The sequence below is a fragment of the Ylistrum balloti genome, unplaced genomic scaffold (genome assembly GCF_031769215.1).
Source record: "Ylistrum balloti isolate Yb309-2 unplaced genomic scaffold, AGI_CSIRO_Ybal_v1 Utg370106, whole genome shotgun sequence".
In the NCBI taxonomy this organism is placed as follows: Eukaryota; Metazoa; Mollusca; class Bivalvia; order Pectinida; family Pectinidae; genus Ylistrum; species Ylistrum balloti.
This window is the reverse complement of record NW_026782130.1, coordinates 1-125,604: the sequence shown is the minus strand read 5'-3', so window position 1 is coordinate 125,604 and position 125,604 is coordinate 1. Positions and strand designations below refer to the sequence as shown.

The 125,604-nt window shown below is 35.0% G+C and overlaps 6 protein-coding genes across 6 annotated transcripts; 4 read left to right on the top strand and 2 right to left on the bottom strand.

Moving 5' to 3' along the window:
- Nucleotides 1-11,765: 11,765 nt before the first annotated feature.
- On the top strand, nt 11,766-74,717 carry LOC132550156 (delta-like protein 1). The gene is made up of 10 exons (XM_060214170.1): nt 11,766-11,794; nt 35,362-35,415; nt 58,328-58,621; nt 64,041-64,101; nt 65,777-66,031; nt 69,725-69,785; nt 70,946-71,076; nt 71,632-71,795; nt 72,342-72,555; nt 72,844-74,717. The coding sequence occupies exons 2-10, from the start codon at nt 35,362-35,364 to the stop codon at nt 73,425-73,427; spliced, it is 1,818 nt and encodes a 605-aa protein (XP_060070153.1). The 5' UTR covers nt 11,766-11,794; the 3' UTR covers nt 73,428-74,717.
- On the bottom strand, nt 21,590-22,552 carry LOC132550158 (beta-1,3-galactosyltransferase brn-like). Its single transcript, XM_060214172.1, has one exon. The coding sequence runs from the start codon at nt 22,550-22,552 to the stop codon at nt 21,590-21,592; it is 963 nt and encodes a 320-aa protein (XP_060070155.1).
- Nucleotides 74,718-100,898: 26,181 nt separating the features above from the next.
- On the top strand, nt 100,899-111,191 carry LOC132550155 (mitochondrial import inner membrane translocase subunit TIM16-like). The gene is made up of 5 exons (XM_060214169.1): nt 100,899-100,935; nt 104,269-104,372; nt 105,183-105,356; nt 106,700-106,822; nt 108,652-111,191. Exons 2-5 carry the CDS (start codon nt 104,367-104,369, stop codon nt 108,733-108,735), a joined length of 387 nt encoding a protein of 128 aa, XP_060070152.1. The 5' UTR covers nt 100,899-100,935; nt 104,269-104,366; the 3' UTR covers nt 108,736-111,191.
- Nucleotides 111,192-113,424: 2,233 nt separating this feature from the next.
- On the bottom strand, nt 113,425-118,488 carry LOC132550153 (heat shock 70 kDa protein 12B-like). The gene is made up of 5 exons (XM_060214168.1): nt 118,430-118,488; nt 117,544-117,874; nt 116,884-117,102; nt 115,974-116,136; nt 113,425-114,620 (listed from the first exon to the last, which is right to left on the bottom strand). The coding sequence occupies exons 2-5, from the start codon at nt 117,859-117,861 to the stop codon at nt 113,548-113,550; spliced, it is 1,773 nt and encodes a 590-aa protein (XP_060070151.1). The 5' UTR covers nt 117,862-117,874; nt 118,430-118,488; the 3' UTR covers nt 113,425-113,547.
- A 1,514-nt stretch (nt 118,489-120,002) lies between these two features.
- LOC132550157 (fibrinogen alpha-1 chain-like) lies at nt 120,003-121,869 on the top strand. Its single transcript, XM_060214171.1, has 4 exons — nt 120,003-120,016; nt 120,303-120,790; nt 120,851-121,438; nt 121,499-121,869. The coding sequence occupies exons 1-4, from the start codon at nt 120,003-120,005 to the stop codon at nt 121,867-121,869; spliced, it is 1,461 nt and encodes a 486-aa protein (XP_060070154.1).
- Nucleotides 121,870-122,044: 175 nt separating this feature from the next.
- On the top strand, nt 122,045-125,236 carry LOC132550152 (uncharacterized; the record flags this gene model as incomplete). Its single annotated transcript, XM_060214166.1, has 4 exons — nt 122,045-122,551; nt 122,969-123,081; nt 123,914-124,136; nt 125,159-125,236. Coding segments are annotated over exons 1-4 (921 nt in total), but the record flags the coding sequence as incomplete, so codon positions are not given.
- Between the last annotated feature and the right edge of the window lie 368 nt (nt 125,237-125,604).

Below are 125,604 nucleotides of genomic sequence, written 5' to 3'. Positions count from 1 at the left end.
AACAACACAGGTATAAGGAACTACCGTCATACAGAACTACCGTCAATACAACAACACAGGTATACAGAACTACCGTCAATACAACAACACAGATATACAGAACTACCGTCAATACAACAACACAGACCGTATACAGAACTACCTACCGTCAATCAACACAACAACACAGGTCATATACAGAACACAGATATACAGTCAATACAACAACACAGATATACAGAACTACCGTCAATGCAACAACACAGTTATACAGAACTACCGTCAATACAACAACACAGATATACAGAACTACCGTCAATACAACAACACAGATATACAGAACTACCGTCAATACAACAACACAGATATACAGAACTACCGTCAATACAACAACACAGATATACAGGACTACCGTCAATACAACAACACAGGTATACAGAACTACCGTCAATACAACAACACAGATATACAGAACTACCGTCAAACAATTACACATATATACAGAACTACCGTCAATACAACAACACAGGTATACAGAACTACCGTCAATACAACAACACAGGTATACAGAACTACCGTCAATACAACACAGATATACAGAACTACCGTCAATACAATAACACAGATATACAGAACTACCGTCAATACAACAACACAGGTATACAGAACTACCGTCAATACAACAACACAGGTATACAGAACTACCGTCAATACAACAACACAGGTATACAGAACTACCGGCAACTACAACAACACAGGCAATACAACAACACAGGTATACAGAACTACCGTCAATACAACAACACAGGTATACAGAATACTAACACAGTATACAATACAACAACAACACAGGTATACAGAACTACCGTCAATACAACAACACACAGAACTATAATACAGATACAGAACTACCGTCAATACAACAACACAGATATACAGAAACTATCGTCAATACAACACATATATACAGAACTATCGTCAATACAACAACACAGATATACAGAACAATCGTCAATACAACAACACAGGTATACAGAACTACCGTCAATACAACACATATATACAGAACTATCGTCAATACAACAACACAGATATACAGAACTACCGTTAATACAACAACACAGATATACAGAACTACCGTCAATACAACAACACAGATATACAGAACTACCGTCAATACAACAACACAGATATACAGAACTACCGTCAATAGAACAATCAGATAAAAAGAACTATCGTCAATACAACACAGGTATACAGTCCTACCGTCAATACAACAACAAAGGTGTACAAAACTACCGTCAATACAACATCACAGGTGTACAGAACTACCGTCAATACAACAACACAGGTATACAGAACTACCGTCAATACAACAACACAGGTGTACAGAACTACCGTCAATACAACAATACAAATACACAGAACTACCGTCAATACAACAACACAGGTATACAGAACTACCGTCAATACAACAATACAAATACAGAGAACTATCGTCAATACAACACAGGTATACAGAACTACCGTCATACAACACAGATATACAGACCTACCGTCAATGCAACAACACAGTTATACAGAACTACCGTCAATACAACAACACAGATATACAGAACTACCGGCAATACAACAACACAGGTGTACAGAACTACCGTCAATACAACAACAAAGGTATATAGAACTACCGTCAATACAAATCAGATATACAGAACTACCGCCAATACCACAACACAGGTGTACAAAACTACCGTCAATACAACACAGATATACAGACCTACCGACAATACAAAAACACAGGTGTACAGAAATACCGTCAATACAACACAGATATACAGAACTACCGTCAATACAACAACACAGGTGTACAGAACTACCGTCAATACAACACAGATATACAGAACTATAGTCAATACAACAACTCCGATATACAGAACCACCGTCAATACAACAACACATGTGTACAGAACAACCGTCAATACAACACATATATACAAACCTACCGCCAATACAATAACACAGATTTACAACAGATCTACCACCAATATAACAACAGAGGTATACAGAACTACCATTAATAAAACAACACAGGTGTACAGAACTACCGTCAAAACAACAACACCGGTATAAGGAACTACCGTCAATACAACAACACAGATATGCAGAAATACCGTCAATACAACACATATATACAGAATTATCGTCCATAGAACAACACAGGTATACAGAACTACCGTCAATACAACAACACAGATATACAGAACTACCGCCAATACCACAACACAGGTGTACAGAACTACCGTCAATACAACACAGATATACAGACCTACCGACAATACAAAAACACAGGTGTACAGAAATACCGTCAATACAACAACACAGATATACAGAACTACCGTCAATACAACAACACAGGTGTACAGAACTACCGTCAATACAACACAGATATACAGACCTACCGTCAATACAACAACACAGGTGTACAGAACCACCGTCAATACAACAACACATGTATACAGAACTACCGTCAATACAACACATATATACAAACCTACCGCCAATACAATAACACAGATATACAGATCTACCGCCAATATAACAACAGAGGTATACAGAACTACCATTAATAAAACAACACAGGTGTACAGAACTACCGTCAAAACAACAACACCGGTATAAGGAACTACCGTCAATACAGCAACACAGGTATAAGGAACTACCGTCAATACAACAACACAGATATGCAGAAATACCGTCAATACAACACATATATACAGAATTATCGTCCATTGAACAACACAGGTATACAGAACTACCGTCAATACAACAACACAGATATACAGAACTACCGTCAATACAACACAGTTATACAGAACTACCGTCAATAGAACAATCAGATAAAAAGAACTATCGTCAATACAACACAGGTATACAGAACTACCGTCATACAACACAGATATACAGTCCTACCGTCAATACAACAACAAAGTTATACAGAACTACCGTCAATGCAACAACACAGATATACAGGACTACCGTCAATACAACAACACATATATACAGAACTACCGTCATACAACAACACATATATACAGAACTACCGTCAATACAATAACACATATACACAGAACTATCGTCAATACAACACAGGTATACAGAACTACCGTCATACAACACAGATATACAGACCTACCGTCAATACAACAACACAGTTATACAGACCTACCGTCAATACAACAACACAGATATACAGAACTACCGTCAATACAACAACACAGATATACATAACTACCGTCAATACAACAAGACAGGTGTACAGAACTACCGTCAATACAACAACACAGGTATATAGAACTACCGTCAATACAACAACACAGGTGTACAGAACTACCGTCAATACAACACAGATATACAGACCTACCGTCAATACAACAACAAAGGTGTACAGAACCACCGTCAATACAACAACACATGTATACAGAACTACCGTCAATACAACACATATATACAGAATTATCGTCCATTCAACAACACAGGTATACAAACCTACCGCCAATACAATAACACAGATATACAGATCTGCCGCCAATATAACAACAGAGGTATACAGAACTACCATTAATAAAACAACACAGGTGTACAGAACTACCGTCAATACAACAACACAGATATACAGAACTACCGTCAATACAACAACACAGATATACAGAACTACCGTTAATACAACAACACAGATATACAGAACTACCGTCAATACAACAACACAGGTATAAGGAACTACCGTCAATACAACAACACAGATATGGAAAACTACCGTCAATACAACACATATATACAGAATTATCGTCCATACAACAACACATGTATACAGAACTACCGTCAATACAACACATATATACAAAACTATCGTCAATACAACAACACAGATATACAGAACTACCGTCAATAGAACAATCAGATCAAAAAGAACTATCGTCAATACAACAGAGGTATACAGAACTTCCGTCATACAACACAGATATACAGTCCTACCGTCAATACAACAACAAAGTTATACAGAACTACCGTCAATACAACAACACAGATATACAGGACTACCGTCAATACAACAACACAGATATACAGAACTACCGTCATACAACAACACATATATACAGACCTACCGTCAATACAATAACACATATACAGAACTATCGTCAATACAACAACACAGGTGTACAGAACTACCGTCCATAGAACATCAAAGGTGTACAGAACTACCGTCAATACAACAATACAAATACACAGAACTATCGTCAATACAACACAGGTATACAGAACTACCGTCATACAACACAGATCTACAGACCTACCGTCAATACAACAACACAGTTATACAGACCTATCGTCAATACAACAACACAGATATACAGAACTACCGTCAATACATCAACACAGATATACAGAACTACCGTCAATACAACAACACAGGTGTACAGAACTACCGTCAATACAACAACACAGGTATATAGAACTACCGTCAATACAACACAGATATACAGAACTACCGTCAATACAACAACACAGGTGTACAGAACTACCGTCAATACAACACAGATATACAGACCTACTGTCAATACAACAACAGAGGTTTACAGAACCACCGTCAATACAACAACAGAGGTATACAGAAATAGCATTAATACAACAACACAGGTGTACAGAACTACCGTCAATACAACAACACAGGTATAAGGAACTACCGTCAATACCACAACACAGGTATACATAACTACCGTCAATACAACACATATATACAAACCTACCGCCAATACAACAACACAGATATACAGATCTAACGTGAATAAAACAACACAGATATACAGAACTACCGTCAATACAACATCACAGGTATACAGAACTACCGTCAATAAAACAACACTGATATACAGAACTACCGTCAATACAACAACACAGATATACAAAACTACTGACAGGTATACAGAACTACCGTCAATACAACAACACAGGTATACAGAACTATCGTCAATATAACAACAGAGGTATACAGAAATACCGTCAATAAAACAACACAGGTATACAGAACTAGAGTCAATACAACAACACAGGTGTACAGAACTACCGTCAATACAACAACACAGATATACAGAACTACCGTCAATACAACACATATATACAGAACTACCTTCAATACAACAAAACAGATACACAGAAATATCGTCAATACAACACAGGTATACAGAACTACCGTCATACAAAACAGATATACAAACCTACCGTCAATACAACAACACAGGTATACAGATCTACCGTCAATACAACAACACAGATATACATGACTAACGTCAATACAACAAAACAGATATACATTACTACCGTCAATAAAACACAGGTATATAGAACTACCGTCAATACAACAACACAGGTGTACAGAACTACCGTCAATACAACAATCACAGGTACACAGAACTATCGTCAATACAACACAGGTATACAGAACTACCGTCATACAACACAGATATACAGACCTACCGTCAATACAACAACACAGTTATACAGACCTACCGTCAATACAACAACACAGATATACAGAACTACCGTCAATACATCAACACAGATATACAGAACTACCGTCAATACAACAACACAGGTGTACAGAACTACCGTCAATACAACAACACAGGTATATAGAACTACCGTCAATACAACACAGATATACAGAACTACCGTCAATACAACAACACAGGTGTACAGAACTACCGTCAATACAACACAGATATACAGACCTACCGTCAATACAACAACAGAGGTTTACAGAACCACCGTCAATACAACAACAGAGGTATACAGAAATAGCATTAATACAACAACACAGGTGTACAGAACTACCGTCAATACAACAACACAGGTATAAGGAACTACCGTCAATACCACAACACAGGTATACATAACTACCGTCAATACAACACATATATACAAACCTACCGCCAATACAACAACACAGATATACAGATCTAACGTGAATAAAACAACACAGATATACAGAACTACCGTCAATACAACATCACAGGTATACAGAACTACCGTCAATAAAACAACACTGATATACAGAACTACCGTCAATACAACAACACAGATATACAAAACTACTGTCATTATAACAACACAGGTATACAGAACTACCGTCAATACAACAACACAGGTATACAGAACTATCGTCAATATAACAACACAAGTATACAGAAATACCGTCAATAAAACAACACAGGTATACAGAACTAGAGTCAATACAACAACACAGGTGTACAGAACTACCGTCAATACAACAACTCAGATATACAGAACTACCGTCAATACAACACATATATACAGAACTACCTTCAATACAACAAAACAGATACACAGAAATATCGTCAATACAACACAGGTATACAGAACTACCGTCATACAAAACAGATATACAAACCTACCGTCAATACAACAACACAGGTATACAGAACTACCGTCAATACAACAACACAGATATACATGACTAACGTCAATACAACAAAACAGATATACATTACTACCGTCAATAAAACACAGGTATATAGAACTACCGTTATACAACAACACATGTATACAGAACTACCGTCAATACAACAACACAGGTGTACAGAACTACCGTCAATACAACAACACAGGTATACAGAACTACCGTCAATACAACAACACAGGTATACAGAACTACCGTCAATAAAACAACACAGATACACAGAACTACCGTTAATACAACACAGGTATACAGAACTACCGTCAATACGACAACACGATATACAGAACTACGGTCAATACAACAATACAGATACACAGAACTATCGTAAATACAACACAGGTATACAAAACTACCGTCATACAACACAGATATACAAACCTACCGTTAATACAACAACACAGGTATACAGAACTACCGTCAATACGACAACACAGATATACAGAACTACCATCAATAAAACACAGGTATATAGAACTACTGTCATACAACAACACATATATGCAGAACTACCGTCAATACAACAACATAAATATACAGAACTACCGTCAATACAACAACACAGGTATACAGAACTACGGTCAATACAACAACACAGGTGTACAGAACTTCCGTCAATACAACAACACAGATATACAGAACTACTGTCAATTCAACAACACAGATATAGAGAGCTATCGTCAATACAACATAGGTATACAGAACTACCGTCAATTCAACAACACAGGTATACAGAACTACCGTCATTATAGCACAGGTATATAGAACTACCGTCAATACAACAACACTGGTATACAGAACTACCGTCAATACAACAACACAGGTATACAGAAGTACCGTTAATATAACGACACAGGTATACAGACCTACCGTCAATAAAACAACACAGGTATACAGAACTACCGTCAATACAACAATACAGGTGTACAGAACTAACGTCAATACAACAACACAGGTATACAGAAATCTCGTCAATGTAACAACACAGATATACAGAACTACCGTCAATAAAACAACACAGATACACAGAACTACCGTCAATACAACACAGGTATACAGAACTACCGTCAATACGACAACACGATATACAGAACTACCGTCAATACAACAATACAGATACACAGAACTATCGTAAATACAACACATGTATACAGAACTACCGTCATACAACACAGATATACGAACCTACCGTCAATACAACAACACAGGTATACAGAACTACCGTCAATACAACAACACAGATATACATGACTACCATCAATACGACAACACAGATATACAGAACTACCGTCAATAAAACACAGGTATATAGAACTACCTTCATACAACAACACATATATACAGAACTACCGTCAATACAACAACACAGGTGTACAGAACTACCGTCAATACAACAATACAGATACACAGAACTATCGTCAATACAACACAGGTATACAGAACTACCGTCATACAACACAGATATACAGACCTACCGTCAGTGCAACGACACAGTTATACAGAACTACCGTCAATACAACAACACAGATATACAGAATAACCATCAATACAACAACACAGATATACAGAACTACCGTCATTATAGCACAGGTATATAGAACTACTGTCATACAAGAACACAGATATAGAGAACTACCGTCAATACAACAACACAGTATACAGAACTACCTGTAATACAACAACACATATATACAGAACTACTGTCAATAAAACAACATAAATATACAGAACTACCGTTAATACAACAACACATATATACAGAACTACCGTCAATACAACAACACATGTGTACAGAACTACCGTCAATACAACAATACAGATACACAGAACTATCGTCAATACAATACAGGTATATAGAACTACTGTCATACAACACAGATATACAGACCTACCGTCAATGCAACGACACAGTTATACAGAACTACCGTCAATACAACACAGATATACAGAACAACCGTCAATACAACACAGATATGCAGAACTACCGTCAATACAACACAGATATACAGAACTACCGTCAATACAATAACACAGATATACAGAACTACCGTCAATACAACAATACAGGTATACAGAACTACCGTCAATACAACACATATATACAGAACTACCATCAATACAATAACACAGATATACAGAACTACCGTCAATACAACAATACAGGTATACAGAACTACCGTCAGTACAACAACACACATACACAGAACTACCGTCAATACAGCAGTGGTATACAGAACTACCGTCAATACGACAACACCGATATAGAGAACTACCGGCAATACGACAACACAGGTGTACAGAACTACCGGCAATACAACAACACAGGTATATGGAACTACCGGCAATACAACAACACAGGTATACAGAACTACCGTCAATACCACAAAACAGATACACAGAACTATCGTCAATACAACAACACAGGTATACAGAACTACCGTCAATACAACAACACAGGTATGAGGAACTACCGTCAATACAACACAGGTATATAGAACTACCGTCATACAACAACACATATATACAGAACTGCCGTCAATAAAACAACACAGGTGTACAGAACTACCGTCAATACAACATCACAGGTATACAGAACTACCGTCAATAGAACTCTGGTATAAAGAACTATCGTTAATAGAACAACATAAGTATACAGAAATACCGTAAATACAACAACACAGGTATACAGAACTACCGTCATTACAACAACACAGATACACGAAACTACCGTCAATACAACACTGGTATACAGAACAACCGTCAATACGACAACACCGATATACAGAACTACCGTGTATGCAACAATACAGATACACAGAACTATCGTCAATACAACACAGGTATACAGAACTACCGTCAATACGACAACACGATATACAGAACTACCGTCAATACAACAATACAGATACACAGAACTATCGTAAATACAACACATGTATACAGAACTACCGTCATACAACACAGATATACAGACCTACCGTCAATGCAACAACACAGTTATACAGAACTACCGTCAATACAACAACACAGATATACAGAACTACCGTCAATACAACAACACAGATATACAGAACTACCGTAAATACTGCACAGGTATACAGAACTACTGTCATACAAAAACACAGATATACAGAACTACCGTCAATACAACAACACAGGTATACAGAACTACCTGCAATACAACAACACAGGTATACAGAACTACCGTCAATACAACAACACAGATATACAGAACTACAATCAATACAACAACTCCGATATACAGAAACACCGTCAATACAACACAAGTATCCAGAACTACCGTCAATACAACAACACAGGTATATAGAACTACCGTCAATGCAAAAACACAGATACACAGAACTACCGTCAATACAACACAGGTATACAGAACTACCGTCAATACGACAAAACCGATATACAGAACTACCGTCAATACAACACAGGTATACAGAACTATCGTCAATACAACACAAGTATACAGAACTACCGTCAATACAACAACACAGGTATATAGAACTACCGTCGATGCAAAAATACAGATACACAGAACTACCGTCAATACAACACAGGTATACAGAACTACCGTCAATACGACAAAACCGATATACAGAACTACCGTCAATACAACACAGGTATACAGAACTATCGTCAATACAACACAAGTTTACAGAACTACCGTCAATAAAACAACACCGATATACAGAACTACCGTCATACAACACAGGTATACAGAACTATCCTTAATAATACGTTGCACTTTTCCAGCTGTTGTACATGCTGTTATAAATTCTAGTTATATTTGAATGACATCTTAATTTTACTGGTGTATCCTGATCAAAGAAAGAAATTTGCATGATACAATATCTAAAGATAGAACAGTTGTCTTTTTCTTCAGAATCACTCTGTGTTACAAAATACCTTGATATGCGGGCACTTATTATCCTCTGTAATCGTTCGTGAATCTTGGTATCTAGTCAAGAGGGATAATTGAAACTGATACTTCACGCACTGCCGTTTATCACACGAGATCGAACCTGACATCAAATTCACAGCCATGCTTCAACGGTCAAACCATAAGGACTTCCCTGATCAGTATATGTGTGAATAGTTAGGAAATCTGATAACAAATAAGCACAATTATATATTGTTTATGGTAAGAAGATAGATGATAATCGTCTGTTCAGTACGTCACCGTGTAATCAGTGTTTACGTAATCAACGCTGATCTGCGCCTATTGTTAATGTGGAATGTTGCAGTGCACAGGGACATGATGATTTAAAAAATTAAATACGTAAACATATTTCACTCTTTCTTGATAGTAAGTCGTCTCAGGGAGATTATAAATCTCACGTTATGAGATAGCTTAATTCCATGTGTTGTTATTAACATTCTTTAGAAATGGGTCGGTCTATATCTAATAGATCTTATTGATCAAGAAAACAATTCTTTTTCTCTATTTTTTGTTTGCTTATCTAGATAAATAAAATTATGCATCATTGTTGCATGCGTAACAAATAGTGAATCTTTCTTAATTGCGGGGAAACATTCCTAGCATTTTAAGATCACATCTGAAGCGAATTCAATTGGTGTGTTTTGCTCTAAAAATAATCCATTGTACATAACGCATATTCTTCATAGGTGCACATTCCTGTCGGCGGAGGCGTGACAGCCATTTACTCCTGGATATTAATAGTCACGGCCGATAAAATAAACAATAAACAGATTCCTAGCTAGAGATTTGTTTTATCCATTATCAACGAATGATAGTCGGGGTTTTTTTTCTAATGTCATTTGTGAGGAGACAGAAATTTATTCGGTTTGTTTTTTTTCTCGGAACTGTTTGCATGATATCACCTGCTAAAAAGTTCACAGATCAAGGTCAGTTTACTGTTTTATTAACATCGTCAATCATTTCATTTCGACGCTTAATACCCAAGGTATCTAAAATATACCCGTACACGTCGTGAAAACTGCGTCCGGGGTATATATTGACCAATCAAATTGTAGCATACAATCGACAGCTGTGAAATTATACCTTTCATGGAGATTGGAAAGTTTGTACACAGTGTAACCGCTCTATTAGTGACGAAAAATGATACCTCTGTCAGTTTTAATTATGGAAAACCTCGCGTGACCTTCGCGTGCTGGTCACGCGCATCTGGTTTATGGGTAAAAGAAATTGTATGAGTATGCCGGTGATATTTTAGACATTTTATTCGTTCTGCTTGCTTTTGGGCGTGGAGGCAAATTATCAGCACCTCATGTAGTCGTCGTGTGGCGGTAAGTAGATAAATTATACATATGTGTGGATATATATATATCATTCTAAAAGATTTGCTTATGATCACACGACTGTAATATCTAGGGGAAGTCTTGTAAAGTAAGTTAGACGTTTAACCTACAGACGGTTAAGTGAAGACTTTTGTTTGATATTGCTTGATAACCATGACGAGAAATGATTTTTGGATAAAAACAGTCTGCATTCTTTAATGTGCTTAGATCATTAAGTGTAGTTTCATCATTAAAAAAACTGCTATACTCAAATCCTATCAGTTGTATTGGAAATTTCCTCAGCCGACGGATCCATTAGTGTTGAACTGAGACCGGAATATCGAGTCGTAAAATGATCAGATTTATATTGTAGAACAAATTTCAGTGTGGGATTTGACCGTGACATATTTTTTGCAATGCTTAACTGAATAATTCATAACAATCTTTAGTAAAATTAGTTAAACGGACGTGTAATTTGAGTTCAAACCGATAGAAAATATTTTGTACATGTAAGTGATACGGTAATACATGTACATTGTATATCTTACACAGGTGTTAAATTAAATTGTACATGCATATTCATTTCTGAAAAATCTATCTATATATAGAAAGTTGACAGATGTATGTGTAATTAAAGTTCTGTAGTTGACCACTCAAGCTTCACGACTGCATTGACTTTTTATCAGTACTTTGCACCTGTGAGGGTATATGTTTCAATATTATACGCCGAAATGGAAAATAAATCGATTGCGTTTTGACAACAAAGTGCTCTATTGCGTTGGTGGAGTTAAGTGATATCAGAAATAACACTTGCATTTTATTTTTATTTTTATTTCTTTCGTCATTTTGGTTCCCTACTTATATTTTAATTTTCTTGTTTCAATCTTTTTATATATATATATATATATATTTAACAATTCTTCACATCAAATTCTCGAAGTTTTCTTGTGTAGGTATTCCATGTACTTGTTTAACTAATTCTAAGTTAAAACCATTCAGAGGAAATTTTATATCATCACAGATACGGTCAAAGGGTGCATTTATGAAATAACGAAGTACAGAACATGAGAATTAGGAGCCTGGCGGCCGTCAAACCGTCAGTGGGTTTGTAGTACGACTTAATATCAGTAGTGCCCTAATCTACTGACTGGTGATGTCTGTACCGATCACCGGTCGATGTATACTGCCGATCTCGGAGCACACAAGACCATTTCGTCTCCACGATGTGTTAGTTTAATCACTTTATTGCTTTCTTAATACGAACGGAGTGGAAATGTTCTTTTCAAAATCTTTGAAAAAAAACAGCTCTCCAGAGCAGATATAAACAACAGTAATTATAATAATCTATATAAAGAGGGAAGTAATTAAGTGATTTGAATCACATTTAGCTGCACGTGCAGCAACTTAAATATGAAGGACAGGAAGCACCAAATATAAATGTACATTACAATCATACCATGACTTCATACCGCCTTCCCCATTGTCTTTATACATCCTGTACACATAACTGTCTGTCGGTACATGCATTCGGTTAGCTTGGAGTAATGTCTTACTGAAATTATTTAGTTTTCGTGAGTACATCTCCAGGTACGAATTTTCTCGACGTAATCAAATAAAAGTCATTCTGACGTCTCAGAGTTACTGCCCTTCGTTTCACTCAGTTAGTACAACGATAACCTTGACAGTCGATGGGGGCCAAACATGATAAAAAAGGGAAATCGGTCACATCACCGACATGTTCTTACATGTATAAGGGAGGTAACTGTAACAGAAAATAATACTTGGGTTTTGAGTGCTTTATGTCTTGTTTCAGCCCGGGCAGTAATAATTCTTATGAAAGTAAGCAAATGCTACGCTCTTTTAAAAGATCTGTTTTGTTTGTTTTGTTTTGTTTTTTTTTTTACATATTAATTTACTCTTGAAACCGTTTTGTTGTTGTGGCGTTGTCAATAGCACTCAAGTGGCGCCATGTATACTGCATCCGATGCAATATTCCTGTTCACAACCGTACTTGCTGCTGCTCCAAAAACATATATTGATGTCAAATACAATTATAAGAGTTGTTATTTACAGTCTGTAAATAAATCGGAATAGGTTGCTGGATAACTACTTATCGAACTTGTTTGCGCTATCGTAAAAAAAAAAGAAATAATCTACACTGGAGTTTTTGGGAAGTGAGCATTTCACCATTAATACTCCCACACAATTGACACATAAAACAACATCCACCTTCTATAACGTATGGCCATGTGTACTTGGAAATGTGGATGTTCGCTTATATACCCGCCCTAATACACCATCCAACGGTTGGCATTTTTATTTCGTCTTTATCGATTTCTAAACAAATGACAAAAAACAAATTGCAATACACCCTAAACCATATCAGGAAAGATTTAAAAAGACACAGTATATCTATCTCTTACTGTGTTCAGAAGGATTTTCTAACAGATCGCACCGTTGCTGAAAGCTCATAAGAAATTGACCTTTGACATTGTTTATACATGTATCAGAGAGACCGGCAATATGGTTTAAAAGTTATCTCCCCTGTTTGCGTAATCCAGTCAATATAGCTAAGATGTTTTTTTGAACATGACAAAAATGAATAATTTTTGTTCAAACGATTCATACCGTGCCACACGTCAGAATAATTCACAGACAAGCTTTTCCTGTTGATAATGGAAATATTGATAAACATCACAGCTAGAGACTTAATAAATCAAAACCAATCGGGACATTAAAAACGGTATCCTTTAAATCCAACGGATCATTTACAAATGATACAACTTTTTAAAGGTTTACTTTGTTATAGGAGATACAAGCATGTACTTAAATGACATGGGTTTTTTAAGGATGGGCTTGGGTTTACAAGACGTGTTTGCAAGTTTTAGTGTATTTTTATGTCGTTGAATCTTACAACACGCTAGATCGTCTGAACTGTGTTAAACATCAGCTTTTCAATTATATTCTAGATATTCATTTCATCATATATATCATCAACACTTTATCAAAAATACCCTGATAAACAACACAGAAACTTGCAGAATATAGAAATCGTTCGGTCAACTCTGAAACATACCGTGCTTTTAATGTTACTTTCTAATGCATGCTTTTGGAATTTTTAACTCCATTGGGCGGTGAAATTATAGGAATCTCAAAGGGAGAAATAAAGCTTTTAATTTGACACGCGGGAGGCTTTTCGAATATTTTGCAACTTAAGAATCTTTTCCCTAAGAGTAGAGATCCAACACATCACTCACAAGAGGAATACTATTTCGCTCTTACTGTACGTGTTTTGTAAAAAATCTTTTTCAATGTCGTTCATTGTTAACATGACTCTTCAGGTTGACGTTTGCTTGACGTTATCAATCTCTATCAGAGTTGTCGTTCCTTAACAGTCTCAGTTGGCGTAACGCAATGCACTTTGGGAGAGATTTTGATGGTATAATCTATTTATTACAAAAAAAATCAATGAAGTCAGGAAAACTTTACTTGATATGTCAGTTTTCTTTAGTTCTTGTTTATTAAATTCGATACTATTTCTTTTAGTCATCTTTACCTTGATATCGTTAAACATCATACTGAAATCATCATGACAGCAAAAGCTCGTCCCAATATCATCACTAAATCACATTATCACTTTATCACCGACATCCTTATTTCAGTGTAATATCACAATATACACGTATACACTCCTAACACCCACTCCTGCACGTGGATTCTTACCACATGAAGCAAAATACATAATTCGACAAAATAATTACTACAAACAAATTATCTAATCAGTTCCCCACTCCTATCATCACCGTGCATATCATTAGATAAAACTATAAAATTTCACAAAACTACAAAACAAAAACGCAAAAACACCTACAACTGCAATAATTACGAAATAAATTATATTAACGAGTATGAATCACTCTTGTTGACCTGGATGGAAGCGCGCGAATGGTCTTACTGTGAAAGCAACTGAAGTAGTGACCTCATAGCGTATTTCACATCCATTAGGGGAATCGGACCTCGGACGTCAAGGTGAAAGACGATTGCGTCAACACTGCGCCACCCGGCCACTCTAGTAAGGTATACTTCTTTACATTGAAAAATTGTTGAATGCCACTATGGGTCAGTTCGACACCTGGCGTCAGACATTTAAACAGATGACCCTATTAGGTGTTGACTATTGGGTGCTTGTATGTGTGAAGAAAGAAACAAAAGATGTATATTTTTGACTGACGAAAGAAATTTTTTCGAAATCGGATATTGAGATCACTACTTTTGTAGGTGGTTTTCAAGTTATATAGATAAAGACCAATGGGTGTATATTGTAATCCGTTTGTATGTGTGTGGTACGCGACTGACTGGTCCTCACATCCTCAGTTCTTGTCGACCTTTCTCACACTTCGGTATCGAACCCAAACTCTACAATTAATCATCCAGAATTTAAGGAATTTTGATAACATACTGTAACTTGTCAGTATTCATAAACAAAGGTCGTGGATATTTACCTCCGCACCGACACTCACAACAATCGGCCAACACCCTCTTGAATAGTGTATGTCAGTAAATCAGTAATGATACCGCCCGTAAAAATAACAAACATATGGCGCTAATTGAAAGACATTGCATAGATTTGTTTTGTTACATGTACGTAATATTTTGATCAATCACATTATAAAGTTATTTGAATGTATGTACCGTAATTTACATAATTTATAAATAGAATGTATTGTCCACTAAACATCACATTGTGAAAAAAATGAACAGAATTCGAATTCGTAACCCTTGTATAAAATTATAGATTACTGTCAGTGAACCTAAAGTAGATAACACATTTCAAACAGGTTTCAACGTTTATCAGATTTGTTTATAAATATTTCACTTGGTTTTGTGTCCAGTAAAGTAACTTATATACAACACACACAGCAACAGACCAAGTTGTCAGCGTTCAACGATAAACTCAACTGTACTGTCTATTCACTTGAAGAAAAACAACCTGCTAAACCCAACCCCCCTCCCCCCAACGCCCCCAACACCCCCTGATTGTTATGGCTGGTTTTCTATATTACTGTAAATCTCTTAGATTTCGTGGTGGATTTATTTTCACGTTAAATACGCAGGGGAGAGTCAATCGCAAAGTAAAATCCCTCGCAATTATTTGCACGAAAATAACCCTGGGTGGTTACAGATATCGGAGTCTTGACGAGCTTATATATCTGATCGTTCATCATTCACCATTCACGAATTTAAAGCCATTTCTAGATCAGCGTGCGCGAAATAATGTATTCGCAAATATGTCTGAAGAGGTACGAGTAAACATAAAAAAAATATTTTCGAAGTCGAAGTGATTTATACAGAGCAAGGAAAGTGGGTCTTCACGTCCCCTGTATACATGTATAACCCTATCTCGGAGAGCCGTTGTCGAATGTTGATCTACATCCGAAGGTATCTAATTACACTGCGCACATTAAGAAAAAAAACACACAAATGCATACTGTATTTTAATTTTCAATTGTTCGTGAATGGCAGGTGTACGATAACTGATAGTCTGAGTAAGCGTGATGGGTACAGGTGCAGTTATAGAAATAGCACCTGTCGACAAATAACAGGTAACCATACAAATACTGCATATCGTTTATCCTATATAATGAATGCCTTAACTATACAATGACTAGGGTATTCGATTTCCGTCTTATTAGCATAAACGTTATCACGGTGTCGATAAATGGGTTTATGTACATACGTAATAAACTCTGAGGTGTGTAACGGTAAGTACTTATAGTATACATTTATACCGTTGCTGGATGGAAAGGTCTAAATTGTTTTTAAAATTCTGTTTATCAATCACCAGTATCGTAATTCAAAAGTTACACATTTTTCACCAAAAGTATTTTTTATCGATCACGAATATCGTGTTGAATGGGAAATTATCCACGTATCAGTTTTTTAAAAGTTCTACAGAAATGATACTTTTGTAATTCATGTTGTGCATATGTTATTGTACATTTGTGTTTGTTTGTAGAGGCACATGTCGTTTTGAAGCTTGCGCAAGCGTATAAAGGTCCATTAATTACTTAAACCGGTTTTTAAATGGGCGATGTATGTTTACATCCCTTAAATTTACATAAAAGTGGTTAAGATGTGAAGTGTCCATTGTTGGAAAAGCATGTATATCCAAGTGAAAGTTAAATAGGATTTCCATGCTGTCTGACCCCAATTCATATTTGTTTAATGCAGTTGAAGCACGTGCAAAAACATGCAGACGATAATGCGATGGTTACTATACCAGATGTCAAACGTGTTAATTGGGAATATTCTGTCTGTAGGAGTTCCCTAAACAGACAAAGCCCAAACCGTCGGAAATTTCGTCTAACAACTTCGTTTATCTTAATCTTATTGCTGTAAATGAGGAATAAATCTTGACGAATTTCCCAACGTTTTAAAATAACTGCACTATTTTCTCTTTTTACCTTTACAACACGCGCTCTGTACGATCTCCATGTGAATGCACGTGCGTCAACACTTGTAAACTACTCGAAATCTCATTGGCATTGTTTGGAACATCATTATTTAAATATCACGGACCTTCCGTTCTCTTTCTCAACATGAAACACGTGTCAAATCTGCAGGAACATTATTTCTGACGGAAGTGCAGAAAGCATGCTACTAAACCCGGCGCTCATGATAAAACCACTGCAAAATTTAATTAGAGTCGCGCGCCACTTGCACTGATCTGTAACCGTCAATTTGTGAAAATGTTCTCACATTTCAAAGCCGGAAAATCATGGTTGAATGAATCTGCTTCCGCCGTGGTAGATAAAGTCCGGTCTGACTGAAGACATTGTGTATCCTGACAGCTGTACACGAACAATTTGTGACTGAATAGCTTGACCATGTGTCGAATCGGAGCTGTTAATGGGTTTAGTGGACACAGGCTAGTTTTGGTCAGCACTGGTCAGTCAGGGTAACTGTAAACCGGCTACATGTATAGGTAAACAAAAAGCTAAGACTGATCGATACCCTACCGGTAAATAATCCAAAAAACTCTAATCACAGTGAATTATATCTGATAGACTTGAAAACGTTAATTTGTTCAGCGAGTGTCATAAATCTTCGTCTAGTAAATGGTAATGACACGCCTCATTTACAGTCTTCAACCGAATCATTTCCTAGACACACCTATTGGCACGAGCTGCGTTCGTGTTCGTCACGGATTCTTACGGTCAGTTTGACTGATGGTCAAAAAGTGATGATAGGCATAGGGTTACCTACACACACGCATACTTCCGGCCACATTGATAGACTCTCGATGATACTGCTGGGCGTCCTTGTCAGATAAACATCCTTTCAATATCTTTCATGCATTTTCATGTTATTATTTTACTGCATGTTACTGTAAAATTATGTGTTTTCGTGGGGTTCAAATTTCGTGGTTTTCCAGAAATTTCGTTGGCACTTGATCTCATGGATAAACCTTGCTCACAAAATTTACTATAACCGTAATTCATTCAAACTATTTTCGTGTACATAAATGCATTGATTTGGAGTTCCCCTAATTTAACAGAAATAAATCCCACGAAAATATATGACATTACAGTAAGATTTCGTCGACAGGTTGGTACAACAACAAAGTAGATTTCTCAAAGGAAAGAAAATCTGCTATAGAGATTGAAATATCTTAGTCTGTGTTGAAGGCAGGTTAGATTATGACTACAAACTCGAAAGAGTTGTACAGTGTGCAATTAGGAAATAATTGCTGTCAGTTTCCGGATTTATGTGCTATGATTCTAGACGTGAATTCATTAACATAATTTAATAAAGAACGACATAGTTTCATTTATCCTACTGGTAATTTACCCTAAGCCTCTGTAATGATAATGACTATTCTCCTAAAATGCCTAAATTCCATTTATCAAACATGTGTGATAATCACAGGCGCACAATATCAGATGGGATAGTTATAAAAACATCAGCTTCCGCATATCTGTGTTAAGTATTTGATGTTTTGAAATACCTGCGAAATGTTGATTTCTTTTGAACAACTGGATTTGAATGGCTTTAACATGGCCTCCCCTACGGTCTTCCTGTTTATTTCCGCGGAACTCCTCCTCCCCTAACCTGGATACATTGTTATACACCGGAAGACACTATCTCCCGTTGTTTGTTGAATGCATGCACACCCACCATCCTACTCCTGTCAGACAAACCATCTGGAAAAAGTCACTCACTACAAACACCATCCCATGATTAACCAATTTGTCAAAACAGCGCTGTTTTTGTTTTTTTTTACATTTATCTATCTATTTATCTATCTATTTATTGAATATTCAATTTGTTCTTTATTCATATATCTAATTTCGATTCATCTTTTTGTCGAATACGGACCGAACTTGTCAGTATTCATGAAATGCAATTTGGGTTAGTGTTACGGAGACTAGCTTAAATGGCCGACTTGATAAATATTTTTTTCTTTTGTCTGAAACTAGATATTTCAAAGTTAACATTTTTGAATACGATTAAAAATTCATGTGAGATCAGAGTCTAAATACATGTATTTACCTGAATTTGTCATATTGTTATACAGGTCTTTATGTTCCTGACAGATTGAAGGAAACTCGATCTCCGGTTTAGTATGTAAATTGATACTACTCCTCAGTAACTCGTTCTAACCCTGAACGATCAAGATTGAAAAAAAATCAAGTTGATTACAGAACTTATTTATACGGATACCTCAGTTGTTGATATCTTGAAACAGTTTCCCGTGGATGAGATAAAAACATAGACATTCCAATAAGAAATATAATATTTGTAGTAAGTACAGTTTTGTAATATAGAAAATAAAGAAAGTGCTATAATCCTACTAACTGAAAGGAAACACTGACCACAGACGTTTTCCTATATATCACAAATATTTCAGTGAATTTTCCAACCTCCGATCCTGTTGATAGCTATGTTTTTCCTTATTCGCCTTTATTCGTTCATTGTCTGCAATATGATGGATTGAAAACGAATTGTTTGTTTCAAAACTGTTTGTTCTTTTCTTGTTTTTGTCTCTAATTTACGTTTATCTAATACCCAATCATAATTCCAGCACTGTTTATAAAAATATTGCTCCAATATCTATCCTAATGTTCTATATGAAGATTTCATACTAACCTTCGGTTGTGGTTGGACGAAGTGGGATTATTATCATTGTTTCATATTTACGCTGTGTTAATATAGGGCCTGATCGTCTGTCTTCTGGGGTTCCTCAGGTGAATGTTAATACCATCATAAGTGTCCTATGTAACACGTTTGCTGAAGAAATAGTACAGAAATAGTTCCGATATGTTAGACCATAGACTTAAAATAAATTCCAAGTCCGTGGTTTGACTGCTTTCTGCCTCTCGAAACTTCCCAAAGTAGACGAGAATAAAGAATGAAATTCATCCCATTCAACATCACACTATTTTATTTCTTAATCACGATAGTCCGTCGTTCAAGCACTTGTCAAAGATTACACGTATATTGTAAAGTTTTGGGTGTATTTTTCACTATGTTCGAAAATGGAGTCAAATTACGAAAAGCAAACACATTAAAAATAGATTTTTCATGATTTCTAAAGAAAAAATGTCATTACCGCTTTACCTTGTTGCGCAAAACCGCGAAAAAAAACATGTATTGAAAAAATCTGTCTGTGTCAATTGATGACAGATATCGATATTTTCTTTACATTTTTATATATTCAGAAATGTATTTCGTTACGTGAAGCAGTTCTGTGCAGATATTAGATTTCAAATTATCAATCAGAAACACCGCTTGTTACTCTATTTACTGAAATTTTTTCATATCGGGAAACAGATGGCGATACCATGCTTTCCACAACCTGATTGGATCCCCATATCCATGAGAGGCCAACAGAGTATTGAACATTTTACCCTGAAAGTAAACAGGATCTAGATTGATTTCTTTGATGTTTATGGGTTTAACATTGAGTTTATATGCAACAATTGCTAGAAAGACATCGTCAAACTTAAACACTTTAGTATACTGCATTGCAATCTGGAGTCTCTTAACAAAGTCCATTGACATAATTATAGCGCCAGCATTTATGAATGGAGGGTACCTAGTGAATGGATAGTCTGAAATAGAAATGTACCATTTCTGAAATCGACATCTCTGTGGGCGATCTTGAGTCGACACGTGACCAGCAAAGAGAGACCGGGATTTGTTTTGAGGTAACCCGTGTAGGTAATTTAGTAGGTAATCCGTGGCGACGTAAAAGTCATCGTCCACCAGCATTACAAACTTAGATTTAGAACAATATCTGACACACCAGTTGATGCCCCCCATTGTCTTGTAGGTGTTATTGTAATAATCATCGACGTAAGTCATCTCCACGATATCACCATACACCAACTTCTCCAATGAAAGATGATGATTTATCGTTTTATTCATAGATCTTGCAAGCAAAAACACATGGCGGATGGTGTCTTCTTCAAAATACACCTGATTAGTCCAAGTTTTCCTGATAACTTGTCTTTGATCAAAATTTCCAGGCGCGGACTTGATCATAAACAAGAGAAATATACCTTTTGTTGATTTACAAATATTTGCGACAGGTTGTAAATATGAATATGGATACACATTGATTGGTTCAAAGTTCCTCCTGCGGGGTTTGGTGGTTTCCACGAATTCTGTAAAATTGATATCTAGGGGATGACTGAACATTCGGAATGGGAGGGCATTGTAGTTGCAATCTTGTTCAACTGTTTTTACGGAGGCGAAACGCATAAGCCAAACATTACTTAAACTAACAAAAGCCAGGATCAACAACAATTTAAGAGGTTGATGACGTCTGAGATACCCCAATCTCATTGTTAGGTTTTGATATAGCAGTTGGAAACCTCAAAATGAAAAAAAAAAATCCCTCTTAAACACAGTATTTCACTGTGTGTCTGTAAGATTACAGAAGAATATATCGTCTGATAGGTAGATATTACACACTACAGATACAGATTTCTGGATGTTTTTTTTCAAAGTTGACGCCTGTATCAACCGACCAGTCCTCTCTATATGCGAGTGTGTGACAGACTTGGTCCTAACAATGAAGAAATTTCCGGATCACAGTTGAGATATCCGTTAAGCGAGGCTCTGTCAGGTCAAATCCTCTTCCACTATTTGATAAGCCTATCCCCGACGTCAGTGCGCTTGGCCCTGTTAAAAAAACGCACAATTTTATACCGGTTGATAGTAATATTTTTTTTCAAACCAGATACTGTACGACATTAAATGAAAATATAAAAATGATAATATAGAATTTAAAGTCCCAGTATTCTATATCACTAACACTATTCATATCATTTTACGCCTCCCCACCCCAATTTTTTTGCTGATTAATATGTATTGAAATAGTTACGTAATATAAACAATTGAGATACATCCAACTCTGCTGACATACTGTACCTATGTTAGATGGATCCTCTGCTACTTCCTTGTTCCAAGGTCCAATCGCAGCTCAAATTGTACTTATTTTTTCAACAAAAATACTTCGACGTGTCTGTTAGGATTTAAATGCATTTTTTCATTTTCTGTCGTTGCATTTAATGATGATTTTTCACAATGGAAGATACAAAATACGTCTATAATATCCCGTAAACAACAGGTGTTTTCTGATGAAATTCATATAGATTAAAAAAACATCCGTATAGCGTCGTGGCCAAATTTAGACTACATTGAGTTTTGTTACGCACGGTAGCATATTACCATTGTCACGGATGATATACGATACTTTTATAGAGACAGTTGCCATTATATTCGTGGCAGCGTGTACAGACAGCCCGAACGGACGTTTTCCCCCCAACGGCTTAGAGGAAGCATTCCTCACTATGACTATGACACTGTAAACTGTACCAATTGTACATGTCATATTGGAGGAATAAAGCAAAATTATGATAAGGATGATGTACTCATTAAAGTTATTTCCAACTAATTAGCTCAATTTTTACTCCAAATATCCATTTCTTCTTTAACTTTAGCAATTTTCTGAAAACGTAAACGATAAGCTTGGGTTCATACAATTCTGAAAAGTAGACAAAAAATAATAAGGTCATTTTAGTGAACAAGGTTGCCAATATATCAGTCATCTATTTGAGAGGTTGGCGCCATGTTTTGTATAAAAGCCATCAAGTAAGACAAAAAATACACAAATATCTGTTCGATGAAAATGATCAAGCTTTAAATTAAAGAATTAGAATATTGCTCGAAAGATGTTCCTTCACTTTGCTAGCATGAAAGTAAAAATAACAAAACACCCTTGAACTTAATATCTAAAACAACGCAATATGCTTTTTCAACTACCTTTATTTCGGATTTCTATAGGAAATTAAAATCTTAACAAACTAAAGCGACAGCTAAAATCATAGAAACAGCACGTGTAGTATTGATCACTGGTTCCAAATACGGACAGTTAATATAAGCGACGAGAGTTATCGTTCTTTGTAAAAACTCTTTTATCATGTGCTCATTTATGGTGGTGAATCTCTGCTATCCAGTTTTTTTGTTTGTTTTTCTTTGTGTTCTTTTTTTTTGGTCGCATTACCTTTTATTAAGTTAAATATTGTGACAGGTCGTGTTATTTTGTAAAACCACCGTAGATTTTGGCCAAATTATTTCAACTTGTCCAGATAATATTCGAGACATGTTAAACTAAATACTTTGGTCAAAATCCGTAATAAACTTATGATGGACACAAAGAAACTGTTAGAATAATCAATTAATGAAATCTGTTGCTTTTTTGTAAGTGCACTAGTTTTTAATATGGATCTAAAGGTATTTTGTCTTCCCATGACGCCAGGAAGACGTTGCCGAATGGTTTAAGATACATGGTGCAAAGAGGCCAAGATGTACGACTGATATTACGATTTTACCATCCAGTTGTATAGTTCCACGTTCCAATTAAATGTTATTGTGATGTAAGAGATTGCGTCATTATTTATCAAGCACGGAGTAATGAATTTAACGTGTGCCGGCCTTGACCTTTAAAACAGATGAAAATGGGAGGCCTGTTCTCCTATCAGCCACAATAACGCACAGGGTCAGATTGGAGGTCACGTGTGGGGTCTGGCAGCTAAGTCAAATAAAGATAAGTCTGTTGTCTATTCAAGGCACCAGTCAATGTTACGCAACTTAAGAAAATAGGACAAGGAAAGGAATAGTCGGGTGTACACTAGTTTATGGCCAAACCTAATATTGAAGATGTAGTTTTTAGTTTTTTTGCCAATTGTCTGAAACTCTTCGAGATCACCTGTACAGATAATATCTTAATTCTACTTTCCCGGTCATCCATTATTTGTGGCCAGTCGTGTTATTCCGTCCGCCGGTAAACAAACCTTCTGATGCCTACAGCAAGTTTGTTCAGTATTAACAGAAACATCGTAATATTTTCTTTCCGCATTCTTTCTTAGTCCAGTTGTCATCCATTTATTTGCAGACCGATGAAACAAAAATGACGGGAAAAAGTATAGTTGTTGGTTTTTTTTTCAAAATGTGATTGACGGTCACGTGTTTTAAAGAAAAGTTCTCTATTTGCCCTGCTATGTATTAACATATCCTCTTATTTCAAAATAACTCGTCATTTTTTAAATTATATGCAATCATATCATCCAAAGATACATGCCAATATCACCAAATTAAAAGAAAAAGTATAATAGAGTGACATTTTGGTATTTATTTAAGATTCTCGAAGTCGGTGTAATTACAAGGTCATAAGGTCAATGCTATGGAGATCAGATTAATTATCATATCAAGTAATAAACATTACATATTAATCACGTCATGGTTTCCATTTAGTTGCTTTAGGACACGGAGAGTTGTATAAATCTTCTATCCATTTACATTTCGTGATCAATGCCAACAATGGCGATCCGAATAAAAAAAAATAAATGTTTATATTTCTTGTTGGTAAGCAATTCAAATATTCCAACTGATGTTTTTACATGTGACCTTTGTTGCTTGGCCAAAGATTAAGTTAATAAGAATCGTTTAATACAATATATTCATGAGAAATATTGCCTTGTAATATTATGAAATATTACGAAATAATATCACGTGACAGTAATTAACCTTCAACCTTTTGTAAATTAGAATTAAATTTCTATAATTGAATTATCTAGTAGAACATTTCATTTATAACAAAATCTACCTGATGAAAATTTTAGCCAAACGTGATTTTTAGTAAATTATGTTCCTGTTATTTTGTGGACATGAACACTGCTTTCTCTCTCCAGTCTTACTCATACCCCGTGATATGTTGTCTAAAATTATCATAAGATTTGTTCGTTGGAATTGTTCGTGTCTTTGAAGAAGAGTTTAATATATATATATTTTTTTGCATATATATTTAGTTTTAATAACATCTTTTTCATCATGTATTTGGTGTATCTGAACTATTAAAAAACCTACATTAGTTTTAGATATCTGTAAAAAGTCACTAATAATTACTATAAATGTACAACATGTGAGGTATGTCTGATCTTAGAAGTAAAAACAAAATGTTCATGTCATATACCAGACATATAAGATAGTTAGGCGCATAGGGATTTTTCTGATAGCCGGAATAACCTACATTTTCTAAACGTGAAGGAGAAGACAAAGTACAGCAAAATAAAACAGAATTATGGCGCGGGTGAGTGACATTTAAGTCTACTTCACATTATAGATATTATCTAGGATCATTCTTCCATCTTGAAAGCCAGAAAAGATGATATACCAGAGAAAACGACACACACATTGTAGAATGTTCCCGGGCCAGTAATTACGCATTGCCAATGTGATGTAAACCAGAGAAGATCTAAAACAACAGAGAACTCGCCAGGTCTTCATCAGCTTTCGGCTATCTCATCTTTCCACGAAATAAATATATTTTCATATTATCCAAATTTTGCCGAAAGTATACAAAGTTAGAGTTGGAAGTTTCCAAAACTACATAACACATAAAATATTGATATTATTGAGAAAAAAAATAAGGATAAAAAAAAATGGTTCTCTTTCCAGTGCAGTGATAAAAACAGACAAGATAAGTGTATACTATCGGAAGGGATAAAAAGCATCTTTGTGGCTTAGATCACAGACTGTCACTATGGAAGAGGTTATCAAACTGTTTGAGGAATACAAACGTTATGATATATGATAAACACTCTCTCAATTGAAATATGTGTAATCAAACCGATAAATCTTTTTTCTCGGAAAACACATTAATGTAATGCGCAATTTGTTAAGGGTGTATGTTTAGTATCTCGTCGCAAAAGATTAATCACACAACGCATACAGATGTACACAAGACAGATGTACACGGCAAGAAACGTATGTATATAAGCCTGTAAAACTGTTATACAAGACTTCTACAAATAAAATACAGAACGTGAACATGTTACCAGAATCTTAATCCGAACTCAATTTCGATGAAACAAAATAGGAACAAAAATAAGATTTTAATGGAGACCCCGGAAAAAGTACAAGGAGATTAGAACCAGGTGTTTCGGAAGAGTAAGCGTCTTCATTAACAACAACCGTGTTTATAGATGTTGGTCAATCAGGTTAAAGATTAACAACATTGAGACTACCAGGCATACTAATAAGCATCAAACACGTCCTAACTTTCAGAACCTACATCATCATAAATGACTTACACAGAGACAGACATAGCAGACTTGTACAAGTTGTATAAATGTATACAACACTCGTGCAAATACAAACATTGTTTTCTTGCTTGCTTTTTTTGTTTCGCCCAATGAACACCTAGTATCATATTGAGGCGAAGTCTCCTGGTATTGGCCGGTAGATATCGAACCAACACGGCCCGAATTCGCACCCGATGTTGAAAAGGCCGAATCTCTACCGACTGTGATTTCGTTGTATCGATACAAATCCTAATATATCGACGAAGACACACGGCAGATTGATTCAACTTCACACAAGATTGATTAAACCACATTATAGACTAATTCAGGAAAATTCAAGCACACACAAGACTTTTTCGACAACAGACAAGACTCATTTAACCACACATACGATTTATTAAGCACATAGGAGGTATATTCAATCACACACAACATTTTTCAAACCACACAAAAGATTTTCCAACTGTTCACACGAAGTATTCAGCCACAGAAAATTGATCATCTTGCAAAGTGTAAAGAAAACATAAAAAAAACTAATACACCCAAAAATGACGTAAGTGTGTACACTATTAGATATATGAATAAAAGAGTTTTTGACAGAACAAGAACAAATATATGTACATCAAAGATTCATTAAAAAATTCAACAATTACACAATACCGTATATGTACAGCAAGTTTACAATGTATACAAATACCTTGTAAAGACGCGTTCAATTATACAGTGACAAGTAGAGATACGTAGACATTCACCTGTAACTTAAAGGTGTAATTTAAAGAAGGGTAGATTGTGGGCTAGGGGTTAACCCATAACATTTTTGTTGAAAATTACCATAATAGAAACAAGATATATTATCATTTTATTTGTGAACAGGACCCATGCCATGTTGACTGCGCTTTGTTTCGTCAAGTTTCCAATCAGGATATATGCATTAGAAAAGGTTTGAAATCATAATTTCAAAAAAATCAGTCATTACTGATGTAAATTATTCTTTTAAATGTTTAAATAGATTCCAGTACCATTGAACCAGGGTAAATCAGCACTTTATTTCAATCAATTAAAATAGGGAACATGCCAACAATGAATAGTTTGTTGAACGTAAATTTAATTTAAATCTCTCGATGAAAACATTGGCATGAATAAGGCATGGGATTTAAATATGTCTGCCTCTGTTTTGTAATACTGTCTTTCTCTCAACCTAGAATTAAAATAAAAAGGAACAATCTGAGATTTTCGAATCAGACTATTTATGCCATCATTTTAGGTCGTCTTTCGATAACATGACTTTTTGATAATTTGTCGTTTTGCTTTGTAAAATTTACGCAAAAGGGACAAGATTTTACAGCGGTTAAAGGCTATTCGGTCAGTTACTAATTCTGATTTCCTAAACTCAAAAGATTGATTCCTATCTTCGTTTCTAAAAGAAAATGAGATGACGTTTCGCTATCAAGAATCCTTGCCTATCCGGAAATGTGAGATCGGAGTTGATAAACGCAACTTACGTCTTTTTTTTAACTCGCAACACTCGTGTATCGCCACGCCACTTGACAAAACACGAGACACGACTACTGTGTACTGGGAAAATATGGAGCGTGAAGGCAAATTCGTCACGAAGGTCATTACCCACACACCAAAGCCATTTTTAACATTATGAGAAACTCTTAAGAGGTCAGTAGGCAGAATGTAACACTAACTGGTAGCGAATTTATTACGTTGTTAGTACGGCCTTGCGCGAGCTGATAGAAAATCGTCCACAGTCTGTCCCCGAGTTTTTGATGCGGTGCTTACGTTTTACAAGTAGTCGTGTTTATAAAATGCCAATCAAACTAAGGCGGATGAACATCTGCTCAAGGTTGTGACGATATCAGGGATGACGACGGGAGGGGGTAGGAGCGAACACGGAATTCCTCCCCCGCATAAAGCCGACAGGCAGCTATTATAACCATAACCCCATTCCCCCTCCCAACGACCATTTAGTGACGTCACAATGTGACGTATTTTTTATCAACACAACCAAATGAGGCAGCCGTTTATCGATTTAGAACACACGACCATGTAATAAAGAGCGTTCGTGACAACAACACTATGAAAAAAGCCTGTCAGTGACCACGATATTATGAATGCGCATGCTCAAATTAGAAATAATGAGGGCGTTGGTCTGTTTGAAAACGTTTTGTTTCCAGGAAAAAAACATGAAGAACATGACCAGGTTTTCTTTTTTTGCTGATAATATTTTATTGTTGTATATGTCTTTTTTAAACAATTTTGTTAATTTGTTTCTTTTCTCTGATAGCTATTCCTTTGCTGCAGACAGTTTCACTTTGCATTTTTTTTCTGTCTGTCTTTTACACTGATTTTATAAGTTAGCGGTGGTAGAACACTTTACATTAACTGGATATATTATCACTTTAATCTGCTTATCGTACCCTCTGAGTACTTCATTCTAGATATATCCCAGGTAGCTTCTTATATCTATCAGACCTACCAAGCGAGCTAATAAAACCGTCCATTTTTAAAGACATTAACCTGTCAAAGAATATCTCCAGCCCCTTAAGATCTGTTTAATCTCCAGTTCTTTAACATGTGATATAAAGTGAACATATGAACAACGATAATTACAGAATAATTACAATTCATCCACGATTACAGGTTTTATGTGATTAATGATAGAAACACACATTAATTTAATTTACGACCAAATGAATCAAACTGAATTTAACAGTTGCTGTTGTAAATGACCCAAAAAAGACTGGTTCTGTTTTAAGTAAGATTTATCCGTCATTCTCAGTTACAAAGCTTGAATAGTTTTACGGTTATAAGGTTCCCCTGAACCGTTAGATTTCATGTGCGTGTATGTATTTATCGAGTTGTACAGAACCTGTATGGAATACAGGCACATGTATGTTTGTTGTTTAAATTTATTAATTTTTTGTCATTAATTCGAAAATCTTTAATGTTTCACACTGAAAGCTACAAATTAATTTCAGAAGTAAAAAAAAAAAAAAGAATTGAAAGTGAATTGTTTGAAGTTTTTTTAATTGCATCGTCACCATACCTCCTCCTCCTCCTCCTCCTCCTTGTTCCAACAATTTTGTTGGGAGTGAAAAGTTTAATTAATTGTTTTTGTTTGCTGGGGTTATTGTTCCGTGAACAACCAGTGCCATTTTGTAGTATCTGGTGGCTACCTCACTGAACTACAGAATAGAGGCCCGTCGCATGCCATCCACATCAGATAGGATAAAAGTGCTTCTTGTGAATCACCTACTGACACGGGTCGAAGCACGCAGTTCAGGATCTTCGTCTAGGGTGACAGAGCTAGGTCAACGCTCTTACTGACTGTACTATTACGGCCTCGAGCCTCAAGCTTCATCTCTCTACGAAGAAATATGTTATGCTCAGAATGTCTTCAGCCATGATTAACAAGAGTTGAAATTTATTTCAGTATAATTTTTTGTTGTTTTATCTTTCTCACTGGCTCCATAAACTTTGAAGGTGATCCTTACTACAGTAATCTTTAAGTGGCAAGCAAAGAATAATTAGCTGAGTAAGTTATACACAGAAATATGATAGTTCTGCTTCACGTTTTGACATGTCTACCTGTAAAAAAACTTATTTATTTTTTAAATTGCATTGCATTGTGATAAGATTTCTCGGTCGTCGTTCAATACAACATTGTTCGTTTTCGCTGCATTAAAATAATCACAGTTATTTGAATTCATAATTTGAAACAGTTTGGAAAGTATTTCCTACCAGATAACACCAAGAGAATGTGTAGATCGTGGAGGAGATATCCTGTTGTCAAGCCTGACGTCATCAGTGATGATACTTCTTATTATACTCGTTGATGTATATTCAAATTAATGACAAGAAAGTAAGAATGGTTTCCATTTGAATATCATATAAATATGTACCGTTCACGTACAGTACACAGTATACAGATGTTTCATCACTTAACACCATTATTGTTATTACGGAGGTACGTTCAGGACGTGAATAATGATATTTTCATATATCGGTAATCTCGTGCTCCCGACTTATTATCTCGAGCGCTTGAGAAAAAAGACGAGCGCTCTAGAAAATAAGACAAGCACTCGAGAAAATGAGACGAGCACTCGAGAAAATAAGCCGAGTGCTCGAGATATATGATTTGCACTTGTCAGGGATATCGGTTTTAGTCAAAGTGGTAAAATATCTTAGATATTTAAACGATAGCCAAGATATCCTCTAGACAACGTAAGACGGTAGCATTAACCTTATTCCCACAGTCTTCACGTGCACAGTTTTTGCTCTCTCCAGATAAAAAAGGGGATAAAAGCGTATCTAAAGTGTGAATAGAAACACGTAATAACTATATTAATTAAGCTTCCGAAGTTTGTAAAAAAATCAAGACCGTTTGCTTATTACGTCATACCCAAAACACTAGAGTATTTTATCTCGTGCGGCCGTTTGCCCTGCAATGCGCGTGAATTACGCGTGCATTGGCAAGGTGGTTTGGGGGGTCAGTCTTATCGGTATAATGATAAGGCTAATCTCTGTCCTGTTATCACGTGATCAACCACAACACACACGTAACCGTACGCTTCCGTAGGCACGCTCAATTATATAACACTCGTATCTCTTATGTCCGAGATAAAATTGGGGCTTTGAGGAAAATTAAGTTTGAATTTGTACATGATCTGCATTCGATAAATCATATCAACATTAGAGTTGGTAGAGACTCTGGAATGAGGAAGGACCCCTGATGAGTTTTTGATCTTGATATGCATGTTTACCGTGTAGTAATTACCTAACTAACGTTTTGTCATACATACTTTAAATCCTTAATAACGCTGGATTTGTTTAAAATGCATGTGTAATTTATAATGTTCTGATAAACATAAAATTTATTTTGAGGCATACAATAAATAGGTAATGATTTTTAGGTTATTATGTATATTTACATATGTACAAATATGTATGTACACATGTAATGATGTACCTTGTACATCTGCACATATCATGGTAAGTATATACATATGTCATGATATGTATATACATATACAATAATATATATCTACATATGTAAAGGTACGTATGTACATATGTAATAATAGGTATACATATATGTAAAGGTACTATGTACATATGTAATAATATCTACATATGTAAAGGTACGTATGTACATATGTAATAATAGGTATACATATATGTAAAGGTACTATGTACATATGTAATAATATCTACATATGTAAAGGTACGTATGTACATATGTAATAATAGGTATACATATATGTAAAGGTACTATGTACATATGTAATAATATCTACATATGTAAAGGTACGTATGTACATATGTAATAATAGGTATACATATATGTAAAGGTACTATGTACATATGTAATAATATGTATATATGTAAAGGTACGTATGTACATATGTAATAATATGTATGTATATATGTAAAGGTACGTGTATACATATGTAATGATATGTATATATATATGTTGAGGTACGTATGTACATATGTAATAATGTACATCTACACATGTAATGATATAATTATGTAATGCTATATATGACGATATCAGGACTTCTGTGTATTAATCAGTAGAAATATTTACTTCATTATCATTAATTCGAGGCATTTTCATATCGGCAAGAATTAACCCTGCTGCTCCTTCGAAAAAAGTGACTAAACTCGGGATCTTAACTGTTTCTTTCTTCTCCGTTTATTCTCTAATGTCTCCCTGATACTGTCCACTTCCGCCAAATTGTTAAGTATTCGTGCACGTGATGAAGACCCTGGATTCTCTCCTCAAGACGTAGCATCTGAACGGTTATGTTTAAATACGGTTCTTCGTGCTCGCTTCTACTCGCTCAGTCAAGAATGGTGTGTATATAGGCTGGGTAGCCCGTTGGCAGTACTATTGTGACCGGATGGAGTGTACATGGACTGGCTAGCCCGTTGGCAGTAGTAGTGTGATCGGATGGAGTGTACATGGACCGGCTAGTCCGTTGACAGTACTAGTGTGACCGGATGGAGTGTACATGGACCGGCTAGTCCGTTGGCAGTACTAGTGTGACCGGATGGAGTGTACATGGACCGGCTAGTCCGTTGGCAGTAGTAGTGTGACCGGATGGAGTGTACATGGGCTGGCTAGTCCGTTGGCAGTACTAGTGTGACCGGGTGGAGTGTACATGGACCGGCTAGTCCGTTGGCAGTACTAGTGTGACCGGATGGAGTGTACATGGGCTGGCTAGTCCGTTGGCAGTAGTAGTGTGACCGGATGGAGTGTACATGGGCTGGCTAGTCCGTTGGCAGTACTATACTGACTGAATGAGTTATATATGGGCTTTCTTATTGACCTAAGCTGTTGCAATGATACAAAGTCCCAAACAAACAATAAACAAACAAAACTTTCCGACAAATATATCTAAATATAGAATTTTAACAATCCATAACTTTTACTAGATTTTATTTCCCGATATAAAAAAATGGAAAAAAAAAAATTAAAATATGACGGTAGTCTCATGCCCTAGTAGCTTTATATATGTAAATATCTTGTACGTGTTAATTTTGTATAAGACGGACAGATGTGGTACACACGTTTACATACACGTTCTTTTACACGTGTAACGAAATACATGCACATTTAAAGCATATACTGGTAAGTAGTAGGACAGAGGATGAAAAAGGGCGTGAACGTGCAACAAGACACAAAACGTCCCTGATACACTATTGTAGGACCGTGACACATTAGGTGTGTTGTGATACTCAAGGTGTGTTGCTTACATGATACGGTCCTCATCATAAGAGTTATGGAGTGTGACCACTTGTCTCGTGATAACTTCAACAACTTAACCTAATTGCTTCGCGCCTGGTCATCTCGACTTTTAAGATTAAGTTACATGCATATTTGGACGTGTCCTAAATACTAGCACACTAATGAAAGTAGAAAGGAATGTGAAATATTTAATAATCAAAAAACTTAATTTGATAGATTCAAAAGTTAAAAAAAAAAATTAATCAAACAAACTAACTGAATTGAAGTCTTGTTTACACTTGGTCAAAACCCAGTGTGTATTTTAACAACAGGGCTGATTTCTACATGTTTATGAAAACGCATGTCATATTTAAGTCGCGCAAATTTCAATCAAGTTTATAACGATTTTTCCACAGCTATTAGTTATTCCTATTTCTAAACTGCTCTAAAAGACATGTAATCCAACTCGTGGGAAAATAAATTGTAACAGGTACCTGTGTATGACACAGTAACGCTATCGATTAATTAGCGTTGATTACCACTTTTATCGTAGGTATGTATGTTGGGTGCAAGAAAAATGGTCACAGGAGAAGATCTTACTGTGATTAATGCTTTTACAGTGCATTGCTCTAATGAGTATTACTACCCGTCGCTGCCACTATGTAGCTGCCCCTGTGAAAATACAAGGCATATGGTGTAGTTATCGTTGTCTAATTCATACTCAATGTCATTGTTTATATCACTATGTGTTTAAATCCCCTTCCCAGCCAGATCCTGACGAAATGTAATAACTTAATTGTCACCAGTCCATCTTATCGCTGAACATGATTATCTGAAGAAATGTCAAGATTTGGTAGACCGTAACCACCAACAGACCCTAACTTACTAGGAGGTATACTGCCACCGATCATGTGTAATCCGTATTTAATACTCTGGTAGCGTGCGCCTAGACCCTCGTCTCCACGTGATAACAGTTTATTGAGAAACATCTGATGAATGAAAGTAGATCTCAAAGTTTTAAAGAGAAAACTTGCAGTCACGTGACTAAAGAATCGATGTATACTTTAAGGCCTTACTTCAGACCGACTATTTGTCCCTCGGTTATACAGTGGTGAAGAGTTCTGACTTGTAACTAAGATGTCGGATTAAATGTCATCAACTGTTCCATATTCTTTCCGCAGATGATGGGAAGGACTTTGGCTGGATTGACGTTCGTAATTTCTTTTGCAGTACAGGTAAGAAATCTTAGCTTAAACACATAATTTCTTTTGTTTTCTCCTAAAGTAAACGCCTTTCACAAGCACTTAACAGTGAATTTTAAACCTGGTCTCATAGTTTTGTATCTTACACCAATACACGAATCCTCAATGATCCTATCAAAAATGTTGCTACTGCCGTTTTATAAAACACCCACGCCTATATTGGCGTCTAAATTCTCCAGAAATGTGACTGGTTTCATTTCTCGAATATTTTTTCGTTTTTACTATGATTTTTCTTGTAAAATGTAGGCATCTGTTTCGGTTATGCTATCTGGCAGCGTATACTGATTATAAAACAAAGCGATATTGTAAACGCTAAATGTTTAATACTATATTTAAATCGGCATGCATTTCATCATTATTTCATCGTTGACAGCTATCTGCTCTGTACATCTTTGACACACATGTTATAAACGAGTTCGCACCTATATAGACCTTCTCGTGTGTATACTACTTAAATACTTGTACACGTGCTTGTGCACGAGAATTTATACAATTTACACTTCAAATTTAAAACTAACTTACCAAAACACAGACTATAGTTTCATCCTTTTTAAAATGTGGGTTAATATCACGCAGATGACGTTTATCGACATGAAGCCAGCCCAAATGTTGACCTTGGGTAACCTTTATCATTACGATGGGTGTACTGTTGCTACCGGGAACCAAAATATTGATGTTAACTCAATAAGTGCTAAAAAGAGAAATCGAAGATAACTGATAAGTGCTTTACATCCTCTGGCAAGAAGGAAATCTTTTTATATTAACGTTATTTAATTCCACTTAAGTTACAAACGAAGTGTTCTATACTTTATCATCCGTAAGTGGCTAACTTACATCTTGGCTTACGAACTGTAGCGATATTTAAATTGAACTTCATACAAAACAGTGAAGAAAATCATAAAAAGAAAGAAAATATTAGAATGTTCAGTAACGTGCTGTAAACAATTAATCCACCTTTATCTATTACTATGACTGACCAATTAAACCTTGATATCTGTAATTCGATAAAATCTGAAAAAAATATGTGAAAAAAATTGAACACGTGCACTTGATTAGTTATTTTATTATATATTTAACGGTTTTATTTTAAGATTATTTCATTTCAGTAAAAATACTTACACGTACATTGTAGGTATAAAAATGAAGAAAGTAAAAGTATCTTGGACAACCTAATGCTGCTGATTTCGTTCAATTAGATAAAATGTTAATGATGTGTATTTCGCAGTTGTAAATGTAGCTTGAAATCGTTCTTTGCAGCTTCCTCTGACAAATACTTTTGGAATATAATAAACAATGGCCGGTTTATTTACTTTTCCTTGATATATGATATATAAGTGGTAATTATTGTTTGTATGTAGTGTGTTTTCTTGATTTTTGGTATATTGTGTTATTGTTTGGTTATTAACATTTACCGTGTTTAATTCATAACTATCTGTTAATTATGTCAATGATATTTATTTGTACAATATGCACTATGAACTAATTCTAATGGAAATTGTTTGTTGCTTACAAAACTACAAATGTATTTCACAATTAAACGATCTCAACAACGAGGACCAAAATACTTAGTGATGTTTTCGTAAGCATTGTTTCGCTTGAAAGCCTGATACAAATATACAAAGTCGAGTTGAGCAGGAAAACATCAAAATCTGATATTTTAAATCGATATTAAAACAGTCTGTGTTAATTCTTAAATTCAGAACTAAATTGACTACTTTTGACATCATTGTACCGAATCGCATACCAGCAAATTATAACCTACATTACCATGACAGGAACGATGAAATCTCGTCACATCAGTATACATTAGAGTATGGTCTTGTCCAAACTCTGCAATTCCCAATAGAGGACAGCATCGTTGTAGTATAATAAACACTCTATTGTTTAGACGTTGTCAGTATACTGTCTATATTCTTCTTGTTAGATGTGCATAAAACCTTACCAGTGTCTAGTGTGATAGTGACTGCTTATAGACAAATCTTAACTCACGATTTTGAATGAGGCATGTCCTGAAATCAATAAGGAAAGGAAACATAATAATGACAACAAAACATTAATTTAAACTCCAAAACGATAAAAAAAAAGAGATAAAACACGAACACATGAAATATCAACATAAAGATTTCGTGAAGAATTACAAAGAGAATAAGACCAGGTTTTCTGAGTTAATTCATTACTTTGAGGTGAACATAATTCAACATGTGATAGGAAAATGGCCATTTTTATTATTTCTGTTATTTTTATAAATCTGACATGTTGTTTAGTTTTAGCGTTATTGGACCTCGTTTAAAAACGTAGCAGTAGTGCAGAGTGTTCCGAAAACTAACACAAAGACAACATAGACCAATGGAGACATACTATTTTACCAGTTCTCTTCTGCAGTAGAGTTATACTGAACTAATACAGTAGCATAGTATTCTGTGTGGTTTAATTGTACGGTCATTTGGACGACTGACTTCATCGACATAGTCAACTTTGATTCAACTACGGTATCTTACGTTCTGTTCTTTCGGAGATAACAGAAGTAGATTATGTACATAATGAACTTTACCTGGGCAGTACAATCTATTGAAAGTCGGCGATGTTACCTAGCAAATGTAACGGAGCCCCTCCCCTTCCACCATTCCCATACAGTAGCGCATGGATGTGGTTGTTAAGGTGACAAATCATCATCTAACGTCAGATAAAACAGGTACAACAAAATCCTCTGAGTGGGACATATTGTATAAAATTGATAACTTACAATTTATTCATATTTGTGAGTGTGTGCTTAAGAGGCTCCGTGTTGTTCTAGATAGCTGGAGGGTACGATATTTCAAATGGAATTTATTTCTCCAAAACATTCATCTGTATGTTATTGAACCATTAAAACATCTAGTATTTTCCATCGATTTTTGTTCCTTTCCTAGCTTGTTTTATCATTCATTCATTTGTTCATTCATTCGTTTGTTCATCCATCCATCCATCCATCCATCCATCCATCCATTCATTCATTCATTCATTCATTCATTCATTCATTCGTTTATTCGTTCGTTCATTGATCGATTGATTGATTGATTCATTCATTCATTCATCATTCATTTATTCTCACGACTACAACTTAAGATTTCTCAATTGGGTATTCATCCTGTATCTTTCTCTTTGATCTCAATTACTTTGATATAATTCATACATGGAGCAATTCACTTTGCGTGAGAATTTATCGTAGACTAAAATATGTTCGTTTCAAATTTCGGGAAAAAGAAATTATCGGTGTGTGAATTTTGCATGGGAACTATGGGATGAAGGTTGTAAATTGATCCTGTGGAACAAAGCAGGGGTCTCATTAAGTCGAAATGTCGGAATAATACCGAGCTTGTACTTCTGAATATGATCCCGTGATTGCGAGCGTTTCTACTTCTCGTTGATGACTTGAAGTAGACACAACACGATATCTCGGTACATTGTACAAGGACAGAGTATCTCATACACACAAGAACATCTGAATGACTGACCCTTCAAGAAATTATTTGAACCGGTATTGTCTAATCGAAAGACAATATTTTCTTAAGACAACCCATTCAAAGGGAACATTTTTTTCTGAAGAAAAAATACATGTCGAGTTATGTGAATCTTTCTGAGCGATTTTAAAAAAAGTCAGTTGTATTGTTAGCAAGCTCACACGGTGTTCTAGTAATCGTTGACCAGAAACCATAAAAGAACATTTAAATGTTCCTGTCTGTTGTTCATTTAGAATATTAGGAGATGAAACACACCCGAATTGTTTTAAATGGTGTCCTATCAAACTGATCGATGTCGTAGTTTCCGATGATAGCTCACATGTGGTGACCTTTTCGGCCTCCTTTTATATACCCTAATCCAATGACTGCACATGGATGAAAGAAATCCAGTCACTTTATTTGCTGAAGCACAGAAACCGTGGTTTGACAACTCAAATGTATTAAAAATCTCCCAAACATGATTAGTTGAGAATGTTTATTAATTCTACGTAATTTTCTCGTGTAGGTGGTAAGTTATATCAAGTCGACATAAATCATACACACTAAGGCACACGGAAGGTGTTTTATTTATATTGTAAGAAATATTGCGGTAGTTTCCTTGGTTTTATTTAAAACACCTTTTTTGTGTGTTTTTAACGCTTTTATTTAGTTGCTTGTCACAATTAATGTTGTTTAACACGACACTCCATACAGGACTTCACAAAAGGCTCAGAACGAGGCAAATTGATAAATATGCTATGATATACTGTAAATCACATATATTTTACGAACGCTGATCTAGAAATGACCTTTGATTGGCAAATGATGAGCTATTACATGTAGACAGTCTGGATTTAACAAAAAAAGGTCCGATATAGGTAACTGAAGCAACAAAGACACCATCCATATTTATTTTCGTACAAATAATAATAAGATTTTAATTCGCGATTGACCCTCTTCGTTTACGGACGAGAAATAAAGCCGGCGTAATATTTTGGTGTACTGTGCCTGTTGCATCATCCTTGTGATATTATGTCCGTATGATTTGACGGCGGAAACATTGACCCTGGTCTGTTATTACGATATACTATTAGTTTAAACTGTATTTTATTTTGTGAAATGAGTACAGTACAAAAGCAAATATGCATTTTGGATTCAGAAACAAGTACAATGTACTTATATTAATCTGTCTCCGTATCTAATTACATGAGCAATGGACAGCACTGACAACATAATGTAATTAAGTAGGTGCATAAGTACAGGGAAGGGGAAAAGAAAGGGTCCATGGGTTCAAAGGAGGAGACCGTTGTAGGATGACGAAGCAAGAGTTTAGGACTGCTATAGAGATATACTATTGTCTCTCTACTTTGATCCTGTGACATCTTTAGATCTTTCGTGTTCACACAATGATATTAGAGTCTTCAACCTTTTTGTTAATTTAATAATAGTAAAGATCACGTGCCTGGCGATATGCGTTTTTATGTCTCTTTTTCGGATGCTAAGATAAGATTAATATATATATATATACATAAATCTATCACAGAATGTGTGCTCGTTCCTACTTCACAAAGGCGTTACCTTCTTATTTTCCTGATGTTGAATAATTATAAGCTGTAACGTTGAAACTGATAAGGTTGTTAAAATAAGGATTCGTCTATGGAGGGCCGATGAATATCGATGACGATCTAGTAAAGTTGTATGGGCGCCGTAACGATTTAAATGTTTTATTTGCTTGCGTAGGTGTTCGATGTTCGGTGATTCCCTGAAGGTTTCTTTAAAGCTGCCTTTATTCTTAGTTTCTATCAGTTAGGAAGCAACAGGTGCTAATTTTCAGACACGCCTGATCCTAACGCCCATCTGAATGATTACAATATGAAGTTTAACTGTGATAAGATGTTGATTTTTAATAACATACACGGCTTTGTTAAGACATCGATGCTCGCTATGGCTTCCAAATGTTCACAAAGATATACATATATACGTATCTCGCCCCTGAGTTTTCAATATTTTAGCCCCCTTACATCACCTATAAGGACGAAACAATTACATGATGCAATTTGATTCACTGTGTGAGTGAATTATATCTAATTTTGTATTGAAAAGCGTGTTCTACTTGTGTTTCTAAGCCTTTTTCTCGAGGTGCTTGCGTAATGGCATATCGAGATTTTGGATTTGTATTTTCGGTAAGCATATCCATATTCTGTAATTTTCTGTTGATAATAACATCTTTTTATGAAAACAAATGACCGAATTATTCTGATGACCCGTTAAATATTAATTACAAAAATAAACTATGTACTTCTGAAATAGCAGCTTTTGACCCAAAATCCTATAACATATAATGAGAATAGATAAAACTTTTGTGAATTAAGGAAAAAAGCAACTTTCAAATATCTTTTTGTACAAACTTGACTAAATAACAAATGTATGTCCTGTTAACTACGTGCATCTGTTTATTCTGTTTTCTATCACAGCTTGTATTATAAATGTAAAAACATCGTTTCCCTGACAAAACGACGCGTATTGGTGCTAAACTTATATCTCAAACTGTAAAAATGTCATTATCTAACCAGAAATCTTTAATTGCATTGAAAAAGGCGGAATGAGGAAAATGCAATACAAGAAAGATTTTTTTTTCTGTGAAAGATTACATACCGCTTGTTTCGACAGCTCCTCTTTAACAATAGACAAGACAAACTTGATTTTAAAATTTGTTGGATGGCCTGTTGTTTATTGCTTAGAGTAATGTCAATTTCGAAAACATGTCAGATTTACGCTATTTTTTGTGTAGTTTATGTTTTCGTTGTTATAACTGGAAGCTATTAATATTTGATACCAGTAGCAAAAATCGAACCATGCGTGAAATAAAAGCGTCAAAGCAAAGCAGAGTTGTAAACTAAAGCATAAAAACGACACAGATGTGAACACGGAAGCGTCAAAATACACAGAGGTGTATTTTACTCAAACTTTGTTGTATCGTATGTTGTTATCATTAATTTAATTATGTAGAAATGAAGAAAAACAGACCACGGAGAACGCCGTGGGCATTGTCAGTAACATTGAAGCATAAACAATCTAACACTTCTCTACTCCTTAGCTTACTGCGGTATTTATAACACACTTAAATAATGTAAATAGGAAAACAAAAAACTTAATCATTTCTACGTAAATTAATGAAGTATGCAATATAAGTAAAACAAACGATTCGTTGAATTGTAAGTGATCAACTAAAGCACACCAGACTTTGTACATCATATCAAAATGAGCATTTGGAAGAAAATTCTATTTTTGAAATACTGAATCGGTCTTTAGATAAAAGAATGTCTTGCATATCAACTTATTTATGGTTTTCTGCATAGAAATATTTACATGCTTTACCCAATAAACTCTAACAGCAGTACAGATTAATAACGACGGCTACACTGTGATGGTAGTATTGTCACCGTGATGGTAGTACTGTCACTGTGTTGGTAGTATTGTCAGCTATACTGTGATGGTAGTATTGTCACTGTGTTGGTAGTATTGTCAGCTATACTGTGATGGTAGTATTGTTACTGTGTTGGTAGTATTGTCACTGTGATGGTAGTATTGTCAGCTACACTGTGATGGTAGTATTGTCACTGTGATGGTAGTATTGTCAGCTACACTGTGATAGTAGTATTGTCACTGTGATGGTAGTATTGTCAGCTACACTGTGATGGTAGTATTGTCACTGTGATGGTAGTATTGTCAGCTACACTGTGATGGTAGTATTGTCACTGTGATGGTAGTATTGTCACTGTGATGGTAGTATTGTCATTGTGATGGTAGCATTGTCACTGTGTTGGTAGCATTGTCAGCTATACTGTGATGGTAGTATTGTCACTGTGTTGGTAGTATTGTCACTGTGATGGTAGTATTGTCAGCTACACTGTGATGGTAGTATTGTCACTGTGATGGTAGTATTGTCACTGTGATGGTAGTATTGTCAGCTACACTGTGATAGTAGTACTGTCACTGTGATGGTAGTATTGTCAGCTACACTGTGATGGTAGTATTGTCACTGTGATGGTAGTATTGTCACTGTGATGGTAGTATTGTCAGCTACACTGTGATGGTAGTATTGTCACTGTGATGGTAGTATTGTCATTGTGATGGTAGTATTGCCACAGTGATGGTAGTATTGTCAGCTGGTAGTATTGTCACTGTGATGGTAGTATTGTCAGCTACACTGTGATGGTAGTATTGTCACTGTGATGGTAGTATTGTCACTGTGATGGTAGTATTGTCAGCTACACTGTGATGGTAGTATTGTCACTGTGAAGGTAGTATTGTCACTGTGATGGTAGTATTGTCAGCTACACTGTGATGGTAGCATTGTCACTGTGATGGTAGTATTGTCAGCTATACTGTGATGGTAGTATTGTCAGCTACACTGTGATGGTAGTATTGTCAATGTGATGGTAGCATTGTCACTGTGATGGTAGTATTGTCAGCTACACTGTGATAGTAGTATTGTCACTGTGAAGGTAGTATTGTCACTGTGATGGTAGTATTGTCAGCTACACTGTGATGGTAGTATTGTCACTATGATAGTAGTATTGTCAGATGCACTGTGATGGTAGTATTGTCACTGTGATGGTAGTATTGTCACTGTGATGGTAGTATTGTCACTGTGATGGTAGTATTGTCACTGTGATGGTAGTATTGTCAGCTACACTGTGATGGTAGTATCGTCAGTTACACTGTGATGGTAATATTGTCACTGTTATGGTAGTATTGTCATTGTGATGGTAGTATTGTCACTGTGATGGTAGTATTGTCATATACACTGTGATGGTAGTATTGTCAGCTACACTGTGATGGTAGTATTGTCACTGTGATGGTAGTATTGTCAGCTACACTGTGATGGTAGTATTGTCAGCTACACTGTGATGGTAGTATTGTCAGCTACACTGTGATGGTAGTATTGTCACTGTGATGGTAGTATTGTCAGCTACACTGTGATGGTAGTATTGTCACTATGATGGTAGTATTGTCACTGTGATGGTAGTATTGTCAGCTACACTGTGATGGTAATATTGTCACTGTGATGTAGTATTGTCACTGTGATGGTAGTACTGTCACTGTGATGGTAGTATTGTCAGCTACACTGTGATGGTAGTATTGTCAGCTACACTGTGATGGTAGTATTGTCACTGTGATGGTAGTATTGTCAGCTACACTGTGATGGTAGTATTGTCAGCTACACTGTGATGGTAGTATTGTCACTGTGATGGTAGTATTGTCAATGTGATGGTAGTATTGTCAGCTACACTGTGATGGTAGTATTGTCAGCTACACTGTGATGGTAGTATTGTCAGCTACACTGTGATGGTAGTATTGTCACTGTGATGGTAGTATTGTCACTGTGATGGTAGTATTGTCAGCTATACTATGATGGTAGTATTGTCAGCTACACTGTGATGGTTGTATTGTCACTGTGATGGTAGTATTGTCACTGTGTTGGTAGTATTGTCAGCTGTGATAGTAGAATTGATACTGTGATGGTAGTATTGTCACTGTGATGGTAGTATTGTCACTGTGATGGTAGTACTGTCACTGTGATGGTAGTATTGTCAGCTACACTGTGATAGAAGTATTGTCACTGTGAAGGTAGTATTGTCACTGTGATGGTCGTATTGTCATTGTGATGTTAGTATTGTCACTGTGATGGTAGTATTGTCACTGTGATGGTAGTATTGTCACTGTGATGGTAGTATTGTCAGCTACACTGTGATGGTAGTATTGTTACTGTGATGGTAGTATTGTCAGCTACTGTGATGGTAGTATTGTCACTGTGATGGTAGTATTGTCACTGTGATGGTAGTATTGTCATGTGATAGTATTGTCACTACATTCACTGTGATGGTAGTATTGTCACTGTGATGGTAGTATTGTCAGATACACTGTGATGGTAGTATTGTCAGCTACACTGTGATGGTAGTATTGTCACTGTGATGGTAGTATTGTCATATACACTGTGATGGTAGTATTGTCATTGTCACTGTGATGGTAGTATTGTCACACTGTGATGGTAGTATTGTCAGCTACACTGTGATGGTAGTATTGTCAGCTACACTGTGATGGTAGTATTGTCAGCTACACTGTGATGGTAGTATTGTCATTGTGATGGTAGTATTGTCACTGTGATGGTAGTATTGTCACTGTGATGGTAGTATTGTCAGCTACACTGTGATGGTAGTATTGTCACTGTGATGGTAGTATTGTCACTGTGATGGTAGTATTGTCACTGTGATGGTAGTATTGTCACTGTGATGGTAGTATTGTCACTGTGATGGTAGTATTGGCACTGTGATGGTAGTATTGTCACTGTGATGGTAGTATTGACATTATGATAGTAGTATTGTCAGCTACACTGTGATGGTAGTATTGTCACTGTGATGGTAGTATTGTCACTGTGATGGTAGTATTGTCAGCTACACTGTGATGGTAGTATTGTCACTGTGATGGTAGTATTGTCACTGTGATGGTAGTATTGTCAGCTACACTGTGATATTGTCAGCTACACTGTGATGGTAGTATTGTCACTGTGATGGTAGTATTGTCACGGTGATGGTAGTATTGTCGCTACACTGCTACACTGTGATGGTAGTATTGTCACTGTGATGGTAGTATGTACACTGTGATGTAGTTGTCATGTGTCAGTACACTGTGATGGTAGTATTGTCACTGTGATGGTAGTATTGTCAGTTACACTGTGAAGATATTATTGTCAGCTACACTGTGAAGGTATTATTGTCAGCTACACTGTGATGGTGGTATTGTCAGCTACACTGTGATTGTAGAATTGTCAGCTACTCTGTGATGGTAGTATTGTCAGCTACACTGTGATGGTAGTATTGTCACTATGATAGTAGTATTGTCAGATGCACTGTGATGGTAGTATTGTCAGCTACACTGTGATGGTAGTATTGTCATTGTGATGGTAGTATTGTCACTGTGATGGTAGTATTGTCAGCTACACTGTGATGGTAGTATTGTAATTATGATGGTAGTATTGTCACTGTGATGGTAGTATTGTCAATGTAATGGTAGTATTGTCAGCTAAACTGTGATGGTAGTATTGTCACTGTGATGGTAGTATTGTCAGCTACACTGTGATGGTAGTATTGTCAGCTACACTGTGATGGTAGTATTGTCAGCTACACTGTGATGGTAGTATTGTCAGCTACACTGTGATGGTAGTATTGTCAGCTACACTGTGATGGTAGTATTGTCACTGTGATGGTAGTATTGTCAGCTACACTGTGATGGTAGTATTGTCACTGTGATGGTAGTATTGTCAGCTACACTGTGATGGTAGTATTGTCAGCTTTACTGTGATGGTAGTTTTGTCAGCTACACTGTGATGGTAGTATTGTCAGCTACACTGTGATGGTAGTATTGTCACTGTGATGGTAGTATTGTCAGCTACACTGTGATGGTAGTATTGTCACTGTGATGGTAGTATTGTCAGCTACACTGTGATGGTAGTATTGTCACTGTGATGGTAGTATTGTCACTGTGATGGTAGTATTGTCAGCTACACTGTGATGGTAGTATTGTCACTGTGATGGTAGTATTGTCACTGTGACACTGTGATGGTAGTATTGTCACTGTGATGGTAGTATTGTCAGTTACACTGTGATGGTAGTATTGTCAGCTACACTGTGATGGTGGTATTGTCAGCTACACTGTGATGGTGGTATTGTCAGCTACACTGTGATGGTGGTATTGTCAGCTACACTGTGATGGTAGTATTGTCAGCTATGATGGTATTGTATTGTCACTCACTGTGATGGTAGTATTGTCAGCTACACTGTGATGGTAGTATTGTCAGCTACATTGTGATAGTATTGTCACTGTGATGGTAGTATTGTCAGCTACACTGTGATGATAGTATTTTCAGCTACACTGTGATGGTAGTATTGTCACTGTGATGGTAGTATTGTCACTGTGATGGTAGTATTGTCACTGTGATGGTAGTATTGTCAGCTACACTGTGATGGTAGTATTGTCACTGTGATGGTAGTATTGTCACTGTGATGGTAGTATTGTCAGCTACACTGTGATGGTAGTATTGTCACTGTGATGGTAGTATTGTCACTGTGATGGTATTGTCAGTTGTCAGCTACACTGTGATGGTAGTATTGTCACTGTGATGGTAGTATTGTCACTGTGATGGTAGTATTGTCAGCTACACTGTGATGGTAGTATTGTCACTGTGATGGTAGTATTGTCAGCTACACTGTGATGGTAGTATTGTCAGCTACACTGTGATGGTAGTATTATCAGCTACACTGTGATGGTAGTATTGTCACTGTGATGGTAGTATTGTCACTGTGATGGTAGTATTGTCATTGTGATGGTAGTATTGTCACTGTGATGGTAGTATTTTCAGCTACACTGTGATGGTAGTATTGTCACTGTGATGGTAGTATAGTCAGCTACACTGTGATGGTAGTATTGTCACTGTGATGGTAGTATTGTCAGCTACACTGTGATGGTAGTATTGTCACTGTGATGGTAGTATTGTCACTGTGATGGTAGTATTGTCACTGTGATGGTAGTATTGTCAGCTACACTGTGATGGTAGTATTGTCAGCTGCACTGACACTGAAATGTCGAAACCCAGACACAATTTTTGTTATGTGTGTGTTATTTGGATGATTTCCGGTGATTAGAACTAAAATTGGTGAAAAAATTAAATAGCGAGAAAATAGTGAAATGCTCACTTTATGACGGCCATGGTGAATCCCCTCTGCTCCACCCTACTTTAAGACGGCCATGGTGAAGCCCCTCTGCTCCACCCTAAAGTTCCCCATCCCAGACATACGTTTTGCTATTGATGTGTTGATATAAACGGCGAAAAAAGTTAATTAGTAAAAAATATTGAATACTTCGTATTATTATGGCCAAGATAAAGTGAACCCTCCCCCTTGTCCCACTCTTAATTTCCCGACCCTTGTTATCTTTTTATTTTATTTGTTTTTATTTGGAGGGACATGATTAAGTAGACCGATGGAAAAAAAAGAAATATCAATTGAAAACAAGGTGAAAACGGGCTTCACTTTACCATTTCACCATAATGGCGAAATGAGCCGCGGTTCAGTTTACCATGAGCTTCACTTTTTCATACTACACAAATATGCATGAATTTAATATGTTTACATTTGTATGTGACTGAATGCCGTGTTCTCACCAATATTATTATCTATGTTTATTTGATATATCCCATGTAATTCATTCACAAGAAATGTCTCCTAGTACACTTATGCGTTATGTGCAACGCGTTGTGTGTATGTTAGCTCTGTATGGCTGTATCCTCGAGACCCGTAGTGAGGGCGTTGGCTTTCCAACGGCGTTGTCATTGATGACGGGATAAGTGAGGTCTACCCCTAGACTCCAGTGTAAATCGTCCTTTGTTTGTGATGTACCAGTACTGGTGGGTCTCTCTTCGTGTCTTGTATCTATCTATCATTCACATCACTTCTTCACAGAGTGATTCCGACCAAGCGTTGCAGCATCCCACAAATTCTGAAAGTTGAAATAAACATAGTTTTCAAGATAGCATTTCATTAGTTGAGAGACTGTGTGTTAATCTGACGATGAAGAAAATCACAATTTCGAACTCGCAAAGGAGTTCATATTTAGGTTACAATCGTTGACTGTGGGATATGACATTTTTTTCACCCTAGTTTTTTTTTTTCAAAATTTACAAAATTTAGCGTTTGGAAAATAACCAAACAGAGTGAAAGGAATTACATATTCCACGACCAAAAGTTTGTGTGACCTGTTTCTCCCATAATGATAAGCCATTCCGAAGTTGATATGTCCTGTACCCACGTGTGATTTGTTTACGTCTTTAGGTGTTGTGTAATGATCTGACCGATAGTGACTAACAACGGCAAGAAAATACTGACGAATCAACATACTCATAGTCTAAGCACTGATTCAATAAATCCAGGGCAAAATATGACGAAAAGAAAAAATACAAGGAAACTCTGGAAAATGTACAACAAGAATAAGACCAGGTGTTCCAGAAGAGCAAGCGTCTTCTACTTTATCGCCGATACCCGCCATGTACGCCTTTGTTTATCCAACTAAATAATGTTACGTTCTCAGATGAGAACAAGGTAAACAATAAAGGAACCAACAGAATAGCTCAGAAGCATCAATCACGTCCAGCTTCATATCACACCAATAAATAGAATATTTCTCAATAAGATCATTAGAACGTCTGTAAGACTTTCCCATAATTTTCTTCAAACTGAATCTTTTGAAACGAGTTTATCCGTCAGTTATTTCTAGTACGAATATCGTGACAATTGCGACATATAACCACCATAGGTCTTGGAAGTTTCTATCCAGAAATGGAATATTCACAGTAGGAAAATTGCAATTATCACGTTTATCGCAAAACTTGTTGGTTCTGTTGTAAAATTGACAAGTTCTGATATACATGGAAATATTTAACTCGTTACAAATTATACCTATATTCCTATATAAATGCTTGAAGTGCCCTTTCGGTCAACGTTCATCCTGTCAGCCTGTCAAAACATATAGATTTATTGATATCTTGGGAGTTGGAAAGCATCCCGCTGAAAGATACTTCTGTGACCTGATGAGGGCTTATAAGTCATTTATACAATGATTTTGTCAAGTGTGATATAATATACTGTATATATTGAAATGTTTGAGGCCTTCTTTAATCGCTATTTTCGAGAACGATATAAGATTGCGAAAATATACGGTTTCAGAATATAGAATAGTTAGAGCAACATAAGCCGTTTGCAGGCATCAAGAAGAAAAGCATCCATTTATAAATCAATCAATCAATTAATCAATACTAGGTAAATAAATAAATGGATAAAAGAAAACAAATTTCACAGCAAAAGAAAGATCCCGGCTTTGTCAAATGGTGAGGAATGTGATATTCTTCAAATAGAGAGAAGATTGTTGTTTATCTTAAAAACGGCATTCTTTTAAGACTTAAAACAGTATGATATATAAGCTCATCCTTTGTTATACTATAACGAATGTTTAGTTTGTTTGTTTAACATGACGCAAAGTTTTTTCTTTTTCATTTCCCTAACTTAAAGGTGTATATCTCTTGAAAACATATAAGTAGGCTGCAAAAAGATTGGCGTGCGGAAATGACCGCGTCCAAACATGATGTAAGGAACCATATGAAATTTAAGTTTATAAATAAGAATGGCGCCGGCTGTTGTAAAGAGACGTGAGTTTCCGGAACGAAGCATAGGTAGTATGTATTCATTAGATTTGATAACATTTTTCCAAGATGGAGAATTCATTAATAAAAATTTGTAACCTTGTATTTTCATTGGGGAATTTTTAGCTTCTGGTCCCTGATAAACAGCGCAAACGTCTTAGCATGCGTATGCTGTTCTTCAGGGTGATCGACAGCAGACAGCAATTAGTCGTTATACGTTTTGTTAGAAACTATAAACTTCACTGAAATTGTAATTATTTTGAACACGACATTTTAACTTGTATCTACTTTTTAATGAAACATGTCATCTTACCCTTTGTTTGCTTTCATGAACATTTTACTTAAATTATGTATTACTGATATTTCCATTAATATGTTTAAATATTGCCATTTTTCTTGAAATATCAGCTAACCTCTTAACTATTGTCTTGAGAGTTTTACCAAAACATGGGGATACAATCATTAAAATTTGAAACCAGAGGGTACCAATGAAATACGCGGATGTTTCACTTGTTAGTTCTAGTTCTTTTACTAATAACTTTCCCACTGAAATCAAATCAAGATGTTTCACGCACAAAAAAGCCCCACACAAAAAATATAAAAAAAACAACTGAACATCAATATTAAGATATGAAATACATTCCTTAAAGTGTCTCTGTGTGTTGTTTCCATATCGAATCCATCACATATTAAGCATATAGTAAAACGATATAAGAAATGCACTCTTAGAACTTCCCGCTTAAGGGTATTTGATAGATCAGGTCTATAGATTTCGAATTCCTTAATATTCTTTCTGTTCTGAAGGTATGGAAGCAAGTAGAAGCGACAACACTAATAAAGATGGCCTTTCTTATAGAATTTCTAAAGATCAAAATAATTGATTTTTATCAATTTGTGAAAAAACTTAACTATTTTATCAACATGAAATGATAACGGTATGCCTACCGCCTACTACAAAACTGAGATTTGTAACATATCTTATCTGCCATCTTACCTCTGAACTGCTTTATTAAAACTTAGTATTTGTAAATTTATCTAAACTTTGAATTTCTCTGAATTTTGTTCTTATTTTTTTCTTTATTATTTTCTTTTAATATACAACAGAACAAGTGATTTGCTTATTGCACGCATGGTGGTCGATGTTGTAGTGTAAACTAACATCCGGACCGTCTCATTTGAAAATCTCCGGATAAACTGGTGTTTTGATTTGATCGTGGATCATTTGTTTTGATAGTGACAATAATCAGATAGACAGTTATCTACTGAAGGCAGAACCTTATATTCAACACAGTCTGTAACATTTTTTCAAACTTCAAAAATTATTTTTTTCTTGTTTTTGCCGTCGTCAGGGCATCTCAAATATTTACATATCAGTCTCTTAATTTTGCACTTTTTTCGTATGAAACTGATGTATGTTTATTTTGCCTATGTGAACCTTGATAAGAACCTTGAGTATAACAACTTGTCTGAGACTTAGGACATCTGGCCTCAACATTTGTATTTCATCCGTGTATATTTATGCACGTGCAGGCTTCATAGCTGACAATCTCAAATACTTACACTGGATAAGGTAAATAGAAAAAAACAATATTTGATTTTCATAATATTTCAATTTTTTTTGCCTCTTCTAATAAAATCTTGTTCTCATTTTGAAAAAAAAGGTCAGTTAGTTGAGGTACAACGGCACGTGTAAGTGCTCAAGCCAAAACCGCCTTTTTTAGATCACCCGCTTCCATCAAGATTTTTGGCGTAAATACATATAGGTGGTCATTTATCTATCAACAATCCCAGTATTTAACACACATCATCTACAGTGTATGAATGAGGTAGCGGTAGACAAGTTTTAAATGAAAGTTCACTCCGTGCGACAAAGAATGATGACTACTACGGATGTTCAGTTCCCTGCCAGTTTCCAAACCATAGCCTTGTTGAATCTAAGTGATTGAGAGACTCTCCTTACGTTGATAAATGTCAGCTATCAAAACGGATTTGATTTTGTAAGCTAGGCGAGATTCACGTATATCATGTTAAAATGATTGCACGTACGTTGCTTGTATCTTATTTTTCTGACAGGGGTCGTTGTTATTTGGAGGGAAAGTTCAAGTGCCCGTCATTAAAAAATCCTTTCGCTCCAAATATAACAAAGACGCACGTGCTTCGATGACTAAAATGAGGATACGGACAATCGACAGGATATCATGAAATAGATATCACCTACTGTTGTGATATTCTTCCTTAAGATATCACGTATATTGCTGTTGTATCTGAAATTTCACAAACTATTGACAGCAGCGTATTCTGGCATCTTGATCGGATACCGATTGAATACGATTTTCGCTGTTTCAATCTAATTTGCACTCATTAACAACAGTCTTTACTTCTTTAACAGTCCACCTATTAAAATGTTTATGTAAAGCGAAAAAATTACACAAGCTTATGTTTTAAGTTGTTTTAATTAGATTTCAACAAACTGTAATGCAGTTTCAATCCCTTACTAGTTTAAATATATTAGTAACTCCTCAGATTTTCAATTTTCACCAAAGGGAAGGCATTAAATTATATGTGATACAGACTGCATTTCATTTTCATACTTTGATCGTCAATCAAGCAAGCTTTGATGGAATTAGGAGATAATGATACAACAACAAATGGATGACGTAAACAAGTCTACACATCGTCATCCATCTGTTCCTATAACCCGAGTACGGCTACCGCACAACATTTCAACACGCCTGTAGGTCCCTGATCCATCAGAAAATTATCAAGTATACTCAAAACAACATCATGGGATCTGTATTTCGATGTATTGTACTTACATAATGATGTATTAATTATCAAAATCCTATCATACCGACGCCGCTTGAAGTATGATACAAAGAAAATACCACTTGTATTAATAGTACTAGGACAAATGTAAGGTGACCTCACTTAAGTTGAAGGTTTACTTTCCCAGCTGGCCCTTCAATCGACTTCCGTATTACAACCCTGCCGTCAACTGAATTGGACGTTAGATCAATAGTTACATAACATAAATATATTTGCGCGGCACCTTGTTGGGGTTCTGCCATCTCTAGTCTCATCACAAGTTCCAGACTTTCCATCTCGGCTATTTCTGGGTCCCAGTTGTTGAAACATTACAGGTGAACGAGTTTTTCTTCTGTTGTGTAGAAAAATGTTATGATTGTGCTGTAGGTACTACTGTGATACGTGTACTTTTAGCTGCCGTGCTTTCATCACTTAGTTCGAGTGCTTAATGTGGAACAGATTCAAAAGACTTAAATACAGTATATGTTAACCAGTAATGCCAATCAGTCATTTTTTTCCTTGTCAGTTGTTTTTACAAATTTTTACACCATCTAATTTAAAGTCTTGTCAAAAAAATTTTTTTCTTGAAATTCCATTTCTATGAGCCGCCATTTTCAGAATTGAGCTCTTGCTGGTGTATTCCCAGCCTTCATAAAGCAGGAAATGGTAGGCTTTTGATTCCACTTGCAAACCTCAAATCGTATAATGTTTGCGCTTCTCCACCATGAACGTATGACTTCGAACGGAATCTTTGACATTGAGACAGATGTGTTCCGGGTTTGCACTTGGTGTCTTATGTTTAATGTCAAATATGACGTCATAGGTCATCGTTCCTGTTACGATATCATATCTTAGTTCTGAACGTTTTCGTCGTATCGTAGGTAATTGATATATATACCATACATTCAAAACAACTTTTTTTGGTTTTGGTTTGGTGTTTTTTGTTTGTTTGTTTGTGTTTTTTTTCTTTTTTCTTTTTGTGTTTTTTTTAAAGGTATATTTTGCTTCCTTTTTTGTATCTAATTTTGTTTTGTTTTACATGGTTATGTCCAGTAGGTGTAGTTACATACATGTACTGTATATCCTTACTGTACGATTGATCGTAGGTCTGAATGTGGACCCCCATATGATTGTTCTACATAACAATTTGTTAAAATCTCATTTGTTGGTGTTTTCTTGTTGTTTTGCGGAGATGTCGGCGGCAGTGACATAAGCATTTCTGTATATTCGATTAGAGTATGGTAGTCGTGGTAAATGAAGCAGAATATGCTTATCCTTCTGGAACATCTACTGTTATTCTACTTGCAGTTTGTCAGGGATCTCTGTGGTAATCTGTATTTCGTTCATGGTTTGTCCTCATGTCGACAAGTTGGAGTTCGAAGTACGTGTTTTAATGTAGGTGTTCTCTTTCTTTCCATAAGCAACACGGAAACAATTTCTTTTTTAATTAAGATACAAAATATTTGCGCATCATGATCAATACCATATGAGAGGAAAAAAAGTTATGACTCTGCAAGAACATCAGGAAATTTACCCGATTCAGGAAGTTCTGCAAGATAATTCATTCTTAAATATCCCATGGAAGTAAAGTAATTGATTTCGGATTATCATTGTCAACATGGTAATTTTCCTTGGTAATGAGTTGATTTCTAAGGCTCTCTGGAGATTAGTATCAATCAGTACCACCCTTCAGTGAAACTTGGTTCTTGTATTTTCTGCTAGGACGGTCTAAAGGCAAATTTTATCCATGTTTAGTCCTAGACTTAAGTGTACTTACATTCGTGTGTATATATATTCAAACAGACTACCTACTGAAATAAAATCACCATTGGTATGTGATGTATCGGTTGGATAAATAAGTTTTTATTTGTACATGTTTTGAGGTTGAATTATGATTTTATTAACATGTCGGTATTTTGAAGTATACTTACACGTTTTTATAACTCATTACATGCTGCCAATGTAACACGTCGTGAACCAACACCAATTGTGATATCTGAACAAACAGTCATTTATTATATATATTTTGACGAGCTTGTAATTTTGGCCGTTATATGTCGCAATCATCTGAAATTTTATTGACAAATTATAACAAGATTATATGAAAGGAAAGCCTTGCGATGAGATAATTGATTTGATTTGTTGATTCGCTTCAGGAAAGAAGCGCACGTGAAAATCGTTATCAGATTAACCAAAATATATAAGTAAGTCAGCTATTGTAGTGGATGTGTTTTGTACTACCTGTGCATAGCTATAGAACAAGATAATACAAGAATATCGACCAAGTCTTGACATTAGCTGAACGTTTATGAAAAAAAGTTCACCTGGGTAAAGGAGGATATGTCTATGTGTTGTGAAGCTAAAATATTTTCTTCATCGACGAAGTTCTCTCTCTCATTGTCCATCCAAGTAATATCAAGAAAAGTTTCGACTAATTAACAAAACCGTAATTATAACCGGGTTAATTACTAAAACATGAAATGACATGCAGTTTAATCTAATTAGATTATAATGCTAACAAAATGAACCGTGGACAAGTTAGAATTAAGGCAAAAAATGTTTAGAACATTGACTGTTACTTACAAACAGCGAATAGCCGAGTTCCCACGACTTAAGGTTTGGTGTGTCTGTCAGATAGAAGGCACGGTTGTGCAAAAACCTGCAACTCAAAGGTAAACTAATTCCAGCTCCGAAATGAAGATCGCCATCTTTTATTGCGGTACAAAACTAAACAGACATTTTAAAAAATTTTAAAATGAGTGTGTTTTAAATCTATTTTATGAGTAACTGAACGAATAAACTATATCGTTTACAACTTGAAAGTTAATTTGGAGTACGCCGCGAAGTTTTATTTTTGTCTAATTCATCCAGTTTCAGACTATAACAGATTTGAATGTGAAAGAGTTAGATCAAATATTATATAACTCTTGAATACACAGCTCTACGATGGTATATGTAGCTTGTTCAGTAGGAGCTACGTAATTTGTTTCTGTGCGTGGTGAATTTGTATCATAAACATAAATCGGAATGATAAACGAAGCAAAAGCAAATGTAAGTAATAAAAGTATATGTAAAATATAAGAATTAAACCTGTATATAAAATGTATAAATTAACACGCTATTTGGAGACCATATGAGTAAAACAGACATTGAATGAGAAACTACCGACCAACACAATACAATAAGAGGACATTTGCATACAACAACTGGAGCTCTACAAGCCAAAATATGACCTACATACATCTATCAAAACCGTCCTTTACAAACTTAAAGGTTATAGAATTTTAAGGAACAATTACATTCCAAGCATACATGAATACCGATTGAAGTAATTGAAAATTTTATCTTCAGCTCAGAGAAATAAACATGTAATAACAGTTACAAATACCTACACTGTAATCTCTGAAAAGATGTAGGGAGTCGAGTAGGTATTTATAGAAGGAAACTTGAAAGCCTTTGCATGATAATTTAAAACCTTCTTTGAAGTCCCGTGTAATTACCAGACAACATTGTTTCACACCCGACCCCAATGCGGAAGTTTTGCATATAAAACCCATATCCAATGTTATTTTCTAAAAGATAATCCTAAATCTCCCTTTCTGTTTGGTCAACACTGTATTTCATGTTCTGTTTGATCAATACTATATTTCATGTTCTGTTTGATCAACACTGTATTTCATGTTCTGTTTGATCAATACTGTATTTCATGTTCTGTTTGATCAATACTGTATTTCATGTTCTGTTTGATCAATACTATATTTCATGTTCTGTTTGGTCAATACTATATTTCATGTTCTGTTTGATCAATACTATATTTCATGTTCTGTTTGATCAACACTGTATTTCATGTTCTGTTTGATCAATACTGTATTTCATGTTCTGTTTGATCAATACTATATTTCATGTTCTGTTTGGTCAATACTGTATTTCATGTTCTGTTTGATCAATACTATATTTCATGTTCTGTTTGATCAACACCGTATTTCATATTCTGTTTGATCAATACTATATTTCATGTTCTGTTTGGTCAACACCGTATTTCATGTTCTGTTTGATCAATACTGTAATTCATGTTCTGTTTGATCAATACTATATTTCATGTTCTGTTTGGTCAATACTGTATTTCATGTTCTGTTTGATCAATACTGTATTTCATGTTCTGTTTGATCAATACTGTATTTCATGTTCTGTTTGATCAATACTATATTTCATGTTCTGTTTGATCAATACTGTATTTCATGTTCTGTTTGATCAATACTGTATTTCATGTTCTGTTTGATCAATACTATATTTCATGTTCTGTTTGGTCAATACTGTATTTCATGTTCTGTTTGGTCAATACTGTATTTCATGTTCTGTTTGGTCAATACTGTATTTCATGTTCTGTTTGGTCAATACTGTATTTCATGTTCTGTTTGGTCAATACTGTATTTCATGTTCTGTTTGATCAATACTATATTTCATGTTCTGTTTGATTACTATATTTCATGTTCTGTTTGATCAATACTGTATTTCATGTTCTGTTTGATCAATACTGTATTTCATGTTGTGTTTGATCAATACTGTATTTCATGTTCTGTTTGGTCAATACTGTATTTCATGTTCTGTTTGGTCAATACTGTATTTCATGTTCTGTTTGATCAATACTGTATTTCATGTTCTGTTTGGTCAATACTGTATTTCATGTTCTGTTTGGTCAATACTATATTTCATGTTCTGTTTGGTCAATACTGTATTTCATGTTCTGTTTGATCAACACCGTATTTCATGTTCTGTTTGATCAATACTATATTTCATGTTCTGTTTGATCAATACTATATTTCATGTTCTGTTTGGTCAATACTGTATTTCATGTTCTGTTTGGTCAATACTATATTTCATGTTCTGTTTGGTCAATACTATATTTCATGTTCTGTTTGATCAATACTGTATTTCATGTTCTGTTTGGTCAATACTGTATTTCATGTTCTGTTTGATCAACACCGTATTTCATGTTCTGTTTGATCAATACTATATTTCATGTTCTGTTTGATCAATACTGTATTTCATGTTCTGTTTGATCAATACTGTATTTCATGTTCTGTTTGGTCAATACTGTATTTCATGTTCTGTTTGATCAATACTATATTTCATGTTCTGTTTGATCAATACTGTATTTCATGTTCTGTTTGATCAATACTGTATTTCATGTTCTGTTTGATCAATACTATATTTCATGTTCTGTTTGATCAACACCGTATTTCATGTTCTGTTTGATCAATACTATATTTCATGTTCTGTTTTAAAGGTTCATCTTAAATATCTTGATAAGCTTTATAAGTAAAACTTGTTTCCTATTCTGTTTCAGGTGATCAGTATGGGGATGTTTCAAGTTTCAATCATGTCTATATATAACTATCGAGGACAGAAAGACAATGGACACTGTTGCGATGGTAACCAGGAACGCCCGCCTTGTACAATGGAGTGCCGCACGTTTTTCTCGATTTGTCTGCTTCATTACATTACAGATGTACCTGACAATCCATCGTGTCCGTTTGGACATACATTCACGCCTGTCCTTGGCGGAAACACCATAAATGAGACAGCCCTAGCCGTCCTCAATTATTTCCCGCTTAAAATACCGTTTTCCTATGCTTGGCCGGTAAGTCATCTGTATTTTTCAAATAAGCAATGTAACACTTAACATTACACCAATCAGATATGCGAAAAGGTTTCTAAAAAGACTTAACAAAAGAAAAGCACGTTTTGAAACAAATATAGGTGTTAAATACACAATAGTCAAATCATAAATTAAACTAAGTCATACAGTTGTTTCTTCCTCCATAACTTGTCAGTGATTCTAAAGGTTGTCAAATTGGCACAGAAGCAGTATATCATATAGAAACCGATGTGACGTGATAAACATAAGAATGGTATTTAGATTCGATAACTGTTTTACCATATCATCACACTTTTTCTACCTTAGTAGACACGGGATTATAGTACAGTCGAAAACATGGTCGACTCCTTACCACCTCTTACAATACGGACGTAAGTGTTAGTACGCTTCACACTGGTCATTTTTCTGATAAAGGTGACAGTGTAGTCACCGAAACCTCACACTTATAACATCTATTATTTGTGTTATGAGAACTTATTTTCTAATTTGATGAAAAAGTGTTGACACTTTCTATTCTATAATCTTATACTTCCTTTTCATCAATTCTTCTATATTCTTTTAAACATTTTTACACAGCATTGGAAATGTCTAAATTTCTAAATGCCGAATTTATAAGTTCTGGAGATAAAAAGAATTTATGCTTAAATAAGATTACTAATGTAATCAAGAGTCGTAGTGATATACACTTCTAATCCGATCGTGATGTGTGGGAATCTGGATTTCGAGGTGGATAACAGATTCACACATGTGGCAAGCTTGTATTAATTAAAACCGCCTGGAATAAGGTTCTATTTTTAGCTATGTCGAAATACTGGAATGCCTGTAATCACAATATGTAATCGAGTATCGAGGAACATTGAAATTCCACGTAGGTTAATGTATTTGAAACTGTTAACGTTGTGATTAAAGTTGTAATAGAGTTTCGAAATTTTCTGGTAGCACGCATTTACTGTAATTCAGTATTTTAAAAATCTGTAACTAATGCCCTAATCAAAGTGATAGAACTTTCAATCTCGTCGCTGTTTACACAAATTTGTAATTCCTTGGAAAACAACGCCTTTGTGGCTGAGAGGCAGTATCGATACTCGTTCTATATGTCCAATTCCAGAGGTAAATTCATTATTCTAGTCGAATACATCATACCGTCAATGGCATGATTAAAATACTGATTATTTAAAGAAGTGTTAAAGAATGATGTAAACTGAGAGTATTGATTAGAACACATACGCATGGTAAATGATCTTAAAGGTGTGCTAGAGAAGAAGAAATCGGCCGACATCAAATAAATATGGTTGTTCCTAACTCGTTTTCCAGTCCTCGTCCATACCTTTAAAGTAATAGTTTCATGGCCTGCCTTTTTATAGGTGATGGGTGGTGCTGTGTGCTAGTGTTACACAAGTTTTCCAGCACTCAATCGAGAATAGTTTTTGGTTGCCATAGCCATTCATCTTCGCTTCTTGTGGACAATGAAAATGGGATTATTTCACCCATGATCCATCCTTAGATTCTAGTGCGCATGTGCTTTCTAAGCAATGGAATAAATGGAAATGAAGTCTTCCAAATATCATACGTTGCAACCCACAAGTCAAGGAACAAAACACCAATCATTACTCTCAACAAGTACTCCTGAAGGCGTCCGTCCGTCCGTCCTGCCGTACGTCCCGTCCCGTCCCGTTTAGGTTAAGAAAAAGCGATATAATTTCCTAGGTGTAAATTTATGAGAGATTAATTTAAGTTGATATTGGTAAAAGGTGAGGTAAGTTATGGTTAAAGCTAATGAGTTTAATTTTAGTTACATCAATTTTTGTGAGTTTTATTTCTAGTGATTTCATGGTTTATCTTAATCCACGAATTTATATGTCCACAAACTCTTAAATTAAATATAATTAGTTTATTAATCTGATTTTTAAACAAAATTAAGTGGATTTTTTTTCGGAAAAAACTAGAAAATTGATACCCACAGAAATATACGTTTTTTACAGTAAACGCTGTGCATGGTCATGTTCATAAGGTAGATGTTGATTAACATCTCATAATGATTTACAACAATCTAATTAGATTGAAAAGAAATGCCACGGATATATCCGGACTATTACTCTTGCAGAATTGTAAACTTTCTGTTGAAAACCCTGTTTTATTAGAGTAGTTTAATCAAGGATGAAATTCATTTATCTATAAAGAACAATTCACTTACACGCATCAGTTATGTACTTACGTGTATGATTTATCGGATTGACAAATAATCAGGCAGTGTTGTAGGCAGTCACCGATTCTAATTAAATCATCCTAGAATGATCAGATCGACGGGAGACCATCTTTTTAAACTTAATCACTTCTAAGTACCAGTATCCGCGTTTATGCGCTATTGACTTGTCTGTGAGGTTTTGGTCGGATTATCTGCTTATTACCTAACCTCTTTCACTTCCGTTCATTTCTTCCCAACCCCTCCATCCTCGTGTAAACCTCTGTCATAACCTCCTAAAGCCATAATATTCGCACAGACTTTACATAAGCCATTCTAGACATAAAATTTAAGTACCAGTGGTACACATCGTATCTATAATGCCGTATTTATATACAAATGTCCATAACTAACGTCACCTATTATTGTTGTCGAAGCCACGCTTACTTTCCTTCTTACGTATGAAAACATTTATTAAGCAATATTTCTATCGTAAACTCGTTAGATGCACAATTTATGACGGCACTCTATATTACCGCGGTGAAGCGAAGTGTGCCATCAGATTACTGTCCCGCAAAGATCTTTATCAGAGGGATAACAGATCACATGCTGCCTATTAAAATTCACTGCTGGGTGGTACTATCTTCACATTGATTAAAAGAAGTTAGTTTTTCGCAATAGCAAAACGTACCAGAGTAAAAAAAATCACTATATTGTGTTTAGAAGCATGATCGACAATCAAAACAGTTGAAATATAATCATTTCATCAATTAACTTGTCTGATTTAAAAAGAGAGTAAAAAACACATCTTGCAATGTATCTTTAAAATGTTCGTGACTTGATGATTTTATTTACAACCAGTTACCATTGACAATTATTTTGTGGTTATTTGTTGCTAAGGAACAAGTATAACCTATTTATTTATTTGCAAATAAAGTCATGGGTATTCCCAAATGCATCCAAAAGCCTTAATTCATTAACATGTTTTGATAAGAACAGTTTGAATCGCTGTTTGTTTAAAGGCTGCATGGTGGACATGTAAATATTATTCTCGAGGATGTATTAATGTGAATGTGTAGGTGTTTATCCTCAGACTTGACATTATCAAATGGAAACAACAGAGCATGTGTATAGTACTACTAAAGAAAAAGTTCAACTTCCGGTTCCGAGAACACTTTATATGATCGGATGATTATATTTCATGTAGATGCAATGTTTACAAACCGGGAAACACAGAGTAGCTATACAAGTAAACAAGGCCTCATACAAAATCAGGTTTAGATAATGTTATAAAAGACACTAGGTAGTTTGGTGTATAGAATACTCTGTCATTTAAACAGCCCGATAATGGCAGTTAAGTTCATACAAATGTTCACGTTTTCAGACATATAAATATATTTTAATTCGTATCATTTAAATACCTTAGAAAAAAGGCAAACATTCCTGACGAAACTGTATTTCTTCAGCAAAGATTATTATCATTGTTGTCATATCAACTTTTATGTACAACATCCTACCTTTAAATCGAGATAAAATAATGAATACCGCCAATGGATTTCTGAAGTTAACTTGATTTAGAACGATATGTGTCTTGTTTAACGTCGTATAGTAGATACGGGTATATCTAAACACATCAAAACAAGCTTTACTCCTCAAATTTATGTGGATTGCTGATAATTCAAATTGGAAATGACAATACGTGACTTCTGATGTGTTCCGTATCTGTTCTTATCATGTCATTTGATATTTAGTTATAACCTTACCTCTAGCGTATGTCCATAGATTTACTTGTATTTAAATTTTGTCACTTAAGCGTGTTTTTTGTTGTTTGTTTTTGTACGTGCCACCTTTTATTTACATACAATTTGTAATAGGTGAATCGGCATGTCTTTTAGCATAGGGAACTTATTCCACGGTGTTATCATTGATGAAAAAGCATGTAAATGCACACAACAACAGTTTCTTATCCTTCATACGATATTTTACAAAAAAGTAACGTGTCTTTGCAGCAGCCTGCACCTACATGCACTGTTGGTCTTGACAAGTCGGATAGGTCTGACTGACGTCTTGTAGGTCGTTGAGTTTGCTATAAAGCAGTTCACGCCTTTTGCAACGAATCTATACAGAGCACTTTACACAGAATGCTATACATATACTTACAACCCAGCTTGTAAACTTTGCACGTGCAGATCGTGTCGACATACGAACAAGGGTTTTCGACAGGACAAGTGAATGGTGAAGACAGGCCGTTTGTTTGGTATTCTTTAAACGTCACTTCAACATGATTCAGCATCTGGTCACTTTCACTTTCCATATATCAAGTACGCGTCGAGGTAGGATAGTCTGGAGATTATGGTATAATGACTATTGCACACGAAGGGAATTGTGACTAGAAAGCCCTGCTGACATCTGGTTAACGTTTGATTGGCAAAGAATGTAAAAACCATTCATTCTTTACAAGTTAAGTAATCAGTCTGACTGCAAGCTAGATGTGATAACCTTTATCTTTTTTTCATTTTTTTTTCACTTTGCAGTGTTGGATGCATTAGTGCCGATTATCAATGAAACACTGCCATACCACTGACGTAATAATGAAAACTTACCCATTGTCGTACTTACAGTAAAGACTGTGTATCTCCTCAAACATCTTATCCATCACGTCGACCAGGCACGATTGCCTATGTCACAACATCTGTTGAAGGGGATTTCCAAACTTGCTAACATGTTAATGTCATATATATGTATGTAAACTGCCAGATTTTTTATCTGCGTCGCGATGATGAAATCTGATGTACTTAGCAGTCAAGATGACCTAGTTTTACACTAATTCTCGTTATACCAGAAAACGATGTTGGTTTAAGAAATGATGTATGTATGTACCGAGTAATTTGTATCTGTTCGAAATCTAAATTCCCGTAATACAAGTAATACAAGAAAACGTTAAATTCTTATATACAGTCTGGCTTCCGACAAGACAAATATTTACGCTAAGCTGATGGTTGACAACTTTTTTTTTTATTTAGATGCGTTGCCTTTGAGAACGATATAAATTGTTTTTTTTAGTGTTTTGTGTTTGTTCGTTTTGTAATGATAAACAAAAACGTCATAGAAAACGACTGTTTCTACAATAACATATAATGTGATATTCGATGTAAAACGAGGTATATATTCGATGATTTGCGTTGTTTATCGAATATGTATGATATTTTGTATTTTCAGGGGACATTTACACTGGTGATAGATGTTTTACATGATGCCTTCCACAACAGAACACGCACAGGTACATTGTTTATAAGAATTATTGTCCTGCCACAAATACCTTTGTGTATGTATGTAGAGGGGATGTTATAGCATATGCACTATTGATACAGTAGATATTCTAACAACACTTACACATTGGCAGAAATGCTAACTTAATCTTTTGAATTTTATTGTATTGTCTCTTTGCATATTATTATATTAGAAGTTGGCATTAATATTCCTGTAAAGAGTGTAAGGAGGGAGCGGGCATGGTTCAACACTTCCTACAGTGTGGTTGTTTGTGTCCCTCGGGGAGCTGAGGGGGAGCATGGTTCAACGCTTCCTACCTGTCTGGCTGTTTGTGTGGTGTCTCTTGGGGAGCTGAGTGGAGGTGGGGGTAGGGGGCATGGTTCAACACTTCCTGCAGTGTGGTTGTTTGTGTCCCTCGCGGAGCTGAGGGGGAGCATGGTTCAACGCTTCCTACCTGTGTGGTTGTTTGGGTCCCTCGGGGAGCTTTTTCTGAGGGGGAGCATGGTTCAACGCTTCCTAATTGTGTGGTTGTTTGTGTCCCTCGGGGAGCTGAGGGGGAGCATGGTTCAACGCTTCCTACCTGTCTGGCTGTTTGTGTGGTGTCTCTTGGGGAGCTGAGTGGAGGTGGGGGCATGGTTCAACACTTCCTACCCGTTTGGTTGTTTGTCTTTTGGGGAGCTGAGGGGGAGCATGGTTCAACGCTTCCTACCTGTGTGGTTGTTTGTGTCTCTCAGGGAGCTGAGGGGGGAGCATGGTTCAACACTTCCTACCTGTCTGGCTGTTTGTGTGGTGTCTCTTGGGGAGCTGAGTGGAGGTAGGGGTAGGAGACATGGTTCAACACTTACTACCTGTGTGGTTGTTTGTGTCTCTCAGGGAGCTGAGGGAGGAGCATGGTTCAACGCTTCCTACATGTGTAGTTGTTTGTGTCTCTCAGGGAGCTGAGAGGGGAGCATGGTTCAACACTTCCTACCTGTCTGGCTGTTTGTGTGGTGTCTCTTGGGGAGCTGAGTGGAGGTGGGGGTAGGAGACATGGTTCAACACTTACTACCTGTGTGGTTGTTTGTGTCTCTCAGGAAGCTGAGGGAGGAGCATGGTTCAACGCTTCCTACCTGTGTGGTTGTTTGTGTCCCTCGGGGAGCTGAGGTAGGAACATTGTTCAACGCTTCCTACCTGTGTGGTTGTTTGTGTCCCTCGGGGAACTGAGGGAGGAACATTGTTCAACGCTTCCTACCTGTTTGGTTGTTTGTCTCTCAGGGAGCTGAGGGGGGAGCATGGTTCAACACTTCCTCCTACCTGTGTGGTTGTTGGTCTCTCAGGGACCTGAGGGGGGAGCATGGTTCAACACTTCCTACCTGTGTGGTTGTTTTTGTCTCTCGGGGAGCTGAGAAATGGACTAGTCCCTGCTTAGGTGGTCGTGCCCCCAACAAGAAAACATTTTAAACTACAATTGCTCTGGGTAACATGTCGAGGTCCTCCTTTATTTTGTTCAGTAAGGTAGTCACCAGATACTACAATGAGACCTGCATCAAAGAAATCACGGTGCAGTAGACCCTGGAAACAAACCAAAATGTTACGAGTAAAGACTGGTTAATTTTTTTTATATAATTCTCTACATAATATGAAGACCTTTCCTTCTCTAGTTTAAAATTCCAATATATTTAATTCTAATCATTTTAATCGTACAGATCGAAGCCAAAGAATATTGCGTTCCGTGGTAATCGACACACTTTATCCTCCCACTGTTTGGAAAAAAGAAACGGAAGTATCGGAATCAGTTGACCTTTTCTACAACTTCCGGGTCCTTTGCGATGAAAACTATTATGGCCCTGAATGTAACGTCATATGCAGACCCAGGAACGACAACCTCGGACATTACCTTTGTGATGAAAACGGTACAAAAACCTGCCTGCCAGGATGGGAAGGAGAACATTGTCAGCGAGGTAAAGGTCATTTATGAAGGATTTTAGACTTGTTTAATGAACAAAACTGTATTGTAAATTGGTCGTGTTAAGAAACCATATCGATTTTATCAAATCAGTTATCTCTTTCATGTTTTCGTAACGTTTTCGCTGAAAGGATTAGCGAACTTCACTATACATTGGTTTTTCATAACCTACATACTGCTTTCATTCATTCAAACAGTTACCTAAGGTTCTACACTAATTATCAGAAAAATGTGTACATGTATATGGCCATTACGAAGTCTATTAAATTATAGGACGAAAACACGTTTCTATGTGGATTTAATTTTCTTTACATGTCTGTCGGTCGTGGATTTTTTGTATTCGTGTCTTACATGTAGGTTACAAAATTGAAGTCTTTAGCATAACTAACAAGTCCTAGAAGGACGAAACATTTGTATGGTGCAGTTTTTCGTTAATAAGCCTTGTGTACAATTTTGAATCTACATGCTCCGAATGTATTTCACAACTATTTAAGACAAGAACCATTCGTCCTAATATCGGCAGATAGCTTGACTGCTTGTATTTTTTCTCGCTTTATATTCATTTATGTTTTTTTTGCTTGTCTAATACTGACTTTTGTTAGAATGCAAAATAAAACAATGGGCGCTGCTGTTTACTGCTTCATCTTTGTCGGACGCTCGTACACAATTTTTTCTGATTTGTTTCGGTGGTGTTCCTAAAACCGCGTCAGGAATTAAACTTTTAGTTTTTGTCTCATAATTATTCCTAACACTCGAGGTATTGGGAAACATACTAAAAAGTCTGGTACATTTTGAATAGGAACACAAACTCAACCCAATATCTGATATAACAGTGGATAGTATGCCATACTCTTAACGCTTTTTGTCAAGCTTATATATCTTTTTAGAATAAAATTGCGACTAGAGTGTACAGTTATACTGACCAGTACTTTTCATGTAACTTATGTAAAAGATGATATAAGAAACGCAATTTCTTTTTTTTTTCAATCTAACCTCAATATCCTGCTACGTTCTTCTCCTTCGTATGCCGTCATCGATTGTGTCTCGAACGAACCGGGAACAGATGTCAACTTCGGCCTTGTGTTTGATATCAATTATACAATGGGAGAATTTACAGCATGCAATAGGCATTCTTTAGAGGGTAGACAGGAATGTCTGCACGTAATCGTTGGGGAGGTCAAAGGTTGAGTGTGTGAACAGTTAATCTCTCATTGAAGCAATATGTTGGGTCAAGTTTTTTCTGAATGTACCGGCGGTGTAGACCAAACACTAGCTTTCTGGTGTTTGGTTCTCTTACAAACTGTTTGGGCATAAGGGACCTAGCTTGGTAACATTACCATGCCGACGGCAAACAGCATTCACGACGATTCTCCCATGATTCGAGGTATACCTTGCACTAGGTAGGAAGTAGTGAATCATGTGGTCAATATTATTAGAATCAACACCTAGCTAAAACATTGCTTAGTGTTTTAAATAGAGCACATTTATCAGAAGTGTTGATATTTTATCGCTTTGAAATAAACGCCTTCAGTACACGAATTGTGTGACGTGATATGAGTTTACGCCATCACAATGACTACACAAGATAAACATGTTTTGTGTTTGTTGACGATATAATCGTTTTTATTTCTTTCTCAAACTTTTTTATTGTTTTCCTGATACCGATATATTAAACTGTTAGATTTTTACATTTATCAGTTTAACTCAGATTTGCTTCGCGTTATGAAAAGCTGTATTTTACTTTACTGGATGGTACGAGAAAACCTATATACATATAAAACACAATAATATTTATTCCAAGGAGGTAGGGTTTATCAAGACACTCCAGACCTAGGTTGTAAACGGGAGAACTTGGACAATCTATAAACAGTTCTACTTCAAGGAAAATACACTATAAACAATGTGTCCACGCCTATACCATATGTGTGTTTCTTGCTAGACGTTCAACAGACAACATCAAGTATCGTTTGTTCTGAAAATGAATTACACGAGATAGTGTATGTTACAGTGTTAAATTCAATGGCTAAAGACCACAGTGTTCAATGATGGGTTAAACTATTGTTTAAACCTGGAAGGATAGTGTAGATATTCTAGTAGTAATATATATAATATCATTTGTGTGTCTATCGTTGATCCAAATCATTCGTCTTAAATTACAATGGAAAAGTTTTGTTCAGATTGTAACTTGTTTAGGCCTAGGAAGCTATCATGATTGTGATGTCACTGTGTCACTGTCGTCATAAAGAGGACGGGGGTATTTTTGTTACATTCATTTTGTACATCTTAAGACTCCTGTCAGTAGAATCTTGCTGCAGAATGTAAATTCTAGTAATCGTTGAGTTTGATATATATACCATTATCTGTACATAGAGGATGACGAGAGGTCGATTGGTGATTGTCTCCCCTGCTCTATACACAATTAACCCGGATAAACTGTTATTGATCACCGGCAGTGTTAACATCGTTAACCATGTTCATGCCTTAATCATCTCCGTTACACTGCTTTCCGTGATTGCTATTCCTTGTGAGAGCCTACCTACTGTGATTACTAAATATTCTGTACATAAAACAGCTTCCGTTGGGCAGTAAATATTGCTGTGAACGTACATAACTTTGTGTTTCCCGCTGAATGCGTTAAGATTTGGATTCAGCTAATCGCAGTTGTTATATATATATACATATATTTTCTACATATCAATATATATATATATATATATATATATATATTGATATGTAGAAAATACTGATTCAGACATATTTTATTGTCATAATCATCAGCAACCATCGGACACAAGTTATTACAACATTATTTAAGCCCTCTGCCAAAACAAATAACATCTACAGTATTTGGCAAACAAAGAGGTCGTAAATCTAGAAACATACTGAAAAGTGACATTGACCTACAAACTAAGGAAAGAAATCAGACTTATTGTAATCTGATTTTTTTGTGGTAGATTTAAGGAAATTCTGCACATTTTAAAATATCATTACATTTGTGTCTACCGGCAGATTTTCATTTTCAGAAAGAAGTAAGATTAAATGAAAAAACAAAAGCTTCATTTTCTGGTATAAGGAAAAACAAAGGTCTCTGCGGTTTCATAATTGCGACAATCAAAGAAAAATGGAAAATATTTTTCCAAGGGTTTCCGCATGGCCATTCGACGTCATCAGTCAGATTTACACAAAATAAATCATTTAATAAAAAAACTACATCGACAATAATACATTATTGTTGGTATGCAAATCCATTGTTGCGCTAATTCACCTTTAAATGACAATCCAAAGTAAGAAGTTAAAAATTGTACAGTTACAGTATTATCAACAGACAATAGTAAGGAGTCGCTCACGGGCGCGTGTGGATATAACGTTATGAATTCCGCGCGTTTTAAAATACCTCCGCGAATTGAAGTCCGTTTGAGATATTTCTTTTACGAATCTCATAAGAATAGATATTGGAATTTTGTGTTCACCAAGGGATAAATGAGATATGAGAAATATTGATTTTTTAAAGTTCGTTTTGTTATATGGTATACTAAGGAGGGAAACAATAGACTGTTTTATTCGGGTATTTTTCAGGCCGGCAAACTGAATATTTTCGTTATTTTGGTGTCTGTGAACTTCGGAATAGATAAAAAAAACTGTGTAACTTTCTGTACTCTCTATATTGAAACATTGTTCTTATTTTCAGCTCTTTGTCTCGACACGTGCAACAAGACAAATGGGATATGCGAGGAACCCTTCACCTGTCGGTAAGCGTTAAGACTTGAGCATTCAACTGTGTGGGATTTTGGTTTTGATATGTTAGCGTGGAATTTGCAGAGTCAACAATAGATATCATTTGAAACATCTAGCGTTTGCTCAGACGCCGGAATTGTCTTAAGGAGTTTACATTGATGACAGATGTAAGAGCACTCGCAGGGAGGGTCACATTCATTCTGTTTCTATCGGCAGATTTAATTTGCCAAACTACAGCATAAGGGAAATAACTCCAGTTTACTATGTTGTATTGCAATTAATATATCGTTTTTACCTTCGAATTTAAATTTGAGAGAACGGACTGGATGAAATTTTTTTCTGTTTATACGGTAATTATCAAATGTTACACTTTGTTTGAAACAGTTAAGAACTGATTTATGGACATTTGCTTTCGTAGACAAATAGTTAACACGAAACCAAGTAAAAAGAAACTGCATATCTACTTTGAGCAGTTCATTATTCATGGATACACATCAAAGAAAAGTAATATTCAGCGAAAATTTACGACTTCATAGTAGTAGACGCATCCTGGGTCTCACTTGAAATGGATTTATTTGAGTCATTACATATTTCCCATGGTATATTTTTGGTTTCCAAAGACACGTTTGGAAAAATAGCTTATTCTATACACATACCCTGTCTAATTCGCGGAGAAGATCTTAAATCAATTTGTATCTACTTGACGCTTAATTTTTTTTATGACAAATGTATCCACGATATCATGTACGAGTACGTATGCATTGCTATTAAAACATATATTTTCGTGGGACTTTAAATTTCGCGATAAATAAATACAGGATTTCGTTGTAATTTGATTTCGTGGAAAATTCTGCACTCACGATACCCAACAATACTGAATTGCTTGTCAGTTTTAACTGTTTTTAAGTACGAGGACATATGTATTCGTGGGTCTTACCTACGATATCAACGAAAATATATACCCACGGTAGATTAATAAGTTTACAATAACTTACAGCTCTGTTTAGATACTTCCGTTTGAATCTGTATACAAAACATAGTTACCCAGAATTCTTTATCAAAATTATAGCCCTGGTGAAAGCAAGGTAGCTATAATGTCTGTAAATATCTATGTTTTGAAAAATAAATATATGTTATGAACATCAGGTAATAATTACGTTTATTTTCACAACAGCTGCATTATGGGATGGACTGGCGAGTCCTGTGACCAGTGTCTAACCCATCCTAAATGTATGAACGGATATTGTTTACAGCCCTCGCAATGTATTTGTCTGGGTGGATGGCGGGGAGAGTATTGTAACATTGGTAAGTACCAAAACCTTGAACATATTTGTTTTAACGAAGAACGGGAAACTATCAGCCTTTATATCTGTTTGATTGATGTGATACTAGCCATAATTTACATGGATCAAGTTTATTTCGTACAAAATGTAAAACACAGGTAAAACGGTAAAATTTTAAGTCTGTTTAAGCCATATTACCTACTTAGGTTAGAAATAAATTCCTACTTTTCATGTCCTTTAAACACTCGCCATTGTCCAAACACAGATTAGATTCTAGTATGTAGATTTAGAGATGAGATGGATTTTTAGAAAAATACATTGGAATTATCGTTGATATCGCCTTCATATGCGGAGCATAATAACATAGATCTATATTCATAAGGTATTTTTTTTTTGTATGATATCACGTGTTTTGAAATGTGTTGTCTTTGTATATGACGTTATGGCAGGTAAGATTTGTTTTTCGTTGTATCATCCAACCCAGTCCAAGTGTAGAGATGGCTGTCTAAAAACACGTATTGTTAAGCATAAGAGGAAAACTTTCATGAACATTTGTTTCTTTTTCACATATTTCCAGACACGAATTTTTGTATGAAGACCCAGCCGTGTTTGAACGGAGGAACTTGTATTTTTAATTTACAATCTAACTACACATGCTTATGTCATCACAACTTTACTGGAATTCACTGTGAAAACCCGCTATGTTACCCAGGATTCTGTGAAAATGATGGTCTCTGCCAGGTTGGTATCTAACAACCAATGTGTGTTGTTGTTACTCGCGGTGTGCCATAGATTGACCAATGACGCGTCTTTATGTTTAAAGAAAATATGGTGACGAAAGCGAAATGTATGAAAGCTTGCACAGTGTCTAAAGTTATAAAAGGATATGTTTAGAATATATATAAGATAGAAGTTTCCCTTTTATCATTCAATCCTTCGATCCTAGGTTAAATCAAAATAAAATGGTTTTACTATTTAAGCGTATAAGGATGAAACTGCAAAATGTTTTAACAGAAAAGTTATTGTACGGAAGACTGCTGGTACCAATGGTGAAAATATTTTGCGGCGTCTATTATCACTGCTTTTGGTGTCTTTTATGACCTTACAAATGGTCTTCCTTGATACGTGTGCAATGTTTATTTATTCAGTGTGTTAAGCTTGTTTATACGTAACTGAATTCTTGCTTTTGTTTTGACGAACATGTTGTCACTATAATTGAAATAACTTTTTTTTCAAACTTAATATGAAACATTTTTCACTTCCACTTAATGCTCTGTTTTACTCCAGGACGAAGAACGTGGGCCGATATGTACGTGTCCACCAGGGTATCACGGAGTAAGATGTGAGATTCCTGTCCCCACATGTCTAGAGATTGAGTGCAGAAATAACGGCACGTGTATAATGAAGGATTTCGGCGCTACGTGTGATTGCGTGGCACCGTTTATCGGAAAGAGGTGTGAAACGTATAAAAACCCATGTGACGCTGTTCCTTGTAAAAATGGTGAGTTAGAAAAAAATCATTCAATTTTCGATCACAATTTCATCTGTTATAGGTAAAATAAGACTTATTGTGATATATATGAATAGTTACAATTAGAACGGCTACTGTTCTGGACGAAAACATTTCTTATAATTAACGTGAAATAATATCATAATCGCGGGTAAAAGAAAGCTAGCATACATTTATATACAAATGTATATGATAATGAAATGGACACAGAAGATGCTTAATAATTTTCAAATGTTTAATACATTTATTTATTTACATTTTCTGTTGTGTCATTTTCAGGGAAATGTTTCAATAAAAGCAGTTCCTATACGTGCTTATGTGAAGAGGGTTATAAGGGAGATAACTGTGATATAACTGTCGATCTCTGTGACGACTACATTTGTCACAATGGTGGCACGTGTTTCCTAGATAGTTCAAGTAAACTTCCTGTATGTGCTTGTGGAGACAATTATTCTGGATATGACTGTAGAAACACTATAGATCTTTGTGTTGATCATCAATGTCAAAATGGCGGATCTTGTAAAGTGACATCATCAAATTTTAAATGTGAATGTACGGATGGATATTCCGGTGATTATTGTGAACACAAACGTGACTCATGTGAAAATATTGTTTGTAAAAATGGCGGTATTTGTAAACATTTTGAGAATTCCACCAAATGTGTATGTGGCATTCACTACAAGGGACGGCAGTGTGAGGTTCCTCTTCTTCAATCCGACCAATCAGCAACACACCCGACTCTGGGGGACAGAGACCGAGATATGGGTTACGTAAACAGAGGATACATTCTTCATCTCACGATCTACACAACAACGGGAACAACGCTTATAATAACATATTTTGGTAAACTATTAACACTTTAAATTTTTTTAATAATCTAATTTTATGAAGATATTTGCTGTACCTGCTTTCAAAGAATTTGATTTTACAGAAAAAAATTAAGACTTTATAGAGAGTAGAAATATCAAAGTGTTCTTGGATAAAAGGATAACTCTAAACACCACTACTGTGACTCAAGTATGACGTCATTAACAACATGAATGATTTCCCTACGATACAAAACAGGCGTGTCAGCTGTTTCGTAAGTCTATTTTTGCTCCTGTTTTACATAAAAAACAGATCTTACATTGCAGAACATGTCAACACGTCAGACTGTTAAAAATGAACTGTTTTGTAGTTTTGAAACCCTTAAAGGAATGTAACCTTGTAAAATACAAGCAACAATATGCCGCTCGGCTAGAGAGATTTCTTTTAGCTCGATAGGTTGAGGGTTAGAATAGTAAGACAGAGGTTCCGGGTTAGTGGAGACATTTAAATAATGACCTATGTTACATTATCCCCCCTCCCCCACGTGGGAACTCCGGATCAATGCTTAGCGTTAACTTTTAATCATATTCCATCACAGTTGTCACCCTTCCATTTTCGCCGTGAATGGCAGACGAGCCATCGTGGAAGTGACATGTGAAAGACATTGAGTCGATACAATTTGGAGAACAAGAACCACGTGATACGGTGATTTGACGAGTGTTCCAAAGACATGCGTTGTATCGGGGAATTACGTACGAAAACTGCCTAGAACCAGAATTTTAATCTACAAAACCGTACATCATTAGTATCCGTCATGAGAACTAAATGTTGACTATATATATTTTTAAATTCAACAAACCTAGTTTTACGTGCTTGAATTTTTTCTCGATTTTATTTCGGTAAAATAAACATTGGTGGCCATGGTTACAGGGAAAGTCGAAGGGTTTGGTACCCTCAGATGTCATGACATCATTCAGTCTATAAATCGGCTTATTTCCGGGCAACCATAGCTAAAACACCCCCATAAAACATCAATATCAAGTGTTCAAAACTCATTGAAAAGGAATTAACTCCAATAACACAGTAAATCTTAATCAACCATAATGACATGGAGCTACACATGTAACTCTAAAGTTGCTGATGTTTTACTAAATATAAACCAAGCTACATTCTTGTAACTGTGGTCATGAACTGTAGGTAGCTTAACTAACACTAACCTTACGATGCAGACGCTATTTACTAAGCGTCAATGGTCGTAACTATTTACGATGTGTTGATGAAACGTTATTCTCAGAAATAAATGTTTTATTTATGACGTTATTCTGTTGTTGATTTACAATTGTGAATAAACCATGTTTTTGATCAAATTTTGTTTATTTTTAATGCACAATTACAGACTTTTTCCTTCAAGCAAACATGTTCTGAAACCCATGGCTTATCAATAAGCCAATAATGGATTCGTTAATTGTTGTTTTTTTTACTCGTTTGTACACTTGACACGCAGGTGACGAACACCTGTAGCATACCAAATCTAATTACATTTGTTTACTAATAATAATGATAATATTGTTATGATATTGATAAACAACAAGATAATGTTGTCATGTTACGTTATCTAAATTAATAAAACCGGAGGCTTTCAATGGAGAATGTATTAGGTTGTAAGACGACACATCGGAAAAGAAGCGTGAGGAGACTTCCAATTCAGTAGGTTTATCTTTAACAGAAAGCCCTGTAATATCATGTTCTCAAATAGATTGTGCTACACAATATCTAGCATATACCTAGATCCACCAAATAGATATTGAATGTGAAAATTAAATATATCTCATCAATTAGAAAACACCTTTTTCGGAAATAGCCATATTTGGGTAAAGAGGTTAAACATCTAATTAAATGTGGTACATTGAAGCTCTGAAACATATTGATATTGTAGATATACTGACAGAAATTAGAACTAGAAAGTGGCATTGTTTGTTGATGATTAGAAGCAGTAGGAAATAACTATTAAATGAATTAATAAACATTACAAGGCGAATGTTATTTGAACGGATAATCACTTAAAATGGTAGCATCTCATCATAACTGGATGAATGATAGATATAGTTAATTGATACCAATACTGAAATAGATTGACATATGGTGATATTGACTACAACAAAACAAGAAAATAACAACCCGTCAACATAATCATAATTTTTACTAAACATTGATAACTAAACTAGGGCAAATTATGAACAAAAGAAAGGTTTACACGTAGGCTCATGAACAAAAGTCCAGCTTCACATATTTTAAAACTCATTTGTAACGAATTCATGCACGAAAATCGTGATAATGGCAACAGGCCATTTAATATCGAATCAACTTCGCCATGCAGTACAAATTATTCGGGGTTTAAGGACCAAAACAAAAGGTTGAAAAATACCAATATATTATGCCGACTAAAACTATCTACAAAATAATAATAATAATGATAAATATTATTAAAATTGTGTGATTATACACAAATAAAAGATATTATTTTCATTTCAAATGCCGTGTCTTGAAAATGTTGTTAGCATGTAGTGCGCAACAAGCGACCTCTTGGCAGGTCACAATATTGTGTAAATTCTTAGATTCCTATTGTAAATTGTTTCTGAAAATAAAGTGATATTTATTCCTTCCGTTTGACAAGGCCCACAGAGGACAACTTGTTCGCTTTGTTTTGTTTTCCCGCAAATTATCCTACATTGGTAGTATTTTATGGTAAGTTGTCGCTTTAATGAATTAGTTTTCCTGTTTTGGTGCATTAATTGCCTATTGCGGATACACGTTGTAAATTGTACATGCCAATAAATATACGAGATTGCAAATACATGTAATGAAAATTGTATAAATGTGACTTGAAAATAAGCGATAAAAAGAACGCTCCAGTTCCCGTGGTTCATATTTGGCGAGTAGGAAATGGTTAACGACTACAAATGTTGTTAATGCAGGATATGAAGCAACTCAGGAATACGTGATTAACTGCTTTCCTATTTGTTCTGCTTTTCTTATCATTCAAAATGAACCTTTAAAACGAGAGACTTAATTAAACGCAAGCTTCCAGTTTGTATGAAGGAGTGATGTTTTTAATGCTACAGTTACCATATTTGAACTCAATATAAATTAAAACATGACTTTCAAAAATCATAGTGTTTCCAATTCATTTTCATACGATTAATAAATAATGTGAAACACTGTTTTTTTTACATCTTTATATGGATTTTTAAAAATAATCCCCCTCCCGCTTTCCTCTCTCTGATCAGTAATGGATTAATGAAAGCATGAAAGGCTATTGAAAGCTTAAGTAGGCAACATGATGGATCCTGAATATTATCTTTTCATTTCAATGTTTCTTAATGTATACGTTATTTTTCTATCCCATAATACTTGTCAAAGAGTACACGTGCGTCATACTAAAGGCGCCCAGATTCTTTGGCTATCATCGCAATCCCATCGCCGATGCAGAAAACCGCTATACAGAATCTGTTCAATCCATGTACTGAATACAAGATAGGTTTATGCATCGTTAAATAACAGAGAGGTAATTAGATTTGTCAGCTTTAAAGACGATAGCACGCCAATCCAATACTACAATTAAGTTGCGATTGTAATCTCAATATTCCTGTTATTGGTTCAATTTCGTACCCAGTATTTCAGGTGTCGTATACGATAATCGCCGGAAGTGATAATTTCAGTCAATCTTTTACCGGAAGTAGTAATTTTATTCAATCGTATAGTGAAATGACGATCAATCACCCAGCATAATAGACTTATCCTATGAATACTCAAAGACACTAGAACGGAAAAGGTTTCCTCCGTCCATTCTGAACAAACTATGATACTTTTCGTATGTTTATTACTTCGATTGATAACGACCCCATTCAACTTGCTACTCGTGGTTGGTCTATAGAAATTGCTACAATTTGAACATAAATATCCTATCTAACTAGCTACTCTACCCACTTAAGACTTTAGTCCAGGGCGACCACATGGTATGTTTTGTATGAGACTGAAATACAGTACAGAGATAGTCAAGAGATATTTGTTTGCAAGTACCGGAAATGGTTCGGTATTTTGGCGTACACATATATGGTATAAAATAGTTAACAAGTCTTATCATTATTGTTGAAGCTGTGTTTCTACATATACTGCTCATACAAACATTTTATTGGATAACAAATTTGATATTCACAAATACTGATATTAATGTACGTGCGCTTATAGTATTTCAAACATTATCTAATTTCACTCTAATTGTCAGATTTACATGTTTGTAAAATAGAGAATATAGTCGACCATTATGGCAGCGATACTTGCGTGTACGTCTATACAACAGGTGAAAGTGAAATCATGGATCTGTCTTTTACCCTTGATGGCTGTTATACTGCGTACAATAAATGCCGAAGCTTCTTACAATTCTTTCTCTCAAAACATACAAGTGGCACAGGAAACAGAAGGATCTGGTTCGGATTCCGGTCTTTTGGTTGATATGGCCACGAGATCTAAGCTAGAGTGCAGCATCAGGTGTTTCGCTACACCTGGCTGTAAAGGATTCATCTCCAGTGGCTTGGCGCCAAGTATAAAATGCCAGTTGTTCAACAGAATACTTCGGAAGCTGCATACCCCGGTATCTGACACTTCTGCTCTGTACTATCGCCTGGATATTGGTATGTTAAGGACTATTTTAATTTTTGTTCTTTGTTGTATTAGGCTTGTATTCAGATTTGAACTTTTTCTGTGTATTTCTGTTATGATACTGTGAATGTTTTTATATTGGTTCTCAAAGAGAACGAAAACATTACCATATCAATCACCGATCCTTATAATATAACTTTTACACTGATTTCTAAACGTACTTACTTCCATATTAATTATAAGTTTGTTATCACTTGCCTTTCAAATTCATTTAAAACAGACTCTGCTTTCGGTATTAAGTAAATATGATTAATTTCGGACTAAAAGACAATGTCTTTTTAACTAAATAGCAAAAAATACTGGTATTGCACCTGCGCGTGGCACTTGATAAAATACGCGAGGCAATTAACTTCCAGCCGAAAGCCGAAAAGTTGCATGTATTTTGAATGATACAAGTTTTGAAATTAAGCATTAAAATATACTTAACAATAGCGGAATGATTTTACATTCACAACATTTTCGACCCAAAACTAATTGAACGTGGTTCTGGTAAATTTAATGTTATCCTCTCATGTAAACAAAACCACAGTTTCATTTTTACATTCGTTTATGTGAGTTTGCCGACGTAGATTAACAGCATTGACGAGCAGCTGCTTCTCAAATTTTCTATGAGGCCACAAAGTGCTTACTGTCAGTCCCTCTATTGGAATCAATATGGCATCAATTAATGCCGATGATTATGAATTAACTTCTCATTTCTAGGTTCTCGGCTGGAATTGAATAAATCTACATCAACAGATTAAAGCAATGGAGCCCAAAATGTTTAATCGAAAAAGATATAGTTACGTCGAGATCGATTTAATCATGTATAAAACAACATTTTATGAGAATATTTCAATTAACTGTAAATAAAGCAAATGACTAAACTAGATGATACCAACATGTAAACAAAATCGTTAAAGTGTATTTGTGCATGCGTGGCGACTTATATAAGTGTGAGTTAATTAAAGCAATTATTGTTTACGTTCAGCAAAATGTTTATCACATGTATATAGCATAATGAAATATCTGCTAATTATACAATTATGACTAAATATAATAAATAGATAGATAAATCCTCAGATATTATTAATTAATTACATAATGTGAATAACGTAGATGATACAAATGAAGTTTATCCATACGATATCTGTGATGTATTTATAAAGATCGGATATGTCGAAAATTTTTGTTGGAAGCTTTCGAGTTCATATAATTTTATTGCTATCGATGAATCCACTCCACGACCATACGTAGTCTATATATTAACGTTTAGGTCTTAAAAGTAAGAAATTCTATTCTTAAAACGTTCTGTTAAAAGGTGTTAGAAGTTTTCACAGTTCGGACTTATAGTTACGATAAAAGCAACAAGTACGAATGTGTCAACATAATCATTGTCAAAACAGTTCGGCCTTAGAGGTACGATAAAAGCAACAAGTACGAAGGTGTCAACATAATCATTGTCAAAACAGTTCGGCCTTATAGTTACGATAAAAGCAACAAGTACGATTGTATCAACATAATTATTGTCAAAACAGTTCGGTCTTATAGTTACGATAAAAGCAACAAGTACGAAGGTGTCAACATAATCATTGTCAAAACAGTTCGGCCTTATAGTTACGATAAAAGCAACAAGTACGAAGGTGTCAACATAATCATTGTCAAAACAGTTCGGCCTTATAGTTACGATAAAAGCAACAAGTACGAATGTGTCAACATAATCATTGTCAAAACTCAAATTCAATAGCTAGGAGAAAATATGAATTAATGAAATACTTACACGGAAACTCCTGGGAAAGTAAAAGGAGAATAAGACCGAGTGTTCCGGAAGAGTAAGCGTCTTCTGCTTCAACGACGACACCCGCCATGTAAATATTGGTCAGTTCAGAAAAAGTAATGTCATGCTTTCAAACGAGAACAAGGCATAAAACAACGGACAGTAACGAACATCTAGCTTCATACTACACAAAGAGATAGAATATTTCTGTATGTGACCTTAAACCTTCCTCATAATTTGTGCGTAATATCTTTGAGAGGATTTCAAGTTCATCTTCTTTGATGTGTTCGCTGTTATTACTCTCTACTCTAGAATTTTCTACTACAAGTTTGAATTTCATCAAACAACATCATACCGAACCTAAATGTTCCACAATAGCTGGAACACACGTTTCGGTAGTTGAATATCTTTTGTTGTAATTAACTCCCTTACCATCACTGACGAGACGAGCCCTAGAAGGGCGAAACAGTTGTATGATGTAACATCCTAGAAGGACGATACAGTTGTGTGATACAGTTTTATAAATTGTTAGACCCTCTGTATGTAAGTCTTAATTTGTAGTAAAAGGTGTTTTTCTTTTGCACAATCTCCCACCATTATATGTAATTTTTTGATATCACGATTCAGATCTGATTTAAGATTTGACTGTGGGTCTCTGTCTGTATCATTGACAACATTCGTCAATAAAATCTGGTCATTCATTACTACCACGAAACATTACAAAGCGAAACCACTAGAGAAGCCTTTGAGCATCACAAAGGCCTATATTCGGATCTACATGATATCTATATCAGAAATCAAGATATTGGAAACTAGTCCTTGAAATCCGATCTGCCAGGATGGGTTTACACTCTGTGAGATTATAATTTGGAGTCAATATCAATTTTCATATGTCGTGTTTCAATGTTGTTAAGTAGCTTACCAGGGGTTCCATTTAATACGGATTGTTTGGTCTTTATCAAGTAGAATGTTAAATTTCTTAAAATACTGTTAATCATTTATTTTTACGACAGTTATAAACCCTTATTTGGATACATTCTTATTCCATATTGTGACGACACAATTCGTAAGGAGCAGGGAAATTATGAATACACAGTAAAAATAATGAGAACCTTCAGTTACATAAACTTCCTCCAAATGTTACTACAACTATGTTAAATATACATATGAGATAATATGAAATACTAAACTGGTAACAAAATAGAATTGTGATCAATCTAGATCTCTCTTGATATCGTTACTGTATTGGACTACCTGGTAGATGAAGGCACTAAACTTTCTAGAACACGAGGTGTTAATCAAAATGTGGTTGATTCACGTAAGACAATGACCTGAACTTATAACCATGTAAGCCATCATGAACAATTTTTAGCTGTTTTTCAGAATAATAACAAATACAAACATTTGCATATTTATAATCTCAAGATTAATAATGAGACCTTTGTGTAGCTCCATTGCTATACGGGTTTATGATGAATAAATATGCTTTGATATGCGCAATCTATATAGAAATATTGTTGAACTCATATTCATCATTTCCTGCATGGTTATAGATAAATAATTATGTATAAATAATCTATGAATACAGCCTGCTAGTCGACACTTTTAGCCGATTGAAATAGACCACTTTATTTTCGCCTGCATAAAATATCAAGGTTTTTAATCTGAGTTACTAGTATGTTGTTGCTGTTTCGGCATTTTTAATTTTGCTGCAGCTGTTGATCATTCTTTGCAAGATACAGCTTCAGAGACAAAATTAATGACCATATTCATATCAGCGTTTTCCTTTTTTTGTTTCGTTTTTCTAAATCCCCATTATGATTAGATGGACTACTCCGGGAATATAATCAGAAAGGACATGCAAGATATACATGCAAGTTGGTTTTGTTTAGAAAGAAAAACAAAAGCGAACATGCGACTACTGAAACCAATTCCATTATGTTCGGTCCATTTGGTATTTCGGAAACTTGTCATTCAGTTCAAAACTATGCAATTGCTTTCCAATATTCATGTCAAATCAACTACATAGTCAAGAACGTCACCAAGTACAAACATTTTACCTGTCTCCCGCGATCAATAAAGCATCTATTATCGAAGAATATTCCCATTAATTTGCAATTTGAAACTGTCCCAGCTTGAAATTGAATACCTCTAACTCGGCAGAATAAAAAAAGAAATGTAAAACGGGTAATCGAGATGAACGACTGAAATCGATTTTCTCTTGTAATGTTTTTAGTGTCAGACATTATTTTCCTTAAATTATTCTGTGAAACAGGAGATTTATTTACAACACGTAAGAACGATGTATCTATAGATGATTAAAAATGAAGAGGAATATTTTGTTTGTGTGTGTGTGTGTGTGTTTTACCTGTCTTTATCTATCCTCACAACACCCGAATTTAGGGACAGATTTTTTATTGATGGTCCGAACCAACAAACAACAGTTTTTTCTTCTGTTTTTTTCTTTCCTGATATTTGCATTCTGCTTAGACCTTATCATTCTTCACAACTACATACTACTTACAATCACTGTTTAATAATCCATCAATGCTAATGCTACGCCCAAGTCTGCAGCTCATTTATCTATCCATTAAAAGATGCTTTGTTGCAATGTTGACATTCCAACGACGTTACGTTATCTACAAGAGCCGTGTGTAGTCTTCATCGCCTGACATGCCAGTTTATTTGCATGTTTTTCTCTTTTCGTATTTCGTCAGGTTTCATTTAAAATGATAATGTTAACACTACTGTTTGGTACCAAACGTAAATTTGGGCGTGAACAAAGGAATACATAGCAAGGGTTCCATGAAATTTTAACTTTAACTGCTTGTCGTGATTAAATATCTCGAACCAATGGGTTGGCAGGGAATGAGAGTACGTTTTGTACATGTATACTGTTTCCTGGAGATAAAAATGTAATAAAAATACATATAAAACGGTCTTCATTCTGTAATACCGAAATGAAAAGCAACGACTCTCATTTAGTGATGTTCTTATGCACTACTGCTACCATGATGTAGGCCTATAAAAAAAACACCGAAGAGTTCAAAAAATTGGGAATAACATCGAAACTACTAAGAAATTTGTTCAACCGATTCTCAATTATATGTCACGAAACTAGACACTTTAATGGTAACTAGTTAATTATGTAAAGTTGTATTTTTCCATTGGGAAAAAAATACCTGATTGAAAATCTGGCATAGTATGATGTGATTAGTAATGTATCTATAGCGAGTAAATTTGCTTTGCATAAAGTTTTGTTAAATCTTTGTAAAGACAAATTGGAAGCAGGTTGTGTGATACGTGGGTTAAGGTTCTGCCTGTGAATATTTTTAGGTGGCATTAATGCTGCTTTAATTTCAGGTCTCGTGACTTATCAGAAGGTAGGGTAGCTGTGTTATGTAGTGTATACGGGAAAACAAATTGATCATTTGATCAATCTCCGTGGAGCTCACAGTTTCTCTTGATTATTTGAAGTACGTTTAGTGCATCTTTAAAAATTCCTGTCTAGAACCTTTGAAATAAGACAATGACCCGAACTTATAACCATGTAAGCCATCATGAGCAATCTTTGGCTGTTTTTCAGAATAATACAAATACAAATATTTGCATATTTATAATCTCAAGATTAATAATGAGACCTTTGTGTAGCTCCATTGCTATACGGGTTTATGACGAATAAATATGCTTTGATATGTGCAATCTATATAGAAATATTGTTGTACTCATATTCATCATTTCCTGCATGGTTATAGATAAATAATTATGTATAAATAATCTATGAATACAGCCTGCTAGTCGACACTTTTAGACGATTGAAATACGCTATAGACCACTGTATTTTCGCCCGCATAAAATATCAAGGACCACATTTCTTGAGGACCAGGACTGCAGGACAGAACCACATCACCTTTCTTATTCGAGTAAACACTTAATTTAAGACTGGGGATTAGGTAGTGTCCAGAGAGGAACTTGGGAGTATAAAGCGAGCAGGAAGAAGAAAATTTAAGTTTTGTCTCCTCTAACGACAATGGTACAGGACAAATGTGTATTTTGTATAATTGTTCCATATCATAGGAATACATCATATCATTTCTTACCAGTAAAATTTCAAATATAACTATTATCTAACCTGTTTTGTTTTAACGTCATGATGTTTAGCACTAAATGATGTAATACAATGTAATATTTAACAAAATGCACCTGACAATGTATCAAACAGATTTTTAATGCCTCACTAAGTATTGAAAAATTAAGGTTCACAAGTGAATAGTTTTTTTTTTGATAATTTAAAGATAGTAGACCCAAACAATGAATTAAAATGCATTATACAGCTGTTTCGTCCTTCTAGAACATTCTGATGTGCTGGTAGGTCATTGTATCGCTGTATTGATGCATTATGGGTTATAACACGTGATCAACTTTCAGCAACGGGGCGCAAATATTTTCCGGTATAATGCACCTTATTGCATGATTAAGAAAATGAGATATTCTAACTTTCCGTAACGGGAGGATGTATTAAATGACAAACTTGAACGCTGGAAATGAATGTCTTTTGTAAGTCTTCATGTGGTCCATTATGATGTCTCTCTTTTTGAAATATGATAATGTATTGGTTGCAAGGTCACATGACAATGTTATAGATTCCAGTTAATACAGAATTAACAGCAAATTATGAAAATTTCCAAATTATATTATAGTATATGATATCATACCTCATAATGATTGTTTGATATAATTCAACGTCATACTATTTGATGTAACATTGTGTTATACGATGTCTTATAATATCATACTTTGTTATATGGTACGTTTTAATCTACCCTGTAGTACGGGAATACATTTATTGGATCAAAAGCAGTCCAGTCATTAAGTTTTATCCATTAAATTGTGTGTTGAACATTTCATACATTTATTGTAATGCCTTGTCCGGAAGCATTTCGATGAAGCTTACGATCATTTCGTTAATCTACCAAAAATCAACTGGTCAACGATAGAATTTTATATTTCATGTCAATTATCGTCTTATTCCAGAATTGAGTTTGTATAGATGTTTTTATTCTGAAAACGTCGATGAGCCCATGAGATGTATACAGACTAAGTACGTATCGATAGAGATTTATGAAATATTCTAAGTAGTGAGAATATTGGTATAGAAACAGATAGCATCAGACCACTTACAGCGGATCAACAATAACCCAACGGTGACGACATCGAAACTCTTTTAGACACAAATACGCGACCATAACGCTCAATAAAAATGATCTTTTTATAGATAATAATGTGTGATATTGTCGGTAACTATTGATATACATGTTAACAAGACGAGTGCTGTGTGAAGGAGCTGACATGGTATTTCCGGTATATGTTTTCAATAGTGAATGACACAATGAGGTCCGAGCGTGCCTTTAATGTTTTTACGATGATCTGGCTCCAATTATTTATAAACATTGGACGTTAAATAGAATATAACTAGGACAGTCACCACAGCCAGTTTCGCTTAACAAACTTAACGTCAGCTCCTGCTAATTGATTGGTCGCGAGGCCACAAGATTGAAATCCTAATTACGGTCATATCTTGTCCTTTACTTTAGATGCATCACTTTGTGAACAAAACTAAATATGCATTTAGAGTGTCATTTTTACTATGGATGATACTGCCTAAGATCTTTTATATTTCCCTTCAACGTAACAGAACAACAGAAATTTAAAACAAGAAAGATGAAGGACAAAGGAAACTACTATCATGATCTTTTTGAAATCATTGTATTTTCCTGTAGTTTTATTTTAATTTCAGCGGCTGTTTAGTTACTACAAGCATAGGTTCTTTTATTGTATCTGAAATTAATTCATTTCTTCACTCGCGAATATATGCAATTATTGGATTGAAATCAGTATCTATTTTCTCGATTAACTTTAAGATTTGAATTTACAGATTGTATCTTTTATGTGATATTATTGAATCGTTACAGTTACCTGTCCACCCACTTTTATCAACTACAGTGGTATGTGCTTCAAAGAATATACGACCCCAATGACGTGGACTCAAGCCATGACGTCATGTCAAGAAGAAGGGGGATATCTCTTTCATGTTTCCACAGAAACAAGACAAACATTCGTACAAGGCGCATTTGGTAAGTGAGATGTAGATTGTCTACAGACACATCAGGAAATCCCATCAAAGTTTACAATACATGGTATATATGCTTATAAATGGCACTTGGATCATATTAAAATCGAACACTTTCGGTGGATGTTTTTTTTTTTTTTTTTTCAAAATAAAATCATGAATATATAATTAACTATTCATACCCCTAGCGTTTGGCGTAAATCTACACGCCAGCTATGCATTCCTGCGAAAAATGGCATTCAGAAATGTACATTATTTATGATAATCAAACACTTGGAATTATAAAATAGGTTGAATTGTTTCATAAATTACTCTTGTTTTTATTTTGCCCATAACGTATTGTCCCAGCAATCACAGAAGAGAATGTAGAAACAGTTATATTATGTGCTATAGAACATTCGATGCTCGTGAAAGCACTGAAACGATTATACGAGCAAAGTAGACCTGACGTATTTACTTGGTCAGAATTATACTTATGTTTATGTGACTATAGAACAATTTTTCACTTTCAATGGTTCGTTTTCAGACATTTTGTATGACTATCATCTTGGAGGATTCCTTGAAAATGGTAATTGGATATGGCCTGACGGGTCTCTAATGTCGGCCGGATATACCAACTGGGTGTCGCAGCCAACGACTGGGGGATGTCTCAAAGTTCAAACTAGTGGATCGTTTTTCTGGACTGATATAGACTGTAATGCAGATTTACTGCGATCGGTGTGTGAAATCACCATTCCAAACAACTAGTTATAATTCTATGCCATGAAAATTAATTAAAATAAATTATTGATTTTTGTACAATATTTCCCGGTGATAATGGTTTAGAAATGCAAATCCCTACTGAATCTTAGGTTATCTTTCATATTTTGCATTTAGATGATAAGGCTAGTGAACATTAATCAATTCTTTCGATTTCCCCCAGAAATCCACCATAAATGGACATAGATGTGAGTATTGTAATTGATTCCTTCGTCACCAGTATTTTTGGCATTAACAATTATTTTAATGATTTACAAATTTATAGGTGCAATTTCGTTCGAATCCTCGTGTATTTGATGAATCTGAAGTAAATTGCAATATTTGGTTATGCTGATTTTAACATTGATTTGAATACTTACCGATATATTCAATATTAATAAGTCAAATCATGATTTTAACGAAGTGAAATGTAAACTGTACTTTTGCTTTATCAGAAGTAGTCATATGTAGAGTCTGTAGCAGATGTTTGCGTTGGATTATTAAACAACAACTTTCATTGTTTGTTACTTGTTTCTTTTGTTGTTCGCTATTTTTCATAGAACATCGGATCTATTTTAGAAAACAACGCAAACAAGAAATAACATTTATATATAAATAAACATATATAGAGAATCTTACAGAAATATCCTTTTTAGAATGCAAAATTATATTTCAAAATGGCCGTCCTGGGCAAACAACGAAATGTTAATATTTTATCTTAGTTTGTGTCGTTTTAACTTAGAGGATTGGGAATTGATTCTATAAGGGTTAGATACCTATTTTTTCGAATGAATATAGAAATGCACAAAAGCTAACTTCTTTCGGTTTTACATTGCTTTATGGCATATTAACATATATGGTCATTTGAAGACGACTCTAGTATGATAGGTGCATGTGATGAGTTGCTGTGTGAAGGCCGACAGCAGAGTGCTACCTCACTGAAGTATAGTGAAGAATGTATCCAGCATGGCAACAACTGGTCAAATTATACACTGACAACGGGCATACTATCCGTTACACTATCACAATACTGAGCGTTAAGTAGGCAGTAGGAACTGTCATTTTTAAATACTCTAGTTTCGGGAAAAATTTTTAACGCAAAGGGGCTAACCAAATAAGTTATCACACCTTCAATATGCAGACGAAATAGTATATAATCAGCTTTTTCAAGAGTTTAGATACATTTGCGATATCATACACACGCGGCAAATAACAAAGCGAGTTCATAGCTATCATTCCCAAAACAAGATACCAAATAAACTTAGATATACTTACAAATATATTAGTAATTTTTGCCAACTGGCTTTCTTGTTCTCTGGTCGTGGACATTCGGATTCACTATCTATATATGAACACATTTTAGAAAAAGCCTGTTGGTGTGACAAAATAGCATCTGTTAGTAGACATAAAAAATGGGGTTGGGGGTGGGAATGGGGGACTTCAGCTTCTGTAATGATTTATAAAGTTTTGTTTTGATTTTTTGTAAGTTGATTCCGACTAGAGGTCTGCTTAATTGATTTTATATTATTATTATTATCACGTGATAACATCTCATTCATGTGAAAAGGGATGAAATTGATTTGCTTGTGTGTATAATTAGATAGATAGGCTTGGTGTAATCAACGATGGATAGTGGTGAATACATTTTCCAGTGTACGCTCCATACAGAATCCACTTTAAATGCGAGCACGGATTAGGTAACCTCGGAACAAATTATATGGGTTTTAAGTCATCACAACACCACATTTTATTGAAATGATGATGAAGATGTCACTGTATCAGAATCTTGCAGTCATTGTTTCTTGTGCATTTTCCTTCTGTGATTCCGCAGAAATGGCAATGTTTTTCCACTCAAAGGTTTCAACATCTGGAAACTTTGAAGGTTCCACTGGAAACGGACTTATGGAGACATTTACTAATGTGGTATCGTACACGGAATGCGGGGTTCTTTGTGTCACCAGGCATACATGTATCTCATTTATTGCTGACAATACGACAGGAGAGTGTCAAATATTTGACCGCGTGTTATGGCGACAGGAAATTCCGACACCACAGGCCGGAGCTGTGAACTACCAGAAAACTTTTTGTGAGTAACGGGGGCTAGATATGTCATTCCATTCAATTAATCTATTGTTGCGTAATTTGACATTTGTTATTTATTTTCATATAATTTCTTGTTATTTGTTACACTGTCATATTGTATCAGGGTGTTGGCCCTCGTTTTTCTTGCAGTTTATTCCAACTCATATTCTCATTGTAAGCGAATATCTATTTTCTTTGACAACTGTTAGGAAAATGACAATAATTGCTCCTCTAACTGTCGTTTTCGGAACATTTCTGTGCTCACATGATGCCAACACTCTACAATACCAGCAGTTGTAAATAGAATTTGCTTTTTTGTTTGTTTTGCCTTTCCGTTCATCTTTCGTTATGAAAAGAAGTTCAACGTGTAAGGAGTGGCTCGTGCTTATACGTTCGCAGCATTCTAAACTGTCAGCAAGGAACATATACCCTTTAGTTATGATTATTAGCCTTACAAAACTGCTACAGGTAACCATTAATGAATAGTCCCTGTTAGCTTTACAATGTTAAATGACTATTTCATGAATGTATTCTCTGTAGCTGTTTTGTTTATCAATGCAAAGCCATACCTGAAACCTGTACCATTGTTATTACAACACGTCGATTTAGGACATGTTTGTTTATTGTTAAATAGCATTAATACGCGGGAAAGGAGCTAGCAAGGACTGTGTGTGTGTGTGTGTGTGTGTGTGTGTGTGTGTGTGTGTGTGTGTGTGTGTGTGTGTGTGGGGGGGGGGGGGGGGGGGGGGGAATAAGTTTTAAAGAATCAAAAGGGTCTAATGAGCCAAACAATTTGATAAGACTATGTGGTGCACTGAATACGGAAAAGGGTTTTTAGCTTTCAAGAAAACTCTTCTAATCAGAGAAACTGATGAAATAAAATAAACAATTAACAGTTTTTTTATATTCATTCTTGGCATGGAAACTTGCAGCTGAATCTACGTATCAAAACGGACATCCTATGACTATCTACACCACTGTTTTAACAGATGTCTAACGAAATTGACTAGTATACTAATCTTTTGGCTTTTAGACGACACCTTTACCTGTTGTCGATTTTCCTGAAATTTTCATGAAATGTTTTGACAAAAAGGGTAAAAAAATCTGTAAAGATTTTGGTGCTCTCAGATTGGAAGTACATACTCCAGTTCTTTAAAAAATTGTCTAAGCTGAAAAATGTGAAAACAAAAATCATACTTTTTCAATATTGAATCTACATGAATTTTTCATTTTGCAATATTTTGATACATATTTAACGCCAAATTGTCATGTAATGTAATGTACCCTGATATATTCCTATGATTACGACACAATTGGTCGTAGTACACGCCCCATGGACCTTCTTTTTAATCCTATTTCACGGTTAGTCACTCAAAGTGCTTCAAATACAACCCATATTTATTTTATGTGCTATCTACTTGAGTGTCTTTTGAATAACGTAATTGATATCAATATTATAGGGTAGCTGAAGTTATTCTAGTGTAGACTACTCATTATCCTTAATACAAATCAAAACTTTGACCATTAACTGTTGAAAGTTAATCATTTTATGGGACATATCGATAGAGTAAGTCTTATTGATAAGACTAATAACTGAATAATAAAATGTTTGACTCTACTGTATCTGATTCGTGGTGTGCTGTGAAAGGTGCTCTTCATTTATGTGTCTTTTGACAAGTACAATTTCCTCATTATTTAGCTCTACTTTACCTACGTTTGAATTATGGTAGTAATGATGGATCAAAACGGTAAGAGGGAAAACAGTGCTAAATGTTAAAATGATACGACATAAAGAGATGGGTTAAAAAACTGAAAGAATTCTTTTGACAAGATAAATATGCTTCAAAGTATCTTTTCTAAATAATGTCGCATCAAAATGTTATTGACCAGAAAAGAATATCATGTTGTGGTTTTATTTTCTAAAAGAACGACAAGTAAATATCAAAATGTCAACATAATCATTATCCAAACTCAAATACAATACAAAATTTGTAAAAACTTTAGGAAGAAGACATCTGGACAAGATGAAAAAAACGTTGAAAGAAAACAAGGCAATCATTCATCCCGAAATCACATAGCCATTAAGGAAAAGACAAATTCAGAAATGAAAAATTAAAGAAGATCTCTGTTCAACCTTCAAAATGTTGTATAGAAGCACAACAGACAAGCATTTAGCTGATTCGGTAGTCGGTACCTTCACAGATGATAAAAGCTCACAGTACACTGCACTTAACTACCCAGTTCACCACAGTTTAAGAATTCGTCAAGGACGCGAATATCGGATGTATATTATTATCATGTATAGCATATTTATGCATCCAGTATGAAGGCCAAGTGTAACAGTCGCCAATTCTATTAAAAAGACGTATACGCTTGATATTCATTCATGATTGTGTAACCAACCAAGATTGCTTTAGACCGAAATAATTGGAAAACCACAATATAACCTTCCATAGGTCATTACTAGAATCCGGAATCGGTGAATATAAAGCAATTCCGAACCTTTCATCATTGTACAATAACAAATCCACATGTGCGTCACCCCAGTTACGACAGGAGGTTGATACCAGCTGTACATTACCGACAGGAAACATTGACTTAGTCCATTATTTTATTGGGGTTAATCTGCATGCCACGTTTTAATTCATCCGAATAGTAGTTATGTTCAAAATTTACACATGTACATAGTTATATATCATTAGACATACAGAAAATTTCGAAATTGATTTAACTTTGGAGAAAATGCATCGCTCCATCTACATTTAGGCTTTTCTTTCGATCATTTTGGATTTTCCTCAGTCGCCTCCTAAACTTCAAAATTTAGGTAATTGGCGTTTTAACGATCATCTGGCTCCAATCATTCCCTTAAAGTCGTGGACGATAAATGGGATATAACTATGACAGTCACCACGGCCAGTTTCACCCAACGAACCAAAGGTCAGCTGCTGTCGATTCATTGGTCGCCAGCCTAGATTAAAGTACTAACTATGGCGGTATCTTGTTCTTGTTTTTAGAGGTTTCTGTGTGAAAAAGGTGTTATTCACTTGTGTGTCTTTTGTACAATCTAAGGATTCGTTTATCAAGAAACAATTAAGGTTTTACAATTACTGCAATTGGTTCGAAAAAAATGTATTTAAAAATTAATAATTGATTGTCTCGTCAATAACATTGATTGTATATTTTTAAAACTGTCCATTTGAATTACAACACTTTTAGACCTAAAGCATCACTGATTAGATCCAAGCGAAACAGCTGGGAGATACGTTTTCTTCATCGTTTTGTTAATCACGTAATCACTAAAACTACAATGATATTGAAAGATGTAGTTCAAATGTACACTTTAAAAAAATCTGAATTTTGTCTATCTGTTTGTTTGTTTGATTGATTACACGCCATATATGGCATTACTGCAGAATCACTTAGTTAAAGATAGTAACGACTGTTAAAATTACTGAATTTCAAGTCTTTTTTTTTTATAGCATTCCATCATAAACATACAAATACATGCCAAATATTTCATATATTAATATTTCGAATAATACGTACTGTTTTCCAGTCGCTTGCCCCAGTAACTACATATATTATCTCGACTATTGCATCAAGTTGTATACCACACCAGAGACATGGATGGCAGCTCATGAACAGTGTCAGAGGGATGGAGGGCTTCTGTTTCACTTTTCAACTCAGGCCAGGCATGATTACTACACAACTATAATGAGTAAGTACAGTCATGTAAAGAACAAGTCGAGTTAATTTATCCTATTTTGAACGATAAAAGATATAATTTGTTAAGAATTGATATGAATACATTTTTGTTTGTTTTGTGTTGGCTTCTTTTAGATTCATCTTTTTTTTGGGTTTGGTTCGTACTTCTTTTTTTCTCATAAAAAATAAAGTAAATTAAAGCGATAAGATCGACTTTATTTTGATATAGAAACTCATTTCGATTAAATCCGTATGCCCCTAAAACGACATCATAATAGGTATTGTGGAAAGGCAATGGCCGTTTTATTGAGTGTACAGTATTTTATATGTTATTGTTGTTATTATAAGATGTAAAGATCACGACATCAGTGGAGTTATCGTTCTTGATGATTACTTTTTTGTCAAATATATAGAGAGAGGTATCAGGTATCATGAATATGTTAATATATCTAAGCGCTGATACCATTAATTTCTTGCATTAACAGATTATTGCAAAATGTATAAATGCCATGGAATTTCTGTAACCCCCCCCCCCCCCCCAAAAAAAATAATAAATAAATAAATAAAACATCGAAAGCACATTATTTTCACTCATAAATGTAATAAAAAATAACTCAACACAGTACAGCTTCCATATTTCGTAATGCACAGTATGTAAACATTGAAATATACATTTGTTGTTACCCATCAACTCCGGCAGGCGATTCACGAGAGTATACATGATATTTATCGGTCTGATTTTGGTGTCTGTATGAAATTATTTTTAAACGCTCTTCTCGAGAATATTGGACAGAGTAAAGATGTGTAAGAATAAAAATAATGCAATGATGATTCATTGCAATTTCAGCGAAAGTTGATAAATAATAGCAGAATACTGTTGTTGTTGTTGTTGTTGTTGTTGTTGTTGTTGTTGCATATATGCATTGTAAATTACATATCTTACGAATCTCAATTTTGCCAAACGAATATTATTGATTATATAGAGGTTACACAACTAGTGGTCTACGTGAATTGTATTTCTTTCATCCGATTTAGTTACTTTTCAAAAATAACAAAAAAAAAAAAAAAAAAACACGAACTTTAACATTTTTCTTTGTTTTTCTTTTAAAAAATAACTAACGAGATCGGAAGAAATATCATATATAACACTTATATCTAATTAAATGAATGAAACTGACTACGAGTTTACGTTACCTGTTTCTACCATAATAAAAGAACTATTACGCCAATGAATTGACCTGTCCTGTAAACCAAGTGTGATTTGTTGGCGATATCAGTTAATCAAGTTTGGTGTTATTATAATGAAATGCCACTAATCAATCACTCAAAAACTACTTATTTTAGAAATATATGCAAAGATTATAATTAATTATATCTCATAAAAAATATTAACGGATGTATTATCTTCAAAACAGTAAATTGAAGTAGTTATGAACACTATATATACAATATTTATAGTAGGAAGAGTTCCTTAAACTTAAGGTTAAATAAAATCGCTTAATATTTCATGTTTGATAATACTGGACTGGCTCCAAATGTTTTTGCCATTATCCACATTTCAATAATTTGATGAGATCAGACTATCTAATTTAGTCCATATATACAGCATGCGGAATAGTTGTTGCATAGTCACCACTAAAAATACTTATTTAAATAATTATTTTGTCTTTTAGATGCTTTTGAAATATACCACATTGGTGGGTTTAAACGAAACGGTAACTGGATCTGGACCACTGGCGATCTTATATCTGAAGGTTTCAGCAACATGGTGGCGACAGTCAGTCCTGGCCTTTGTCTTACTGTAAATGCATCCGTGACATGGGAATGGAATGCCGTGGACTGTGACGTAGACTTGCACAAATACCTTTGTGAGATCAGTATCCTTATCACGTAATTTATCAGTGTTTTTTTTTTATTGTTTCCAACATTCAAACGAGTATTAACGATATTTTGGCAATGTAAAATGTTATTCGTGCGTGTCCATGTTTCATGGTGTTTCTGCCAGAATTGTTCTTTCTTAATTCTAAAGTGGAAGGACTTAAAACTGTTGATATAGATAGATGGCGTGTAAACATTTTTGTCAAAATCTCGTGCGAACCTTTGTTCAGTGTGTAAGTCAGAAAGTAATTACATGTGCTCTTTGTAGAATTTCTTCGTGATAAATCCGTGTTGTTCTCTGGGAAAATCGTGATAGTGTAGTAACGAACGTGCAAGATTTGTGAAGATTGCTATTTTCCAGAAGGTTCCATTTTCAGTTTTTCAGGATTTAACACAGTTTGGAATAAAGGAGATACTTTGACATCAAAATGATTAGAGAAAACTTGTTTTCCTGTAAGTGATAAACATTCAGCCGTTACAGGTTCTACTCCATTATTTAACCGATAATATATTGAATATGTGTGTGTGTGTGTGTGTGTGTGTGTGTGTGAGAGAGAGAGAGAGAGAGAGAGAGAGAGAGAGAGAGAGAGAGAGAGAGAGAGAGAGAGAGAGAGAGAGAGACAGACAGACAGACAGACAGACAGACAGACAGAGAGAAAGAGAGGGGAGACAGACAGACAGACAGAGAGACAGACAGAGAGAGACAGACAGACAGAGAGAGAGACACACACAGAGAGACAGAGAGGGGAGAGAGACATACAGAGACAGACAAAGAGACAGACAGAGACAGACAGAGAGAGACAGACAGAGACAAACAAAGAGACAGAGACAGAGAGAGAGAGACAGTGAGGGGAGAGAGACAGACAGAGACAGAGACAGAGAGAGACAGACAGAGACAGACAAAGAGACAGACAGAGACAGACAGAGACAGACAAAGAGACAGACAGAGACAGACAAAGAGACAGACAGAGACAGACAGAGACAGACAAAGAGACAGAGGCAGAGAGAGACAGAGACAGACAAAGAGACAGATAGAGACAGACAGAGACAGACAAAGAGACAGACAGAGACAGACAAAGAGACAGACAGAGACAGAGTTTCCAATTGACATTTAAGCCTGTATATTGTATTTGATTTGGACATTTGTTATATTTTTGTACAATTAAAATGTTACTTTTCTTCTGTCTTGACAAAACATTTTGCTTTTGTGTTTGTTGTGTTGCTATCAATAAACTAATTGTTTATCTTTTTTATACGCTTGTCATGATATCACTTCAAAATAATTTATAAGTAATAAAATTTAAAGCGAAACTAAATGTGGCGGAGAGATACGAATGTCCCCACCGGCAACAAAGTTTAAGTTTGAAACATTTTACAGTTATTGTCTTTGTCATGTTTCGTGAAATAAAGTAAAGGTACTGTATGTAGAATCTATGGTAACGAATCTGAAATAAAACTCAAGTTCTGTCAGCAGATTTTTTTATTATTCCTACTGGAGTTCAACAAGGCTCTTCAATATTGGCCTTATCGTTTATGTAAGTCAAATGGCATAATTAGGGGTAAAATGAATTGGCCATAGCAAAATATCAACTTAATTTGCATATTATCATAACACAACGTCATATAAAATGTAAATTCAAATCTATTGAAGAATTCATATCGGAAACTAAATTATGACAGAATAACGGACAAAGGTAACACTATAAACCTTCACCATAAAACGACGGGTCCCGAAAATAAAACATGAATATAATATACAATAAACATGAGATAAGAAACAGAGTACATCTCCCCTCTGATTTACATTTCTTACATATTCGCCCTTCTATTTAATGAACACTCCCATGTCTTAAATTCTCGCAGAAATCGTGATAACGCAGGTATAAGAATGTTGTAAATTATAATAACTGACAAAGCGTAATTGTAGGTCATTTTTTTTATTATTTAATATTCAAATTAATTCCTGTTAGAATAGTAAATTTTAAATACATGAAATATATGCCGTCAAATTATATTATAAGATACTTGTACTTATATATCTACAATATATATGACATAAAAAAGATTGACATTTCAATTATCACGATCAATCAAATATAGACGGACACATCATATCGATTTTGGAATGATATTCTTAACAATCATCACCTTGATTCCATGATGACAGTGTATTTTTTTAGCTGGTCCATAATCAATAAAAGATTGACTTTACTGGCTAATCATTGGGTATTTTTTCAGTGCGATTGATCCAGTAATATCCTGTAGCATGGACTCCTTTTATTTGGGTTCTATGTCCCGAAGATTTGACCATTTCTTTTCTTCTCAGATCACAAAACATACTTGGGAGACCTCCAGGTTGTCAGTTTAAATGACAAGATGTTCACTTTCACGAGAAATTTCATGTTCCTCACATAAATCATTTTAAAAACTTCCTATCTAGTTTTCCGCCATTGCTTGAAGGTAATTGAATTGGAATGTCTCTTGGGTTCACACAAATATGACGTGCAAGTAAAATTGAAAATGTTTATATTTTTACATCATCGTTGACTTTGATTTTTCAAACTCGCCGTCAAGATTTCCACATCTGAGGTCCAGTAGCAACACCTATGTGCAAATTTATACTTCTTTGTATAGAGGGTGCTGTTCACACGTTCGTCTTTGGCACAAACTTTTGTTTCATTTGTTATTAATGGTCGAGCCAAGTGCGAATTCTCGCCAAGGACCGCAAATAGACACATTTCGTCAGTAATATCACGATCTTTCGGCACGCAGAATTCACAACAAAGCAAGAACCAAGTTAAAAAATGTACTTTGTTAGTAATATTTCTGAGAAAATTGGAAAGTTATGTGGAAATTGATAAACGTATCCAAGGCATGAACGAGAATTGGTATTAAACGAGATTAGTTTGACGAACAATAGACATGTAAAGATATTTTGTGACTTGTCTGACTGATCATCATCACGTTGTGAGAATTGTTGGACTCCTACTCTATCACGTACCCTGAATCCTTCCTCCATGATAATGTAGATTATCTAATAGAGGTTCTTATATCAAAACTAGTTAGAAAACGTGAGTATCGTTTCAATAACTACTCGTGCACTAGTGTGAAGCTTATTTGCACTGAGGTATACAATGTACCAATCTAACTGTGGCCATTTTTTCAGATGAAGGCAACACTGCAGTCATCATAATATCACATACAAGTTTTTTTTTAAAAATTATTTGTTGTGAAATAATAACTTCTATTCAATTTAGTCACCAACCTGAATAAAATGTTCTGAGATTCAAGCGAATCATTGACGGCTTATTGAAGACGACTTGTGTTGGTAGTAAAAGATCATTAGATTGAAATAATCATCGGATATCCAATTGATTTTATAAGATTGATCCCATTTTACCTAACAGCTTTGGTATACAAGTCCTAAATGAAATCATTTCTATTTTTAATTTTCGCGTTAACGTCATGCTTCCGTTTTTAAATTACTGATATCTTAACAGTAAACCTATTTTAACGCTAAATTTTAACTGCGTAGATTTAAGTCCATTGGTTGATGTGATTGATGTAGTGTACTGTATGAAGCCGGAGATTTTTATCTTTGCAAAATATCTTGTCTTATCCTCGTTTGACTTTTTCAATGGTGTTCGTGTAACCCTTTCTTTTGATCATTTTTCGCCTTTGATTCATCGCTTCAATGCGAGTTATTGCCCTTGCGTTGAATTTGCGCTGCAGAGAGAAAATAAACGGTTTTATTTAACGAGTCTCTTAATATATGTCAATTTACATGTCCTTGGAAACTTGCTCATGTTATACCACAAGAAAGATAATTCTGAGTTTCCAGAAAGCTACCCACCAATTTCGTTATTAAGCTGTATCGGGAAAGTTTTTGAACGTATGGTATATAAACATGTATATGATTATTTTGTTTGATTTAGAGCAACTAAGACTTTGGTCCGAAAAATGGTTAATGTCTTTTAATCCACTTAAAACTAAATCATTATTGTTATCATTTGTTAACCTACCTTATGAACCCAAATTCGAATTTGTCGGCTACACGATTCCCTTAGTCAAGTCTCTTAAGCATTTAGGAGTTAACATTAGTGAAAATGCCAAATAAAGTGTTCATGTTAACAGAATTATAAATAAAACTAAAAAGTATTTGCTAACTCTTAGCAAACTAAAATATACTCTTAACAGGAGCAATCTTGAAAAAATATCTTTACCGTACATTAGGCATCTTCTAGGATATGCTTGTGAGGGTTGGGATAACTGCAACGAAGGGGATACAGAAGCTATTGAAAATACACAGTATGAAGCCGCTAGAATTATCACTGGTTTGCCCATCTTTACAAGTAAATCACTCTTATATCAAGGATTAAACTGGCAATCCTTAAAGGAACGTATAGTGTTTAGAAAACTTTTATATAGCATTCAGTCTTGTAATTCACCAAATTATCTTGTGTCTCTCCTTCCTCCGAATGTATCTGACTTGTCCACTTATGATCTCAGAAACAAAGATAAATATAAAATTCCCCATTATTGTCTTAGTAAAACTATGTCTTCTTTTATTCCGAACACCTGTATTTTATGGAACAACCCGTCACTAGAAAAAAGAAATAGCACCACTTTGAAACAGTTTTAAAAGTCTATCAGACCAGCAAAATTACCTTTATATGAGAAACATTTTAAAGAGTACGGTGAAAGGAGAGTTAACAGTTTACATGGTCATACCGTAATAGTGTTGGTATTCTTAATAATGAGTTACTGCGTGTTAATCTAACTGACAGTCCGTACTGTCGATGTGGACATACTGTAGAGGACGAGGAACATTTTATTTTCCATTGTCCATTATACAATGTAGAAAGAAATGCTGAGCCATTAATTATGGTATGGTGATATTATATATGAAAACCTTATGTATGGTGATAATTCCTTGGACGTAAAATTAAACGAAGCTACTAGTAAACACGTGCAAGATGTTTTTTGTCGATAGTAAAAGATTTGTGTAAGTACAAATACAGGTGATTACATTTCTACCTGTTGACAGTGCCATTTGACTAGCCCTTAGCACCTACTTTTTATTGATTATTTCAGCATCTCTTTTTCTGTCTATTGTTTGATTCTTCTTTTCTTCAAATTTGAAAATTTCATTTATGTACCGATTGATTTAGACCATTGCTAAGTTGTGCATAGGTATAACTGTATTATGGAGATGACATTAATAAGTTGTGACAACTAGCGTCCGATCCTTTTGTGTAATATTTATGTAATAAAATTTATTTAAATTCAAAAATTCATTCATACAACTTAAGATCCAGAAGTGTTGAAATCTTAGAGGCAATTTATGAAGAACGATGTTTTCAGAAAATAGGTGAGAAAATGCACTTAAACTTTTTTTTAGAAAAAGTCACGTGCATGTGCATAGCCACTGTTTCCATAAATTCAAACATTGAGAGATATGATACACACACACACACACACACACAACACACACACACACACACACACACACACACACACACACACATACAGTTTCCATGTACTTACAAATGTATTTCTTTCAACAAATTTACCTCAATAGAGTCAAGAAATATATAATATTATTGCAATATACGGATTTGGTACAAGATATTACAGAATACAAATTAATTATTCACATCATATTATAGATGAATATATATATGTATACTAAAAGGGTTCAATGTCGGCTACTACCAACAAAATAAAATACATAAGTTGAAATTGAATACTGTCATAATTTTGTTATCACTTAATCTAAATCAATCGCTCTGATAGTTTCATTGAAAAAGTTCTAGCGACAAATATTTCCATTCTCTTCATTTATACTCATTTATACAGAACATGAAAAGAAGATTGGGAAATAAATAAGAATCCTTATGGGGAGTACATAACATCTATGTGTGTTCGCTGATGGTACTGTGATTATTCACAGCTACGATGAAATCTTGATTCAACAGGACTTAGTGTGAAATCGCTTAAAGAAACTGTGAAATCTTGTATCAGTGTTTTGACTTTTCCAAGAAAAGGAACGGTAAAATAAAATTGTACTTGAAAACCTTACGAACGATGGGTGGTCGAGTCACGGGCTCAGTAGTAACACACTCGCATTTCGCTCAGGCGTTCGGGGTTCGAATTTCTGGAACGGGCGTGAAAAGGTACGAGATCACCTGTCCGACCACCTGGATATTCCAAATATTCCGATTTACTCCTGCAGAAAGGTCCCCGAGTGTTTCCGATCCGGGTCAACAAGAGTGATTAATGAAAGTGTATAAGCTAAAAGCTTGTTTCGAAATTGTTGTAGACTAACTGCAATTATATCTATAACGAACGATAAATGGGTCAAGATCATTCGTGCTATAATGAAACAAATATATCTTGACCTCCTTACCTGAACAAATAGGCTCCATTCCGGATATTTTCGTTTCTAACGGGTTTCATTTTAACATATGCCTTTATTCACTGCGGAACAATAATTCACAACCACACATCCGGTTTCTGCTGAAAATCTCCTTCAACATGCTTTCGCAATGATAAGGTAAGTTTTATCGTTTAATTCAAAGTAATAACTGTCAGATGCTGTATTGATCATTTATATGTTTTGCGCTTATATCTCCAGGTAAGTTCCCATTCATGCGGTTTTATTATTCGGTTTGAGTGTTGAATTTCTTCAATTTGCTCTTTTACCGTTGACATGACGGAGTTGATTGCATAAGCTGGTTGACGCAATTTCATGACAGTATATCTGTAAGTACTTTGAAACTCATAGAAATACGTTTCAATACACTGTCAATGTGTGGCCAAAAAATTGAGGGTAAGTAAGAAAAAATGTGGTTAATAGCCGCTGCCCAGCGTTTAGTTAACATGTCAGGACTCAGATTACCTAGTATAGACTGGACATGAACCTCGTTACTGTATATAGGCATTTTTCTCCTCTGATCTCCACGCATTGGTGTTGACAAAGATAAATCATAAAATGTTTTTCCTCCTGACATGTTTCCAAGTTACAGGTTGAGACAGTATAGACTAGATGCACAACGATCGGACGTTCTATACATGAAACATAGATATCATACTAAAAAAATAGCAAGAATCGTAGAGAAAAACATGTTTTTATCATATATATATATATGATTCCTTCTATAATACCTAAAAAAAAAAAGCAGGCATCAAATGTAACTAGAGGTGTTTTAAGTGCAATAAAAACAACACAACCATTTTAATCAGTTAAAAAAAACCAGGCTTTATTAACACTGGAAAGAATATGAATAAAAACATGTTACACACTTAAACTTCAACTAACATACACAAGTGCAAACAAAGGACATATTATTCTCACTAATCCTGCATTTCCCATCTTAAGTTGTTACACAAGATAATAATGTAGTTGTAAGTTACAATTAATGATACTGATAAATAATAGGATATGATTATTGCTTATAAATATTGTTTAAACACATTTTAACCTGACCGTAAGACTCAGACAAAGATGTAAACAAGTCACATCTAGGAATAAACACAATACACTCTTACACTCATGTTAATCGTCAGATATATGGACAATCAACAAAATATGATTTAAAATCCCAGATATATTTCATGAATCATTGGCACTCACAATGGTTTTCCTTACATAAAAAGATCAATGACTTGGAATATATTAAATGATAGCATAGTGAATTTAGCGAATAGACTGTTAAAACCCAGAGTCAATTGAGTTTCTATAGGGGTAAATATTGACCAATATTTTGGTTTGTACAGTATTTTGTGTAGTACATCAAATCCACTTTTGATGCACTCCTTTTCTATCAAATAACATATTTACTCTGGTTTGTACAGTATATTGTGTAGTACATCAAATCCACTTTTGATGCACTCCTTTTCTGTCAAATAACATATTTACTCTGGTTTGTACAGTATATTGTGTAGTACATCAAATCCACTTTTGATGCACTCCTTTTCTGTCAAATAACATATTTACTCTGGTTTGTACAGTATATTGTGTAGTACATCAAATCCACTTTTGATGCACTCCTTTTCTGTCAAATAACATATTTACTCTGGTTTATACAGTATATTGTGTAGTACATCAAATCCACTTTTGATGCACTCCTTTTCTATCAAATAACATATTTACTCTGGTTTGTACAGTATATTGTGTAGTACATCAAATCCACTTTTGATGCACTCCTTTTCTATCAAATAACATATTTACTCTGGTTTGTACAGTATATTGTGTAGTACATCAAATCCACTTTTGATGCACTCCTTTTCTATCAAATAACATATTTACTCAGTACATCAAATCCACTTTTGATGCACTCCTTTTCTATCAAATAACATATTTACTCTGGTTTGTACAGTATATTGTGTAGTACATCAAATCCACTTTTGATGCACTCCTTTTCTATCAAATAACATATTTACTCTGGTTTGTACAGTATATTGTGTAGTACATCAAATCCACTTTTGATGCACTCCTTTTCTATCAAATAACATATTTACTCTGGTTTGTACAGTATATTGTGTAGTACATCAAATCCACTTTTGATGCACTCCTTTTCTATCAAATAACATATTTACTCTGGTTTGTACAGTATATTGTGTAGTACATCAAATCCATTTTTGATGCACTCCTTTTCTATCAAATAACATATTTACTCTGGTTTGTACAGTATTTTGTGTAGTACATCAAATCCACTTTTGATGCACTCCTTTTCTATCAAATAACATATTTACTCTGGTTTGTACAGTATTTTGTGTAGTACATATTTACTCTGGTTTGTAATAACATATTTTACTCTGATTATTTCAGAGTAGGAAAAATTAAAGTAAGCAAACTTGTTGGGTACGGATGTTATCAGGATCACTGTGCAGTCATCTGTTGGATTAATGTTACCACCATAGTTAGAGAGGTTTTCTTATTACAGGTAGAAAAGTATCAATATAACTCATAGTTATCATACATAGGTGTGGACAAATTGGTCATATGTTAAGTGGAAACCAAAAATGTGAAAATGTCCGAGTACTGCATGTTTCTGCTTTAGTGTTGGTCATCTTATTCATGCTAACAAAGTAAGAAATATTATGTTTTAATAAAAGTCAAACCAAATCACATAGATACAGAGTAATTGTAGTAAGACATGGAAAGAGTACAATGAGGTGTTTGTAATTTTTTGTAAAGGTTTTGTTGTTGTATAATTTTTATACTTAAATTTAATCATTTAAAAGAAAACATGTTTTTTTGGACCTAAATTTAATCGTTTTTAAAAGAATATGTTTACTTGCTGCCTTTAGTGGCCAACAGTTTCCGCTAAAGTCAGTAGTACCTTCTGTATCAACATATATTGTAGTTGTTGTTGACGCCAAAGTGTAAGACATGAACATGTCACATTGTACCAAAAATATGCTTGTTTAAAGAAGATATGAATTTTCAAAAATATTCAGTTTTCTTTTGTCGTTTGATTAAAGGAAGAAAACACGCCCAAATATTGAAATAGAAAGATCTGAAACCACAACTTCAGATGAGCTGGGGATCTTATGGTACCTTGCTTTCTGACTATGTGTGACACAGTCATTTAGTCTTTAATTTTATACCTAAAATTAAATCAGATGCTGTTGTTTTACTACTGCTGAAGTTTTCAAATCGTTTTGTAGCACATGTAAGTTGAAGTTAAGTTTTGAATTTCTTTAAGTAGTTATTGTTGAATCAGTTTCCTTAGAAACAGGTCTAACTCATTTCAAAGTGACAGCAAATAAACCCTGATGCATACCTACAACTGTACAATTTAGTTGAAAAATCAAATTGATTTTACTTGAAGCTACTTACACATTCATCACTAATTACATCATCTTATTTTTGTCATTTCAGATCATCACATTTTTGATAGAAAGCAAGAGAAGTTTGAAAGTGAAAGAATTACCAAAACTAAAGAATTTAAAGTCGGGTCATATAACAGGAAGGATATAATGGTGGTAAGAGAATATATTATATTTGATGATACACTACACATTAATTTTATAAACTGTATCACAATTGTTTTCATTTTCATTGATTTATTCTGTTTTTTCGAAAAGGGGATATGAGAGGTTGGGTTTTCATTTTTGAGTTCTGAACTTCTTTTGGTGGGCCATCTGTTCCATGTAAGCTACATCGCTGACATCTTTATCTTAAGTTCAAGGGCTTGGATTTTTATGTGCATACATTTTGATAATTTCAATACTCATACACAGTGTATAACTGACGGTATGCTTCACCTTCTGGAAGATACAAGTTTACTTAAAAGTACTCTTTGTGTATACCCATTCTGGATTTGATTTGAGATAATAACTCATTAGGTAGAATGCCTGGATAAAAATCAATTGACTTATAAAAATGACTTGTCACTTTAAATGTGAGATATATTCAGACATTGAATTTTGGTGGAAGAATCCATAACTCAGATTACATGGGAAAAAATGAACTTAAGCCTTTCACTAATTTAGTGATAAGTCATTAACCAATTAAGTAACAGACATATTATATGGATTTGAAAATGAAAATGCAGGACACTGAAAACTATTTTGCACTTAATGTATGAAACTGAGTATAGTCAGTCAATTATGTGTATTTTTCAATTGATTACTAAACTTGAACATCTTATAATTTTCCAACACATTGGTAAGTATATCTACTGTCTTAGTCAAAAAGGTTGGAGCACACTTTTTAGGTCAATTACAGATTGTAAATGGTAAATGATTTATTTCTTAAATCAAAGTTTTTACGTAATAACTTTCTTTCTTCAGATAAAAAATATTGTCCAGCTTGCTATAGCAGGGGTGCAAGTTGTGGGTAAAGCATTCGGTAGGGCCCTGCAGTCAGAAATCAGAGCTAGTCAACAGGCAGCTCAGAGACATGGTGGTGGAAAGGAAGGGCGCAGAAAGGCTGTCGCAGACACATCATCAGGGATGACTTTACAGGTAAAATAAAATGCATAGTCCAAAGCAGCCTCAATGCAAGTGTTAGATTTACAAATATTGTCATTTGTACTAAACTGTTCAAACCTGTATTTGTGTATTGGTTATGATTTATACATTCTTTTTGGTGTTCTTAGGAAAAATATTTCAAAATCAAATACACTTGAAAGTAAAATGTTCTTGTTTTTGACTTACATTGTACCTTCATTCACAATGACAATAAACCCATGTGTGCCAAAAAAGTTAGTATCATTATTTTCGTTGATGCTACCCACCATGTAAATCTTGGTCAGTCCATGTAAGTACATGTAGAGTCATGTTATGAAACAAAACAAGTTGACAACACAAACATCAACATTATCAGGCATACTATCGGGCATTGAAGACATAAATTTGATATGGTCCAAGGAAATGAAATGTTTCCATTGAGGTGATGGTGGCAGTTGTAAAACATTATGGATATTAATCATGAGTCAGTTGTGACAGGTAAACAATAGGGAAGCAAGATGTAAATATCTAGTAGTAGAACATTCAGTATAGGGATATCAGAGTTATTACACTTAAATTAAGGGAATAGAATTAGTGTGACAGACTCCAATAGACTATAGAATCAATTGAGTTGTATTTATTTAACCCTATTTTCAAGTTTACATAACTCAAACATGTGCTCAATAACAACCCCATTCTGAGGCGAAGGCCAGTTTGTTTAAATCATACATGTACGTAGACCTCATTATAAGTGTGTAAATGAACGATAATGCCCTTCTTTGAGACATCCTGTAATAAAATGTGGACACTTGTCTGAAAAATATACTCGACTACATAGATTACCTCAAATTTCTTAATTGTCAGAAGTCAGTAAGACAGTATAGCCAATAAATCTACTGTATAAAGTTACATCAGAACTTTACTAGACAGATCAAACTCAATCCAGGCTTACAGTTTGCATGTGAATGAAATGCTACAGATATTCACTACATAGATATCAGCTGTGTCTATGTAATTTAAATATCAGAGCTATGATAAATTTGCATCATGCAAGTCCCAAGTCCTGTACTAATAGAATTTTGTTTGGACTCAGAGAATTTCAGGAAATATTTTAATTTCACTTTTTGTCTTGCATTGTTTTCAGTCATGAACTTGAAAAGGACTCATGAAAATTCCAGTTTGATCACTATCAGAAACACTGCCTTTTTATTCCAAGAGGGTAATTAATTTTAACGGTATGATAGTAAAATGGTATCCCGTCTGTGGGCTGTTCAGGCGTCCCTTAGCTCAAGTTAACTTACTGATACCTTTTGATAAAAAAATATGTAGATGCAACAAAAATTTGGTTATATTTTCAGGAAGCCACACAAATACTGAATGTATCAGAATTGGATAGTAATGAGGCAATTCAGAAAAGCTATGATCACTTATTTAAAGTAAACGACAAGTCAGTTGGAGGGTCCTTCTACCTACAATCCAAGGTAAGCTTATGTGATTTAGACAGTTTCACATTTTGCATACACATTTTTAAAATCTTTCTATGATATATTTTAATGAATTCAGTGTTTTATTTGGATGTTAAGAATGTACTAAAATAAAGAGTAAAGTTTGTATCCAACTTTTCGTAAATTTTGTATTTCAAATTTTGTAGTCTCTCAGTATTGATATTGATGAACTTAGAAAGACATTGTCAATTCTACATGTGATTTTGATGAACAGACATTGTGAAAGAATTTGCCTGAAACTTAAAAAAATAATAATTAGGCTATATACACAGTATGAGACTTCAAGTAAGTAAATCATTAACTCATCACCACAAGTACCTACAATAAAATGCTGACCCTCGGTATTTTCATAGTGTTTTGTTTCCTAAGCTCTAAGCTAACACTACAAATACATCAAGTCATAGCTGAAATCACTGTTCTCTTTAACTTAGTTGTTGTAGCTAGTAGCATGGCAGTATTGGGTTCAATCCCAAGGAAATACAATATAAAATAGTGATAACAATCACAATCCATGCCTTTACTTATTGACAAAACTTGATACTATTGCTCTCATAAAAGAAAATTTGGAGCCTCTCTTCCTGCTGGGAAAACATATAGGCAAACTGACAGGAATAAGCACTCTCTATTTCATTTGTTGAAGTGTAGCTTTTTAGACTCGAAAGTCAGAGGTTCCACGTTTAGATCCCTTGCTCAGCTTTTAGTAATACAACCAGCAACAGAGTTAGAAGTACACTGGAATGAGCTTAACTGTCTGTCAGTAGAAAAGTTTTTGTCCAGAAAATTTCTAAGCTTTTGGAACAAAAACATTGGTTGTCATGGCAACCTTACCATGGTAACTGGTAACTATAACCAGGTTTTCCTATAAATGGTTGTCCACACAACACATAAATTTAACGAAACTACAAAGGAATGGTAGCCACCATGTATAGATGTGCATGTCACTTTTTTTCTCCAAAAAATTGGTTGACATTTGTTACCATACAATGGTAACCAATCACTATAAACAGGTTTTACAGATGGTTGTCCAGACAACTCCTCCTAAACTGTGGAGGGATTTCAATGAAACTGTACAGAAATGTTACAGGAATGTGTAGTATAGCAATACTTAATGGTTGTCCAGACAACTCCTCCTAAACTGTGGAGGGATTTCAATGAAACTGTACAGAAATGTTACAGGAATGTGTAGTATAGCAATACTTAATGGTTGTCCAGACAACTCCTCCTAAACTGTGGAGGGATTTCAATGAAACTGTACAGAAATGTTACAGGAATGTGTAGTATAGTAATAATTAATGGTTGTTCAGACAACTCCTCCTAAACTGTGGAGGGATTTCAATGAAACTGTACAGAAATGTTACAGGAATGTGTAGTATAGCAATACTTAATGGTTGTCCAGACAACTCCTCCTAAACTGTGGAGGGATTTCAATGAAACTGTACAGAAATGTTACAGGAATGTGTAGTATAGTAATACTTAATGGTTGTTCAGACAACTAAACTTTTGAAGAAATCTTGCAAACATTTTCCGGTGTGTTTATTGTAAATGATAGGAAGGGGAAGGGAGAGGGGGTAATATTACCATGAAGCTATCAAGTGGCTGGCAGTTATAATTTTATCATGTTTTGTTTTGTATTACAAATACTGGTTTATATTGTGTAGTGTTTTAAGTATCCACTCTAACCACTTCAACACAATTTACATAGTACATAGTGTTATTATATGTGTGTAGTGGTGTCTCATTCTCTGACACCAGTATCATTAAATCTGCAGTTATCTACTATATTTTTGTGTCTTTTTCTTGGTCAGGTTGTTAGAGCGAAGGAAAGGTTAGATATGGAACTAAGTAAAAAGGGCCAATCACCACCGCCACCAACAGAGGAGAAATCCTGATTCTGGACAGCCTAGGGTGTGTGAGAGAGTGTGTCGATTTGTGTGTCTGTGGGACTGATTATGTTGGGTGTAAGATAGATTTTCTTGTGTGCGGGTTTGTGTAGAGGATCTTGTTTAGTACAAATATTCATCTGAGTCAGCGGTCACCACACAGATTTATCACTTGTGTATATGTATAGGATACAATAATGCTTTTCGATAGAATAATACAATTATATTATTGGTGATTTTTTAAAATTTTCTACGTTATGCTTGACAAAGTGTTCAATGAAATAATCATAAAGCTATTGAAATTAATTTACACATAATTAATTAACTACAGAAGAAGTACATTTGGATTTCTTGTATAGTTCATGTCATTTCAGCAACGTTTTTGTCAAAGTTTTATTACAGGGAGATAACTCTTGAACTTTAAACACAATTTCTGAGCTAATTTTCAGTACTGCTCAGTATCATCAAGGATTTTCATTATAAAGCAATCTATTTTTCCTGCTCAGGAGTAGTAAGTGTGTGTTAGATTTAAGACACATGCAACTTCATGTAACTACTATCATGCACTGAAATGCATGGAATTGCCAAACGAACAGTTGATTCAAACATACTTCATTGCCATAAGTTATTATGTCATTATTTAAGCCCTCTCCCAAAACAAATTACATTTACAGCATTTGACAAACAAAGAGGCCATGAATCTATGATTATATATGCGATATAAAGTTACATCGTTCTCTGAACTAAGAAGACCAATTATACCTATTGTAATTTAAAATCTATTGCTAGATTTAAGGAAATTCTGCATATTTCTAATTATCATTACATTAGTGTGTACAGACAGAATTTCAATTCCACAAAAAGTATTCTAATTCATGAACATGTATTTGTATGTCCTTCAATATTGTTTGGAGTTCTTCTCTAAACATTTTGTATATGTTACTTTGTAACTTGAAAGTGATTGTTTGGTATAGATCACAAAATAGACAATGTGAGTTCAACAGTAACATTTGAGCTTTTTATACATTGTTAGGTCATGTTTTAAGAGGGTGGTATTCATTTTACCACCCATTGAAATGTTTTATTTTGTTGATAATGAACTGTATAGAAAAATAAAGATTGATTAAATGTATTTTAACTTTAACTTCATCATTGATTACAAATTACCTGTGTACCTAAGAAAATACTGCAGTTTCCAACTTGCTCTGATATTAGCTGTTGAACAGTCGTCGTGTTGTTTTTAGAGAGTGAGATTTGCTAGTGAAAAGCAAGAACATGTTCTTGAAGTAAATCTGCACGAAAAAATTCTTTTATTTGGGATGCGAAGTTTCTTGGTGCAATAGATTTTTTAAATAGAAATAGCTATTTGTCTGCGCGTTCTCATGTATTTCTTTAATAGTACACCTTGAACACATATTATTGTTTTGCATTCAATAATAATGAAAAGAAAAAGATGGATACCTCAAAAACTCACTGCTTTCTCTTTGTTTACAAATGATTTGTCTAAAGAGATAAGTCACATCACAGTGACACTTTCAATAAATAATGTTTAAAAGGAAGAAAAGATAATGATGAAAATAGGAAAAATCAGTAGTTCTGATCAGACATCACATGATGTATTGGAGTATTTGATAGAGACTGAATAATTCAGTAACAAGACATTGATCGATTTCCACTTGGAAAGGCGTATAACTAAACATTTATGAGAGAAAGATAAACTTATTGAAGAGAACTAATAATTTTATGATGTAGAACACCAATTTCTTCACAAATTACTGTACCAGGCAATAGGAAAAGAACAATCTCACTTAAAAATGATTAGCTGATCAAATGTCAGTTAAATTCTTAATCGAGCTAATATGGCCAAAATTATCCAGGGACTCTTTGTTTTATTAGCTTCCCTTCAAAGTATATTTCTGGAAAGGCTTTTGTAACGCGTTTCATTAAAAAAAAAATTCAATCCACGAATTACAGCCCCTCAGCCAACACGCCGCCTCACCAATGTGTACCCATACATTAAGTATGGAGTTTCAGTGACTAGCAGTGAAGGAGATAGAGGCGGGACAGATGTCTTCTTTGATGTTGGTCAAAGGTCAAAATGTAGGTCACAGAAACCTAATCTAATTTTGATACACGGCACACCGCATCACCAAGATATACACATGTCCCGAGCATGGCAGACACCACGCAAAGTTGCAGTCACCCAACTGGGTCCCCATAGAACACTAACAGTTATACAAATACTTCCCTTTAAAATGGCGGCATATCGCTCTGTAGATCAGCATTTGTAATGCCGGTAGCTGTGTCAAGTGAATTATATAATTCGTATACAAATCTACGTTTGCTTTTTATGTCAAGAACTGTTCATTTGCCAAAAAAACCACACAAATTTCATTTAAATCATTTAATTTTTTATTAGATATTTCAATATAAAAATATAGTTCATTAGTTATAACTGATTCTGTTACCACATCAACAAACAAATTTAAAAAGTAAGAAAAAGGGAATAAAATCATCAAGTTAATAAACTCAATAATATTAGGCAGTCAAGGTTTTTTGTTTTATTTTCACAATCACAATGTATATAGTGACGTCATGGAAATTTGAGGGGCAATAGAAAGTTACACACAATATTCATCTCAAATGGAAAGTATACATTGACAGTACAATAATTACATATGATAATACACCAAAATTCCTTGATTTCAAAGATATGCTTTCTCGAAATTCAGGACAGAGATCCTTAAAAAAATAAGTCTTTTAGAATGCCTCCCACTTGAATAAACGCTTGTGATGGAGTTGATAAGCCATCTTTTCCCTGCTATTTCTCAATGTAATTCATAAGTTCTATATACATAGTCTTCTTTGCTATTTTGAAACAAAACAGTTTCCTTCGATGAATCGCCAATTTCAGATTCTCATAAATATTGACAGTATAACAAGGCAGCGCTGTGTTGATTTATGTAGACAGTGGATAAGGAATTAAAATACCCCGTTTAAAAGCCAAACGAGATGACAATTAAAAAGATGTATAGGACATATTAAGAAAGTTAAAAATTCTATTTCATCTTTATTTTATTTCTACATATGTAAATGTTTCATTTTAGGAACCAACTGGTCAACAGGACTGGAATGGACTCAGAGGACGCGAAAAGGTTTATTGACATTTTTGTTTACATCTCATTGTTGCACAACCGTTATACTGTATTGAATATATTGAATACACCGTGCCCTTACCGTAATGTTGGTAAATAATGGACATTCTCTGCTTACAATCGTAGATAAAACGTGATTATCATATTACCATAAACAAAGGAAAATACCGTTTACATATCTGTATGTATATCTGTATATGTTACATATGAACTTAATGATAAAAATAGTATGCAAAATTATTTTTTACCCTTATGTATTTTAAAGCAAATGTACAATAATTATTCTAGACTAGAACAAGCAAATTTAAAGATAGGGTATAAATCAACAAAATCAGAAATGATAAAAAAGGAAATTACAGTTATTTTAAAAAAAATAAGAGAGAAAAACAAACATCCAAGTTAAAATGATGACATAAACAGTGCTCCGTGACAAATATGTCAGTTAACAGTGAACATAGTGTGCAATGATATTGCTTGTTTGACACTGTGTGCCATAGGTCAAGACACAAAATTTCAGAAAACGTAAAAATGAATGCCGGCCATCTTGACCAAGGCTTTGAACACTGACTGCTGACAAAAGATACACATCTCTTTAAATTTTGATAAGTGGTTGCATTGTTCGTTATATTGCTTTTTTTTAATTGAGTAAGCTCGTTTTTAAATAAAAATTTAAATAAAACACTAATGTCTGACATCTTTCGAGTACGTTTCGATATATATATAAGCTGTTTGGAACCTCTCTGCATTTACCATATTTTCTATTGAATAGTTCGTTATAACATGATATAAAATTGATATGTATTTGCTTTCATGTTTAGTAAACAATAGTGAGTATAATCTGCTTGAACAGGTTTGGAACATTGTACATTTACACAACATAAATAACTGGCATTTTTAATAGCCCGATATCTCAAAAATATGAGTAAAATAAAATTCTGTATGCTTCACACAATAAACATGTTTTAAGAAAAGGAAAAAAAATTAAATGATAATCATAATCACCGCTAATCTTATTTCAATGCATTTAAAATAAAAAATATATAATAGCAGCATTGTAGCTCTTGTCATGTTATTGATATAGCAATTATTGTTGCTGTGCTGTTCTAAAGTTTAATTTCGCCAAATCAAGAGCCTTTATAGGAAAGTGGATTAACGCTAAAAATAACCAAGTGATTATTCAAATAGATTTCCGTACGCTTGCATTAAGAAAATTGATTTCGATTAAACACTATTGATTTATTTAAGGCATCTGCATTATTTTTATACGAAGTCATGGTTTCATTGTAAACATCAATATGGCTTCATGTTTAACATCTACTAACCCGCTTATAGTATGCACTTTAGATTTTCATACAGAGCTAGTCCTTCGGATATTACATGGATAATATGCCTTGGTGCCAAATGTTAAGCAGAATTAAAATGCAAAACGAATGTTATGGTTTTCATTCTAACCGCACCGAGATTTACATCAGACCTGAAATTGCTTGTAAACACAGTCAAACTCAAGGCTGTGAAGACCTGTCATTGAAAGCTTTTTCCAGAATGGTGATTGGTCGATTTCAAAAATTGAGTATTCATCATTTAAATTTTTTTTATTTTTGTCGTTAAGATTTAAAATGCTGTAACTTTTTCATTTCATATTAGGAACATTTTCGAGCTGTTTTCTTTATTTTTCATTCAATTCCAGGAAATCGAAGGTTGCTGGAAGAGAAGACGAACTGTCATTTGCATCGCGTGCACTCACTGTAAACTCCGTGCCGCTAAAGTCCATGTCAACTTCAATATCAGTGTCCGGTTTCCAGCCACCTTCCGGTGGAGGGACTGTGACGCTTCCCATCTTCACACAGCTGTCGTCAGTCACCATTGTCGGACTGGGCTCAGAGGACGCGAAAATCCCTATGACAACGGGAGCGGTCAAACTGGTGATGCCAAATCTTTGTTTGATAGGTTGCCCTATTATTGCGTCATTGCCAATTTCGATAAACTTTCTAAATACGTTATTGCAGTAAAATTTCCCATTATCCTCAGATTTCTGATTTTCAGGATGGATACCCGGCTTAAAGACGCTTTTCGCTGCTATCCCATAGGTAAATTTGCAGACCCTGGAGGAAATAGCTGTCGGACAATGTCCATAAAGTACTGCACCTTTTACAACAGCCAACCCTGCATCTTGTGGCACGATAACGCGCATGTCTGGAAATTCTTTCCGAACAGATTGTACGATCACGCCACATTCCGAAAATCCTCCCACCATGATAATGGCATCGAGGTGGCCGTTTATTTCTGGCCTTTTCAGAATATCAGTAACGTGCTTTTTAATGCTTTCCGTGCATTCATAAAAACACTTGCAGAATAAATCGGCATCTATATGGATTTTGTCCCTCTTGAATTTGATTCTCCCATTATGGACCGACTCTGCAATCGCATCGTCTCGAGATTTGTGAGTCATCTCTTCGAAAGTTGACGGCAGCGCCACGGGGATTTTCAACACCACAGGCTTACACGAAGAATCAACTATAGTTCTTTTCCTTAGTTCAAACTCCCTTTCGAAATCTAAAAGGTCTAGCCGGTTATCACGACAGAATGTGTCGAAACATTCTTCGGTTACGACACTCGTAATCAAGTCTTTAAAGGATTGATCGACTCTTGTTCCTCCCCAAGCCCCTCCGCTAGCCTTGAAGATTTCCTTTAATGTATCGTTCCCTGTCACCATGTGTACTGAAACGTCAACGGTGCCTCCTATATAATAGAAAATTATACACTGAAAGAAGCCAGGAATGTAAAATAACAATGAAAAAAGTAATAACGTTTTAAACATTAGTAAAGAGGGTACTTCATATGTCTGCGAACATTAGAATTAGTATCAGATTGATTGAGGTTTATTTATCCACAAAATCAAGGGGTCCATGAAATAGACGTGTTCTGAAAAAAGTAATGTCAACTGAGCTCCGCGAAAATATACGGTATTATAATTTTTCATTGTCCGTGTTTTTCACTGGCGAGAAAGAATACATAGGACCAAGCATTAAAAATAGTACAGCATTCAACTAGAGTGGTGTAAACCCGGTGTTTCCATAAATATATTTATTTGAAACATTTTGTTTTGTCAATTGTTCGGTACACCGGTAACTTTTTGTTTCCAATCAGCAGTTTTCCGTTATTTTGGATTAAAAAAAATAATAATAACAAATATGCTATTACGTGTTAATGACGGTCAATCCATGGTTTATTGCACCAACCAAGAATAATACCAACATCGGACTTCGCTCTCGTTCAGTGTTGTTCTTGTTAGTGCAATAACATCCTGGAATGACATCGTCAATATATCACCAATGTATATTACAGAAAGCGTGAATTCATTTCATGCATCTGGTTATTGTTGTTTTGTGCTATAGAATTTTTCGCGACCCTTTGGAAGTATTATGAATAAAATAAATGTATTGAATTTTATCCAAAATACTTTTCAATAAAGTCAGCAATGTTCTGCATTTCAGTAAAAACACCAAAATAAATGAAAGGATCTAAAAGCGTTTATTATATCCATGTATCCAAAACATAGTTACTAAGTTCATTTGTAGACATAAAACATACATGTGTATGATTTGTATGTTTTTTGGAATATTGTATTACAAAACGTTGAAGCAGGTAACTGAAATGCAGGTTATCTAGCAGGTGCTTCCAGTTACACATATTATAGGATAGGATCTTTCATATATCAATCACTTGATGCATACGCATATCAGTTTGCCCGCTTCATAATCATATCATATGTAAGATCATTGTAAGACATTTCTGCCTCAATTCTTACCTTTAGAGAATGACATTGTTTTGGGTTTACCGAGATTTATCTGAACATAGCTGAAAATTGCTGTCAATGTTAAATTTTTATCTGTCATTTTTAAAGGATTATCCATATCCCTCTTTGGTTCCTTTGTTTGTCGCGTTTAATCGAATTTGTATAAGCATATATTTCTGTTGATCTTATAACATATATCTATTGTTTGTAAAATCCTGATTTATTTCAAGTATATTTCCGTAAATATGGCCAATTGTTCAATCAAATTAGTACTGTTTATTGTAATTTGTACTTACCACCTAGATCCAATACCATGTAGCTCATTCCTTCACGGAAAGGAATTATTGAAGTCTCTCCTAGATTTCCGGTGTCCATCCGGTCCACAGGAATGTTTTTGCAATATAATGACGCAGCTTCCGGTTCAAGGGCAAGGACAAGATTCCTCGATAATATTCCTGCCTGGTTCATCGATAATGCCAATAAATAAGTCAGTGCTGATTTTGTAGAAAAACACTTTAAAATTCCATTTGATTTTCTTAATGCACAAATATATTCAACATTGAAAAATGGTTATATTCACTTTGGTGACGTGGAATCTTTAAATATTTAAATGTTGAATTTAGAATAACAATATATATATATATATGTAAACAAATTTTAAATTTTACTTAAATATTGCAAATTTTAATATTTATTTCGATTTTGTTCATATATAATTAAAGTGATTGCATGCTGTTTGGATTAGTACGACTTGAATTAACTGGATATTGGAACTCCATTTGAGCATATTTTTCACCTCAAGACTGTGATAAAATTATTGAATTAAAACTTATAAACAGGCTGCCAAATAGAGAAAGAAACATAAACATGTTTTGCAAAGTTTCAAAGCCATCAAGAGTTTTCTCTTAATAAAAAGTTATTTTTTCCAATAGTACGCAAAAAGGGAGATAAGATGCTGTGAAATTCCAGAAGAAGCCAAAAAGATAATAATGATAATAATGACATGTTAACGAAATCTGAATCCAAACACAGATTCGAAGAAACTTTGAAAAAAAAATAAGTACAAAAGAAAGATTTACACGAAGATTCCTGGCTGAAGTACAAGAGTAATACCAGGTGTTCCAGAACAGTAAGTAAACGAATCCCTGATAAGTCTCAACTACCAATAAAACGAGGAAAAGTCAACTCCAACATTATCGTTCATACCTTAATGGCCGCTTCCCTCATGAACTGTTTGGCTGCTTCATTCCAGATGGCTGGGATGGTGAGAACGAACCTTATCTCATGTTCATGTATGTCAATGTTTTTGTTCTTCAGTGTCTGCATAAGGTTTTCCTTGAGGTAATGGATAGAGAGATAGAAGACATCAAGAGCTGGCATCTCCTTCCCGGCGATGTCCTTTATTGTCACATTCCTGTCAAGTTTCTGTGTTTGAACAATCAAATACTTATAAGGTCGTAATTCAGGCTACAAAAGCAATGGTTCAAAGGTCATGAAGGATCTGAGGTAAAAAGGGTGGATATTTCAAGCGATATCATGTAAGAAAACAATGCTCTGAAAATTTACTGCCTTTACAAAGTAATAACGGTTTCATAACGTATTGACTACGCCGATTTGTTATTGTCGATTTCATACAAACCAATTATTCTTAGATTTTATAACAAGAGACAAATGTAACCTAAGAGCAGGTACTTTATCATAAATGTAGGGAAAATACCATAATTAAAACCGGTTTTTCTGTTTCACCAACCAAGCGTGTAAGATCCGCCTACTGAAGGTGAATTACGTGGATCATAACAGCTATTCTTGACTAACGAACACGTATAAACCCATCCAAATTGCAACGTTTTGACAATGAATGCGTACCATTTTCCCGTGGAGTAACATTTTGAATCGTTTGAAGTAGTAATAACTGTCTTTGTCTTCTCCATTGTCTTCCAACAGACCAATGTACTCTTCTTCAGCTTGGTAGCCAAACGAATTAAAGGTCTGATCCGGATTTAGAAGGAGGGTTGTTGGAGTTTTCCAGGAGATCAACCCAGCACCTCCAGCTATCCATGATGTATTTGTATAAATATTTAGATGATTCAGATCATAGTCGTGACGAAATGAGAAGGCGTATCCGGAAAATGTAGTCCCAAAGTCAATCGCTGCTACCATTAGATTGTCCCCCGACGCCATCATGGATCAATGTATTCTTTTGAAAATAAAACCATGGGAACTTGAATGTGCGAGAAATAATGATAATAATGATAGATCAAGTTTGTAATGTTGTTAATTGAAATTAATTGAAATATTGTGCCACAAACACATGTTAATTTATCTACTTTCGATTTGTATATAAATAACATACGCAAGTAATTATCCTATAGATTTTGAAAGAAGCCCATGGATTTTATCACATTTTTATTGAAAAATGTAGAATATTATCTGAAAGCTGTTATTGTCATGATTTGATTATGTTTTAAGTGTAATTATTAAATGAACTTAAAAAAACCCCATTAAAACAAAAAGTTCAAAATTCATGAAAAGTGAAGTATTCCAACAAGCCAAAGTTAACCATGCAGAAGTGACAAAATTAAAGAACATTTGTTTCATTTCTCTGACCAATAACACTTCAGATTCAAATACTAGCATGTGACATTAGGATTAATAACAGCTGCTACTGTAAATTAAATATTTGATAATTAGATGACACAAAATGTTCTTAATTAAATCAAGCATATTTACGTGATCATTCATATTTTCTTACCTCACTTTGTCCTTTCGCAGAATCGGGTATATGCATGTATCCGGCAACAGGTAGCTGTAGAATACCCAAATCACACCTTGGCAATCCAGTTCACTGCATGCCACAGTATTTCCACGAATTCGTTCCTTGTTTGTGCCTTACCGGCGCTCTGCCGTACGCATGCTTTACACATATGTGTTTTGTATGTAGATGACCTACATTATATCTGACGCTGTGTATGGAACAAGAGGTAAGACTAGGTTTTTTTCAGATTCAGTTTTCATACAAATTATTGGCAATATTCTTTTCTTTATAAAATCAAAATAGAAAGATTCGTGTTCTCTTTTGTAGTTTACCAGTGGTAAGTCGTGAACAGGTATTGGTTGACACACGTATCTGTGTAAAGTAATCAGCAGGGTGTGTGCTATAAATATATATCGTCTCTGATCAAGTGTACACTTGTGTACTATCTTCTGCCGACACTGGGCGGACATACGTCACCATCTGTTAAGCGTTTCTATTATAGATTCAGCGTAGATTCTGATCCTTGATAGCATATGGATGAAACCATTGGTAATGTATTTCGTATGAAACAATACCAATATCCGTTTATATGTTGTGTTTTTATTTCTACTTTCGCTTTCTATTACTTTAATATTATATGCATAATTATTTCTAATTAATTATTATTTGAAGGATGTGTAATGAACAGCATTGATTATTAACAAAACATAACACACAGACATTGAAATGATGTATTATTTTTATATGTTTTTATTCAATTTTGCATTTCGAGGGGACACACAAGTGACATGTGGTAATGGTGTTTTTTCAGTATATCCAATCTTTAAAAAAATGAATTCAATTACATTTTTCTACCTGATATATTTTGTCTTTCGGTCCCTTATCAACTTATATAACAACAGGGAATAACACAGTGATGATAAATTACGTTATTTCCATTGGTTAAAATCTTAAACTATGACCTTATATTTTTAGACACCGGAAATATTACACAGCTGTATTTTGAGTAGTTTTTTTTTTTTTTTTTTTGTGCAATGGTGATTTTAATTGAATTCAGAATATCAGAAACTATTCTGTGCTTCACAGATAACTTATTTGTAAAATGGAATTAGGCTGCTTAATGGTTCCCCTAATGTGAAAGATTTTCTTAATTTATTGGTACAGATAAAAGTTAATTGTAACTGGCAAACGTTATCGTTATAGGTTATATTACTGCCATATTAGTTTTATTTAGAGGAATGACCCCTCCACCCCCACCACTTTTTCATTGAAGTATTTTCAACATGAAATACACTCAAACATTCCTTCATTGCCAAATATCTATTTAAGAAATAACTAATTGTGTTCGATCTGGGACATGTCACAAACAGTAGCCTTGACCTAAGCATTAATACAGCATATGAGTGTCATGAAGGTATTCTACATGTCACAAATTCATCATCATGTTATACTATAGATATTTCATCTGTATTCCATTTTTAAAAGTTCAGTTTTAACGCAAAAGTCGTGAAATAGACATCCTTGATACTCCAGGGATTACGATCACTTCCGCTCCCTGCACCCCTGGAACATGTCGTGGCAAAAGTGAAGGTTCTTTGCGCGACACCTTGTGGACAAATCGAAAAGACTAGTTTGATCAATTGATGTACATCAGACTAGTCTCTCAAGGTCGCATAACGGTTTGTTGTGATGGCTTTTAATTTGGGTGTGGATCCTTCTTCAAAAGGGGCGTAACAGCGTGTGATTGGTCAGTTTTTTCTCGGGACCAATAAAATCACTTTGTTTGAGCCTTCAATTTTGCCATGATTAGTTCCAGGGGTGCAGAAAGCGAAAGTGATCGTAACCCCTGGAGTATCGAGGATGGTTCCAGGGGAACAGGGAGCGGAAGTGATCGTAACCCCTGGAGTATCGAGGATGGTTCCAGGGGAACAGGGAGCGGAAGTGATCGTAACCCCTGGAGTATCGAGGATGGTTCCAGTGGTACAAAGAGCGAAAGTGATCGTAACCCCTGGAGTATCGAGGATGGTTCCAGTGGTACACAGTACGGAAGTGATCGTAACCCCTGGAGTGTCGAGGATGGTTCCAGTGGTACACAGTACGGAAGTGATCGTAACCCCTGGAGTATCGAGGGTGGTTCCAGTGGTACACAGAGCGGAAGTGATCGTAACCCCTGGAGTATCGAGGATGGTTCCAGTGGTACAAAGAGCGAAAGTGATCGTAACCCCTGGAGTATCGAGGATAGTTCCAGTGGTACACAGTACGGAAGTGATCGTAACCCCTGGAGTATCGAGGGTGGTTCCAGTGGTACACAGAGCGGAAGTGATCGTAACCCCTGGAGTATCGAGGATGGTTCCAGTGGTACAAAGAGCGAAAGTGATCGTAACCCCTGGAGTATCGAGGATGGTTCCAGGGGAACAGGGAGCGGAAGTGATCGTAACCCCTGGAGTATCGAGGATGGTTCCAGTGGTACAAAGAGCGAAAGTGATCGTAACCCCTGGAGTATCGAGGATGGTTCCAGTGGTACACAGTACGGAAGTGATCGTAACCCCTGGAGTGTCGAGGATGGTTCCAGTGGTACACAGTACGGAAGTGATCGTAACCCCTGGAGTATCGAGGGTGGTTCCAGTGGTACACAGAGCGGAAGTGATCGTAACCCCTGGAGTATCGAGGATGGTTCCAGTGGTACAAAGAGCGAAAGTGATCGTAACCCCTGGAGTATCGAGGATGGTTCCAGTGGTACACAGTACGGAAGTGATCGTAACCCCTGGAGTATCGAGGGTGGTTCCAGTGGTACACAGAGCGGAAGTGATCGTAACCCCTGGAGTATCGAGGATGGTTCCAGTGGTACAAAGAGCGAAAGTGATCGTAACCCCTGGAGTATCGAGGATGGTTCCAGTGGTACACAGTACGGAAGTGATCGTAACCCCTGGAGTATCGAGGGTGGTTCCAGTGGTACACAGAGCGGAAGTGATCGTAACCCCTGGAGTATCGAGGATGGTTCCAGTGGTACAAAGAGCGAAAGTGATCGTAACCCCTGGAGTATCGAGGATGGTTCCAGGGGAACAGGGAGCGGAAGTGATCGTAACCCCTGGAGTATCGAGGATGGTTCCAGTGGTACAAAGAGCGAAAGTGATCGTAACCCCTGGAGTATCGAGGATGGTTCCAGTGGTACACAGTACGGAAGTGATCGTAACCCCTGGAGTGTCGAGGATGGTTCCAGTGGTACACAGTACGGAAGTGATCGTAACCCCTGGAGTATCGAGGGTGGTTCCAGTGGTACACAGAGCGGAAGTGATCGTAACCCCTGGAGTATCGAGGATGGTTCCAGTGGTACAAAGAGCGAAAGTGATCGTAACCCCTGGAGTATCGAGGATGGTTCCAGTGGTACACAGAGCGGAAGTGATCGTAACCCCTGGAATATCATTGATGTGATATAGACTTTTGTGTTGCTTTACGGGTTTTCTTTTTTTAACTATATCCGTTGTTCATGATATCATTCCGTTCTTGGAAATAGCGAAAAAAAACCTTTAAAACTTTAAATAATTATATATAACACAACTCCATATATAATTGATTATTTATACATATGTTTTGTCTGTTTTCTGCTTTAGAATGGGATCAGGTATCACGACAGCCAAGCCAGTCACATCACAAAGCTTTTCTAAACCTGTAACCGAAAAGCGAAAAAAGAGTACAGAAATAACGAATAGTACTCACGGTATCAGCGAATCGAATAATTCTCGCTCAAAAAAAACAATGTCGCAGCTAAGTCGTGCGGGAACATTGTCTAGCCCACACCATGTGGACAACATTGATGCGAGTAGAGATATCGATGGTGGTGGTAAAAGCACTTCTCAAATGATTGAAAAACCAGGTGTATACAAAAGTACTATATCTGTGAAATCATCGTCTCAGAGAGCACAGACTGACCGACAGAAAATTACTACGGATTCTTCGAGTTCAACAAAAAGACCAAAAACGAAAGCTGTATTTGAAATAATAAAAAGATTTGAAGCAACAAGTTTGCAAGAGACAGAAATAATGATGGCATGGTTGGATGAAAAGCTGAAACATCTTGATACAAAAGTGCAGTCGGATGACAGAAATCTCAAACCTGATGCAAGTCAAAATCTTTAATTTTACCCATTTTTTCCCCAAATTTACTCGTAAAATATTAAAACAAAGAATGTATCAAATGATTAAAATGTCAATAATACCTGTTCAAACTTACATAGCGATAACAGACAATCCATACATTTGTAGATATCTTAACTGTATGCATAGCGTTACAATTTGAAATATTGTTTGATGTTACAAAGACATCTTTTTTCAAATCTATTTTAACATTTTATTAAATGATGAATTTACGTTAAATAAGATTACAGATTTATGCTGAAAATAAAACACTAAAATAAACAACACCGCTGACGAATGTACTTTCAGCTACGATTGTATCAATAACTTATTCACTTTTTGAAATCCCTTATAAAGTCTTAAAACCTTATATATAATTTACATATAAAATGCAATACACAGGCTGGTGTTAATGGGAATGAAGAAGGCGAAACACAAAATATAGACGTTGATTGGAAGAAAATGAGGAAGGATATAACTGGCTACAAATCGGAAAAACAACGTCTTCTGAACGTGTAAGTGAACAGTATATCTATCTATATTGACATACGTTCTAAGTCACAAAGCGAAATATGACGTCATTTTGATACCATGTTGACCTGCGTTACGTCAACGCTTTGCACGTACTTTTAGATAACGCACATTATAGCTTTACGTTAATCTTTCAGGTGATTGTGATTTACAAAAACCTCATCAAGTAACGACAAACATGATTATATATATATATATATATATATATATATATATATTATTTTATATAAAAAAAAATATATATTTTAATATAAAAAAAGGAGCCTCAAAGCGTGGCATCGTTCCCATGCCTGACTATCGGTATGAAAATCTATCTATCTTGAAGAAAATTAATAACTTGATTTAGATTCTCCGTTAAATGCATGTAGAGATCAGCTGAACAGTTTTAATATTTTAGCCAGGAAAATCCTTATAAACAGTAAGAAACTAGTAATTCCAAGTGCTGTTACCATGGTAACAGAGAAAACATCAAAAGTTAAATATCAGTAATAGCAAAAGGCATAAGGATAATAGCATGTTACTCTGTAGATCCATTGAATGGTTTTCATGTTGTAACCCGGAAAAGCTTGTAAACATAAAGTTTAGTATTTCTGACTTTTGTTTCCATGGTAACCTTGTATTTAAATGCGATATATTATCAAAACATATACTTTTATCAAAATCGTATTTCTTTCGAGATCAGTTGTACTTTTTAAGTGTCTACATGACTACTGTTTTGTAAATGCTTTTTACCGCCTTCTCCCCCCTCCCAAACACCCCCAACACCCCTCCTAAACTAATTAACAGCTGGATACGAATTCTTTGTATCGTCCGCAGAATATCTGAAATTGCTGGAAATCGTCTGAAGAGCAACAATCCTGCCATTGCCGACCTCAGCGATAAAAACCGAGCTAGCAAATTAGCAGAGAAGTTTTCCGAACTGTACGATAATGAATGGACGGACGTAGTGGAGGTGCTCCGAACTATAAAAAGTAACAATTCTGTACAAGAGGACGAACTGGAGAGAAAATCAATCAGTTACATGGTTGATGTGATAAAAGTAAGTTTACCTGTTCAAGAAAGAGAAGATAGATTTGAAAGACCTGTTTGCCTTTTATTTATTCGTTGTTGGCTATCTGAATGTTAAAGTTCATACTTGTCATAGATCAAAGACGCTTATATGTAAAAAACCGAAACACGTGGTACAAAAACATCTAGCTTTATATTTCCCCGCGACAAATGTCTTGGAGGGAATATATATACTTTTCGCTTTGTAAAGAACTAATAAGATAAATATATGTGTGTATATATATATATATATATATATATGTGTGTGTGTGTGTGTGTGTGTGTGTGTGTGTGTGGATTTCGATCTCTTGCTAGTCTTGCTCACAACTCGTGACTAGCGACAGGCTTTTAAAATTAACTTTTTCTTGTTTTCGTTTTATGTTAAAACACCTGTTATTAACGTTTTCTCTACATTTCTTTCAAATGGTTTGATTTGATTATGTGTTCTTAGCACAATGGACTAATTCAATATGAATGACAATTATTAAAAAAAAAATTCAGCTTTAGAATATCATCTGACAACCATACTCGCAAACGACGAGTTTTTTTTCAGAAAGTTGTACATTTGAAAAGGCGGTAAAATCCCTTTTTATAGTGCAAAAACCTCAATTCATTAATACTTTTCAAAGTATCTTACAAGACTGTAAAGGATGTTAAAGAGACTGATTTATCAATGGGAAATCTTTAACAGAAAGATATCTTGAACATACTTAAGTACTTTTTATCTAAGGTTTGATAGGAATATTTTTAGTTTCATTCTGGTATGAAATTTGTTTTGCAACTAGAATGAATGTCCGTGGCATTCCATTAATTAAAAAGTCGGAAGTTCCAACAGATCCGCCGCAAGGTGTCGTGCTGCCATTGACTCATCAAATTATCATCAAGTGGGCGTAGCTAGATTTTTCCCCAGAAATGGAAAGAAAAACTTGACAAATCAGAAAGCTGCATTTTGCGGACAAACAAAGTCAAATTAATACGTTTCAAATAATTCAATTAAGTATTTGAATATTTCAGATCAGTTACCAGATGTGTCAGAAGAAAGCGAAAAAAGACCTTGATAAAATGATCAAAGTTGTAGTTAAATCGTCAGATGTGAGTATTCATGTTGTATAATATAACCAGCCTGCTCTTCAGTGAAATCTCCACGTAATCTTATTTCCGTTTATGTCAATAGCGTTGTAAACCCTGGAGCGTTTTTCATTGGCTGTGTCAGTCAGAAATCGATATTGATAACAGACTATAGAAATTTACGGTAAGTTATAAAATGCACAAACATAACAAAATGGCCGTTGATTTTTTTTTCTCCACAATTTTACTTGAAAACCTGCCAAAATGTAAGTTATCCGAGTTATACAAAAACAAATAGCATCTCAATTTTGTTTTCATTTCCAACTGGCACTGTCATTGTTGGAATACACCTTCCACACATATTTTTGCTGTATCCGTCAGTGACGGGCGAT

Coding starts and splice junctions, on each gene's coding strand:
- LOC132550158 (XM_060214172.1), bottom strand. CDS start 22,552: ATGCGTTTCGCCTCCGTAAAAACAGTTGAACAAGATTGCAACTACAAT.
- LOC132550156 (XM_060214170.1), top strand. CDS start 35,362: ATGATGGGAAGGACTTTGGCTGGATTGACGTTCGTAATTTCTTTTGCA. Junction 35,416..58,327: donor TAATTTCTTTTGCAGTACAG/GTAAGAAATCTT, acceptor ATTCTGTTTCAG/GTGATCAGTATGGGGATGTT. Junction 72,556..72,843: donor CGCTGTTCCTTGTAAAAATG/GTGAGTTAGAAA, acceptor TGTCATTTTCAG/GGAAATGTTTCAATAAAAGC.
- LOC132550155 (XM_060214169.1), top strand. Junction 105,357..106,699: donor CATCAGGGATGACTTTACAG/GTAAAATAAAAT, acceptor TTATATTTTCAG/GAAGCCACACAAATACTGAA. Junction 106,823..108,651: donor CCTTCTACCTACAATCCAAG/GTAAGCTTATGT, acceptor TTTCTTGGTCAG/GTTGTTAGAGCGAAGGAAAG.
- LOC132550153 (XM_060214168.1), bottom strand. CDS start 117,861: ATGATGGCGTCGGGGGACAATCTAATGGTAGCAGCGATTGACTTTGGG. Junction 117,103..117,543: donor TGTTACTCCACGGGAAAATG/GTACGCATTCAT, acceptor GTTCAAACACAG/AAACTTGACAGGAATGTGAC. Junction 116,137..116,883: donor TGAGGGAAGCGGCCATTAAG/GTATGAACGATA, acceptor TCGATGAACCAG/GCAGGAATATTATCGAGGAA.
- LOC132550157 (XM_060214171.1), top strand. Junction 120,791..120,850: donor TATCGAGGATGGTTCCAGTG/GTACAAAGAGCG, acceptor CCAGGGGAACAG/GGAGCGGAAGTGATCGTAAC. Junction 121,439..121,498: donor TATCGAGGATGGTTCCAGTG/GTACAAAGAGCG, acceptor CCAGGGGAACAG/GGAGCGGAAGTGATCGTAAC.